The 120,870-nt window shown below is 39.3% G+C and overlaps 11 protein-coding genes, 1 long non-coding RNA gene and 1 pseudogene across 25 annotated transcripts in view; 10 read left to right on the top strand and 3 right to left on the bottom strand.

Moving 5' to 3' along the window:
- Positions 1–7,573: 7,573 nt before the first annotated feature.
- On the top strand, positions 7,574–9,471 carry LOC103718323 (ribonucleoside-diphosphate reductase small chain-like). Of its 3 annotated transcripts, none has more exons than XM_039133364.1 (2): positions 7,574–8,708; positions 8,742–9,471. In XM_039133364.1, the coding sequence occupies exon 1, from the start codon at positions 7,671–7,673 to the stop codon at positions 8,694–8,696; it is 1,026 nt and encodes a 341-aa protein (XP_038989292.1). In that variant the 5' UTR covers positions 7,574–7,670; the 3' UTR covers positions 8,697–8,708; positions 8,742–9,471. The 3 variants fall into 3 exon arrangements, with proteins under 3 accessions (XP_038989292.1, XP_038989291.1, XP_038989290.1); XM_039133363.1 differs by having other exon boundaries at positions 7,574–8,724; positions 8,763–9,471; XM_039133362.1 differs by having other exon boundaries at positions 7,574–8,730; positions 8,763–9,471.
- Positions 9,472–12,858: 3,387 nt separating this feature from the next.
- Positions 12,859–23,401, top strand: LOC103718322. Of its 6 annotated transcripts, none has more exons than XM_026808948.2 (7): positions 12,859–13,517; positions 21,610–21,724; positions 21,920–22,004; positions 22,081–22,146; positions 22,433–22,504; positions 22,696–22,756; positions 23,091–23,401. In XM_026808948.2, exons 3-7 carry the CDS (start codon positions 21,927–21,929, stop codon positions 23,138–23,140), a joined length of 327 nt encoding a protein of 108 aa, XP_026664749.1. In that variant the 5' UTR covers positions 12,859–13,517; positions 21,610–21,724; positions 21,920–21,926; the 3' UTR covers positions 23,141–23,401. The 6 variants fall into 6 exon arrangements, 5 of the variants coding, with proteins under 5 accessions (XP_026664749.1, XP_026664748.1, XP_008805302.1 ...); XM_026808947.2 differs by having other exon boundaries at positions 21,610–21,761; XM_008807080.4 differs by having other exon boundaries at positions 12,862–13,126; positions 13,477–13,517; positions 21,610–22,004.
- Positions 23,402–26,719: 3,318 nt separating this feature from the next.
- LOC103718321 (zinc finger protein SHOOT GRAVITROPISM 5) lies at positions 26,720–27,899 on the top strand. The gene has a single exon (XM_008807077.4). The coding sequence runs from the start codon at positions 26,925–26,927 to the stop codon at positions 27,429–27,431; it is 507 nt and encodes a 168-aa protein (XP_008805299.1). The 5' UTR covers positions 26,720–26,924; the 3' UTR covers positions 27,432–27,899.
- Positions 27,500–35,745, bottom strand: LOC103718337 (alpha-ketoglutarate-dependent dioxygenase alkB-like). 2 transcript variants are annotated; one of them, XM_039133360.1, is made up of 6 exons: positions 35,411–35,745; positions 35,161–35,318; positions 30,028–30,166; positions 29,781–29,847; positions 29,578–29,699; positions 27,500–27,864 (listed from the first exon to the last, which is right to left on the bottom strand). In XM_039133360.1, the coding sequence occupies exons 1-6, from the start codon at positions 35,643–35,645 to the stop codon at positions 27,731–27,733; spliced, it is 855 nt and encodes a 284-aa protein (XP_038989288.1). In that variant the 5' UTR covers positions 35,646–35,745; the 3' UTR covers positions 27,500–27,730. The 2 variants fall into 2 exon arrangements, with proteins under 2 accessions (XP_038989288.1, XP_038989289.1); XM_039133361.1 differs by having other exon boundaries at positions 27,500–27,861; positions 35,411–35,743.
- Positions 35,746–36,782: 1,037 nt separating this feature from the next.
- On the top strand, positions 36,783–58,861 carry LOC103718319. 3 transcript variants are annotated; one of them, XM_008807074.3, is made up of 7 exons: positions 36,783–37,061; positions 45,207–45,310; positions 46,721–46,834; positions 57,808–57,891; positions 58,033–58,211; positions 58,316–58,380; positions 58,489–58,861. In XM_008807074.3, the coding sequence occupies exons 1-5, from the start codon at positions 36,809–36,811 to the stop codon at positions 58,087–58,089; spliced, it is 612 nt and encodes a 203-aa protein (XP_008805296.1). In that variant the 5' UTR covers positions 36,783–36,808; the 3' UTR covers positions 58,090–58,211; positions 58,316–58,380; positions 58,489–58,861. The 3 variants fall into 3 exon arrangements, with proteins under 3 accessions (XP_008805296.1, XP_026664746.1, XP_008805295.1); XM_026808945.2 differs by lacking the exon at positions 58,316–58,380; XM_008807073.3 differs by having other exon boundaries at positions 58,316–58,846.
- Positions 58,862–59,692: 831 nt separating this feature from the next.
- Positions 59,693–66,126, top strand: LOC103718318. 3 transcript variants are annotated; one of them, XR_005514707.1, is made up of 4 exons: positions 59,693–60,140; positions 63,756–63,880; positions 63,959–64,025; positions 65,228–66,126. It is a non-coding gene; the product is annotated as an uncharacterized LOC103718318 (long non-coding RNA). The 3 variants fall into 3 exon arrangements; XR_003387748.2 differs by having other exon boundaries at positions 59,693–60,167; positions 63,756–63,825; XR_003387749.2 differs by having other exon boundaries at positions 59,693–60,167.
- Positions 62,813–63,757, bottom strand: LOC103718317 (probable methyltransferase At1g27930). The gene has a single exon (XM_008807072.2). It carries the CDS (start codon positions 63,673–63,675, stop codon positions 62,839–62,841), a length of 837 nt encoding a protein of 278 aa, XP_008805294.1. The 5' UTR covers positions 63,676–63,757; the 3' UTR covers positions 62,813–62,838.
- Positions 66,127–67,266: 1,140 nt separating the features above from the next.
- LOC103718316 lies at positions 67,267–69,200 on the top strand. Of its 2 annotated transcripts, XM_008807071.3 has the most exons (4): positions 67,267–67,835; positions 67,922–68,014; positions 68,103–68,299; positions 68,444–69,200. In XM_008807071.3, the coding sequence occupies exons 1-4, from the start codon at positions 67,602–67,604 to the stop codon at positions 69,009–69,011; spliced, it is 1,092 nt and encodes a 363-aa protein (XP_008805293.2). In that variant the 5' UTR covers positions 67,267–67,601; the 3' UTR covers positions 69,012–69,200. The 2 variants fall into 2 exon arrangements, with proteins under 2 accessions (XP_008805293.2, XP_008805292.2); XM_008807070.3 differs by having other exon boundaries at positions 67,269–67,835; positions 68,103–69,200.
- Positions 69,201–77,792: 8,592 nt separating this feature from the next.
- LOC103722266 (probable methyltransferase At1g27930) lies at positions 77,793–78,944 on the bottom strand. The gene has a single exon (XM_039133359.1). It carries the CDS (start codon positions 78,757–78,759, stop codon positions 77,935–77,937), a length of 825 nt encoding a protein of 274 aa, XP_038989287.1. The 5' UTR covers positions 78,760–78,944; the 3' UTR covers positions 77,793–77,934.
- Positions 78,945–85,115: 6,171 nt separating this feature from the next.
- Positions 85,116–87,125, top strand: LOC103719094. Its single transcript, XM_008808171.4, has 2 exons — positions 85,116–85,814; positions 86,544–87,125. Exons 1-2 carry the CDS (start codon positions 85,197–85,199, stop codon positions 86,820–86,822), a joined length of 897 nt encoding a protein of 298 aa, XP_008806393.2. The 5' UTR covers positions 85,116–85,196; the 3' UTR covers positions 86,823–87,125.
- Positions 87,126–90,937: 3,812 nt separating this feature from the next.
- Positions 90,938–92,973, top strand: LOC103719101 (annotated as a pseudogene).
- Positions 92,974–98,135: 5,162 nt separating this feature from the next.
- Positions 98,136–114,701, top strand: LOC103719096 (the record flags this gene model as incomplete). The annotated part of the gene is given in 11 exon segments (XM_039133929.1): positions 98,136–98,474; positions 98,632–98,689; positions 100,022–100,095; positions 102,288–102,312; positions 102,315–102,343; positions 105,503–105,682; positions 112,765–112,860; positions 112,952–113,068; positions 113,980–114,113; positions 114,194–114,383; positions 114,469–114,701. Coding segments are annotated over 11 exon segments (1,281 nt in total), but the record flags the coding sequence as incomplete, so codon positions are not given.
- Positions 114,702–117,389: 2,688 nt separating this feature from the next.
- The window catches only part of LOC103719097 (RNA-binding protein pno1-like), a 3,788-nt gene continuing 307 nt past the window's right edge, over positions 117,390–120,870 (top strand). Inside the window, 4 exon segments of the mRNA XM_008808173.4 lie at positions 117,390–117,670; positions 117,672–117,714; positions 117,717–117,748; positions 120,591–120,870. The exon segment at positions 120,591–120,870 is cut by the window's right edge and continues 307 nt beyond it. Coding sequence (XP_008806395.3) covers positions 117,545–117,670; positions 117,672–117,714; positions 117,717–117,748; positions 120,591–120,870 — 481 coding nt within the window. The 5' untranslated portion in view covers positions 117,390–117,544.

The following is a 120,870-nucleotide window of genomic DNA, read 5'->3' as shown; positions in this document are numbered from 1 at the left end:
CGAGCTTTCCATCCCTCGTCAGTTTGTTGAGACGGAGTGGACTGGAGAGAGATATTTTAGCACGTGGAAAGTTTAGGGGTTAAGCAGGTTCTTCATATATTACCTTTTTTATAAGTGTAATTGACTTGGTCTTGTTAATTATGCTCCTTGACTTCTCCCTGTTAATAATAAACTCTCTCCACTAACATGTGGACTAATTCCTGTCTAGGAAAGAACACAGCACTCTTAATTGATGGGGACTTGGATGTTGGAAAGGTTGGAGAAAGTATGGCAAGTTATGGCTGCTTGGAGACTCGGAGTGGAAGATTAGCAAAATCATGATAAACTAGTAGAAAGACAGTGGAAAAACGTGCGATAATTATACGAAAATTCCAACTGATCCTTCGTTCAGGAAAACCTCTAACCCTAAGTGTTACGGGGGAACTTAGCCACCATGCCCCACGTGACCGGCACGCGCGCCCAGGAAGACTACGGCTGCCCCTTGATCCAGCAATCCGACCTCGGGTCGGATATCTTCGGCTCCGCAGCCCGACCCCGAGTCGGCTGCCCCTTGATCCAGCAATCCGACCTCGGGTCGGATATCTTCGGCTCCGCAGCCCGACCCCGAGTCGGCTGCCCCTTGATCCAGCAATCCGACCCCGAGTCGGCAATCTCTCGACAACAACAGACTGTTCCTCTGAGGCACGCCGCGGCCCCCTGCTCCACTACTCCCTGCAACGGCCGTAATGTTATCGCTGATATTTAGGGGTGGAACCGTGGAAGAGGAAACGTCTTGCGCGTTTGAGTGGGTCTTGACTCTCGAGAGAGTTTGAAGAGTCCATTTGGGTTGGAGAGCTCGTCGCGGACTTCAAAGGGCAGAAAAGAAAACGGGTTTGGTTGGTGATTATTATTATCTACTCCGCATGCACTAAAATGGTCGGGCATATAACCAATCACAACCACTGATTTCTGTACGCTTTATTTATCAAGTATGCATCTTGATGCATTATTATAGGAACCATCGGTAGTAATCAGCTACATACATGACAATGTTGGTGTGTACAGTGTAGGAGATAATTTTTTTTAATCTCTTACTTTTTTTTCCATCCACGCATATGCACATCGTCGGTGGATTTGGTCCAACTGATAACTTCTAATTTGGAATAGAGTGGGATGAGGAAGGTATAGGGAGGTTTCCTCGAACTTTCCATCCCTCGTCGGTTTGTTGGGACGGAGTGGACTGGAGAGAGATATTTTAGCACGTGGAAAGTTTAGGGGTTAAGCAGGTTCTTCATATATTACCCTTTTTATTAGTGTAATTGACTTGGTCTTGTTAATAACAAACTCTCTCCACTAACATGTGGACTAATTCCTGTCTAGGAAAGAACACAGTACTCTTAATTGATGGGGACTTGGATGTTGGAAAGGTTGGAGAAAGTATGGCAAGTTATGGCTGCTTGGAGACTTGGAGTGGAAGATTAGCAAAATCATGATAAACTAGTAGAAAGACAGTGGAAAAACATGCGATAATTATACGAAAATTCCAGCTAATCCTTAGTTCAGGAAAACCTCTAACCCTAAGTATAGACAAAAGAAAATTCCGGTTGATGTTATCGAATGCCTTTCATAAAGTTAATCTTGAGTACGGCAACCTTAGAACTATACCCCCCATAGTGCAATATAATATCATGAGCAGATATAAAGTTTTGTAATGCATACCATCCTTTGATGAAGGCCAATTTAGAATCTTTGATACAGTGCAGGTATTAGGGCACTTAGCCTGAGGCTAATTTTTTAGTAGTGATTCTTGTCGAGCTAGAAGCATAATTAATCTTGGTAAGATCAAGGGTCCTCTTATTCTAATAGAAGTTATCAAAAAGTAAGAGGAGATCATTTTTTTTATCAACTAAAGATAACAGATTTAATTCACCATATGGCTGAGACCAGTTCAGAGATAGAGGAGACACATGTTGTCTGGCCATTGAAGAGAAACTTATACAACATAAAGTTCCAAAGAAATATCTTACTATGAAGCGATTTCCAATCCATCCATCATAGAATGGCAATGGTGTTTCTTCTTTTCTTAGCCAAGGCCACTCTATGGAAGTAACTCATGTTATGCTTCCAATAAAGTTCTTCTTTAGCATTGACATCCCCCATAGAGAAGATTGGAATTTCTTTAATGGCATGGTCATCAAGCTGAGAGATCGGCAATTTCTTCGCTCATGTCAATGACTTCATTTACAGTATGTTTGATATCTTTTAATATGCTGGCTGCTCAAATCTTGAGAACATGCTTGTAGCATGGATTTCACACATGTAGTATTTTCCAATACTGCTTGAATTATATCATTAGTATCAGGTTCTTTAAGCCACCAACTTTCAAATCTAAATAGCTTCGGCGCATGCATGGAAGGAGAATATGCAAGTCAAGACAATGGGGACATGATTTGAGACCACCTAGAGGAGAGCAAATTGGCTTTGAGTTAGGGAAAAGAATCTCACACTTCGGTGACCAAAAAAAAAAAAAACCAACTATGCCATAGAAAGATGTTCTCTTAAATTAATCTAGTAAAGTTTATGTCATTGAGTTCAAATCCAATCAAATCTAGCTCAGTAGCGACATTACAAAGGCTAATGAATCGGCCATGCATTGAGAACATCCTCTTTGATCAAAATAGGATCTTGTGATGTTGAAATCACCACCCAAAATCCAAGCACCAGCGAGGAAGGATCGAACCTTTCTTGATTAATTCCAGAAAACTTTATGAAGTGATCAGCTGTTAGGCCATAAACCTTCAAGTGCAGGTCCAAGTGAGGTTGAGAGAGGCATAGAATTGTTCTACCAAAAGTGGAAAAACTCATGGTTGGACAGATTTCTAAAAAAAAAATTATCATGTTCCAACCCACTAGAATACCCTAGAAGAGCTATTAGCATCTAATACTGACTATTTGTCCATGTGGTTACCCCACAAAAACCTAAGAAAAGAAGTGGTGGGATTGGAAGTCTTGGTTTCTTGACTGGAGATGAGATCACAATTAGAAAAACAGATGACATCAAAGTTTGGTCTCCTTTTAATAGGATCATTACTTCCTTTTAGAAAAGCGAAGTTGGGTAGCTTGCTAGGGTAATAACTTTATTCTAACATAGTTGGTGGGAGTTGTTCTAGAAGGGTAGGATGTAAGAGCCACATTTTTGAGCCGGCCCGGCCCGCTAACCACAGCACCGGCCCGACTCATGTGAAGGGGAGGGAGACTCCCGAACGGGATCTTCTCCCTCCCCTGTTTCAACCCCTCCCCGAATCCACCGCAAGAGGGGAAAAAAAAAAACAGAGGAAAAAGGGGGATTAAATCTTACCTAAATGGAACCAATCTCTATCTATAAAATATCCCTTTCTCCTCATCCTAGGGCATCAACCGAGTGCCGTTCAAAAGAAAAAGGAAAGAAAAAAAAAGGGATCCGCGAGAAACTTGGGTTGTTCGTCGCCGATCTTGCCGGAGGAACTCACCGGAGGTAAGGTGAGCACCCTCTCCTCCTTCTCCTTCGTCTTTGGCCATTATTTCTTTGGGAATACGGCCGGTAAGCTGCCGGATTAATGGGGAAACCGAACCTATGTTCGGTCTTCTTCCTCCTTCCGTTCGGCCGGCCGTCGCCGGGCCGCCGGCACCACCACGGGCCGACGACCATGGGGCGTTGCCGGCCATGGGCTGCCCGGTGCCGAGCACCGTCTCCCTTTCCGCCGGGAAGAAGGAAGAAGAGAGAAAGGGAAAGGGAGTTTTCTTCTCCTTTTCCTTGTTAATCTTCTCTCTCTTCTCTCTAAGCTTTCTCACTTCATGTTTTCTCTCTCTACACTTGGATCCGGGGAGATCATTGCTTTGAGGACTCTAGATAGTCCTGGGATGCTAGATTTTAGAGTACTATTTAGAGGATCAAATAGGGGTCCTAGATTGTCATATATCTTTGATAAATTTTAATGATGACTTGGTTATGTAGGAAAACAATCTGTTGGACGAGAGGATGCTAAGCGGGATCCTGCGCATCCCGGTTCATAGATCGCCGTGAGGGCGGATGATTAGTTTGTCTGAATTTTCAACAAAGTGTAAGAATCTTTGTACGCCAATCCTGCATGATATAAATATTTTTACACCATATATGTATGATGTGCTATGATCCTGATAAGTAAAAAAGCAAAAAAAGTTTTAAATTAAATTATATTTTGATCGTATTTGCTTGTGATTGGTATCTTGATGGATACATGCATGCGCATAACTTGCACCTGCATAATTGGATTAATGAATGTGGTTGTTATGATATTTTGGTATTAAATCGTATTTTGATCATGTTTATTTGTAATTGATAGTATGATGGATACATACTTGAGCATAGCTTATATTTACGTAATTGGACTAATGATATGGTGGATGGACTAACCATGTTATATTGATTGCCCTGTCACGGGCCGGAAATGTGACATTGGTTAGTCTAGGCCGGATATAAGATGGAAAAAGGAATTGATGTGTGTATGTGAATTGGTTAAATGAGTAGGGACTTTGGGCTTATCTCGTTAGTTATCGATTGCCCCATCACAGGCTGGAAATGTGATACTATCGATTGCCCCGTCACAGGCTGGAAATGTGATATTATCGATTGCCCCATCATAGGCTGGAAATGTGATACTATCGATTGCCCCGTCATAGGCCGAAAATGTGATACTATCGATTGCCTCGTCACGGGCCGGAAACGTGACCGGAATGTAGCCCAAAGTCTGAAAGATAATTGATCTGGATCAAGTTAATATAGAATGAAAAGAAAATGCATTGAAAACAGTAATGAAGATTTATGAGCTATCATATGCTATATCATTCTTATATAGCTGGACTGGCATTGATGTTTAAAGTACATATTTATATTGATTATTTGAGTTTTTTGGAAACTGTACATGATTTCATGAAATGTGCATCGATTTGTCGTGATTTCCAAATCTATATTATTATTGTGTTGGTGTGGATATGTAGGGACTCTTACTGGGCTGTAAAGCTCACCCCCTCTTCTTCTTCTTTTTTATCAGAGTTGTAGGATGCATAGATTTGGATGGGATGGGCGCAGAGTGCGAGTACCAGAGTCATTAGTTAGTTTATTTGTTTATCCTTCTTTGATGTCGATAAACATTTGAAGATCTTGTAATTGAACTAATTTGTTTATTTGGACATACCGGATTTATCTATTTGAATTACTAAATTAATTGTGGATTTATTGGAATTTTTGTTAATCATAGGCCTTGCATGATCTTTAGGGCACTGCTCTAGGGCTCATGCGGCCGGTCGCGTATCGGACCCGGGTGCTGGGTTCGGGGCGTGACATAGGACTTCTGGGATTTGAGGTAACAAGTATTGGGTAGCTTGCTAGGGTAAGGTTTAGATGAGGAAGTAAGTAGAGTTGTAACAAAAGGAAGTGGGAAGGATTTAACCTAGCTTTCACTGGCACCAAAAGGGATTGCGTTAGCTCCCATCAAACTGATGACTTGGGAAGCAAACTGTTTATTTGAATAAATAATTTTTAAATTTACATGTCCATAAATATTCATTCATGCATGGTGATTTAAGATGATTTTTCTTTACCATCCACTGCAGTGGCTATTGGCAATTGAAATTATTACTTTATTCTCACATAACATTTTGAAGATAAAAGGAACAAACTATTTATAATAATAACCAATAACTGGGTATTAAAAGCTTGCTTTTTCTTCCCAGATAAATGTCAGAGTTTTTGATAAAGCAAGGGTTGAACCAAGTAGAATGCATGGTTAAAAGATGGTTGTAACATAGGGATTGATTGAGTACCTTCTAGCATGGAATTAAACACACTAGCTGCTTTATAAGAGTTGTAAATTTTTTATTTTAGAAAAATATACATCATATATCAAGTAAACTATTAGGTTCACATCAAGCTAAAGTCAAGTCAAGTTTACTAAAATCAATTTTCATCTCCCAATGTTTTAGCCAAAATCTGAGATTGGACGAGTGGTTGGAAGATTGAACGGCTGGTGAACGGTGAGGTCAGTTGTGGCTGAGCTTGGACGAAGAGATTGGTTCGAAGGTCGAAGTCCAAGATAAAAGAAAAAAGAGACAACACCGAATGTTGCTGGATTTTGTCCGATAGGGAACCCTCCATTATCTAAGTCGAACAAGATTTTAGAGAATAACGGAAATTTGCGAGGATAGTGCGAGAGTGTCGATGTAAGAATGAGAGATCCCCTGAGTGTAGATTTATATAGATTATAGAGTAAGGTGGAAGTGCATTTTAACTGCTCAGTAATCGCACGCACATTACACACATTGTGGGACTTAATCACGCAAGTTGTGCGGTAACTACTCTACATGCACGACAAGCTGTAACTATCCTGCAATATGCTTTATAAGTGCGTGAGGTTATAGCCGTTCTTTTAATAAACTTTAACCGCCTTAAATGTGCTTTAATCTAGAGACACGTGGCTCATTACTGTTGGTTATTTATGTAGATTAACAACTCGATCAACTACTTAGGTCAGCAAGTCGGTCGATGCCGAAGTCAGTAGTTTGGCCTGTTGTCGAGATTGATAGTAGTCATAAATCAACAAATATATGCCCCATCACCTAGCATATTATTAAGTTGGATTATTGAACTTCAACAAACTAGGTGGTTAGATATATAAATATCAACCTAAACATGTAAGAATAAAATTGAAATTCTGTCCACATAAAAAAAAAAAAAATTTCACAAGCCATATTAAGCCAATAACCATGTTTAGATATGCCAACATCCACATTTTAACGTGCATACGTTAGGCATGAATCGGGGTACCAATCAGGTCATGATCTCAAATAATTAAACAGTATTTGGTAAATTCAATTATCATTATACCTTTGAAACATTTCTAAATATCATATATTTGAAAATAATAAATGATTTTTAAAAGAAATATATAGGGTATGCGAGCAAATTATACGCTACATATTGCATATAAATTACCTAAATTTAATTTGGTCGGTTTATACATTTCAGTCCTGTAATAAACCCGAATATATCATGTGGTCGACTTGGGCCACGTGTGTACGAGGGCAGGAAGTCCTAGCCACTAGTTTGTTTGCAAATAAAAGTAGTTTCACGAGGAAGTCACGGGAATCCACGCGCCCATACGGATGTCCCCACGTGGTAATCATCATCGTCCACGTGGCAAACAGGGGCCCGCTTCCCCCGCCTCATCCAGAATGTCGAAATGCGCGGCGCCCGGCTTGAAGATTCCCGCGCCAACTCAACACGCGCCGTCCAAATCATCCCGCCAAAATTTTAAATTATCCAGGAAAAATTACTTTCTCGCCGTACCCGCGTCTTCCTTCGTACGCTTTTCTTCCTTCCCCCGGAAGCATCAAATTCCCCCGCCGGTGTCCCCACCATGCTTAATTAACGATCAATCCGGTAACAATTCTCTAAAACTAACCAACGGCGGTGATCCGATCCCTTCTCCTTCCCCGGTAAGCCTCGCCCCAAGATTTCAAATTCCCCGCCCTTCCCCGCTCCCCCAATTCCCGAAATCTCCCTATAAAAGTCCCCCAACCCCATCCTCTTATCTCCACAACAATCCATCCTCCTCCCCCCATTCCCGAAACATCCCCGTCTCTAAGTTTTCTTCTTCCCGGAAATACTCTCGACCATGCCGTCGATGCCCGCCGGCGCCGGCGCCGTGGAGGAGATGGAGGAGCCCCTCCTCGCCCCGAACCTCGATCGCTTCTCGATGTTCCCTATCCGCTACCCCCAGGTGTGGGAGATGTACAAGAAGGCCCTCGCCTCCTTTTGGACCGCCGAGGAGGTCGACCTCTCCAGTGACCTCCCCCACTGGCTCCACTCCCTCACCAACGATGAGCGCCACTTCATCTCCCACATCCTCGCCTTCTTCGCCGCCTCCGATGGCATCGTCCTCGAGAACCTCGCCATCCGCTTCATGTCCGACGTCCAGATTCCCGAGGCCCGCGCCTTCTACGGCTTCCAGATCGCGATCGAGAACATCCACTCCGAGATGTACTCCCTCCTCCTCGAATCCTACATCAAGGATCCAGACGAAAAAGATCGCCTTTTCCGCGCCGTCGAGACCGTCCCGGCAGTGACCAAGAAGGCCCAGTGGGCCCTTCGGTGGATCGGGTCCGCCGAATCCTTCGCCGAGCGTCTAGTTGCGTTTGCCGCCGTTGAGGGGATCTTCTTCTCCGGCTCCTTCTGCTCTATCTTCTGGCTCAAGAAGCGCGGCCTCATGCCGGGTCTCACCTTCTCCAACGAGCTCATCTCCCGCGACGAGGGCCTCCACTGCGACTTCGCCTGCCTCCTCTACTCCCTCCTCAACCGCAAGCTCTCTGAGGACCGCATCAAGTCGATAATCGCCGACGCCGTTGACATCGAGAGGGAGTTCGTTTGCGACGCGCTGCCGGTGGCGCTGGTGGGGATGAACGGGGATTTGATGAGCCAGTACATTGAGTTCGTGGCGGATCGGCTCTTGGGGGCGCTGGGATGCGGGAAGTTGTATGGGGTGGCGAATCCATTCGACTGGATGGAGCTGATATCGCTTCAGGGGAAGACGAATTTCTTCGAGAAGAGGGTCGGAGAATACCAGAAGGCGTCGGTTATGTCAAGCTTGAACGGGAACGGCCATGGAGGGAACCATGTGTTCAAGTTGGATGAGGATTTCTGAATGCATCTCTCTCTCTCTCTCTCTCTCTCTCTCTCTCTCTCTCTCTCTCTCTCTCTCTCTCTCTCTATGTAATAATTCCTTTCTTGCCTTTTCCCTTTCCCTTTGGTTCGTTGCGTGGGCTGATGATTTATGCATCGTTATAAGTAATGTATTAATTATACTATTAATCATCTTTAGAAAGCCATCGATTGCCTTTCGATTGTTTTTTTTATGCTGTCGAAAAGCTTTGTTTCTGTTGAGGCGTTTGGTGTTTGAAGTAATGCCTCCAAGAGATAGAGGGAATGGAGCTCTTCCTGTGTCTACACCAAAGTTAGTGGCCTGTGGAGGATGCTACGGGATTGTAATTGGTAATGTCTGTCTTGTGATACTATCTTTTTAATTGCACACCGCGTCATGGTATTTTGCTTTGTTTCTGTTGAGGCGTTTGGTGTTTGAAGTAATGCCTCCAAGAGATAGAGGGAATGGAGCTGCTGCAAAGGAGATTCCTGGGTCTACACCAAAGTTAGTGGCCTGTGGAGGATGATACGGGAAATATGACATCACTTTTGTTGTAATTGTTATTTTCCTTGTCTTGTGATGCTAGCTTTTTAATTGCACACCACGTCACGGTATTTTGCTTGGTTGAGGTTGAGAACAGTAGTTCTAGCAAATATCTGTCATCACCCATGCTTGTTGAGAACAGTGAAGCACATTATAGTGCACTTGGCAGTGATTATGAAGCACGAGAAGATTGTCATTGAAGCAAGATGAATGCATTGTCAAGGTTTTGATTTAATTTTTTTGGTGTCATCATGCCTAACTTTCAATTTTTGATTCTCTTTTTCAATAAAAAGAGCATTTCAATGCCAGAGGTCCCTGTGTTTCTCTTTTGATGTCTTTTTTAAATTGTCTATGAATTTTATCAACCTTTGTTGCAGTCACACATGGAGAATTTGTGAGCAAATTTGTAAATAATACATGCAATTGGTGTTCTGGGGTCAAATACTCCATCGAGATCTTGTAAGCAATTTTTTTGCAGTTTGATGGGGATATTTTTTCCATCAATTTTGTTTTAATTGTGGATCATCGGGACTTCTATTGAGTCTACATAAATCTAGCTGAGGGACATGGCATGAAGAAGTTGCAGTCCATATCTGATACATTTTAATTTCTATGTTTTGTTTTGGATTTATTCTTGCCATCAGTCGGTTAGTAGCAACAGCTTATGCCTATCATGAATTTATATGTTAATGATGTTTTTTGTTAGTGTAATTTTAGGATCATGTAACAATCTGTATTAGCTCATAATTTTTTTTTTGCATTATTATGTATCAGTTAGTATTATTTTTTTTTTTGTTAGCATGATTTTATTAGAATAATTTTAAAAATTGCATAACAATCTATATCAACGAATATTATTTTTTTATTAGCATGATCCTATATTAGTCTATATTTTTTTTGTATGGGGTTTGTACACGAGTATATATAATCCTTGAGATGTACTAAATGAGATAAACTAGAAAAATAAAATAATCTTTTTCTCTCTTTTTTTCGTTTTTTTTTCTTCTGCAAATATTTTAACATAGTATCAGAATCACCGATCACCTAATCTATTGCCACCATCTCTTCCGTTTTTGCTGTGAATGTCGTTGCCATGTCTAGATGCTTTGAAGACCTCCACTGTGATCTCTGCTCCTGGGTGAATCAGCACTCAAATATCCTTTATTTTTTGGTGAATTAATATTCGAAGATCCTTTATTCTTTAATGGATCTGCAACTTCTATCCCTTGTTTTTCTTCTTAGCTTTAGATCTTTGGTCGTCCCTTCTGATCGTCGCTCGGCCTCTTTCTCTCTATCTCTAATTTCATTTGTTGTCTCCGACTCCTTCACCATCCAATTCAAGGTCTTTTGCTACTCTTCCATAGTGCCTACGTTTATGAGGATCGTCGATTTTTGGTTATCTTCTTTGAGCCCTATCTTCGCTATAACTATAATCTTCTATATATCTTTTTGCTGCCACATTATCGATAAGTCTATTAGCCATATCAACAAACACGTCAGTTTGTCACGTTAGTCAGACACACCAGTCTGCTATTTTAGTCGCCATGTCAGTGGACGTATTGTTTATCACATCAATTATCCACGTTAGTATTGCCAAACACATCAGTTTGTTGCGTTAGCTTTCTAATCTACTATATCAATTTCTAAGCTGCTATGTCGGCTTCTATTCTGCCATATCAAATTTAGCATTGTCACATCAGTTTGACACATTGGTCTGCCATTTCGACTTTTGAGTTGCTATGTCAACTCTTAATCTGCTACATCAGCTTCTGAGCTACTATAACAACTCGTGCTCTGCCATATCAGCCTCTCTGCTGCCATGTTAGCTCTCGATCTACCACCACATTAGTCTCCGAGCTGCTATGTTGATTCCTAGTCTATCATGCCAACTTGTGAGTTGCTACTTCAGCTCTTAATCTTGTACATCAATTTCTAGGTATATTAATGATCTAGTTTCCAAACTTAAGTTAGCACCTATAGTACCATCTTGAGTTTGAGGAGGGATATTAGCATAATTTTAGGGATCACGTAACAATCTGTATCAGTTTATAATATATTTTTTTGTTAGCATAATCATGTATCGGTCAACATTATTTTTTTTGTTAGCATGATCTGATTAGAGCAATTTTAGAAATCACATGACAACTTGCATCGATGAGTATTATTTTTCTTTATTAGTATGATCTTATATTAGCCTATATTATTTTTCTTATATGGAGTTTGTACACAAGTATATATAACCCTCGAGATGTACCGAATGTAATGGAACAAAAAAATAAAATTACTTTTCTCTTTCCTTTTTTTTCTCTGTTTTTCTCTTCTTCTACAAATATTTTAACATTTTCTAATGCATTGGCGCATATGTGTTGGTGGATGCGAGTTAAGAAGAGAAGCTTCCATGTTTCGCCGGTGGTCAACATCGCCTAGCAACTCCAATCATCAGAAGGGTGTTGCCATGCGCTCGCTTCTTTGGTCTTGTCCAGCACCGGTGGTTGGTAACTATTACCCTAGGTCTGTTGTGGAGACGAGGATGTGCATCCTGAGGAAGAAGACATATCTCTATGCACATGAAGACCTGTGTTTGCAGAATGTGTGCTCACCTCGATATAAGGGATGTCAATATCCTATAGAATTGGTTCATGAAAAAAAGGAAATGGGAAAATGTAGTCAATAGAAAGAAATATGTCTTGTTTGGTTGCTCTTTTGGAAGAAAAGAGATGGAAAAGGAACTTTTCCATAGAAACAAGATTCCTGTATTTTGTAGAAAGAAAAATCTATTAGAATATGAAAAAGTCCAATTTCCACCGACTGGAAATTGGGATATTTTTTTGGCCAACAGTGCCCTTAAAGTTTTAGATATAATAGGGTAAGAGATCTTTTACTTTATTAAGGGCATAACATATATTTTACACAACTTTCCAAAAAAAATAGATGCTCAACCAAATATAAGTTATTTGGAATATGACATTTTTTATTGTCAATCAAATATGCTAAAACCACTTTTCCAAACATTATACACTCATACGTTAGCTTTCTAGGAAAATATTTTAGGACGAGTCCTAAGTGTTTTGGTAGGACTCATTTTATGTGATGGTTTGGATTGGACATTAGCTCGTGATATGATGTACACCCTTACGATGTCTTTCGGTGACTCAAATAAGATCACTAGGGTGATCTTAGATTACTGATGATCCTCGTTTTTAGGGTAATCTGATCCTCGCTACGTTCTAGTTCTAGTGATTGAAGATCTTCAGATATCCATGATTAACTTATTTGGTAAATGATGGAAACCAGGATTACCAATTCTATAATACCAAAATTACCTCCAGTATATTTCATAAAATTTGCAACTATTAAACAGATTACCCAACAAATCATAAGAAAATATACATGAACATAAATTAAATTACCAAAATCTATCATTACGGGTCAATTCAATAAAACCAAAAATTAATCGAAACCTATCAAAGTAACTTAAGGGAATTATCAAACTTTTCCAACTAAAAGAATTTTTTTATGGAATTATCAAAATTATCCTATCTGGAAGATTTTTTTTTGAGAGAACTGCATTTTTGGAAATAACTTTTCTGGCTAGATTGAGGGCACTTTTCTTCCCATATTTTAGCACGACATCACTGCTCTAGAGCGACTTTAGAAACCTATCCTAAGTGACAAGTTTAACATCACTGGGTTGCATAGCGATTTAGGAGTGGGAGTAATTTGAGATACTTCTCTATAAGTTCATTGGTATGTAACCAAATACGGCAATCGAATCATATCATCCATATTATCCAGGATCTTGAGGTCATCACCCCATACCAAACACCAAGTATGGGCTGTTTGTTGGTGGTTGGCTAATTCTCTACGGCTTGGCCGACGTAGTCGAGGCGGTGAGAAAAGTGGCCGTTTCTACTGTATCATCTATATATATATAAATATAACAGTTATAACAATGATTATTAAATGTTAAAAATTTAATATACTATTTTTTGAGCCAAATAACGGTCATTTTAACTGTTATAATCTGGTTTCCATAGAAATCTAGTGGTATTACGTGCTATTTAGACGCTTCTCCGTCTAATCCATCTTAGAAATCCATCAAGTGGTATAGCGGTATAACTGTTATAATCTGTTATAATCGCTTCTCCGTCCTCACCTCCCAACCCGGTCCTCTCTCTCTCTCTCTGCGCGCGCGTTTTCTTTTCTGATTTCTTGTTTTCATGCATTTTTGGATCCTCAGAAGTCAAGAAGCGGATTGCTGATGCCATGAAGGACAAGCAGGTATTTTTTTTAATCACCAATAGATTTCTTATATATTTATGTTAAATGTGAGTTCTTGTGCTCGATCTTGTGCTAAATTTTTGATTTTTGTTTAGTCATTTTGATTAATAACACTGAGAATCAACATTTTCTCCTAATTTATTCTTGCCCCCCCCCCTCCTTTTTCCCCATCAATCAGCATAACAGATTGTGGATATTAGTTGCCCATTACCTGCTCGATCATTGGTCTCGATAGATTGATGGGTTTTGGGAGTATAATGGATGCATCACCTATCATTCTGCCATTGCCATGGAATTATTCATTATATGTGTCAGCAATTAATAAGATAGATTAATATTTTTATACATGTATATCACTTAGCAGTACATGCCTCAACTTAAGCACTCAGATGTTTGTCCTGCTTGAAACCTGGGAAAGCATGAGACACCTAGGTTGCTGGGCTGCCTAGCGCCCAGGAAGGAATGCCCGGTGACCCATCATCAACAACTTTGCTCTGCCGCTTCACTCTAGCTTCTAGATAGCTCTCTTAAGCATTTCGCAATACCCTTAACTGCTATTACTCATTCTTCTTTTTTTTCCCTCCATCACTTAAGCAATTTGTAATACCCTTGAACTCCTATCTCTCTTACTCTTTTCTTCGCCTCCACTAGATATTGAATCTTGAGTGATGCTAATAGTGCAGGTGGTCTAACATATTGATTTAAACCATTGGCGTTCCATCATTATTATCTTGTGAAAGCATAAGAAAGTTAATCTTTTCCAATTTCAGTATCTAAAGTGTATTCTTTGGTGGCTCATGTAGCTGTGAAAGTCATCCAGCTTTGCCATCTCCCCATCTACTTTTCCTTCTCATTATTGTGATAAATGGTGTGTCATCCAAGCAGTACACAACCCATCTTTCACAAGCATGCAAGATGTATTGAACATCAATTGTTAATATGGCGATTCTTACTATTCGTTTACATTTTTTTTTTGCTTGGCCTCGACGCAAAAAATTGCCATCACATAGGATGAGGCTCTAAAGCTATATATAAACATGTTGGTGCGGACACCAGTACCGGACCGCCAGTGACGCGGGTCTACGGTCGTCGCAGGAGGAGGGTCCAGCCACTCTCGTTATGGCTGGACTGATTTGATGTTAGTTTATTTTATGTCAACTTCTTAGGTTACATTGTCTCCTCAGAAGGTTTGTCCGCTGACCCTGATAAAGTCACTGCGATAGTCGAGTGGCCTGAACCAAAAACCATCATTGAGGTTCGTAGCTTTCATGGGCTGGCTACTTTTTACCGTCGTTTCATTAAAGGGGTTTAGTACACTAATGTCCCCAATCACTGATTGCCTAAAAAGGGGCGACTTTCATTGGACTAGCACTGCTGCTAACGCATTCCACGATGTCAAGAAGTGGATGACGGAGGCACCAGTTATGCATTTGCTTGACTTCAGTAAGGCGTTTGAAGTGGAGTGTGATGCATCTGGCCTTGGCATCGGTGGGGTGCTCAGTCAAGAACGCCATCCCATAGCATACCTTAGTGAGAAGTTAAACGAGGCTAAGCAAAATACTCTACCTATGATAAGAAATTTTATGCTGTAGTCCAGGCTCTCCAGTATTGGCGCCACTACCTGCTACCCAATGAATTCGTACTTTTCTCCGATCATGAAGCTCTTCGCTACCTTAACTCCAAAAAGAAGTTGAATTCTAGGCATGCCAAATGGGTTGAGTTCCTTCAGGAATATACTTTGGTGCTCAAACACACATCGGGTGCCTCCAACACTGCTGCTGATGCACTGAGCCGGCGAGTGACCTTACTCTCGACCATGTCTGTACAAGTTACGGGCTTCGAAAGACTCAGAGATGACTACTCCACTTGCCCCGATTTTGGAGAACTCTACAAAACCATTGCTGATGGACATGAACCCTCATTTAATGGATTTTATCTTCAGGATGGTTATTTGTTTAAAGCAGCAAAGCTCTGTATCCCACGGACATCAGTAAGAGAATTTTTGGTGTGGGAAGTACATGCCGGTGGCCTTTCCGGACACTTCGGACGAGATAAGACCATCGAAGAGGTCGAACGTCAATTCTTCTGGCCTAGCCTAAAACGAGATATTGCTAAAATCACTAGCCAATGTCGAATGTGCCAACTAGCCAAACACCAGAAACAAAACACTGGTCTCTACACCCCCTTACCGATACTTGATCGTCCTTGGCATGACATTAGTTTGGACTTTGTGCTTGGTCTTCCCCGTACTGTCCGATAACATGATTCTATTCTTGTTATAGTGGATCGTTTCTCCAAAATGGCCCACTTCATTCCGTGTTCCAAAACCGCGGATGCTTCCAAAGTGGCCAAACTCTTCTTTGCTGAGATTGTTAAACTTTATGGCCTTCCCCACACCATCGTGTCTGACCGGGATGTACGTTTTATGAGTTATTTTTGGAAAACTTTGTGGCACTCGGTTGGTACAAAACTTAAATTTTTCACTACTTACCATCCACAAACTGACGGCCAAACAGAAGTGGTAAACCGAAGTCTGGGTAACCTTTTACGGTGCCTTGTGGGTGAACATACTCGTAATTGGGATTCAGTTCTTCCTGTCTCACAGTTCGCATATAATAATTCAATCAATCGGTCCATCGACATGAGTCCATTTGAGGTCGTACATGGTTACAAAGCTCGAAAACCTTTAGATCTTTTACCAATGTCACCCCATGTTAGGATTTCTGAGTCTGCACACGCATTTGCACAACATATTCATGAGTTACATCAGAAAATCCAAAAGCGCATGCATGCTAGTAATGCTCAATATAAACTGCAAGCTGATTCTCATAGACGGGACAAAATATTCCAACCTGGGGACTATGTTATGGTACGTATTCGACTAGAGCGGTTCTCGCAGGGGACCGTTAAGAAACTGCAGGATCGTAGCACGAGACCATTTCAGATATTGCACCGGGTGGGCACGAATGCCTATGTTCTTGACCTCCCCTCAGATTATGGTATCAGCTCCACTTTTAATATTGAAGATTTGGTTGCTTACAAGGGTCCACCATCCATCCCAGATGACCCTTTTGTTGAGACCCATCTTGAGCCCGCTACCTCCCATATCCCTGAGTCCATACCATCTTCCCTTTGCCTCTCCCACCAGCACAGAAAGAACTTATTGATGCCATTTTAGACGAGCAAACTATTTTATCTAGTGCTGGTAGCATTCAGCGTTTTTTAGTTCGTTGGCGTGGCCGCCCAGAGTCCGATTCGACTTGGATCACACGAGAGGAGCTTCAGCGCATTGATCCGGACCTTTTGGAGTATTACCAGAGCTGCACTGCGCCGCATTCGTCGAGGTCGACTTCTTCTGACCCGGGGGAAGTTGGTGCGGACACCAGTACCGGACCGCCAGTGACGCGGGTCTACGGTCGTCGCAGGAGGAGGGTCCAGCCACTCTCGTTATGGCTGGACTGATTTGATGTTAGTTTATTTTATGTTGACTGGGTTTATGTACATATTGTTATGTTATGGCTTTTGTGGGATTAGTTTATTTGGAGGGACTTTTTTTTGGATTAGTTCATTTGGAGGGACCTTTTCGTATTTCGTAACCCTATATATAGGGTCTATGCATTTCTTGACAGGATGATGAATGTTGAATAAATTTGCTTTCCATCAATTTTCCTCTCTTCTCCCCTCTCTGTTCTTCTTCCTCCTCTTCCCTCTCCTTTCCTCTCTCCTCCTCCTTTCTCCCACTCCTCTCACGAGACAGTGCTGCATCACATGTCCTCATAGATTTATACATACTTTTTATATTTAACATCTATTAGTGCATTTTTAGTCCATGATTAGTTGTGAGCAAGTCCACCATACCGATCCGTATCGACCCATATTAATAATGCCATACTGTACTAATATGGTTTTAATATTTGATTTGGTCCATACCGAGTGAAACCGCCTCATGCTACCCGAAACTGGAATGTGTACCATTCTCTACTAACTTGTACCACCTGGTTTCGGGCTGTACTATGATAAAAGAGAGAAAAAGGAGGTTGAAAGTTGTCTCTATATAGGATGCCTATTGTACCATATTCGACCGTGGTGTACCAAAGTGATAGTGTACCAGTACAAGTATGGACCTTGGTTGGGAGTTGATGGATCAGTGGGGGGAGGGGGGGAGGGGGCGAGGGATTGTAGGAGATATAGATGATAGATAAGGTTCTATTTACCTTTCATATATGTAGATATGCCAATATTTTAAATGCATTGATAGAATTTGCATTGTAACGCAAAGATTTTTCTTGCTGCATCTATAGTAGATTCATTGCATAATTCATACTTTCTACCACTTGGTAGTTGGTGCTTAGTTACCATTGTTATGGACAACGAAGGATGTATATGACCTCTTTGTATGTAAGCTGTAATACTCATGCAACACATGAAAACACAAAGCACAAAATCTTTTTTTTTCATTTACCGTTAGGTATATATTTTACTTTAAAGTGTTTGTACTGTGTATCTCTCTCTCTTTCCCCATCCCCAATTTTTATTGGTGGTTCTTATTTGATGCAAGATCATAACCTTAGCCATTTTAGCCTACCACAGATCCAAGATATGGGACTGCTTGCTTGGTAAAGGTAAACACATACGAGAATGACATGGACTTGATGATCCAATTTTACCAATTTGTTGCAAGAAAGTGTGTCTCCCTAACCTGGCCAGTGGACTTGCAATTTAGTCTATTTTCTCTTATTATATATTTTTGTTATTCCACATGTTGTTTATTAAAACTTAAAAGCAATTAAGAAAAGAGTTTTTTTTTTTTTAAGTCTAGAATTTGGTGCAATCTAAAAGAAGATGAATTTTGCTAGATAATCTAGGTTCAAAGATATGGATACAAAAATTAATATTTTTTCTCTAATCTTAGAGAAATATTAAGATAAGATAAATTTCACATAAGCAATATTAATATAATTTTGTTCCATGTGTATCTAATTTATTGAAAAAATAAAAAATAGTCAATAGCTTAATCTGTTAGTTGCTTGAACAATAATCACAAACCTTTAGCCTTATTCCATATATCTAAGGTTGGGCCTTTAAAGTTTGACCTATGTTCTTTTATGTCTGCATCGGCGAATACATGCAACATCATATCAAGTAACCTAAATCTTGATGTGGTTTGTGAATGTCAGAATTAGGATTTGATGGTGACCAGTGGCTGCTTAAAAGAGCACTTTAATAGTTTTTAGGAAACACAATATGGAATATTATATTCAATGATACTCAATATATCTAACTAGGTAGTTCCTCCTTTATATGTGATTTGGGAGATATTATTAGCCTATTTGAAATTTTATTTTCCTAGAATAACTTACTAAGATTGTATGCAAGAACTCGTTAAAAAGTCCTATTAGGTCCCTTATGGACAAAGTGGATTATGGTAATTTTTACATTTAAAGTTGTTACAGCGGAGAACCTTTTTGTATAATAAAGTTTGAATGCTTAAGCATTCTATCATCTTGAAATATTTTGAGAAACTGTGGCCTTATAAGTAATCAAGTTTTGTAAGCAATTGGCTGTCCCTAAAAGTGAAAGTCAGCATATAGATATATAGAATGACAAATTAACTTTTGGGTAACTGTAGTAGCATTTCTACATCAAAACTTTAATTTATTCTTTGTTACCAATCCTCTTTGACTTGGCATTAATTATTATTCCATTTCTCCTTGTTGTATGGGAACTCCATGAAACTTGGAAGTATGAAAGTCCAAGAGATTTATTAGTGAACTAAAACCAAAAGATGTGATTCATCATAGGAAGAGCAAAACTATTGAAGCTGTAACATAAATTCAAACCAAACTATTAATGTCTTGCACCATCATGATATTTCAGAAAGAAATTCTGAGATTGCTTGTGTCCAAGTCCAAATTGGTCTTGGAAGTGTCACAGGCAAGATGGCTAAAAAGAAGGGTAAAGATTATAATCTATCTGCATATGGGAAAAACCATATTTGCTAAAGTGGCAAAAGAATATGAAAGTTATAAGTACTTCGGAAAGCAAGATCTTTAAGAAATGCATGGGTTACTCCAAAAGGACTTTATGGAAATATTATGAGAGACCAGATCCCATGGAAATTTATATTTGGTGGACAAGATGCTGCAAGTTAACTTTGTTGTGTTTCTTAATGCTCATGTTTTTTTTTTTTGCACTAACCAAAGTCAAAACAGATTATTTTTTAAAAAGACATTTTCAGATTAGACATAAGCAAATCTGGCTCGGTCCACCTGCCTGATCTGCTGGCCCAAATTTGGACGGGCTTAGGCAGGGGTTTTTGGCCTGTCAGGTCACGCTGGGCCTGGAACTTAATCTCTTATTAATTTTTGGGCCAGGCTTAGGCTAAACTGAAAGTATATAGGTGGTCCAGCCCAACCCAGCCCTCATACAGCAGAAAAAAAATCTCTTTCCACATCTTCAACTCAGCTACCATTTCTCCACCCTTCAGTTATCTGTTTAACCATTTTCTGGTTCAGGAGCATATTTGGGTGTGTGCAGGTATGGGGAAGCAAATCTCTCTCTCTCTAAAAAAGAAAAAGAAAAATAATCTAGAAAATGAAGTGCTTTAAGAGGATGTGGGAGCAAGTCTCCAGAGTGTGAGTTTCCTGAGAGCTTCTTAAGTAGGTGGTGTGCAGCACTCCAAACAGAAGTTTCCTGCTACTAAGCTCTGACTTAAGAATCTTTGGCCAATCTTTCCATTATTCTAGACCATAAATATCAGCTACCATGCATACTCACATCAGATGAGTCCATCTTTAAGCCTCATGGTTATTGACCATACATGCCATTATACTAATTGAATGAATTGAAGTCAGCAGTTCTCATTCATTTATGTTTCAAATGCTTGTTGGTTGCATTTTACCTTGTTCAGCTTTTCCTGCGTCAGGACTTATTCCTGTCTTCTATCAGCATCCAAATCCATACCTCACTGAAAAGCGGGGAAGGGAATATTAAGTATATATTAAATCTTAAATTCACCTTTCTCTTCTTAGGAACCCAGGTTGAGACCCTACTAATCACACTACCTTTTATCAAACTCCATAGCCCTAATTTTTTCAACTAAAATTCAGCTTACAGCTTCTCCTTGATAGCATGTCCAGTAACATCTGGTAATTAGCGTTTATGTCTTCTCAGCTTCTCTATATCAGAACAAAATCACTCCCTCATGCTTGTAGCAATGCAATCATAGCTACCCTACCTGTCATAATCCTGTAATTTTTTGGTTCAACCACTTAAAAAACCAGTGTTCTAGACCTATTCTTAAGTAATAACAACTATCATACAATATGCTACTACTTATATCAAATATTAATTTCTTTTTTTGATTGTAAGATAACTGACTTCACAAAAACAATATTATACAGAGAGATGAAGGCTTCTAGGTTAATTTAAAGACATTACATGTAGCTTCTAATTGTAGGATAGACAAAATTTAACCTGGAACCTTACTTGAAACAACTATAAAGGAAGTAAAGAGAGCCAGAGAGGGAGAAGAAAGAAGAAAAACCATTTGGCATATGGATATGCAAGTAAGGTTGTTCTCTAGCTAGTGGCAACACTAGAGATATACTAAAATCCTGCAATCATAACCGGTGATCTTTTTCCCAACTATTTGGTGCCATCTAATTAATCTAACACCAAGCTTTCCAATTATAAATCACATTCAATTTCAGTAAAAGACTTTTCAAATCTTTTCCACGCTTCCGTCATGCTGTTCTATGTTTTCCCTATTGGTGACATTTCAACATAAATCTAAGCACCTCTCTTTTATCAAGGTCTCCTTAGATCTTTTCTGCACATAGCTATATCAGTTGAGTCAACTTTCATCACTTTATATTCAATTTGTTCAGCTCTGCTTTCTCATATAATTTTTTATCCTGTCCTTTGTAGTTTATGAAACAATGTACTTATAATATTATGAGTATGATATTGTTGAATTGTCCACATAAATAAGCACGATGTAGAGTTGAAGTCTCCTAAAGCCTGCTTGCTTGATTGCTTTGTTAGTCCTGACTATTATCCAATACAAGAGTACCAACTAAATTTCTTTCAGGAACCAAGCACTCCCATATTATTCCTGAGACTGGAAGTTGGTGTCAACTGGGATATTTAGAAGACAACAGGAACAACCTTTGTGCCCTTAAGCCTCTCTGAATCATTTGCACAAGGTCTTTTCTGCATCAGAGTCAGAGTTTTCTTGTAACTGTAATACTCACCTTATCCTATCTATATCTGGTTGACCATGCAAAGATGATCCAACAATCAATCCATTGTATTTGGACTTTACATTTTCTTCCTGGCAAGGATGTGATAATCAGCTGAAAGCATGTCATCATAGATTCTGATGTTACCAATAACAATAGGGAAGAGATGGCCATTGATGAGGCTGAGTGTGAGTCAAGTGAGTTTGCAGGAAAAATGCTTACTGAGCAGAAAATGCAAGAGCAGGTAGATTATATATCGATTCTATCATTTAGGATCTATACTTGAGAAATGACTGAAAGTTGAAATGAACACATTACAGCAATTGGAGATGTTAAAGCAAAGCCAGAAGTATAATCCAGAGGACCGATCTGCAAGCATTGAAAATGTATGTTCCTCTTCTCTCTCTCTCTCTCTCTCTATTTGCGTGCATGCATGTGCATGTCTCTGTGAAGTCACAATGTGAGGTTTGAATGGACCTTTGCATGGAGTAATATACCTTGAAATTTAAAGATGGATGTGTCTGCATTCTGAGGGTAGTATGCCCTTTCTTCTATTTCCTTGGTCCGCTTTCTCATCCTTGTGGATGATCAACTTGTCTCCTGTAGTATGGTCCTTCAGACAAGATTGGTTTTAGTGATTGATTCCTTTGGTCCAATTCTGTTCTGATGCAGCTGCACGAGCAATTGGAGGGGGCTAATTTTGGTAGCAGTGCTGCAATTCTTACACCAGATCTAATTCAAGAGGTGGTTAGGAGAACCTCACCCTCTGTCGAGGCGTCTGAAGAATAAATGGTTTTGATGATTGATTCAAATACATCTCTTTTTTTTATCTCTTTAGCTGTAATCTTTTACCGCTTCGTATACTTTTTCTATCTTTATCTTTTAGATGAGCCATGGACTCAAGCTTATTTCAGTAACTATTGATTCTTGTCCAGATTCAGTCGTGGTTATCTACTTCCACAGTGTTACCTGCAGGCTTTGATTCGATGTTGGGAGGTATAAAGGATTAGTTGCTTCATTTTGACAATTGTTTCATTAATTTGAATGTTGATTAAGTTGGTTGTGCTGAGAAATCATTGGCCAGTGTGACTGCCAGCATTAGTGATGCTTAATGGACAATTTGTACAGGATATAACAGTGTTCATTTAGGTTATAATAAATGATGAAAAAAAAGGGGTTAATTTATCCAATTTTGGCTTTCAAGATAATGAAAAAGCCTAATTGCAGGGTCTACTAGGGTCAGTGCTACCGGTCACGAGTCGCTATATGGCTCACTATCTGATAATATTTATATGAGATTTGGCAGGATCATGTATGTTTTATGCTGCAGGATACTGGTCAGGACACCAACCTCCAAGAACGTGCACCCACCAGCCGTAGACGCATGGGCCCTGCATCGGTGCATGATGTAAAGAATCTCTCTGAATTCTTCCACAAAATTCCTGAATGTTTTTCGAGGTTTTGAAGGAAGTGCCGAGACTTGAAAAGAATCAGGTAATTTTTTTTTTACCAAGTATCTTATAGATATTATTATCACTGTAAACATATGTCTCGAAAAGAATCAAGTTTTTATAATTGTCATATGATATCATAATAAGATATGGTGATAATAACTGTGAGAACATTTATCAGTTTTCTTCATTTGATATGCAGTGTCATGGTAAAAATTCTGTTATAACTTTGATTCCATAATTTTACATTGAAATCAAAGCACCCACCAAGACACTTAAAATATCTCAATATTTCCTATCCCAATACAAACCCAAGCCAAGAACGTAAAGCATGACATGATCATGCGGTTGGCAGTGCATGTATGAGAAACTGTATCATGTAGCAATCAGCCCATGGATCTCATCGACAAAGGTATTGTTCACTCCACCTGCATCACTAGTTCTATAGTCAAAGAAAGGTAGCACATCAAATCCATGAAGGACTGCCCGTGTCTCTCTCTGCTCGGACTTTGGCTAAAGACCATAAATCCTATCTCAGGACCACTGTAAGATTACCATGGTCCCCAACCTGGATTCCCAGCATGCATCCCACTATATCAGCCTGCATTCTCCATGATGACACAAAATCTGTGGGGATCCATCAGATGGATGCAGACATCCGATCAGCTCCATTGACTAGCCACCGTTGCGTCGTTGTGATGTTCGATCAACAGTTGGTTATCGATCAGACTGTTCGTAGGATGCGTACACTGGAGCATCATGTGCCACCTTGGAAGCTAGCAGGTTCTTAGAGGACCACCAGAGAGACTTAATGGACTGAAGCATGGCCAAGCCTCAACTTTTAAAGCTAAGCTGATGGGGACCAAAGATGGCCACTAGGTGCTCCTCAGCAGTAGTGGGAGACCATGATATATAAATCATTGTCCAAAAAGGGTGCAAGCTCTCCACCTCACTTACATCACAGACACAGGACCTTGTGGTTTTGCTGAGAGCATCAGCCAAAAGCTGAGATTAATGGTGGAGTACCTCTCCTCACACATGCTTCATGTCTCCTTGGCTCCAAAAGCATTTCCCTTCAAAAGATGCTAACCACCAACCTACTAAGATATTGGGTGCAGGCAAGGAGATGCCAGGGGTCAGGTAAGGGGACTGTGGCAGGCTTTACTTCTGTAGCAGATGTGATGTGATGATTTCATAGTAGGAGATGTTTTGCAGAGAAGCAGTAGTGATTAGGGTCACCTCACCTTTCTTTTCCCACTAAGTTATGCTCTTGGAGACAAACTCTGAGCTGTGATTGAGAGTGAGAGTATTGATTTCAGTGCTCATGCCAATCACTCTCTCCAGTCTCCTTTGCAAACTCATCTGAAAGTTTGCTTCTGCCAAAGACTGTTGGGATTTGTCCAAAATTATTGGCCTCCTCTCTCTCTTTTTTTTTTTTTTAATATATATATTTTACTAAAACAGATGTATCATACATTATCGATATGGATACAACAAAAAAAATCAAAAGTTAATATTCAGAAGTGCACCTGCCAGCTTCCTCTCCCCCACCCAAAGAATATTTTCGGAATGGTTGGCCACATATGAGACCATTTCATCCGCTGCCCTATTGGCCTCTCCATACACATAATTTGCCTGTAAGATCATTCCACCATGGACTATAGCTCGGATGTCCCTAAGTAATGGATGGTAGTCATTGATCTCCTCTCCACCATGAGTTAAATAAACACAAAAAAAAGCTTTATTTGAATGATAATATTTAACTTGAATGGACCATAAGCTAAAGATAATATTTCTTCTGAGACCTATTCAAATTAAATTTCAAGTTAAATAATATATTCATTGTTTAACTTAAGTTTCAAAAAAGATAATATTTAACTTGAAATTTAATTGCTTTAGCTTATGGTACATTCACTGTTTAATTAAATAGGTTTCAGAAGAAAACAAATTACAGTAACACCACACAGAATAAAAAACTAGGAATGCCTGTATACTAGTGAAAATCCACTGTAGATCTTCAAAAAGCATCTAATATTAAGGGGACTAAATATAATTTATTTATTTATTTTTTAACATCCAAGGTGAAAGGCTTACATATGACAGTGATAAATGGGCTGCAACACTTGGCATATTGTCCAGCTGCCACACGTGCGTCCTTTGCCAGCTCGATGAGTTATCCATGTCAAGGACTGGAATCTTGAGCCAGTCAAAAGAAAGGATGGTACCACCTGACATGCTGCTTCCTCATCAGTCGTAGATATAAACTTGAAACCATCATTAAAATTAATGCAAATAATTAGTTTAGCACCAGCCAAGCATCACATTGTATTTACAAAACGCAAATTCCATAAACACATTTCGACAGGCATCAATTCATCGAAAATTTGATACTACTAACTTCGTAGAATAAGTTGAACTTAAATTTTACAGTATTTATTTCGGTACAAAAGTTTCTAATTTTCAGAAAATGATCAAGAGCACCTCATGGAAACAGATCTCACACAAGGAGATTTGTTCCTCTCTTTTTTTTGATATCATTTTTGGAACCCAAAATATTCAATGAGAAACAAGGCTGAAATTGGATCGGAAACTAGTATATCTATATTCATATTTATTTTGTTTGAGGAATATAAATACAAATATGAATATTAGTCGGATGTAAAAATTTATGTAAATATTTATTTGAAAGAATATATATACAAATTGGATAATATATATATATATATATATATATATATATATATATATATATATATATGGATATGGATATAAGTCAAATAGTTAAATTTTATGATCATAGAATAAAAAATAAATTTAGTTAATAATATATTTATTTATTTCTCTTGAAAGTTCATAATTATCATATACGATTAAATGTGATTAAAAATAAAAACGGTTATTCAGATATAAATTGGATAGTTGTCTATTTAAATATATATCTATTTTTTTAATGGATATGGATACGAATATTAGTTAAATACTTAAATTTATATTCATATCTAATTCAAATATAAAAATAAATTCGAACAGATATTATCTAATTTATTTTTACCTCTAACCAAAAAAAGTACAATAAATCCGTCCCGAGCAGCGCTATAGGTTTGGCGGTCCGATCCATTTTCACCCTAATGAAAAAATACAACAAATCTACCCCTAGGAGCATAGAATTGGCAGATACATGAAAAACTTACATGCAAAATGGTAAATAAAATCTTAGGTTAATTTGTACGGCGCAGACAACGTAGGCCTGCCCCTGGAGCGTTAAAACTCCCTCCAACTCACACACGTGCCAATGCAATTATTGCACTCTTTAGCATTTTGCCAACCCATAAAGGGCCAAACAACAAAGAACGCGGAAAACAAAGGCAACAAGAAAAAGTGAGCATGTCCCACCGCCAATAGATCTAATTAGCAAGGATCCAAATTGGACCAATACCATCCAAGCCAGAAAGAACCAACCAAATTCTGAGATAAAGCCTTTTTTTTTTTGAAAAAATTCAGGATGAGATGGAAGAATAGAGGCTTGATTACAGATCTTAGTCAAAAAAAAAAAAAAAACCTCATCCACTTGCATTGTAAATGCACAAAATTGACAGTGATACTCATCACAAGAACTAAGATTCACCACATTTTTAAGGTGGAAAGGACACCACCCCCTGATAGCATGGGCATGCTGGTAAATTAGCTACTGGGAAAACAGAATATAAAGACCCATGTCACCAACACATCACCACCTTGGTTTCATATTCCTCAAGTCTTGTTCCATGGAAGAAGATGATGAGAGAGAACTAGAGTTACTACTCCCTGCATCCTCCTTAGCTCATGTTACCTGCAGGGCACCGAAGTCTGCAGTGATAACCGAGCCTGCTGACCATCCATCACTTGACCTGAGCTTGTCGATGAGTGTTGGACCATGGAGGCCACCTTCAAATGAGGATGCTAAGAGCAACATGAGAAATGTGCAAGCACTGAAGCAACAAACTGCGGAACAGATCCGACTTGCTGCTGTAGAGAAGGCTTATGCCGAGCGAGTGAGGGAGCTGACGAGGAGGGAGCTGGAGCTGGCGGAGAAAGAGTTTGCACGAGCTAGGATGGTGTGGGAGCGAGCTCGAGAAGAGGTGGAGAGGGTGGAGAGGATGAAAGATATGGCCACCAGAAGAATCAATTCCACTTGCATGGAGATCACCTGCCAGGCTTGTCGGCAACGGTTTCGACCATAGTAGGACACTCCTATAAGATTTCTGCTTCAGGCTTTTTTCTTAGTTCCTGGTTTGCGATCATGATCTCATTATTTTTCCATTTTAACTCTTCCAAGTCCACATCCCAAAGAGGAAGGCTACGGACAAGTTGTATAAAAGAAAAAGATATCCTCCTCTCCCATCCCTATTTCTTCACCACTTCTTCCCATTTTCAACAACAAGCCAAACAGCTCGATCTACATTCAAATTAGTAAATTGCCAGATGGTGGAAAAAGCTGGATGTTTCAATGTAGGAACTGCAATAACTAAATTTGGTCAACCTATCTGGTGTTGATATTTATTCTTGAATATCTGATGTAATCCATGAAGAAGCAGTCATCTTTGCCAGAAAAATGTGACAAGAGGGCAGAAATATCTGCATGTTCATCACCTGTAAAGATCCCTGGTATTCCTGCTAAATTAGATGCCAAGGAGACAGTTTAGAGCACACACCAATGGAGTTTGGCCACAGGAAATGCATATTACATTGGTGAAAAATAATAATGAATTAAAGCAGCACTTAATTAAATGTGATGGTCCTCTATCAGTAAAATTTTGTAGATAACTGTGTGCCTACTGTTTCGTCAAAAGAAAAAAAAAAGTGATGGTCTATAGCCTCTTCAAATTATGTTTCTTAAGTTTATACTGTCATATTTTGCATAAACAGTCCATACCATCATAGAGCTTAGAAAAGAGAACAAAATAGGTTTGGTTATTGAGATATATTTCTTAGTTGTTCATCAGAAAGCAATCCAGTAAAGACTGGGGGAATGCTAGTATCCTTTCTTTTCAGAGATTCCCTGCTTTTATAATCATTTTAAGAATGAAATCCAGCATGGCAGGCAATAACCCCAACTTCAGCACAGAGCTAGCAAACTGACAAGCATATGGTAAAGAGTCTATGCCTGAGCCCTTTCCAGTAACACAGTAAGTGCTAGAATCCACTCCTAAGACAATTCGTGATGTTCAGCCCATGGCATCTGTAAGTATGCAACACAAGGTGCAGTAAATGAGGTTTCCGACAGCATTACATTTTTATTGTCCAACATGAGCTCTGCCCATGAAAATGACAAACAACCATATACGGTTAAAAGAACATATCAACTGGTCATGGAATTTTTTAAACTTTCATTTATAGGACACATCAACTGATCACAGAATTTTTCAAATTTTCATTTATGGGACACTACTTGCAGTTTGAAGTTCAGTAAATGTTCGAAACTACTACAAGATGGGGGCAACCAAGAAAACAATCAATGCAAACGAAAGTGTTGGATCAAGACAGAAGACAACTAAGAAAATAGTCTTCTTAAATTTTTGCTAGTAATTAATGCGAGTTACAGTGTGAAATTAATGCAAGAGAGGAGAGAATCGAACAAAAAAAAACAGTCTTTCTAATTTTTGCTACTATCAAATGCAAACTACTGTGTAAATCAAAGTCCATCCAGGATTTCTGCTTTGCCCTTTCTTTTCCAAATTTGCTTGCAGCCTCATGATTTAATAATGAGTACTTCTTATACACTTCAATTTGTTATCACTAATACGAAATTCTCTGCAACTCCACATCCATCCAGAAGTCCTGCCTCTTCTCTTAAGTCCAATCCTCAGCTTCAGGACTTGGTATTGAGGAGTAATACATACACTTCAATTTTGTGAGATGCACTTCATTTTGCTTGTCTCTCTCAATATAGACAAACAATCACGATGGGTCTATATCTTGTTAAAAACATATACTATGCTGAATAATGTCTACATGAATTGGTATTAGATTTCTCTCATACAATCAGATAAGAGCACAAGATGGTTCGTAGACTTCAATAACATGCTAAAGCAAATTGAAAAAGATGAACTATGCATTTAACTGTCATAAACACTAGTCTCTTAGGTTTTGGCATGGTTCTTGTCACACATCTTTATTTGACATGATACACTTGCCCAGAGACTAAGATAATCAATGGAAAAAACTCAATGAATTCATTTTTTATATCCAATTATTCACAAGCAATATATTGCTAGAGTGTTTTATACAGGTCCTGAAGCTGCAAATAGGGAATATCAAGACCTTCAATATAATTCAAAGACAAGGAAACAAAAATGAAACAATAGCTTAACTGAAACATTCACTAACCATGGAAGCATTCCCTTGCTTGCCCAGCCATAAGCACAATGTAGCCACCACGCAGGAGCATGGCTCTTGGGTTATCCTCCCTTGATTTTCCTCCAAGGAGAGCGAAAGATTTGCAGCCCAGGCTACAAAAGAAGGTATATAAGCAGAGTAATTGTAGCATGGTACTAAAAGCTTAATAATGAAAGGAAATTAAATTACAATACCTTATGCTCATTATAGGCTTACTCCAATCTGCTCCAATGTCATCAAGGTGACCACCAAGCATATCACCTGTGATTGGACCAGGCCAAAAAAAATGCCTTCCTTCAGAAATCCATAGATGATGCTATTTGTTATCCAATATTCTCATACCAAAATTGGCATTCTATGTTTCATTAACTTCCAAAGTATATTCTAGTTGCAAAGAACAGCTAGAATAAGCAATAGATTTCAGTTATACCGCTGACATACTTGGACCAAAATAGTTTACTATTGGAGCTTCTGGCTGAAACTCTTCCCCTGATGGCATGGCAGGTATAGCCATTTTCTTAGAAAGCACACAAAGTGCATCAGGTATCTTGTTATGGGGGAGAGACACGTCATAGTTGCGCTACACCACCAACAAATATAGAATATATAAAAATAATTAAGGAACAAATAACCAATGCAATCAAACAAATGGAAGTATGTAAATAAATGTTAAGAGGATGCAATAAGCAGAAAGTTGGCAGCCACAACAAAAAAATAATGGAGAAAGAATGAAGTTTCTGCTTTAAACAGAGAATATTTCAGGTTGTTTAGAAAATAGCAGTAATAAATTGGAAAAATTAAAGAAAAAGGATAGCAATCTATCTACCAAATTGCAGCTTGCCATTATGATTTAACATATAGAGTCTCTTGTGCACCTAAAGGTCATACCAGAAGATTGGATTGGAGAGTAATAACAAGTATATAGCTCTCCAGCCCAGAAGGTTGTTTCTTAAAAACATATCAATGATAAAAACAAAAATAAAAATAAAAGTATATGCAAGAAACAAAGTTCTTATTAACTAGAATCCTTACAACCAATTGATTACTAGTCTCATAATTTCCAAAAGCTTACCTTAGAGGAGTAATTTCCATTTTTCTGGCTACCCAGGTCAAGCCAACTTTCTTTTCAATTCTGTGTTTGGACTTTGGACATGATTGTTTTATTGATCAACTAAAATTTCATGCTCATTATTTCAACATCTCTCCATGGAACATATGAACCCCCCCTCATGATGTGTTTGGGCCTATTCAGTTTTTTTCTGGTTTGTCTGATTAAGAGCTGTTGTAGTTTAAAGTACTGGTGCTAATTCCTACACCACCTCTCTGGTATGGGGTATGGGCATACTGTATCTATGTATGTTATGCTAGTCTGATACATAGTCAAAATATGCAAGGCATATCTTCTACCAGTTCCCTACTAGTATGGTAATTTTCGGTAGTGACCAGTAAGGTCCAATACATAAAACCATGGTTCGCCGTATCGGTCTGAACTAGAAAACACGGATCGTATCGTACCGTACTGGTTCGATACCAGTATCCGATACATGTGGCGTGCCAACACTCGGTATACCAAAAAGATCTCATATCGTATCGTACCAACATAGTGCTACTATGGCACCGGTACAGAGTCGGATATCAAGACGGCGAACCTTGTATAAAATCATGGTCTTTTTTTTCTTTTTTTGCCATATCCAATGGAAATAGTTATTGAAGATTTCTATGCTTAATCATATCAATATGGTGTGAATGGATCTTAACCGTTGTATTTTGAATATTAGGTGGTCCAATATCACATGTGACCTAAAGGATTTTAATGATTCGATCTTATATTGTAATTGCCTATTTGTTTAATAGTAAAAAGGAGATGCATGGATGAAATGGAGCACACTGTGCAGCTCTCACTTCCCCCTTCTTTCTATATTTCTCCTCTTAGTCCTCTACTCTCCTGTCGCTTATTCTCTTATTTCATACTAGTTCTCAAATCCAATCACACTGCTTTGAACGGTGCAGTCTTCTCTGAGCTTTCCCAGTTGAAGAATATTTGCCTTAACAGAACCTAGTTTTAACCTTACAAACAAAGTACCATGAGTCCAAATATTGAAAGAACCTTTAAACCAGTCCTATTCTTTCTTGGTAGCAATCTGGCAGCAATCTTGGACCTTGGCTATGCTATGAATATGTAAACTTTCCTTCAATTATCCTTTCTTACATATTTTTTTTGTTGTTTCTTATCAATTGTTTGACAGGGACGACCATCTGCTAAGCATTTGCTTCTCTGATTTTTTTGGAAAAAAAGATGAAAATCTTGTGTTGCTTTATCCAAAAAGCTATTTGGTTACTGCATATGCTACGTTTGCACTATATATTTGGTATGACGATTCCTTCATGCAAGCCAAAATGACAGCAAAGATCAATAGACTCGAGGTGCTGCCCCATGTATGACTTTCAATAATAATTGGCCAAGGTAATACATATACATGCAGAAAAATTGCAGAACAAGCTTTTCAATTGCAATATATTCACTTTAATAAGCAGATTGTTTTGCTTTCTAGCATTAACTATGATTGACTCTGTGCATTATGTTGATTCCTATATCTGCTATCTGATTACTGCATTACTAAAATTATTGCCAGATACCACGACGATAGTTGATCAGGGCTGAACCAAGCTCTATCATGTTGAAAAGGAAGAATTAACTCAGTTCAAATGGTCCATCACTGCACACGTGCTTAAGAGCTAAGGTAAAGAATGGCAGTTCTCTCAGGATGGAAGATGCAGAGGAAGATTGAAGTACAAAGATTCCCAAGTCATGACATGATTATGAAATGGCATGGAAGCCAACAATACAACCACATATATTTTAAGACATTCAAGGACGTATGGGTGTCCAGCAAAAACTATTTTTTTAGTGAAAAGCATACTGAGATTATTTTTGTACCTTCTTTATTATCCTGAATGTGCAACAAGTTGACAAGCCTAAGGGTAAATCACAGTACTCTTATGAATTACATGGTTACCAGCCTCTCACAAGAGACACTTAAAGTTGCTAACTGTGACCACATAGAGAGACAAATTCAGGGTGGTAATGGTTTTTACAAGGCTACAGCTGTCTCAGATATTGGAGAACACTCTACAATGGTGACAATCCAAGAGAACTGACACTGCAAGAGGTGGTAGAGTTAATTGAATAATGGCACAGTAGGATGTCACAACTACAGTGACAGGCAACACCAAGTGTATGCATTCTAATCCGTAAATCAACATGATTAAGACTTATTTGGACTCATATGGCAACACCATTAGGGCTAATCAGCCACATCCAGCTCATGGCTATGGAAATTACAAGCAGCAGTCATGCCACCAGTCTTCATCTTCCACTGCCCCCTAGAATTTCTCCCACTTTCATGATCTTTAGTTGGTCCACATCTTGGGCCAAAGACTAGGGAGCTTCAGATTTGATGTGAAACAATACAAACAGATAATCCATTTGAAGTAAATTTACACGCTCCTGTTTGTGTTACTCTTGATGACAGTTCTATGAACGTCCCAACTCTTTCTTGTTTTAGTCATCTACTCTAAAGTTTTCAAAATTTTCCCTTACTTTAAGTAGACTACAAGATCATAAAAAAGAGATTTTTGCATTTAATACTGAAAAGTGATTATATGTTTATTTTGGCCTCAAAATCCAAGAAGTGCATGTATATCCTTCTGGAAGTCTGAAATTTGCATATATGCCCCCGACACTAGATCAGATCATCCAAATGAAAAGGAACATCAGACATAAATACAAAAACATACATATATACTTCTACATATACACATGAAAACACATAAGTATATGCACATGTAGAACACCAACATGGAAATTTAGATGGAGGGGTGCACGCTGCAAACGAACCGAGCAGTTCATAAACAGCTTGAGCTCAGCTTAATATCAAGTTCGATCCTACTCGTTCATATACCAGCAAGCTAAGTCCAAAACATAAGTTTGGGCTCACTTGGTTAACAAGCCAAGGTTGAGCTACATGTGCTTATTCAACTAAGCTCGTGAATAGGATACACTGTGCGCACCCGTATCTCTTTACTCTCCCCACTTCTCCATCTATGTTACTCATCTGCTTCATCCCCAATCTCTTGTTCATCCCCTACCTTCACCCTCCGGTGCTTAGCCTGCATCTCATGCTCCTCTTGGTCTGCCGACCATGTCTTCCATCATTGCCATAGAAGCCCAATAGAACAACCTACCCCTTACTCCCTTCTCCTCTCCATATCTCACTCTAACTCCAACTCACTCAAACCTAATACCTAAATCATCGTCACTCTCCCTCAGTCCCTCACCCTCCCCTTGGCATCCTATGCTATTATCATTGTTATCTTCCCAGTTGTCATCATCCATCCAAGATCCAACTAGGGAGATCCCTACTCCCTTGCCCCATTAACCCCATTAACCATGGGAGCCTGAGAATCCAAGGACCAGCAAATTAGGGCATTGAGATCTCAGCAAGCTATTGTTCTAGAGGGCCAAACTTAAACACCTATCTAACAAGGTACTCCCTTATCTCCTCTTAACAATAGCCCATCCCTCTTCTACCTATCCCCATCTTCTCTCTACACTTGGGTTCAGCTCATTTGGTAAACCGTTTGATTGGAGCTCGAGCTCGAGCTAAATTCATATAATCACGCGAGCCGAACACAAGCAAGCCAAACCTTACTTATTTTTGTCGCACTGAGTTTGAGCATATGTGCTTAAGCCAAGCTTGAACTTGTTTGCTTGCACGAGTAATGTTATACTCAGCTCGGCTATCCTTGTTTGCACCCCTATTTAGATATGCCTCTCCAAATACTGAAAATTATATTTAAAGGCAAAATAGTCAATTGACGAGTTTACTTTCACCTAGCCAACCTAGGTTAAAATGATGGAAGTGAGATGTAGGATGTATATGCAAACTGCAAACTATAGGATAGGCATAATGACAGTTTCTACTTTTTAAAAGGTTAATAGACATAATATTTTGGGAGCTTACATGCAAAAGTACCTTAAATTATTGAGTGACCTTCTGGTCTCATTGCAGGTTTCCGTACCTAAAGACAAGGAGAAAATTGGAAAATGTTGAAAAGCAGAACTAAGGTATTATTTACACTCTCTGTTATTCTTGGTGTTGTTCATTCTCTTAATCCTCATCTCTAAAAACATTACCGTCCTGGCCGACTGGCCGTCCATTATTGTCGACGAGTAAGTTTCCTAGCATAATCTGAATGAAAGTATGAAAGCCAAAATCTGGTTTCTTGGAAAGCATGTTCCTACTAATAGTCAGTCACCATGCTCCTACTTAATAGTCAGCCACTCTATGCCATCTAATGCAAATTTAACATTTGGTCCCTTTCTGGCTAACACATTACTGTCATTGTGCTGAACCGCCAGTTTCACATGTAGCACATGTTTTGCACGATTATTGTTTCCTAATCACTCAATTTCTTTCACTGTAAGATGCCATCCAGTTTTCTACTATAATTTCAGGTAACTAGAAGAAAAGAAACAGCATTTGAAATTGGAAACAAAATTCTAATGGATACCAGAGCGATCAATGAAGCAGAAGACGGGGCGATCGAAACCAGGGCGCTGGAATCTATAAATCCCGGGAGGGGCATCTCCGCCGCGCTCGAAGGATTGGAGAATAGAGAGGAAATCGACGAAGCCCGATGGATCGGTGGGGCTGCGTCCTGGCTTCTTCCTGCAACCAATTGCAGCGGATTGGGATTCGGCATTGAAACCCCAGAGAAGGGGACGGGGGGCTTAATGCTTTGGAGGGGAGAGGGGAGGGACCTGGATTTGGGGTTGTGGGTCTTGTGGAGCTTGTAACGCTTCTCGGCCAGCCGAAACGCGGTCCGCTCCGAATCCACCGGCTTGGCTCCGGACACCGTGGCGTCGCCGGGTTCCTCTGTCCGACCGTCAGTAGAGTGGCTTGAAGTCGGCAAGTCGGCGACCAGAAACGCATCGCACTTGTAACATTTGTTTTGCGACCTGATCGAGTGGTGCCGTAACGGTTGCATTCCATCATTTCGGGGTTACCACAATAAATACAAAATTATTGGAATTTCGGGGTGACTACAATAAATACAAAATTATTGGATCCATCCATCCAACTTCCATGCCGATTGCAATGTAAGTCTTTCCGTATAGATAACAATGTTTTTTCTCATTGTCTAATTCTAGTTCTATTTTCGCTTCTCTCTTTTTTTACCTTTTTTTTTTTTTTTTAAGAACCGAAAAAACTGAACAAGATATGTAGAAAAATTCTATAATATAAATTCAGTATGGCTAGCCACAAAGCTTGTCATTTAATTTACGGTGTTAGATAGCAAAGCATGCATCATTTGCCAGTAATTATGTAAAAGTGGGTGGACACTAGCATTATCAAAAAATGGACCTATGCGAAGTCTAGATAACCAAATTTGATAGGTAATATAACACATCAAAACTGCTTCAATTTTTTTTTTTTTTTTATCTTTACAGGATGTTTTCTATCTAACATGCTAAAAAAAGAATCAAGAAAAGTATTTAAAAAATTAGAAGAATCCTGAGATGGGGCTAATCTTAAAACTTAGGTTGCCAATCTACACTAAAATAGAACATGAGATATTCTCTCCTCAACCTCTGGGCATAAATCACAATGACTTAGCATAAGAAGGCCTATCTGATGTAGGAGTTAACGACATTGTCATTTTCTCCAATGTGTTTGGTTCGTAATTGAAAGTGGAATCGGACTTAGGAATAGAATATAAAATACTAAGGAAAAATAGGAATCAGGTTTTGTGGGATTGAAGTATTTTTATTTTTCTATGAAATTGGAATGAGAATGGGCCTCCCTCTTCAACTAAATGCCTAAGTAGAAATTATTCATTTCCATTTCTATTCTAGAGTTCAAATTTCTTCAACCAAACATGCTTGAAAAGTATTGAATGTACAAAAATTGAGGCAACAACAATTGAAATTCTAGAAAATCCAAAATTTTTTAAGGTGAGAAAGAAAATACAAGAAACCTCTATTCACAAATATTTTTTACAGAATTCCCACATCATGGGAAAAAAAAACGGAACACGAATCATGAAGTCCACTATGCATGCCCTCACGGTGTCGTAAACACCGTAGCAAATGCTAACCGCTATAAGTTCTCGGGAACAGAGATGGCTTGGGCCGAAACCCCGCAAAATTTTATCCGCGATGGCGTGTCGAACAGTCTTGCGCTCCTGCGTCCTCCTCTCGGAGCCACGGCCATGGTTCCCCTCCCTTTCCTCCTCCTCCTCCTCCTCTCCGCCTTCCCTCGTGCGACCGTCTAGGGTTAGGGTTTTCCACGGCGTTTCCCCTCTTCGATGCTCCCAAGGCGAGGCCCCCTCCCCCGCCTCTTCCTCTTCTTCTTCCTCGCCTCCGGACGATCAGGGACCGCCCCAGGAAGCCGTCCTCAAGGCCATCTCCGGTGAGCCCCCCAACCCCTTCTCCCCCAGCTCTAATGGAAGAATACGATACCTTTTATACGATTTAACTGTTATCCTGTAATCTTTTGTGCTTCATTACGTTTTCTTCTTCGTTGCGAAGGGATGCATTGGTTGGTAGGCAACTTTTAGCAAAAAAAATTGTTCTTTTTTTGTTTTTGAATCCACCGAACAAAATTTAGTTTGTGGAAGGGTAGGAACTTAGCTGATGCATTGCTATGAAAGAAAACAGTTCGTTGGATCAATGGGATGCATCGAATGGAAGGAAAATTATAGAAAGAAATTGTATCTTTATTGCATCTACAGGACATTTAATTTGTGGGAGTGTAGGGGACTAGCTGATGCGTGGCATGGAGGGAAACAGAATTAAAATGGTTGAAGTTAACAGTGGTTATTGGGGTTGTTTATATGATGGTAGATTTAGAGATGAATTTTGTCATAGTATGATTACCATCTGCACTGATATTGTTGTTAGGATGGAGATTGGATATGTTAAATTCTGGATCTGTATTGAGAATTCTTGTGAAGCAATCAGTTTGGATAATTTGGACACTAAGTTAGAAAAGACTTAACGATGGGCGATCAATATTTGACTACCTGGACTCATTTGGGATAGGCTTGTTCACTCGATGCATCATTTATGTGCAATCACTTCTCTTCATTTGAGTCATTTTTACCAAGGAAAGCCGTACCGGTCCGTACCGGCCGGTACGGGCCGGTACAAACCGGTCCGGTGCTTGACCGGTACCGGAGAGCGATGAAAACCGGTATATCCGGTTTTCATCTGTGTACCGGCCGGTACGGACCCGTACCGGCCGGTACGGGACTCGTACCGGCCGGTTCGCACCGGTACGGGTGGGTTTTTTTTTTTTTTTTACGAAACCACAGCTTCGCGCTGTGGTTTCAAAAACCACGCGCGGCGCGTGGTCAAAAACCACGCGCGGCGCGTGGTCAAAAACCACGCGCGGCGCGTGGTTTTAAGGGAGAAGTGGCCCGTGGGCCACTTCTTTCAATTTTTTTTTTTTTTTTTTGGGGGAACCACAGCGAGGCGCTGTGGTTCCCAAAACCACTGCGGCGCGTGGTTTCAAAAACCACGCGCCGCGCGTGGTTTTAAGAAGGAAGTGGCCAACCGGCCACTTCTTTCAAAGAAAAATAAAAAATAAAAAATTGCTGTGGCCGACAGGCCACAGCTTTCTCCCTTTTTTTAATGGGAAAAGGAGTGGCCTCGGCCACTCCTTCCCATTAAAAACCAAGAAAGTGGCCGACCGGCCACTTCTTTCCGTACCAATTTAACGATATTAAGCTGGAATTTTCTGTTAATCTGGGATTAACAGCACGATCTTAAGCCTCTCGTTCGGTTATAAAAACCGAACGAGGCTCACTTCTTTCCCAAACAATTTGAGGTTGAGACTTGAGAGGTTCTAGTTAAGGTGCGGAGACGGAAAGATTTGAGAGATAGCGAGGAGGAGGTCCTGCCCAAAAAATCCAGCGGAGACTATTTAAGGTGCGGTTTTTTTATCCTATATTATTTTATTAATTTTGTTAATAATTTACTTAAAAAAAATAGTTTATAAATTACTTAAATAATAAGATAATGCAAAAATTTACTTTATTAGCTTAATTTTTTGATAAGTTGTCCTTTTATGATAGAAATGGGTTCTATTTAAGGTGCGGAGACGGAAAGATTTGAGAGATAGCGAGGAGGAGGTCCTGCCCAAAAAATCCAGCGGAGACTATTTAAGGTGCGGTTTTTTTATCCTATATTATTTCATTAATTTTGCTAATAATTTACTTAAAAAAAATAGTTTATAAATTACTTAAATAATAAGATAATGCAAAAATTTACTTTATTAGCTTAATTTTTTGATAAGTTGTCCTTTTATGATAGAAATGGAGCCATCAAGAAAAACGAACCCTGCAAAGCGTGATATTGGCTGGTCTTATGGGCGAAGACTTGGAAGTGAGGGGCAACGACACCAGTTTCAATGCAAGTTTTGCGACAAGGTTTTCAAGGGAGGAGGGGTAACCAGGTTGAAGCAACACTTAGCCGGAAATTCCGGTGAGGTTGCTACGTGCCGAAATTGTCCTAACGAGATTCGTGTGCTGATGAGGCAGAATCTTGCTGAGGCCAAAGAAGCGAAGGAGATGGCTTCCAAGAAGAGGGCGGAGGTCGATTGCCAAGCGGCAGAGCCACCTTCCTATCACTCTAGGGAGCCAGAGGAGGTCGAGGATCTAGATGAGGAGGAGGCAGATATTCAGGCGGCCATGCATGCAAGCCTGGATGATCAGTGGCAGCAGGAGGAGGTGGCCAGGCATAGGGCTCGATTTGGGCCCTCTGCATACGAGTCGGGCGGCGGTTCTCGAAGCACTAGACAAGATCCAGAGTTCTTGAGGACAACTTCAGTAAGGGAGGGCGTCGGCAAAGAACGTGGCCGGATTGCATCTATGCTGGGTGGTTTTGGTAGCCGAAAGAAGTCATCTAGAGGAGTTGCAGAAGGAGCGACAATTCATGATGTAGATCCGCATGCTCTCCCCAGTAGAGATTCAAGGCAGCAGAGGGTAGACACAATGTGGATGAAGGATAAGAAGAAAACTATGTGGCGAGCTATTGGATCCTGGTTTCACTTCAGCCACATCCCAGCGAATGTGGCAGACAATACATACTACAGGTCTGCCATTGCCGCCATACAAGCTGCCGGTCCCGGTGTAGCTCCTCCAGGCCCGAAGGATATATACGGTGAGCTTCTTGACAACAATAAGGAGGAGCTGGAGAATTGGATTGACTCCTACAAGAGCAAGTGGCCCATATATGGACTAACCATCATGTGCGATGGTTGGACCGGTCCGACCAGGCGGAGCATCATCAACTTCCTGACATACTGTGATGCTAAGACCTTCTTCCACAAGTCGATTGATGCTTCGGCTTCTGTGCACAACACCTCGTACATGCTGAAACTTATGGAGGATGTGATTGATCTGGTAGGAGAGTAGAATGTCGTGCAGGTCGTCACTGATAATGGGCCGCAATATAAGGCTGCCGGGCAAGTCTTGATGGAGCGGCGGCCACATATTTTCTGGACCCCATGTGCTGCACATTGTATCGATCTTATGTTGATGGACATTGGAAAGATCCGTAGGGTGCAACAAACGGTGGAGACAGCTCAACGCATTACGAGGTATATTTATAACCATAACTGGGTTCTTTCATTGATGAGAAAGTATGCAGGGGGAGAGATTCTGAGACCAGGAGTCACACGGTTTGCTACCAACTTCATCGCACTTGATAGCATACTCGAGAAGAGAGGAGCCCTACGTCAGATGTTTGCCAGTCCGGAGTGGTATGATAGTAGATATTCTTATGCCGGCACTGAAGGGAGCAAGATAGAAGACTTGGTGACGAGACAGCCATTCTGGCAGCGGGCTACTACAATAGTCAAGGCTATCAAACCATTATATGAAGTGCTGCGGGCCGTAGATAGCGAGATCTACCCCCAGATGGGGTTTTTGTACACATGATGGTCAAGGCAAAGGATCAGATTATGGAGGCAGATCCAGCACATGGCCGGTCATACATCAACATCGTTGAGCAACGGTGGGGAGCGCAAATGGGTACGGAATTACATCTAGCAGGTAAACTAAGATATAATTATAGTGACAATTATAGTGATGGATATAATTATATAATTATGCTAAGATAGTCTCGTATATGTGCAGCATACTACCTAAACCCCCGGTTTCAGTACAGCATAGATGGAATTGGTATGGATGAAACACTTCTGGATGCTTTGCGTAATGTGATTTACAAGATGGAGGCAGATCCAGAAAAAGCGGCCCTATGTCTTGAAGAGGTAATTATGATTTAGTAATTACTAGCATGTGTAAGTATATCAGCATCTTCAATTATTAACATAGTTTTCTTATGCTTATTTTTCACAAAGCAAATTATTTAGAGAGGGCAGCTACAGTTTTGGCCAACGAGCGGCTGTCGTCAGCAAACACAATATGAATCCAGGTACGTGACACATCAGCAAAACATTCACCTGGTGTTACTTAGTTACTATTATGGAACTATCATATATGTAATCTTCATAAATATTTTTGCAGCTGAATGGTGGGTGCATTTTGGCGGATCCGCGAGAAATCTAAAGCGGATAGCTATCCGGATCCTCTCCCAAACAGTCTCCTCTAGTGGATGTGAGCGCAATTGGTCCACCTTCGCCCTTATCCACAGCAAACAAAGAAACCGTTTGACGCAAAAGCGCCTCAACGACCTTGTTTATGTGCATTACAATTTGCGGTTGAGGCTAAAGTGCATCCAGGAGGAAGTGGAGCTCAAGTATACAGATCCGATTTACGGGTCCTTCACCGCTGATGACGATGATCCACTACTCGGCTGGCTTGTAGGCCAGCAGCAGGAGCCCGAGCTTGACGAGCCAGGATCGCCTCCACGACCAGCTACCTTCATAGCCACCGAAGCTGGGGTCGATCCAGAGCAATGGGCTGAGCGCAATATTCCACGCACTCCCAGAGCTGATCAGCCGCAGGCACAGGGGAGCCAGACAGAGAGGGCCAGGAAAGAAAAACAAAGAATCCCAATGGAGAGTGTCGAGGAAGAGACTTGGACTAGTAGCGATGAAGGTTCTGGTGGTGATGGATCTTCTAGCCATGGAGGGAGCGGAGGACAGTATGGTACTCATGAGACACAGACGGATGGTGGTCTTTATTTCACCGGTGAGTCCCAATTTATGGGTGCTACACAGGATACGGACCACGGTCGACCACCTGATAGAGATCGTGAGGATATTATTGGATATAGAAGACGGGCTCCTCGAGGTCGTTCAGGAAGACAGGATACGACTGCAGATCCGAGGACATACGGATACGGATTCTATTATCCACAGCCTCAGCCTGACGAATACGGATATGGTGCATTGGATTTTGCTTCCGCCATATTTGGATGGGCCCCTACACAATCAGAGGACACCTCTCAGAGCCAGAGCGTGAGCGAGAGATCCGACAGTTCTTATAACCTGGCGCGTGTTCCTTCTGATTGGGTTGATTTGCCTCCTCCTGATTATACTTATGATCCAGATATCTACGAGAGCCATCGGCACTCGTCCCGATTTTAGATATCCTAGAGTACTTTAAATGTATGTAAATGATTGTATCTTAATTCGAAGATATTTTATGTGTATGATTTTATCATTTCGAACGGGAGGAAAACATAACATGCAATCATGCATCATATATGTTTCAAATTTCAACCCTAAATTTAAATATGAAAATATCAAAAATCATGAAAAAAGTAATAAAAAAACATCAATTTTCATTTAATTTAAGATCCAACAGAGACAACATTAAAAAAAAAAAAAAGTCTGGCTCGCGGAGCCCGGCCGGTACCGTACCGGTCCGGACCGGTACCATACCGGTCCGGCCGGCGACCGGTACGCCGGACCGGACCGGTACGGCGGACCTTGATTTTTACTCTATGTACTTCCAAAGGAAAACCACTCATAAAATTTCTATCGCACATGGAGGAGCGAAGTGAAATAAGATAACATTCTGGAGTTTTCATTACACTTGTTTGCAGCAAGTGATATACCTTGATAACCCTAATTTGCTATTAGCTTTATTTTTTTCCTTTCAATTTTTCTTTTTCTTTCTTTTATCCAGAATTCGGGGCATACTCTTCTTTTTTACTTGGGATGATCCTTATAATGGATATTTCTGCCAGTGCACAGCTCACTTTGATTTCTTATTTTCTTCATTTTGAGTTTTTCCATAAGTCTTCCTCTTCCACCACTTGTGATGTAGTAGATAAGCTGAGTGGATCAGAGTTGAGCGGTAGTCTATGCTTAGGCTGAGGTCCCTATATGAAAAGGGTAATTGAGCTCAAGTAAATCTTGATAGTGTTTTCATCAAGCTGGCTCTCTAATTGAACATTTACAAAACATTGATAAAGTCTATAACCTTAGACGATCAGTTGACACTTCCAGTATAGGCCATCTAAGCAAAGTAATTCCATATATAATAGATCTTTTCATATGATCTATGTGTCTTAGTAGGTGGGCTGATAAAGATCATTATGGAAACAATATCCTAGTAATCAAGGTCCGCCGTACCGGTACCGGTCGGCGTACCGGTGGCCGGCCGGACCGGTCCGGTCTGGTACGTACCGGCCGGTACCGGTACCGTACCGGCCGGTACGCGGTGGTTTCAAAAATCACAGCGCGCGGCGCTGTGGTTCTAAAAAAAAAATCGTACCGGTACGAACCGGCCGGTTCGCACCGGTACGAGGCCGGTACCGGCCGGTACGGGCTCCAAACCAGCCGGTACGGGCCCGAACCGGCCGATTCGGATAAAAAACCGGAAAATACCGGTTTTTTATCCGTTCCGGTACCGGTCTAGGACCGGACCGGTACGTACCGGCCGATACCGGCCGGTACGGGCCGGTACGGCATTCCATGCTAGTAATCAACATTTATCGTAAATACTAGGGAGCTGAAAAGATGGTGGGGCTTAGTGCAATAGTAATGCTGCTCCACTTGACCTGAGTGTCACGGGTTTGGATTACAGAAACAGCCTCTCTGTATGCAGGGGTGAGACTGCTGCATTGAACTCTCACTAGACCCTATAGTGGTGAAAGCCTCATGCACTTAGACACCTTTGTTTTTTTACTAGGAAGCTGAAATTTGCATATTGAATTAATGATGCATTGAGATTTTCACCCATAAATCTTGGCAAACTAGCGAATGAAAGACGAATGGCTCTTTTACAGAAGTTCATATGGGCCCATGCACCCAAGAGTAGCTCACGTTAAGTTCATCAGCCATAATAGATAACAGTGGAAAGAAAGGATATATACCAGCGAAAGTGTCCTCTGCTTTTGAGAGAGGATTTTGAGGTTTTTATTCTTAATAGTTTTGAGGAGATCATGCCAAAGTGTTTTCAATTTTTGCCCTTTTCTATAATAAACTAAATTTTGGATGATTACATGACTCCCAAAGAGGCTCTAAAATGCAACAATAAGTATCGTATAAATATTTTTTAAATTCTTTTAGCCCAGCGCAACTGTCTAATCATAAAATTTAAGAAAAAAGAGAGAGAAAAATCAATGTAACCTTATAATATGAACAAACAAACAGAATAAGCAACCCTTTCCCCCTTTTCATTTCTTTACAAAACATGATATAACAAAACACTCTCTCAAGCTGCCTGGGGTAGTATGTGTGTGTGTGTGTGAGAGAGAGAGAGAGATTATCAGAGAGAGAGAGAGAGAGAGAGGGAGACTTGTTGGCACTTGAGTGTGCTGCGTGAGACTGGACTAAACTGGATGTGATCATATGCAGAATAAGACCCTGTGACAGTCTAGTGTTCTTTTTTGTTTTCATACGAGAGGTCATTTGGCCATTGGCCATATTTGAGCTTTGATGGGCCTGGGAAGCTTTCTGGTTAGGCACTGCTGGGTGTTACAGCACAAGCAGCTAAGGGAGGCTATGGAGGCTTTCTCAAGGGCCCCCAGATGCACATATACTTGTCCAGATATTTCCACATTAATGCCTGTCGCATACATGCCCCATCCACACATATGCAATGTGCAATTGGCTCTGTTTGCCTGACTTGCTGATATAATCACTGCTTGTTCGGTATCCAGGCCTTCCTAAAAGTGAGGGGCATTGCTACCATTTGACTGGAAACTGCATTTTTTAGGTATATGTTTGAAATTATATGAAAATTTATGCTGACACAACCCCTGTGTATTTTGAAAGCAGCCCTCCCTCAGCAGGATCATCTCTACCATTATACCAAGAAGCACAGTTTTTAGTTAAAAAGAGGGAAGTTTTATGGAGACAAGCTGGTAGATAGTAAAACTGTGTGTAGTCATTATGTATATTATAATGCAAAGTGATACATAGAAGGGACGGTAATGGGTCTTGATGTACAATGCAAAAAATGGGACATGGATGACTGGAAATATGAAAAGTTCATAGTATGCAGGCTACTGTAAATGTCATTTGTGTTAGGCCTGATCAATTTGCTGATATTATTAGTTTAAAATATTTACAAATATCTTTCTTAAAGTTGTTATATATTGTTTCTGTTCTAACTCTTTTTGGCATTGTATCCAGAATTATCTAAGTCAGAAGGAAGGGTTGCACAAACCACCAATGTTGTCATTGGTGGTACAGTGACAGATGATACTACTAACGAATGGCTTGTTCTAGATCAAAAGGTATGGTTGTTTGTTTCTCTTTCTGTGGTTTGCATCTGAATGCTTATGCATGTTGGTGGATTTTGCGCACATGCATTGTTGATCATGCTCCGGTCTTTGTGTCTACATGCAAGCCTTCATGAATTGGACTAGAATGTACTTGTTGTGTCCCACTAGTAAAATTGAAAACCCTAAACTCAGCCACTTTGTAGACGTGTATCTTGTGCTGCCCCTGGCCTAGTTGTTGCTATCCATAGAGTTTTGTTTCCATGCTGTCCAATCCAGATTCTTTTCTTTTGTTTGAAAAATGTCTTATTTTAACTGGAAATTTAGCTGGTCTTGGCATGTCACATGAATCTCATCCTTTGAACCCATCTCTCTCTCTCTCTCTCTCTCTCTCTCTCTCTCTCTCTCATGTTGGCTTATGCATGTGTTCACACATGTGCCACACCTAAATTGGGCCAGACTTATATGTGCATATAAATGCACAGATAACAACTTTGTTGAATGGTGGCCAAGTAGCACTGGCTAGCAGGCATGGTGGTTGACAACATATAAAGATGATTCCTTTAGGTTGTCCTATGTCAATTATCATAGGGTGCAATTTGCCTTGGTAAAATTAGCATATGTTGTGACATAGTTCTCAATTTATATGTCAAATTCATTGAAACATAAGCTTGATCTATTAGGATTTGCAATATATTAGCAATAGGCCCGAGATATGAGAGCAAGCCTTGATGCAATGGTAAGGTTGCTCCATTGTGACCCTAGTGTCATGGGTTTGAATCATGGAAACAACCTCTTCATATATGAGAGCAAGGTTGCATGCATCTGACTCTCACTAGATCTTGCCAGGAGCCTCATGCACTAGGATGCTCTTTTAACAATTGGCCTTTGCCAGACCAGTATCTGTTATTGTGGCTAGGTTAAGCTCTTCCATCATTGGCTCAGTTAGACAACTTGATTAATGATTTACTTGGAGCAGACAATCGGGTTAACTATCTTCATTTCTGAAACTTCTAGTGGTTTACATTACCAACTTATTGTGATCTGTTAATTTGTTTGGGTACAAAAATGTTAATCCCTATATTCATACTTGATTGCAAAACCTGCATAATTTGACTTGGGAAACTAGTTTTTTTTTTTTCTACTCCTGTATAGAACAACTGAACTGGTGCTAATTTGATATTTAGTAATGAGGCACTGAGTTGATTGTGCTCTGAAGATTCATCTACTCCTATAGTGAACTTGTCTATCTAAGGAAATAGAATACTTTTTGGATAAAATTGAGAACTTTTTAGATATGCACCACTGAAGATTAGGAGTTGGTATGCAGACTAACAAGAATAAGCAATCTAGTTTGCACCTCGATTTTCTCTATGTCAAGAGCCAACATTGTTAACCTGTTCATTGGTACTGTTGATTTTACAGGTCAACTCATATCCCATGACTAGAGGGTTCACTGCAATAGGAACTGGAGGTGATGATTTTGTCCAAGCGATGGTTGTTGCTGTTGAATCTGTACTTCAGAAACCAATTCCCAAGGTTTGTGCAGAGAACAGGTTTAATTCCGAAAAAACTGGTTTGTTTTGATAGTACTCACAAAGAAGTTGAAAAATATAAAGTTGCATGCGAACTTTCATTAGCTTCACATATTTTATGCAAAGCTAAGACTTTGTAGTGTTGTAATCACCGAAACACTAAGCTCATCATTCTTTTGGTATGCTTTATTAAGGCAGTTTTTATGAATAAACCAAGGTTGAAAGGTGTCTAGGCAATCCTAGCAAGCGGGAATCCCTGAATGTTTAGATGGTGCTTAGATTGGTGAGCAGTGACTTAGGCTGTTGAAGAAGTAAATTAAGAAAAGGAGGAAGAATGAGAAGAAGCGGAGGAAGAAAGAGTATGAGGTAAAGAGAAAAGAAATCATAAAATAGGAAAAGGAGGAAGAAACAGTTGGTGGGATGAGGGCAGACAAGCAGAGAAGGTAGATGGTTGGGCTCTCTGTCGTAAGGTCCTAGCTGGTTGGATGATGGGGGAATTTAAGATGTTACATACATACACACACACACACACACTCACCCACTTTATTGAAGGCTTTCACTGGATAAAGAGGAGGCATGGGAGATTTGGATGAGGAAATGAATTTGCAATGTTCTATGTAAAATTAAAAAAGAAATTTCAAGATGAATATGCAACTTGTCAAGGAGGTGAGGAAGGAGAATCAAGATTTTAGCCCCTTCTTTCCCCAAATAAAACATTATACTTTACCAATAAGGCTTGTGAGACTCCTATAAGAAACCATAAAAGGATTCAAGGAAGTTTGCTAAAATGTTCTAGAAAATGCTCTAGTTGATGATGATCTACCCTAGGACCTGAGATACAATGGTGCATAATAATTAGTGATGCAAGATAATGAACAAAATGAACAACAATCAATTAAATTTTATGTAAATGAATGCAATTACAAAATAAAGATAAGAGAGAGAAAAGAATGGCGCCCTTCTATTTATTTATATTGGTGCTTCATCTTTTAGTCATCTCCATGCTCGTTCCAGGCTTCCTTCCTTCTTCCCAATGTACTTGATCTTAGTAATGATGATAAAGATGGGAGATGGTTGATGGTGATCTATGAGTTGGTAGAAGAAGCCTTAGAGCAAGGATTGAGGACCCAGTGATCCCAGTGATACCATAATGGATGGAGAGAGACCTGGTCATAGGATACATTCAGGGCCCAGGGTGTATCTGGACCTGGTTGTCTTGGTTCATCTTGGTTTTCGACACGTGGATGGCTTGGCATCATGGGACACCCATTTTAAATTTATATTTGTTTACTATTTTCCTCTTCATTCTTGTTTTTAATGATTACTTTGGTCCGTCCCAATCTATGCCACTATTGTCTTGGTACTGTACATTTCTCGTCCCAGATCAGGATGAGCTCCAGTACCTGGGATTTAAACCCTTGCCTTAGCGTTAGATATACATAGATAGGATGCAAAATTAGGAAGAGATAATGCTTGGATTGAGAAGACTCCAGGGAAGGTTTGAGAAGATAAAATTTTCATTTAACACTCTCTTGATATCAGTTTCCTGCTTCAGATGAGTGGATAACCATTGACAATGCCCTTTCGCCCTTTGACAAGGCGCCCATAATTTCACAATTATCTATACCTGTTACAGAAATTGACTCTAAATGCAAACTTTAAAGTCTGTTATCCATTAAATCATTAACGAACTTGAAGGCTAAGCAGTCTCTAGAATTGATTTTGGAAGTTGGTCATGCTGCTGGTAGCCGTATATGACAGGAGTGTATTATCTATGGTCCCGTAGCTCGCTGTTTCCTAGAAGCAGGGACCGCTATTCAAACCCATTCCCAGACTTTGCTTCTGCTGTTGCTCACAAGCCACTTTGAACTGCAAGCAGTATAAGACTTATATTCTGATTTCGTCCCTGCTCCCAATATTGTTCCTGATTTTCTTTCGATGCTAGCATGATTTTTCTCCTCAGTTCACTGCAACACATCATGTCTTGTCAACTAGTTCACTGCAAGCAGCATTGCTTTCCTTTTTTTTTTTGCGACTTGGCATTGTAATTGGGTCTTACTGGTGTTATATAATTTCTTTTTCATGGTGATTGATTAAATTTATGATTAATTTGCTAATATATGAACTGCTCAGTCATTACATGCAAGTGTTACATGATAGGCATCTACTTGGTTCTTTGCTTGCATGGATCCCTTGCATCTGAATTAAAGAATCACTGATATTTTTCTGCTGTGAGTTTCATTATGTATAGAAGCTGTTATGTTGGCTTATTGGCCTTCCCATATGTACCTGTTGCTATATTTCATTGTTTGACCAGTTGTTGTCTTGGTTTTTTTGTCTCTTTTCATCTTTTTATTTACTTTTGATCAGGGTCTGCTGTGCCGGAAACGAGGCCCAGACCGGTTGCTCGGTGGCATGGAACGGTATGCTCTCGCACCATTTCGTGCCGACCCCGTAGCAACATAGTAGAGGAGGCGGGGGAGAGGGCGAACGGGAGAGAGAAAAATAGAGAGAGAAGGGGGAGAGGGAGGGAGAGAGAAGGAGAGTGGTGGAGGCCGGCGGAGGGCCGGTGGAGACCGGTGACCCGAGCGGAGGAGGCGGAGGAGGGCTCCGCGGCCAGGTCCCCTGGTTTGTCGACTTCACTTAAAAGTAACTAATTTAAAAAGGGGCCGAACCACTGTTTCGAACGAAACAGGGGACTTGGCCATGGAGCCCGGAGGAGCCTCCTCCGCTCGGCTCGCCCACCTCCACTGGCCCTCCGCCAGCCGAACTCCACCTCCCTCTCTTCCTTCCTCTCCCTCTCGCTTCCTCCCCTGCTCGCTCGCTTTTTTCCTCTCTTTCCTTCTCCTTCTCTCCCTCCGGCGACGGATTTCATTTCCATTGCCAGAACCATTCCGGTGCCGCTGGGACGGCTTAGTACGTCTAGAATCTTTCGTTTCGAGATGGTTCCGCCGACCCTATTTTTGATTTTTTTTTTTTTGCAATTGTTTTATGAATAAAGTAGATTCAAAGCACTAAACTCAATGAACTCATTCTGCAAAGGCTCCACTCTCTATTTGTCTGTATTATCATTCTGAAAATTCCTGTGAATAAGATTAATGTAGATGGGAACTAATTAGCATGAAATGCCCAAGAAGATCCAATGTATTGGAGAATATGTACAACAATTGATCTTGGATCTCGAATTGATAAGGAATAAATTGCATTTTAGAAGATCATACAAGGCCAATTAGTAACTTTGGACCTTTTCTATAAGTTGGAGTCTTGGGGATTAATAACTTTTGCTTTATGTATAAATTGATGACCTTTCAACCTCTTATGAGGTAGAGATAGGAACCAAGCATGAAAACTGGAACTTGGACCCTTTTCTATAAGTCGGAGTCTTGGGGATTAATAACTTTTGCTTTATGTATAAATTGATGACCTTTCAACCTCTTATGAGGTAGAGATAGGAATCAAGCATGAAAACTGGAACTTGGACATCTTTGTTGGTGACTTTTTGTTGAACATATTTGCAAAAATGTGACTCAGGGTTGTTCATTTATGACAACATTTTTTTTCCTGGCACCTGAAGCTACTCTAGCGTTGGTAATGATATCCTGATTTTTTTTCCTGCCTGTCCAAATAAGTCAATGGATTGGCTGTTATATGGAGTTTATTATATTTCTTTATAATTTCTTTTTCTCTCTGAACTTATCCAACATGCTAGCTCTCAACTTCTGGGCATTATTATTGTTATTCATGATACTCATTGTCACGACCCCCGCCCCATTCCCGGCGGGCCGCCGCGACGGTCCTAGGGTGCGGGTAGGCATAAGGCCACCAGCCACCGCGTAGAACCCTACTACCTATCAATCATCAATAAATCTTGAAAAATTTGGCATGATGCATGCACAAAATGATCACTTTTCCTATAGTGACCTGTCAGGATTATCTCAATACATACAACACACTACCTGTCAGAGCAGTAATCACATAATCTGTCACATAATGAACCTGAACAATATATATCAATACATCATCTCAGGCATATAACTCATCTGTATAAAAATCTGGTTCCCATTCCATCCATGGTCAAACCCATATCCACAACAGGATCTATGACTGTAACTATACACTATATACAACAGAAGGTTTATAATACACCAAAAGGGTATAAACCTCTATCTACATTGTACTATACTATACTATGGAGCGGCACAGTAAGCAGACAATCTCTAACCCTGCTCCTCTCTATACAATACCTGCCCTGCAATCAAAAACACCAAACTGGGGAGTGAGTATATGAATACTCAGTGAGTGGAGTAGAGAGTACTATGCACATGAGACGAGATATAATCATGGCTCGAGGTAAAATCTCAAGATCAATAACAAGATGAACATGAACTCAACATAAAGAATATGGAGTAAATCATCAATATCACCACAATCAATATCAACTCATCTGAAGCATATATGGAATAATCAAGTCAACATATATGCTACTCATGAATATGTTCAACAGGTCATAGTACTGAATCATATAAATCAGGTGTCAATAGGCTGAATCATCAACAAGACAGCTATCGGGAGGTGGGTTTTACGCCCCAGGCGAACCAGCAACAACTCCCTACTACCATATGCATACATCGAATATGACACCACACCAATATGTAAATCATCACTAGACAGCTGTCGGAAGGTGGGTTTTACGCCCCAGGCGAACCAGCAACAACTCCCTACTGTCACATGCATATGCAGGATAAGACACCATACCGATAACATAAATGCTAGACAGCTATCGGGAGGTGGGTTTTACGCCCCAGGCGAACCAGCAACAACTCCTTACTGTCACATGCATATGCAGGATAAGACACCACACTGATCATATAAATGCTGGCCAGTATCCAGAACAGAAATCCATCTCACATCTACATACTAAACGGCACCTCGCGGGAATTCTACATCCGCGGAAAGCCATACTGCACCTCGCGGGGTCTTACTATGCCCGGCGGCAAGCAGAATATAAGTCGTAGGACCGGCCGATCCTACGCCTAGGGCCGTGTCCCCCCCTAGGAAGGGACTGGGCTCCGCCCACCCAGAAGGCTACTATGTGCACAAAGGCCGATGTTCAACCCCATCGACTATAGGTGTCCTGCAGATACTGTCAAGCCATGCATGAATGCCATAATGCACCCTCCCAATACTCTACTAAAAAGGAGCATAATTAAGACTACCACTCACTCGACTCCGACCCAATCATAAACTAACATCAGGGTTGGGAGTGAGGGGTCAAGGGTGTGCAATGCAACTCAATATACCACTGAAATGGGCTCTACAAATTTTTGAAATAGAGGAAATGAAATCAATTTACAAAAGAAGTCATTTCACAATTCAGAATCAATTTGATTACTCATCAACCCCTCGTAATTCCTCTCAATGTTCCCTCACATGCATGTACAGAATAATCAAGCATGGAGAATCAAGATTATAGAGGAATCTACTACAATATCAATCAATATGCTCAAGTGGAATCAATTCACACTTGGCGACATTCATGAAAATGAATTAAGGATGCTCATAGTGCAAAGTACATGACTCCCACTCACAAGTCTTTGAAATAGATGAAATGAAATCACTTTACAAAAGATGTCATTTCCCAATTCAGATCCATCGTAATTCCTCTCAATGTTCCCTCAAATGCATGTACAGAATAATCAAGCATGGAGAATCAAGATTATAGAGGAATCTACTACAACAATTAATCAATAGGCTCAGGTGGAATCAAGTCACACTTGGCAACATTCATGAAAATGAATAAGGAATGCTCATGGTGCAAAGTACATGACTCCCACTCACCTGTCAATCCGGCACGGCCTTGATACGCCTCTAGAATTTTACAGTAGGCAGCAGGGGACTTCTTCCTCTTGTTCCCTAGCTTCTTGCCCAACTGTGACATGCATTTACAATACATTTAGTCTTGTATCAAGGGCTATAATCTACGTGCCAATTATAATATAGGGAACTTTAATTGATTCAACTCCCCCGTTCCCTAAATCTTTTCTTTTCTTTCTCTTTTTCTTTTTCTATTAATTAACTCATCATTTATGTGTATTAGGGACTCCCTTGCACGAGTACAAGGTCTCCCTTAGCCTAATCTAGGCTTAATACCCTATTATGGCATGAAATCCCTTATTTTCCACCCGGATGAACAGTAACCCAAACTGACAGTGGGTTACTTCATCCCGGTTTTGATCCACTTTCAGGACTCCAAATTTGATGAAATTTTTACCTAACATTCTACACTCACAGAGGATTCCAAAGAGATAACATGCATCATCATCGGAGGCCGTTTGACCCCCTAAATAATTTGCCGAAGTTGGGACTTCGACACAGTTTTTCCGTAGTGCCGGAAAAATTTGTCAAAATCCGATTCTTCTTCTTTTAACCACCTCTACAACCCTTATCCGACCCCTCTAGACTATATCCACCCTTTGTATAGCCTAATGTCATCAAAAGACTAGATAGGGATGGATATTTACCTTTTTCTTTTTGGAAATCGAGGTCCTTGCGTAGAGGGGAAGGAGATCTACGTTTTTTCCTTCAGCTGGAAGTGCAACCGGGATCCCTTTCCTCCTTGAATCCCCTTCCTCTTCTTCTTTCTTCTTCTTCTTCTTCTCTTTTTCTTTCTTTCTTTCCTCTGTTTCACGCCTGAGAACCCCCTCCCTCTTTCTCTCGGTTTCACCAGCTCAAACCCTCCAATTAAATCACATCAAAACACTATTCACCCTTTGTTTAATATTATTAAATTCCCATTTTGCCCCTAACACTTCAACATATCTACCGTTATGCCATTAACTTTTGATTCCTTCCAATTTTACCCTTACCACTTCAATGCATCTACAACTATGCCATTATCTTTTGATTCTTTCCTATTTTACCCCTTATATTAATTTTAAAGGACTATTCTATCCCTTTTTAAAAAAAAATTTTGGGGTTGTTACATCCTCCCCCCCTTATATTAAATTCGTCCTCGAATTTAAAAGGGTAAATTACCTGATTACTCAAAGGGGTGACTGTATCTGCTCTTGCATCAGAACAGGGCAGTCTCCGTATCATCTTTTCAGTCTCCTCCAGAAATCTCTGAGGATCTTCACCTTCTTCCCCCTTAAACTCCGGGGTTCTGAGCCTCAGAAATTCCTGTACAGTAATCCCCTCATCATCTAGAGCTCGCCTGGCCAAACTTCTTGGCACACGTACAGGAGGTGAGATGGATACTACTGACGGGGCAGGAGGTTTCCCCCGAGCAATCTGCTCTCTCAGAGCCTGATTCTTCGTCAGTAACTGTTCCATCAATGCATCTCTATTTCCTACCTCCCCTTGATCATCAACTCTCCGCCTGTCTGCAGGAGGAGATTTTTCTCTTTGGGGCTCGATATGTGTGGAACCCGCATCCAATGCTATATCTGGCTCCATCCTCCTTCCAGGACGAGCAGATCCTCTCCTTGGAGGTATTCTTTATATCTTTCTAAAAAAGTCAAAAAGAGAGGATGGTCGTTACACACTGAGTCATGATATATTTTACTGAGTTGTAAATGACTCATAAAATAACATACAGAAAAATCCTATGCTCCATAGTATAATCCTATACTTAATCCTGACTCATCCTATTGCTCTGACAGGACTCTTCTTAACCTTTGCTCTGATACCAAGCTTTGTCACGACCCCCGCCCCATTCCCGGCGGGCCGCCGCGACGGTCCTAGGGTGCGGGTAGGCATAAGGCCACCAGCCACCGCGTAGAACCCTACTACCTATCAATCATCAATAAATCTTGAAAAATTTGGCATGATGCATGCACAAAATGATCACTTTTCCTATAGTGACCTGTCAGGATTATCTCAATACATACAACACACTACCTATCAGAGCAGTAATCACATAATCTGTCACATAATGAACCTGAACAATATATATCAATACATCATCTCAGGCATATAACTCATCTGTATAAAAATCTGGTTCCCATTCCATCCATGGTCAAACCCATATCCACAACAGGATCTATGACTGTAACTATACACTATATACAACAGAAGGTTTATAATACACCAAAAGGGTATAAACCTCTATCTACATTGTACTATACTATACTATGGAGCGGCACAGTAAGCAGACAATCTCTAACCCTGCTCCTCTCTATACAATACCTGCCCTGCAATCAAAAACACCAAACTGGGGAGTGAGTATATGAATACTCAGTGAGTGGAGTAGAGAGTACTATGCACATGAGACGAGATATAATCATGGCTCGAGGTAAAATCTCAAGATCAATAACAAGATGAACATGAACTCAACATAAAGAATATGGAGTAAATCATCAATATCACCACAATCAATATCAACTCATCTGAAGCATATATGGAATAATCAAGTCAACATATATGCTACTCATGAATATGTTCAACAGGTCATAGTACTGAATTATATAAATCAGGTGTCAATAGGCTGAATCATCAACAAGACAGCTATCGGGAGGTGGGTTTTACGCCCCAGGCGAACCAGCAACAACTCCCTACTACCATATGCATACATCGAATATGACACCACACCAATATGTAAATCATCACTAGACAGCTGTCGGAAGGTGGGTTTTACGCCCCAGGCGAACCAGCAACAACTCCCTACTGTCACATGCATATGCAGGATAAGACACCATACCGATAACATAAATGCTAGACAGCTATCGGGAGGTGGGTTTTACGCCCCAGGCGAACCAGCAACAACTCCCTACTGTCACATGCATATGCAGGATAAGACACCACACTGATCATATAAATGCTGGCCAGTATCCAGAACAGAAATCCATCTCACATCTACATACTAAACGGCACCTCGCGGGAATTCTACATCCGCGGAAAGCCATACTGCACCTCGCGGGGTCTTACTATGCCCGGCGGCAAGCAGAATATAAGTCGTAGGACCGGCCGATCCTACGCCTAGGGCCGTGTCCCCCCTAGGAAGGGACTGGGCTCCGCCCACCCAGAAGGCTACTATGTGCACAAAGGCCGATGTTCAACCCCATCGACTATAGGTGTCCTGCAGATACTGTCAAGCCATGCATGAATGCCATAATGCACCCTCCCAATACTCTACTAAAAAGGAGCATAATTAAGACTACCACTCACTCGACTCCGACCCAATCATAAACTAACATCAGGGTTGGGAGTGAGGGGTCAAGGGTGTGCAATGCAACTCAATATACCACTGAAATGGGCTCTACAAATTTTTGAAATAGAGGAAATGAAATCAATTTACAAAAGAAGTCATTTCACAATTCAGAATCAATTTGATTACTCATCAACCCCTCGTAATTCCTCTCAATGTTCCCTCACATGCATGTACAGAATAATCAAGCATGGAGAATCAAGATTATAGAGGAATCTACTACAATATCAATCAATATGCTCAAGTGGAATCAATTCACACTTGGCGACATTCATGAAAATGAATTAAGGATGCTCATAGTGCAAAGTACATGACTCCCACTCACAAGTCTTTGAAATAGATGAAATGAAATCACTTTACAAAAGATGTCATTTCCCAATTCAGATCCATCGTAATTCCTCTCAATGTTCCCTCAAATGCATGTACAGAATAATCAAGCATGGAGAATCAAGATTATAGAGGAATCTACTACAACAATTAATCAATAGGCTCAGGTGGAATCAAGTCACACTTGGCAACATTCATGAAAATGAATAAGGAATGCTCATGGTGCAAAGTACATGACTCCCACTCACCTGTCAATCCGGCACGGCCTCGATACGCCTCTAGAATTTTACAGTAGGCAGCAGGGGACTTCTTCCTCTTGTTCCCTAGCTTCTTGCCCAACTGTGACATGCATTTACAATACATTTAGTCTTGTATCAAGGGCTATAATCTACGTGCCAATTATAATATAGGGAACTTTAATTGATTCAACTCCCCCGTTCCCTAAATCTTTTCTTTTCTTTCTCTTTTTCTTTTTCTATTAATTAACTCATCATTTATGTGTATTAGGGACTCCCTTGCACGAGTACAAGGTCTCCCTTAGCCTAATCTAGGCTTAATACCCTATTATGGCATGAAATCCCTTATTTTCCACCCGGATGAACAGTAACCCAAACTGACAGTGGGTTACTTCATCCCGGTTTTGATCCACTTTCAGGACTCCAAATTTGATGAAATTTTTACCTAACATTCTACACTCACAGAGGATTCCAAAGAGATAACATGCATCATCATCGGAGGCCGTTTGACCCCCTAAATAATTTGCCGAAGTTGGGACTTCGACACAGTTTTTCCGTAGTGCCGGAAAAATTTGTCAAAATCCGATTCTTCTTCTTTTAACCACCTCTACAACCCTTATCCGACCCCTCTAGACTATATCCACCCTTTGTATAGCCTAATGTCATCAAAAGACTAGATAGGGATGGATATTTACCTTTTTCTTTTTGGAAATCGAGGTCCTTGCGTAGAGGGGAAGGAGATCTACGTTTTTTCCTTCAGCTGGAAGTGCAACCGGGATCCCTTTCCTCCTTGAATCCCCTTCCTCTTCTTCTTTCTTCTTCTTCTTCTTCTCTTTTTCTTTCTTTCTTTCCTCTGTTTCACGCCTGAGAACCCCCTCCCTCTTTCTCTCGGTTTCACCAGCTCAAACCCTCCAATTAAATCACATCAAAACACTATTCACCCTTTGTTTAATATTATTAAATTCCCATTTTGCCCCTAACACTTCAACATATCTACCGTTATGCCATTAACTTTTGATTCCTTCCAATTTTACCCTTACCACTTCAATGCATCTACAACTATGCCATTATCTTTTGATTCTTTCCTATTTTACCCCTTATATTAATTTTAAAGGACTATTCTATCCCTTTTTAAAAAAAAATTTTGGGGTTGTTACACTCATGTTCCTCAGTTACAAACCTAACCATATTTTATTGGTTGCTGAACAGGGTCATGTGACTCAGAAACTGTCTTCGAGGGGCAAGTACGTGTCTGTAAACATTGGACCTATTCATGTTGTCTCCAGTGAGCAGGTATCCTCCCTTCTTCTTTCATGCAGATCTTAGGTTGTATGCTTTGCTTTTATTTGGATTCATAATATTTTGTTTGCTGGTTATGATTTTTGATGAGAGGTGCATGGTCTGTTGATCCATAACTCTATTTGGTCTTTCCAGGTCCAAGCTGTATACAATGCCATGAGGAGGGATGACAGAATGAAGTATTTTTTGTAGTCTAAATTCCCATGTTTACCGATAAAACAGTCCACATGGTTTGGCATTGTTGCATTGCTGTAGCTCCATTCTCTAGCTTTGGTGATCTATGGCAATCTGTCATTTGGGCAAGGAGGTCTCAGGTACTGGTACATCAGACATTGTTTTTTGGTGTTTGGTACGTAAATTCTAGCTGCAATAATTTCCCTTGAAGCTTCTCTTGTAACAATTTCTTGTTTTGTGGCAGGTTTGATTTGGTAGCTGTAGCTCATTCTCTTTTTGAGTTCATTTCTTATCTGAAGAATCAAGAAGGTGAAATGTATTAAAATCCTGTTGATTCTAGATAAACCTGCAGACTCATACCTCCTGGAAAAATATCAAGAGACTCTGATTAGTTGGTGTAACAATTTTTTTTTTCAGTTACCTGGTGTATGAGGCTTCCGCCACTATGTGGTCTGGGAATTTTACGCAACATTAGTATTGCTGATACTCTGAGACTTGTATTTTTGCTGCATTGTAATGTTGGCTGAAAGAATCTAGCATCTAATGGGTGTCTCAACCGATCTTGTCGTACAAAGCATACTTCTGCTTTGAGTTAATGAGTTGACCTGATCTCAGATCTCCCAATAAAGGGGATATTATGCTAACAAAGTAAATGAGTTATCTATTTGTTAGTTTGGAAACTTATGTTGAAACTGTATCTGTACCAGCCTGGGTTATCTATGTGTAAGACAGGATTTATACAGCTATGCTTGATAATGGATATATTATATGCCAATATGCAGCAAATTAACTTGCGTTTATGGTCTGGGTCCCTATGGGCATGAATTGGACCTGGTCTCCGACTCAGTCAGAATAGCCGAGAAGTTCGATGAGGGAATATTCCTTCTATAATTACTTATTCTGATCTTCCCAAGTAGCAAGTCAGCATGGTACTTGGCAATCCAAGTAAGATGTCCCATGGAATAGTCATAAGCCTGGTGTTTGAGAACAATTTTCAAGTTGACATAAAGATTCAGAATTTAAGAAAATATTTGCAAAATGTTCGCCAAAGATTTGGATTATTAAGTGTAGGAAAATACAAAACTAATGAAATGTGGTATATACTCATTTGTGTAAAACAAGGATAGAAGAGGTGGGAACAAAAATAAACAAAAAAGTTGTAGCTTGAAGCATGGCAAAAGGTCAACAATAATAACATAAAAAGTTAAAACAAATAACTATTTTATAGCTTACACATGTATTTGTTCACACATGCCATAGTCCTACTAACAATTGATAAATAACCGTAATTATTCTATGTTAACTCATTGGCATTGCATGTGAAAAGAAGTATTAATAACTGTAATTATTTTATGTTAACGATATAAATTGATAAATATACTTTAATTTCTGAGAGGCATAATACTTTTTATTTGTTCTTATCAAATGTATTTATTAAAATATATGATTAATCATAAAGGTGGGTAAAATGGATTTCATAGAATTCATAGATAGACGGCTCAGATAATTTCCAGTATAACATTTGAGATTGTAATCTATCTTGCTAGTTAAAAGCTTCTACTTTCCAGCCCAAGCTATGCCCTGTTTTTTTTTTTTTTTTGGGTGCTTGTGAGCCAAAGCAAGGAGATCTAGGCACTCCCGGTAATCTTACCTTCCCTTCCCTCATCTCTCCGTACCCGAGAGCCGGACCCAAAGTGGATTCGAAAATAGAGGGAAGAAGGAAGAGGAGAAGAAGAGAGAAGGGGAAGCGAAGCAACGCCAAGCTCTGCGAGGTCTGTGACCTTGGCGAAGAGAACCCCAAGGTCTATCCTTTCCTGTCCCTATTCGCAGCAGCATTTCGTTCGATCAACTGGCAACCTTGTATTATTTAAAGAACCCGATGGAATTGGAGTTAAAACTCGAGAAAGTTTGGATCTTTTCGATTCTTTTAGGGTCTCGTCTGAGGGTTTGATCGAAGTAATCCACTCTTTTATCCATTTTGTTATCTGTGTAGGTTTCGCTTTGTTTTCCTTACTGAAATGAGTTGCTGTTCAATTCAAGACGTCTCGGGTGCTGCTAATTGGTCACAGGTTTGTCCTTCGGTGGTCTTCTTGACGGTAAAGATCACGCCTTGAACCTTTTCCATTTGAATATCCTTAAGTAGAAGTGAACAAACATGAAATAACTTTGATTTACTTGAAAATTTTGTTGCCCTTTTGGTGTTTGCATGATTCTAATGCTTGCATTCCATTTGATTTGGAGTTCAAATTTAGGAAACTTCTGTTAGAAAAGTAGCTCCTATTGCCAATATGAGATCACCTTAAAGACTGAATTCAAGCTGGACACGCTAAATTGACATGTGAGTAGGTAGGGGACTTGCTTTCTAAGCCTGATGAGGTTCTGGGTATCACTTGGAATAGGACAAGAAGTCCTGTGGCCTATGAATCCGCGTATGGTTTGATGGAGAAGAGGTAAATGACTTCAAGTATAAAAGGTGTTTGAGTTCTATGAACAGTCGTGCACGAAAAAGGGCGTTCTGCGAATGGAGTCGCTGTAGACATGAGAGAATAGAAGAGACCCGGTCTCGTGCTTTTCTTTAGTTTTACTTGGTATTCTTTTGTGCTTCTCGAAGTTGCTCTTGTATCCATCTTTTTCTATAATTCTCTCAAAAAGCATGCTAGAGCTAAGTGGTGCACTCTCTTGTAATATGACTTTTTCTCTGTGTATTATAGTGGATCTCTCTCTCTTCCCTGGTGGGCATAGCCCGTACATTGGACGAACCGTGTTAATTCTTGGTTTGTTGGGCTAGTTTTATCTTTTTATCTTTTATTATCTTATCCAGCTGCTCTTGGGACTGCAACAAGTTCATATAATGCAGGAATAAATTTGGCAACAAAAAGTTATTTTATAAAATATAAGGATATTCTATATTTTCTATCATTTGTTTTTTAAAAAAATCGAGGAAAAAGAACTTTTTTTATAGATTTCTTTGTCGACAGTATTGCATTTAGATATAAATCAATAGTTGTTATATTCATAACTAAATTACCATGTAGTTCAAGCTCTAGGATTGTGCGGCTATTAAGGGATCCAACAACTAGGCATCTTTACAAACTTGATCATGTCTTTGCATTTGTCCAGAGTATTCCCAAACTTTGGCTCATTCATAATTACACAAGTAGAACTTGTGGCTAGTCCACTATAAAGACATTTTATTATTTTACATATGCTTTGATATACAGGGTCTTGTCTTTATTTATGTATTATTTCTATGTACTTCCTCTGTTGATTATTAGGAACGGCGAGCTGTTTCAAGATGGTAACCACTTATGGTTAACTTTCTTATCATGTCCCATGAACTTCATTCTTTATTGGAAACTCAGTAACTATCATATTGTCTGAAAAAATTTGGATCTGATGCTCTTAAACATGATTCTGAACCTCAGCATATAGTTTGCATGGTGAGAGTTTAAATTCTTCTTTATTAATTGGCATAAACAGACAAATCTCCATATTTTTTCTCTTTTTTTCTTTTTTGAATTAGATCTCCTCATAAGTTACTTTAAAGTATTTTCTGACTTGCATTGTTCAGAGGACACACATTTGATACCTATTCTGATACATCAACACTTTTATCCCAGCATGATTGTTTTCATAAAAGATGATTGCTATACTAAAAATAATCTAATTTGTGATGGTATGTGCAATTTGATAGATTATCTTTGAGATATTATATGCAGTTCAAATAGAACTAGCAAGTGTTTCTTCTTAGTGGCATAGAGCCTGAGCTAATCATAGCAATGCAATTTTCTGTTGATTATGGTAATGACAATGTTGATCCTGATGCAGCGGCAATAAGAATAACTTGGACCTAATTATTTTGCATCATATGGTTATAAATTTTATTCTGTCTTTTCTACAAAATTTTAATTTAATGTGACATGAAAACTAGTCGATGCTGTTGAAATGAATCACCCATCTGGTTGCGGAAGCAGACATCAAGTTCTATACATGATAATATAGGAACATGTGCAGAATGCATTTATATTTATACAGAGAGATTTATACTCCTCATGTCACTGCAGATGCCAGATGGACATAGGAATTTGCTGCGTCTGGTACCTTAAATATGTTGCCATTTTGCACCATTTTTGTGTTGTCAAAATCACAGGAAGGCTTCAGTTTATAGATGTGTCCTTGACTGGGAAACATCTTGAATGGAAGTCAACTTACTTATCAAATTTAATAAATACATATGCTTCAGCTACACCATTGCTTAGGAAAGGTTTCTTTCTTAGGGTGCTCATAATTTTGTCTATCAAGCTTTTCCATCATGCAAAATTATGACATGGATCAACTAGCCTTTAGCTTGTTTTCCTTCTTATTCTCTATGCTAACTCCTGACATGTTACTGGAAAAAAAATGGCTGCTTTCGCTATTTCTTTTTACAGCATTATTTCTCTGGTAGGGACTTGTGGCTTGGTGATTTATATTCTTGTTCTTGAGGTACCAAGACTTGGAAATCAAGAATAACAAGAATGTATGATTTGCTCATATTCCTCTAATTGAGCTTTTACTTGTCTCATCTTTGACCAAAATGATGGTTCCAACCATAAACCATCTGATCAAGTTTGTCCCTGTCTAAGATACTCAATACATATCAATATATATATATATATATATATATATATATATATATATATATATATATATATTCATCTAAATGTGATTTCATAATCAATAAATGATTTCATATCTGTAAGGTGTAAAAGAAAAATAGAAACTTACTTACTGAATCTGAGGTACAGCCTCAGGGCAAAACCTAGCAGAGCCGGAGTTTCCTTTTATTCTAAAATGCCATAAGTTTCCCTTAGAGGAAACCAAATTTTCATGACATAAGAACTCCCAAGAGTACCACTTCTCAATCATCCGATCTATGTCATGGACAAAAACATCCGTCGTCTTACCAGCTCTTGCAATCATGGCAGCTGTGTAGATTGCCCCCATCCTCCCTGGTGCCTCTGGTTGGTCTCCTCTTGGCCCATCAATGACCACCACGTCCCATTTTCTGTTGCACACTACCTCTGGCAGCCCAGTCAGTGCTAGCTTGCAATGTGATTTATGGAGGAGACTTGCTTGTGGTGTGCAGGCAGGGTTTGTTCTAGCATGTTTAAGTAGCTCATATGCTTCACTGGCCTTGTCATGGTATTTAACCAAATGGACTCGCATGCCTTTGAGTTTTCGGGTTCTGAGCTTTTCATAGTCATCTTCTAGAAAGCTAGTAGTTCCTTCAGTATTCAACATGGCAAGATCAAGGAATTGTGCTTTAAGTCCAAAAAAGAGGAGGTTGCAGGGGGCTCGTCGGGTTATAAGATTTTGGAGGAGCTGGTGCTCTTTTAAGCTGAGGATATTTTCAGCAGGGGGTCTGGCGTATGGTTTCATGGCATGAGATACACGAGGAAGGCGTTTCGCAGGCATAGAATTTGTAGAAGCACATGAATTTGAAAATATTGGAGAAGAGGGTAGTGTATGAGGTGCTGTAATGTTTGTAAACCTGAAGAATCTAAGGAAGGAAATGGTTGAGAGGATAAGGAAAAGGACAAAGATGAAATTCTTCGATGACATTTTCTTCTCTTTCCTCTCTTACCCTCTTATTTCCTGCTGTGGTTGCTGCTGATCTTTATTATCTGCAATGTTTCTCTCAGGAAGACTTTCTGATGTTGCATCTGGTTGTGAGTCGTGGGGAAAATGGCTGAAAGGCAAAGTCAGATAGCAGTAAGTTGGGTTCTCTTTCTGCTCTTCCCTTCACTTCTTCGGCCTACTCTGATGGGTATGCTAGTAGTCTTCTGTTTTTCTTGAGAGCTAAGAGAGATGATTGCTGTTGGTTGAAGAGTTCTTTCTTGACTAGGGGCAAACAGCAAAAGATGGGCAACATGGATGCTTTCCCCAATGCTTTTCTTCCAGAATAACAAAAGGTTAGGTTTTTCATAAGTCCTTTTGCAAATTATTTTCAGGTTTGTTGAGTGGTTGAGCGAATATGAAGAAAGCTGTAAGAGTAGCTGCTGAGCAGCAGTCAGTGAGGTTTAACTTTTATAACTTCCTTCCAGAAGTTTAGGTGATCCAGGTTGCAATGAGATGATTATATAACATGACAATGGAGGAGGTGGGCTCATTTCTAGCAAATCCTTTTTCCAATTAATCAAGATGATGGACTTTTTCTATATTCCAAACTCATTTTAAAAAGGCTGAGTTTAAATTCTTATTTCAGATGACTCATTTAGACATGTGGGCCCTTCTGCTGATGATGTTCATAGGCAACCAACTTTGTAGTGACCCATGACTAACCATCCATTTTGTCCACTATTCTCAACATGGGGTGGTTAGGTTCTAGCATTGACTGTGGCCATCTTTACAACTTGAACTGATGGGGCCTACATAACCACATATGTTGCAATTGATCATGCTAAATGTTTCTGTCTTCAACTGGCTCATATTTTCATTGTTTTTTGAGGAAAAATCCATTTTTACCATAATGCAAGTGAACCTACTTTTGATCAGATGGCGGCAGTTAGCTGCAGCTTTGGACGGGGTGCATGGACCTTTATTTTTTATTTTTTTATTTTTGGGTGGAGAGGGGGGTTGCATTTGCTATCATAAGTTTTACGATTCAGATTGAAATTATTTAAGTATAGTCAATCACTCCTGATTAAATGAATATCTGAAGCTGAGGTTAGTGGTTGCTCTATCGACTCCAATTGTAATTCATGTATGATGGTGTATAAGTGAGTTTGTTGAATGACTGAATGCCAGATGCCGAATGGGTATTACTTGAAAACTACTTCCAGCCTTGGCTGGTTGATGACATCCATTGGCTAATGAGGAGTAATTCCACTGTTTAGGACAATTCTTCTATAGAAAAAGGCCCTCTAAGCTCCAGATTATGTCTAATACTATGCAGAATGGCTAAACTTATATGTTGTACCTAACCTAATGCTAGGCTATCAATGCTGTCCCTTAACTAATGGACATGTTCAACAGCCCCAACATCACTTTTATTCAATCATGTCTTGATGCTTATTGACGTTAATCAAAACAACAGGTGATGACTGTGGTTTTGTAGCTTAACATTGATCGAGCAACTGCCACCATCTGATTGGATTGGATCTCAATGATGCAGGTCTTTGCTGGATTCGATCGTGCAAAGATATAACACGAGGCATCACTTTCAAGCAGTTTGGCTTGCTTTGATGCGGTCCAAAATTGGAGCTATTTGTTGCTTCATCGAACCTTCATGGCGATTATTTCCATATCAAAGTTAATAGTTTAATTAAAGTTGAACCAAGAAGGTTGATTCTGGAGGAGGGTTATGGAGTACCAGCTTTCTTCTTCAAAGACTTTATTAGGTGTCCAACTTTCTAGCCTCATTGACCCTGGGCTCTTGTCATTATTGCCCCCTATTCCATGGCATCTTATGAAATGGCATATATTTGTGCAAGTTGGTAGATTAAATATTCAGCAACTGAGCTCATCTGTAATCCACTGAGTCCTGGTATGCTATTAAGCAATTAACAAGTGATCATGCTGATGATCAAGTGTAACTGAGGAACTGCCAATTGTTTTGTACTCGACAACGTAGTTATCAATAACTTTGCTCCAAGATATTTTAGTTTCAAAGATAGAGGTGGAAATGCGTGGGGCCAATCTACGTGTATAATATCGGGTGTGCTCCGAGCCACAAGGTTTACCTGTTGATGGTGTTGTAATCAGAATGTAGGGTATGTAATCCGACAGAGATGAACACAATTTCCTGTATGAGATGTTTTGAAGCTTAGATAGCATGTATTTGTTTTTTTTTTTTTTCCTTTTCCCTTCTCAAGTCTTGATATCCTTGAAGGTTGGTCTTCTTTGTAATCCTTGAAGGTTGACAGGATTTCATCTCCATCAGTTGGATTTCAAGATTCCAAAGCAGGCCTCAAAGTTGTCTTGGCAATGCACAACATCCATGTATTGCCATTGTGCAATTAAAATGTAAGCCAGCTGTAAAATTGACATGTTTACAGATCATATTTGATGTGAGGGTTTGTATGTGGACAAATAAAGTTGCATGTGAAAAGAACAGAGTTGCTGATTTTCCCCACAACAATTCCTTAATATTTTGTAACATTTCACAGAAATATGTAAAAAAAATCATACAAATGTATTAATATAGACAACAATATTTCTTTCTTAATTAGCTCCTCTCTCACAGAAAAAGAAAAGAAAAGAAAAATCATTGTAGGCATGTGATTGTTATGGGAGTAACATAGTATGTCAACAATTTTATCATATTATCATGATATTGTGAATTTATTATGGAAAGAGCATGCATATTCTTTTTAATGTTTATCAATTTTCTTCACTTGTATACATCGTTGTATAGGAAGTATTTTATATAATTTTGATTCAAATTTCTTAAATAACTTGAGAAAATTAAAATTTTAAGATTCCATAAGGCTTTAATTTGTCGACAAAAACCTCTAGAGCAAGATTACTATTATGATTTAAAAAAAAATTGATATTAATATACACTCTTCTGGTTCGAGAATTCGACCGGGGTCTCTGGTCTAATTCCAATCCTTGAATCTAAATCCCAGATTCAGGTTGGTGTCGCAATCTATAGGTCAAGATGATCATGACCTTGTCTTCGCCTTAAAGTCTCCACCAAATCTTGGCCGGTATGGCCACGATGACCACCATGATTATTACTCAATTCCCAATCTAACAGCTGTGATCATGGCACACCGCAGAATGGAGACTAGCATCCAATCAACCTAACCTTCCAAGAAAGTAAGGAGAAGACCGAAACCCTAATCCTTTTCCCACCACATAATGTAACTTGGGATGCTATAGCAAACTGGCATTCAAAGAAGAGACAATATTTTGAGTTCATGGTGGCATTATTGTTGTAGCATTGGTTGCATCCATTCTTTAGCCTCATCTCATCATTTTCTCATGGCCTTCCTTCTCCTGACTCCAAGACTGGTCCTTGTCTCCCGCCACAAGATTCCATCTCCCTCCAAATTTAAAATTTTGAGCGGTCCCCTCCGTTCCTCCACTCCCACAAGCCACCCAAACGGTCACTATCCGTTCAAACTTTTTAAATTCTATGCTGACATAACCCCCTAGCGCTGCCATTTCACCTTCCTCTTGAACTCTTCCACTTGTTTATTCTATTCGGATTCGTAGAGGTAGAAATCCTGTCCAAATTTATTGACCACATAACCAAAGTTTGAAACCAAAAGCCTTCGCTTACCCAATCAAATGGTTTACTCGGTCTTCCATGAGTCATTCCTTCATCAGCTAAATCAGTTACTCAAAGCCTAAGCAATGCCATTTATATTATCATTGAGGAATCAAGCATTTGCTTCTTAGTGAAAGCCACCAAATCACCATTCAGAAGAATTAAAAATTGCAGATATTATATTACTAAACCGTGACTGTGTAGATTGATTATTTTTGTACTCCATGTTTTTTTAAGGCACAGTAGATTGCTGTTGTCGTTGTCGGTGTAAATGTTTTTCCTTCGGCTCTCTCATAAAATATCTTTATGGTCGCTACCTACAACGCCCCAATTTGGATCAACATCTGAAACAAGAAAGCTTTTTGGTGGGTTTGGGTTGGTCTCTTCATCAATCAAGCCTTTGTTTCCTTCTCTCCTCCTGTTGCTTGTTGCTACTCTTGTGCAAATTTCTTGGTTACTTTGGTATATTGTTGAAGAACAGATTGTTCTCCATATGGAACCCAAGGTATGTTCTTACAAGTTTCAAGCAAAAAAAGTTCTTTCCTTTAATCCATTTGCGTATAGAGTATCATTAACATGCTTCGCATGCAGTCTCTGGTTGGAGGGGAAAATGAAGAAGCCACATTCAGTTCAATACCCAGATCACCACTTCAAAACCAAAGGCCGAATAGCATGATTGTCAAGGCAAGTTCCTCTCTCATACTCTTTTTCCTCCTCCATCTTTGAGATCTGATATATGCTGCAATCTGAACTTCTGCATCAAAAACAACAGAAAGTATGTCCGCGCGAATTCATTCCTCCCCACATAGTTGCTGAGGCCATATCAACTCTCCATGGTCTTGATCTAAGATGGTCAGGACCAATAACTCCAAGTGAGATGGAATATGTGAGCAAGTATGTCCATGCCAAGTACCCGCAATACTCGCATGGCCTCATCGAGGAAGGTGATAAGACTGACCTCTACTCAAGGTATTATTGCACTGCATCGCCGGAGAACTCCGACGACAGACGCAGGTCTCCAAGGGGAAGCCACCTCCCCGACCTCGTCAAGACTCAGTTGGAGCCTTCAAGGCTTCTAGACATTCTCACTAAGAAGTCCTCCTTCCCTGGCAGCTTCATATCGATCCCAGAGATCCAAGCCCGGAACCGCGTCCTTAAACACTGTGGCCTGACCGATGAGGAATACCTTGTGCTCTTCACTCCAAATTATAAGGCTGCCATGATGTTGGTGGGGGAGAGCTACCCTTTCTTCAGGTACAACTACTACATGACCATCATCGACGATGAGGTTGACTACGTGAGGGAGTTTGCAGCATATAAGGAATCAAAGGTGATCTCAGCACCTGAGACTTGGCTGGATCTCAGGATCAAAGGATCACAACTGAGCCAATACTTCAGAAGGAAGTGCAAGCATAGCCCCAAGGGGCTCTTCTCCTACCCTGCTGAGGTGAGAGGGACGAGGTACTCCATGCACTGGGTCTCCGAGGCGCACCGGAATTCATGGCATGTGCTTCTTGATGCTACTGCACTTGTAGTTGGGGAGGATCAGCTGAACCTTGCTCTCCATAGGCCAGATTTTGTGCTCTGTACTCTTGATAACAAGCATGCTCACCCTTCCAAGATCACTTGTCTATTGGTGAGAAGGAAGTCCTTTGATACTTCAGCCTCAGCTTCAATCTAATTTACCTGTTGAAGGGTTAGATTGGCTGCACTTTGTGTACTTTTATGTGCCTCAGTTGGAGATGGGGGTACTCAAACCAATCTGAAATTTGGCTGTAGGAGGAAAGCTATAACTTCTCTAAATTAGATATCCAGATGTTAACAATATGGAGATGGAAAATAAAAAAGGGATTTTACCAGTGTGCCAGAACCTTTTTATCATCAAAAGCATGTATTTTGCCACAAACTTGCATGCAAACAGAGGTATAGCAGGCTATAGTTCTATGGAAGTGAAAGTTTTATTGCAGGTCAACTTTAGAACTATTCATCAATCGTATCTTCACAATTGTAGCATATTCAAACAAAACTTTTATGAACATAGTTGATCCTCTGCAGAACAACTAAATTAAACAAGAGGCAATGTTTTTAATTTTTGTTGGGCCTAATTAGGTAGAATTTTCATCATTAGGGAGTATAGGATTTCTTTCTCGCAGGTGGCATGAGAGCTTTGGCTTCAGGAAGGATTGTTGACATCCTTCCATTCACTGTGAGTGAGGTAGAGATGAAAAGAGAGAAGAAGAATGAACAAGAGAATAAGAGAGAGAGAGAGGGGAGAAGAAGAGAGAGAGAACAACATTTCTCCTTGGAGTTTTATCTCAGCATCCTGATGGTCTCTCGGTGATGTGTTTCTTTTGTGTGATATTTCTTGGTGAGATCTTTTCATGTATTTTCTATGGATTGTTTTCTCTTGATGAACCCTTGTAAAGTCCATTGTCTATGAATATTATAGTTGATCTCTTACTTCCTTGGTGAATGTAGCCTGGATTTTGAATTAGAAAATCTTAGCGTGACATATTAATTTTATTCTCTATTATTTTATTTAGTTGTTTCTAGGTTTGTAACAATTTGTATTAGAGCCTGGATTTGATGATGGCAGGAAATTCGACCAAATTTGAAAATCTAAATTCCAAGATTTAATGGCGCTAACTTTGCTTCTCGGAATCTGAAGATACAAGCTATGTTGATGAAGGAAATTTAGTGCCCGAGGGCGAAAAGAAGAAACCTGCTATTATGATGGATAAGAGTTTGCCAAGAGAGATAAGATTTATCTTGCGCTTGGTGAATCTATCATGTTTAATATTCTCTTGGAAACCAATTAAAGAATGTGGGACGAGTTGAAGAGCATGTATGAGCAAAAGTCTGTGCTACATAATATTTTTCTTCAGAGTTAGTTGTACACCTTGTAGATGCAGGAGCGAGCTTTATTACAAGAGCAACTGAATCATTTTAATCCATTGATTCGCCAATTGGTGATAGTTGAGGTTGTGACCGAAGGCGAGGAGAAAGCTATGGTATTGCTTAGCTCGATACTCAATTCATGGGCGGTTTAATCATGAACTTCAATGATGCAATCTCTCAGTATGGATTTAGCAGCATCGATATTGCTCGCAGATGAAGCTCAAAGGAAGACTAGTTAGGTGGATTATTCTACTAGCACATTAATAGCAAAAGAAAGACCATTACATAAGGGATTTGGCAGTACATGGTCGAGATCAAAATCTTGAGAAAAGAGCAAGTTGCAATGCAATCACTATAAGCATAAGTATAACATATGAGAGTGTTTGTGACATGCGTAGAAGCAATACCGATGAAATTGATGTCAAAGAAGCTATTAAAGTCTTCGAAGGTATGGTCACTTATAATGATGCAAGGATTTTGAATTTTAGTAGTTCTTATGCTATTTGCTTCAAAAGAGGTTAGTTTGATTCCTTTGAGGTGATGGAGGGGTACCCTTCAGTTGGCCGACGGCTTTAGCTTGCGAGACTTGCTATAGGGACGTAGGGATCTGATTTTGTTTGGTGCACTAGACTCAAAAAAAATATGGGTGTTCAACATGAGGTGGAATTATGAAGGTGACATGTGGCATTATGCTATTGGTGAAGGATGAGAAATATAGATTTGTTGGTGGCAGGATGAGATAGATTAGAGGAGTGCTCTGAGTTTGACACAAGCTAGGAATTGAGCTAGCTGTTATCCCAGGGGAGAGGCTGTTGTTTGAACAATGGTAGATAGATCCAGAGGTGCACCAGTGACAAAGATGGCTGTCATCTCCTGCCTTAGGGCATAACGTAGCCTTCTGGGCCAAGCATATCTATAGGAAAGCTAATGGAACTGCAAATTAGGTAGTTTTGTTTCTGAACTGGTGAAAAGGAGCTGTCTAAAGCGCTCCGTGATTAGTGACTTTTTGATTTTTTTGAATATATTCGTACTGAAATGGTAGATAGAAGTCTTCTGCAAAGTCTTCTGGTTGGCTTGGCAATAGAAGCTAAGATGGACAATTTGTCTTCTATGCCATGTCGCTAGAAGAGTCCAAATAGGACTTTGAAGTGAGTTGCAGGAAAATGAGATCCATCCCTCACTTTTTTTATAACTTGGGCCCTATGTTACGTATTGCCTTCTCTCGGAAGAGTCCATGAATCCGGTGGGAAAAAGAGAGAGAGAGAGTTTTATTTCTTGGCCAAATCATATCTTACATTGATATTTCTTGTCTCTTTTATGGATTGTTTTCATACGTTGAACCGTGGTAAAGCTCTATACCTTGTGAATATTAAAGTGGATCTCTTGCTTTCATGGTAGATATAGACTCCATTTTTTATTAACCACGTTAAATATCGATGTTTCATGACAATTTTATTCTCTATTACCTTCTATTATTTTATTTAGCTATTCCTAGGTGTAACTAGGCGATGTAGGCGGTGGTGTCTTCTTGGAGGATCATGATGCTTGTAGTATATGTAGGGTTGGCAATCGGATAAGTTGGATCAGATACGGGTTAGGTTGGATGCGAATTGCATTAAATATTTATCAACCCAAATCCGATTTATTTATTAAACATGTTAAAAATTTAAATCTGAATCTAACCTCCGACCCGACCCACATAACTTATTTATTAAATAGGTGAAGTCAAATTAAACGGGCTTTTAACAGATTAAATGGATTTAAACAAGTCAAATGAGTTAAGTGGGTCAGGTTAAACAGGTCAGAAACAGATTAAATAAATTTTAAATACTTTAATTGGGTCGGGTACTCATAAGTGGTGGATATGCAGCCTACGGAGTGTATCAAGAAGAAGGTAGATTCATGGATCCCCAAAGACAGTGATAATCCTTTCCCTTCCTTTCTTTCTTCTGGCCCTGCTACCCTTTAATTCCTCCCATGGAAGGAGGCAAAGCTTGGGTTTGGCCATTATTTAATCAATCAGTCTCTAGCTTGAGAGAAGAAGTTGCTGCTTCTTCTCTTCTTTCTGCCTTTGATTAATCTCTTCGCTTTGCTCTGGGAGGCACCCCTCACTTTGCTTTCATAAGAGAAAGGAGGTATGGAGAATGAGAAAGGAGTCATTGTGGGAAGAGTTATAATGTAAGGGTTTATATAAGAGTCTTAGGAACAGAGTCCTAATGGCATTAAGGGCTCGTTTGGTTTGCAGGAAAAAAAGAGGGAAAAGTGTGGTCAACGGAAAAGTAATAAGATGCCTCTTTTTTGGTTGGAGTTTTCAAAGGAGAGAGATGGAAAAGTTGTATTCCCATGGAAATATGATTCCCACTGGAAAAGTCTTTCCCATGAGAAACATGGGAAAGTTACTTTCCCATAAGATGGGAATCACTCATTTTTTATTTTTTTCCAAAAAGACCCTTCAGCATTAAAGAAGCATTAAAGAGGCATTAAAGACTTAATTTCTATTAAGGGCATAATAGAAATTATATATAACTTTCTCAGGAAAGTGGATGGTCAACCAAACATAAGCACTTTGGAAATTTGTCACTTTCCCATGGTCAACCAAACATGCCAAAAATACTTTCCTAGTTATCCTCTTCCTAGGAATCTGATTTCCAGGAATCATATTCGTAAGAGGGAAAATACTTCCCGTGAACCAAACGGGCCCTAAGAGAACGGGGGGCGTGGAAAGACTGGCGCTGGGTTAATTAGGGACTTGGGGGATTGTGTAGCAAACTAGATGTGGCTGGGGTTGGAGTTGAGGGGAAGTGAGAACCGAGTTAATTGGAAGAGTCGATTTAGCGAGATTGAATCCGTTAAATCTAAAAGGTGACTTAAATTCTTAATTTCAAATTAAATATTTGGAGTTAAATTATTAAATTAGATTAAAACTATATAAAAATTCTAGCATTTGTATGGAAACTTCTGAAATTCCAAAAAATTCCTGTCCTAGAAAATCTCATAAATCTATGTCTTGATGGCATCAAGACCGTTAATCAAAGGCTAGTTTTTTTATCTCTAATTTAAATTGAGTTTCTCCAAAATCATGGTATCTTGTACAACGATCCAATTTAATCCAATTATGTTCCTGTTGCCTAGATCATAATCTATTCCAATCATGTCTTATAATCTAATTTTATTTGACAATGATTGGGGAGGATAGCTAAATTTAATGTGGACCACTCTAACTACTATAGAAAGAACTGGATAGGGTTACTACAAGATAAGTAGAGAATGCTGATATATACATGCTGACACTAGGTAGAAGCCTCTAAGAGAAAAATCCATCACATTGCAAAACTCACACATCAAACTTCTAGAGATCCTAATCTGCGTGTGTAAGGTTTGATTGAGGTATTTTTCTTTGAAAAAAAAAATATAGTTAACCTTTCGAGTTTGATAACGCAACGAGGACTCACATTTTACCGCCGAAGTAAATAATAGTCATATTAACTACCAAGACTCACATCCGCATGCTCTCCAAGCATATTGTAAATAATGGTTATATTCAGAGATGGGCATCGGGCCGTGCCGGGCCCGGCCCAGGCCCACAGGGCCATAGACCAAACGGGCCGTGCCTGGCCCGACCCGCTTAACCTAAAGGCTAAGCCCGGCATGGCCCTAGGCCCGTGGGGTGGCGGGCCATGCCAGGCCCGACACGGGCCGTGCCAAGGCACGACCCGTCTGTTCAAAAAAAAATAGCCGTTATGGGTGGCCCATAACGGCTATTTTTTTGGCCCATAACAGCTATTTATGGCTTTTTACCCATTTTGCCCCTCCCAACAGCCATAACATGGCTAATTTGAGGGGTATTTTGGGGGAAAAAATTGGAGTCCTATAAATTCGTGCTTGGCCCACGAATCGTGCCAGCCCATGCCCTTATGAGCCTTGCCGGGCTCGGTCCGTGGGCCAGAAATCCTTAACCCAGCTCGGCCCCCTTTTATGAGCCGTGCCTAGCACGGCCCGTTACTGTAGCAAGCGGGCCATGGGCGGCCCAGCCCAATGCCCACCTCTAGTTATATTAACCGCCAATATCCAAATAAGGCCTAGATACACTTGGGTAAAACAAATACATCAAATTGATATTTAGAAAATATATCATATGATTATACGATTGTTGTGTGAAAACTAAATCAAATAAAAAAAAATCTAACGATTATAATTATATGCGATGCAAACATATACCTAGTTACTTACCCAACCTTTCAAGATGAGACCGCTCTGGCCTCGTCGAGTCACAACAGAAGGTTGGCATCTGATTCCAACCACCGAGCATTAGTCCAAAATAACTGAACATGACATTATTGATAATTTTTCATACAATATCTTTTATAATAAACGTAATAGTTTTTAAGAAATATGAAATTATAAAGATAAGGACCCATTTGGATATTCCTGCAGGAATATTCTATAGGAATCAAGCCTACTAGTTCGTCCAACCCGACTCTCTTGAAAGCCTATTAAAATCCTTGCTTAAATCCCAGCATGTGGATATGGTGGTCAGTAGGGGAAAAAAAAAAAATCCATGTAGGCCATCTTTTTTCTTCCTATAGGACTCGAGCTGAAGGTGTTGAGTTGATATGGAGATATATTCAAGAGCGGCTTAATCTATGAATCCAGTAAGAAATTCAGCCTAATCATACTTGAGTACTCAAACAAACGTAAAAATAATCTTATCGGCTATAAAGAGAGGCCGAACTTCAAAAGAATGAACATAAAAAATTACAATCTAACAATTGTAAGCAACCATGGAAGCTAGGTGAGAAAGGAGCTCACTAGAATGATCAAGGTACACTAGCTAACTAATCAGCAGATTGGATGCCCTCACTAAAGATATGAATTAGAAACAACTCTGAAGTGCTCTCTTTGATGTGCCATATGTCCTTCAGGTGTGGACTTGATGGCTTCTGGTCATTTAATCTAATGAATAACAGTGAGGGAATCTCCTTCAATCCAATACCTGCTTTACTAACTGAGCAAATTAACAACCCTAACCCGCAACTCCACAATCAGCACAACTAATCTTAACTGCTGCTGAAACTAAAATTCCATAAGTTTTTTTTTATGAGGCTCCATTCATTTTCCCATCCAATTCCTCCTCCTGACATTATACAGGAGGTTTGAAGCAATTCATGGGATTGCTTAATTCATTAGTGCTTGAATTAAGATATTTCATGTTAGAGCTAAGTTGGCATGGTGCTTTTTGTTCGTGATTGGAACTGAAATCGGAATGGCTATATTTATTGATGGGCTTCGCTCATGATTGGTATAGAAATTAGAATTAAAAAATCAATTAAATAGAGAGGTATTTTTAAAAAATCAATTAAATAGAAGGGTATTTTTGAAAAATTAATTTTTAAGTAAACTTGGTAGAATAGGATTTGAATATTGGGAAAGAGCGGAGATTAGGTTTTTAGAGATTGGGGCATTCCTATTCCTTCCTATAATGAAAATGAGAATGGGAATGGAACTCCTCCCTACTACCAAACAGTAGAAGCGTGATTCACTTATTTTTATTTCTATTTCTATTTTAGAGCTCAACTCTTTCTAACCAAACATGTTCTTCTGGGAGTCCGGTCCTGATTTCATATGGGGAAAGATCATTATAGCTGGACAAGTTGCACTATGGCTTCTCCAGAAGGCTAGAAACATACTTGCTTTGGGTGGCCCAAGTTGCTCTGGGCCTTTACTAGCTTGACAAGCTTGCACCATGGCTCTTTAGAATACCAAGGTCCTGCAAAGCTAATCAATGACTACCAAACAGAAGAAAAGATCTACATGGGTACCTCCACCTCTAATTTTTTTAGGAAGAAAATAAAAAATCACAAATCTTTTCTACCTTTTGACAGAGTGGTGGGTGCTGAAGTTGTTAGTTGTTATCCCATGGGAAGACCTCCCCATTATCAAAGCTTCATCAGCCAGAAGCTTGGGCAGCAATGGATGTCTTTTGGTGTTACATGATCAATTGTTGGTGTTACATGACCTAACAATCCAAGATCAACCAACTCACAACCTTTTTCTCTTGTCTTCTCACATTTTCCCCCACTCTCTCCTCTAATGCAACACACCTACAGTTTGTCTCCTCACCAGCTCATTTATCCAAGTAAACTTGCTAAATGTGTTGAATCATATTAAATCTTGTAGTGGTTTAAACTTTTAACTGTACTTTTGAGTAGCAAACTCATATCTTTTGATAGTGGCTTAAGCAGTAAACTCATCCAAGTCTGTAACTTACTGAAGGGGTTGAGATTTTTCTCCTCCTTTTTAACCTAAAGAAAAAGGGATTCTGAAATTATTTCTAAGATTGAAACACTAAATCATAACATCAAGCAGACATACATAAAAATTAGCCCTCCTCCAAATATCCTTATTCTTCCAACTGCTAAAGTCTTTACTTAATAAGTAAAGTCTCTCAAGAAAGTAAGATTTGTTGCTTGTTTTACTCTTTATAGTAGAAATTAAAATTGATCTTATAACTTTTGTTAAATAGTTGTACAAGAAAACTAGCATTATTTTTAAACTTTAATGGAAAATTTTAACATACTTCATGATAATAACAAAACTAGCGAGAAGACTACAATAAGTGCGTATGTATGTATACATGCATGTATATAAATCGGTGTAACACATGAAGGCAAGCATGATTGATTTCTTGGGTTCTGAGCCCCACAAAAACCTTTAAAAATCTACACTGCCATACTCTGTTAACTTGCTGACCCAAATTGGCTTCCACCATTTATGCATTATTATACTTTCCCAAGATCTAATCAGACACTAGAGTATGCTATTAAGAAATTTTTTCGTAAAAAAAAAAACCAATGGGCATGTGCTCTCCACAATCAGAAATCCCCCCTGCAAACTAGCCCAATTCTCTTGGCTCATTTCTCATTATCCTTCATTTCTTCTAGGCTTCCTTGATTCTTTCCATTCCTCATTATCCCAAATTGGAGGTAATATTATAGATCCAAACAGAACGATACAGAAGGTACCATACCATGTTAGTTCGGTACCAGTACGGATGGTGTACCAAATGTCCGTATCGTACCAATATTGTACTAATATGACACTGATACAGTGTCTGAAGTCCGGTACCAAAATGACGAATCTTAAAAATTAAAAAACTACAATAAATATAATAATTAATAAAAATAAAATATTAATTAAATAAAAAGAATATTTATAACTATATATTAGTCCAGATCTTTGACTGTAATACTTCCCATACTCCCTTATAATCTAATTCTCTCCAATTAGCCAACAATAGGATCTATTCCATTCCAGACATTATTATTTCATATCTAATTAAATATCCACCCCTCCTTTATCTCATTTTTCTTTTCTTGCTTCCCCTTAGCCAATCAAAAATTAAACATGCAAATTTACAAATTAATCCATTGCTATTGCTTTCCCCATAACAACATTTTCCCAGAATGTCAGAACCGAACTTTAGTGCACCCAACTACCTCAGTTTTTCATTCTAATCCTCGACATTGTATTTATTTTAATTTCCATTCTGCTCCTTTCTTTGCTATTTTATAATTCGCCCCCGTAAAAAGTTCTAATTTACTGCATAGCAATTAATTAAGCTCTATAACAAATTTAAAATAAAACAAAACCATTTCACGCCTAGGAGAATGAAAGTTACAAGAAAACCCCTCGGGAGCCAAAAGATTTCAGCAGAAGCCCTTGTCGCCGGAGGAAGTGTCGTTCACCGGCGGGATCCGGAAATGCCACAGCCGGCCGGTGCCACCGACGAGATACTTCTTGCAGAGAAACTCCATGGCGAACTTCTTCTCGACCTTCCGATTGACGTCGTGGAGGAACACATCCGTCTCGCCCTCCCCCCGGCGGCCCCTCGCCATGACCGCCGCCGAGAAGATCGCCGCCATCCGCCCCGGCGCCTCGTTGTAGTACCCCTTTGGGGCGTCGATCATGATGAGATCCCACTCCCGATCGTAGATCTCGGCCGGGAGATCGGCCAGGGCCAGTCGGCAGCGGTGGTTGTTCTTGATAGGCGCCGCCGCCGGCGGGAGGCACGAGGGCTCGGATCGGTAGGATTTGAGGAGATCGTCGGCGTCGACGAGGCGGGTGCGGTAGCGGACGGTGTGGGCGTGGAGGGCGGGGGAGTCCTTGGTGACGGATCGGAACCATACGGGGTCTTCTTCGAGGAAGACGGTGGTGCCGCCGGCGTTGAAGGCGGACCACATGAGGGAGTCGTGGCCAAGGCCGAAGACGAGGAAGTTGCAGGGGGCGCGGCGGCGGAGGACGTCGAAGGAGATCCGGATCTCGGCGCGGGACTGCTGGGGGACGACTCTGGTGGTAGCGTAGTGGAGGAGCGCCGCCGCGAGCTCCGCCGAGGGAGAGGAGGAGGAGTAGACGGAGGAGCAGAGGAGGGCGCGGTCGCCGGCGCGGACGAAGCTGGAGACGATGAGGGCACCCGCCAACAGCGCCGCGGCGGCCGAAGCGGCGAGGAGGGGTTTCTCCGACAGCGCCCGCATCGCTTCGTTCTCCTCCTCCTCTTCGCCGATCTTTTGCCGATTTCTTCCTCTTTCGTCGGCGCCAAACTATATCCTGTAATGGCTTCTTTCCTCCCTCCTTTGTTCTTAGAGATATAGCGACGAGAGTGTCCGTACGCTGTCCCGTTTTATTTCTGAGTGACGAAAATGCCCCTCAGCGTGAGCCGGATGTCAGATGTTCTGAGTACCACCTAACCACTAGGGATGTGATATCCAATGCTATAACTATCTTTATTGGAATAGAATATCCTGGAGTTTGGTAATGGTATTATTTGTGGTGAGATGCATGGTTTGCTAGGGAATACCTATTTATATTTTATTAAAAAGATTTTATTGCTCACAAGTTTGTACATATGCTATTAATTTTGAAATATATGTTCTTCATGCTCTATTTTCTTGATAAAAGAATCAAGCTATGACAGTTATAGTAGCTATTTAAGAGTATTTTATTTATAGCAATGTGAAGAGAAATAACAACTGAATGTGAGGACTTGGTGATTTAAAAAATGAAGAGGGGCAATATATATATATATATATACATATATATATATACATATATATATATATACATATATATATATATACATATATATATATATATATATATATATATATATACATATATATATATATATATATGGGGATATCATTTAAATATAGGTAACACTTTCTTTAAAAATTCACTAATATGTCTTTATTATTTTAAAATAACAAGCTATCTTTAAAAGAATAACATAAATGAGACAAATGTCACAAGTGTATAATTACAAGGTATTGCAATTTCAGTCTTTGTGGTTAATAGTATGTAACTAAACTCAAAATTGGAATTAAAATCTAAGTCTATCAATAACTGTGAAAAGACCATGAGAATATCCAAATCTATATAAGTTTAAATATGAAAATTTCTAATCTTGCAATAGTTATAAATTAAGTGTGTTCTTGTAGCAAACTAAAAGATGGGTGCAAAAACAAGTTTGAGGGGTATTTGGATAAATATAATTCAATAGCTAAAAATTATTTTAATTTTTTAAAGATGATTGTTGCAATGCTGCAATTATAAATTACAGAGATAGTCCTATCTTTTTCTTATATCTAATTAGTAGGCTCCGTTTCTTGAAAATTATCCCATATAGTTCATATATCTAGCTTCTGTTAAATATTATATTTTATTTGGTGCTCATGGAGCTTTTGGTATTCCATTTGTATCTATATAATATATCTATAATATTAATATCCAATGTGTACTCATATAAGTTAAAATAAATATGAATATAATTTTTTTATATCTAACTAATTTTCGTACCTATATCTATTATTCATGAAAGGAAGATCACATAGATCTTTTTCAACTCCATCAACAAATTTTTAAAATTGAAGCAGATTGTGTACCCAAAAAAAAAAAAAAAAAATTGAAGCAGATCTATTAGTCTACTTCTTTAATGGTATATTAGGTAAGTTTGGGTTGGATCATTGGAAGGGAAGGATATTTTGGAAACTTGTGAATATGGATTGTGGATTGGCGCCAAGTGGCCGTTGGTGAATGGCCGTCAGAAGATCCTAGAAATTTGAATAGACGGATAAGATGATAGCACGTGTCCTGCCAGCATCCGCGGTACTAGATGTCGGAATGCAGTTTTGAGAAACGTGTCCGTCGATAATTGTTTGAGGCTGAAAGTGGTATGATTGATCTTGTTGTGCGAGCTCCGTCGTCCGATAGTGCCTGTAGCTTTGAGATTACCGCAAATAGTTAAACACAGAGCTAAAATCGGATTGGGTATCACTGTATTCACACCTATAATTATTTTATAGTACAGACCCCTAATATTAATCAGATATAAAAAATTTATATTTATATTTATTTTAAATGGAAACAGATATTAAAAATATGAATATATATAGATAATTAAAGTTTATGATCCAGAATCAAAAATATTGTTATGTGGATGGTAAATAAAATAAATAGTATATTAATGTGATTATATATATTTTTTAAAAAAAATAATAAATTCTATATAAAATTAAATAAGGTTATAAAATAATTGAATATTTGGATATCGATTGGAGGATTGTCTATTCATATTTATATCAATTTTTCTATCGGACATGAATACGGATACGGATATTAATCGAATGCTTAAGTTTTTATCTATATTTGGATAAATTCGAATACGAAAATAGATTCAAATAAATATTATATGGTCCACTTTTATCGGTATATAGAGCCGATGGGGGAGTAGAGCTAACATATAGAATTCCATCCATTTTAATTTTTTCTTTCGCATCTGATCCAAGCCCTCCATCTGAGGAGGGCCAGTACAAGTGATCCCACATCTTCTCTCTTCTTCACACGGCGGGCCACACATCAGATCGGATGCACAAAAAAAATCAAAATGGATGGAATCCTGCCCATCAAATTTGCTCTACCGGCTTCACACTGATCTTAAAGTGCCAAATGCCATCGGATGGTCGGGCTCGTGAAATAAGATCAATCATTCTACAACAAATATAGGTGGAGGAGTCTGTTCGTGGATATCCAATCTTGAATTTTGGGTTCTCCTTCATTTCCATGTTAAGTTGATGCGGTCTCCTTGATTGTGACTGTGATGATGGTGTTGAATGCTTAGCTTGTGATGTCACCGAGGAAGAAAAGCTAAACCATTCAAAACAATGATGAACCCTTGGTCAAAAACATGATATGTAGTCTGCAAATGCCTCAAGTAAATTCCCTTTTTTTCTGAACAAAAAGATGAGATTGATGGACCACATAAGTTCCTCACTTTCTTAATATTACTTACTATTCCTCCAGCAATTCCATTTGTTCACAACAAAGAACCTATCTATTAGCAGATACTCGCATTGACAATTCCTTCCATTATGGCGACCCTAGGGATTGAGGAGCAGGAGGGCACCCTAAGGTATATGGGGTACCGATCATGGGTCGGTGTCTTCGTAGGGGGGATTGCCTCCCTATGGAGCAGAGTATTTGGCGGAGGTTCGAGGGGTGGCAAGCGAGCGCCTTATCCATGATGGGCAAGATCATTTTGGTGCGGTCAGTCTTCAGCTCGATGCCTATCTATTTTATGTCCAACACTGTGATGCCCATTGGAGCGCTGCAGTATATAAAGCGCTTGTTCAAAGACTCCATTTGGCGGAGGCAGAGGAGCATTAGTGGGGTCCATTTGTTGGCATGGGATACAGTTTGCCAACCGACCAGATGTGGTAGACTCGGGATTCACTTCCTAATTGAGCGGCGGGAAATTTTTGCTATTAGGTTGACAATTAGATTTATCCTAGAGTCGGCGAGTCTTTGGGGCTTCCTGATGAGAGCCAAGTATGGAGGCCCAGCGGATCTTTCAATCTTTCGTGTGGGTCGGTGGAGTTCTTTAATTTGGCAAGAGATTTGCTCTTGAGCTTCTTTGGTGTTGCCGGAGATCAGATGGGAAATTGGCGACGACCGAGGTATGGATGCCTTGGGGGATTGCTGGTTGGCCGACTTGCCTCTTTACTAGTGGCCCACCTTGTACGACCCACAATGGTTAGAGGGGCGCAGAGCAAGCGATCTGATTGTCCCAAGAGAGCAGAGATAGGATGAGCACCTTATCAGGAGGGCCTTTGGTGAGCAGCTAGCTGAGCGGGTGTTGGCGATGCCACTTCCGGTGGTCGCGGCCAAGGATAGGAGGGTGTGGAGCAGGACTAGCAGGACGGAGGTGAGCATGAGGGACCTACTAGAGCTGGTGCGGAGGCCATTGGCACTGCAGATTGAGGAGAGCTGGATCTGGCAGATGTGCACCCACCCCTGAGTGGCACTGTTTATTTGGAAAGTTGCTTGAGGGTGCCTACCCACCAAAGGAGTAATGGCTCAGCGAGGGGTCAGCATACCCCCAGGCTGCAGGGTCTGCCCATAAGTGGATATGTCTGTCTACCATGTGCTTTTTGGCTCTCAGCGGGCAGTCCAAATCTAAGCGTGCTTGTCGGGTTCCTCTATCCTGCCGTAGCGGTGGTCGTCTATAGAGGATTTCATGATCTTTTTGAGGGATTCCTCTCGGAGGCTCGTCCTGGTGGAGTAGGAGATTAGGGCGGCCTATCTGGCTTATCACTATTGGCTAGATAGGAATGCTTGAGTTTTTGAGAGCAGAGGGGTGCAACCAAGGCTAGTGGTGGATAGGGCACTTCTTCATGCGGTGGAGGTCGTTAGCGTCACTGCGTCGTCGTCCCTTGGGTTGGCTAGAAAAATCTGGGACTCTCATTCTGCTCTTGTAGCGTCTAAGACCATGCTCGTCTCCTAGGAGCCTTCACCTCCTGGTTTTCTCAAAGTGAGTTTCGACGGCAGCTTCAGTGAGGGTGGTCACGCCAGTGTGGGGTTTGTTATCAGAGATCAAGAGGTCCGATTGGTGGCGGCTGGGGGTCAATGGATCTTCGATCAGAGTATGGTCGGCGTTGAGGTCAAAACTGCATAAGAGGGCATCTCCTATGCGAGGCATGTGCTGGGCGCAAATTGTATTGTCTTGGAGGGAGACTCAGCCTCGATAATTGAGTGGATTCAGGACTCAGGTCATGCAGGTAGCGGGTTGCGACTGATACATGATATAGCAACCTCTTGGGGGAGTGTGCCTCCCATCGGGTCACCCATGTCTACCGAGAAGCAAATAAAGCGGCGGATTGGGTGTCTTCCTTTGCGGCTCAACATTCTGGAGATGTTTGGGACAATCATATTCTGGTCCCGTCTCCTTTGTATTCTCTCTTTTTTTTCCGACTTTATGGACTGCACCTACACCCGTTGCGTGTGAGGCGCCAATATATCAAAAAAAAAAAAAAGCAACTATAAACATTTCAAATTCTTAGGTTGATCAGTGGGGATCCAAAACTATCAACAATAGCAACTAATATTCAGTCACCTCCTTCAATATTCGACAATTCTTATTTGAAGAGTAGTATGAGGATAAATGATAACTTCTGCTACAATGCTGAACCTGGATGAGGATTAAGTGACCAAAAATCAACCTTTATTAGGGGAGTTTCTCATAGACGGTATTGTTTTAGGGGTATGCATGTAAAAACAATAAAAAATACAAAAATTAACTTGTATAAGACCGATATTATTGCATAGAGGTTGTAATTAGCAAATGAAAATGGTGAAAAGGAGGAAGGTACTTCCCAGGAGCAATGAAATGACCGGAACCACTTTTAAATTTTAATGACTAATCCACTAATTAAAATTGTCTTATGATATGATAAGTATATATATATATATTATATTTATAATATTATTTATTATATATAAATTTATTATTTAATAATTATACTTATATTTATATAATATATAATAATTATTAATATTTTAATATTTAGAAATTAATATTTATACTTTTTATATAAATTATTTGGATGTTAAAAATATTTATGCTGAGTATGTTTTGAGTTTACAAGCTTTAGAAAGATAAAAGAAAATCTTTTTCTAGGAGCAGAGAGAGAGAAGGTAGTGGAGTTCTCATTGGCTTGACTTTTGGTATATCGCCACAAAAACAAAAAAAAAATATATGTTTATATAGAGATCGAGACCGGACCCACAATCCATATGTTTCGATTAGACTAAGATTACCTCTAGCATGCCCTCAGATTTGCCCTGATTAGTGATAACCCTAGTATAAGATTCAACACTTTGACCAAGGCAAAATAAGGATTTGCTTTTAAATCATACCAAAACCACTTTGGGCTTCTAAGATGTAAGATTAAATAAAATAAATATATTTACAGTATAATGGTTATATTATTATATAGACAAAGTTTTTAATAAACCACTTATGGGATAATTTTAATAGGACAATTAGTATGATGCCCTTCGATTGGTGTTGCCATTAACAAAGTCTCACAAGTGACAAACATAGGCATAAGATTGAGCTGCAAGTATTTTTTTATTTTTTTTCTGACCTCGGATAATATCATGCTGATGCAAAAAAAAAAAAAAAAAAAAAAAACAAAGTTTAGCCTCTGGTTGCCGAGTCTAATTATAAGTCGGCAATCCAAGAAAATTTCTCACTCTGTCAAAATAAAATGATGATGATAAGAGCCAGTCTCCTAACGTTGCCGCACATCCCGCCACCTCCACCGCCCCTCACTCGTCAATGGCCACGTGTCCGGACAACTGTCCACTCTTCCCCTATTCTAAATACACGTGGCGGGTCACTTTTCATGCAAACGCATGCAGAATATTCCCCGATCTCCCAAGAAACCCCTCACCTCACCACATATCTACACCACAACCATCCTGTCTTTCCTGTAATTTCCTATAATACCGAGGCCATTCTGTATAACCGTTTCAAACAAAACAGGTAACTCCTCCCCCCCGTCGCCTCTCCCTCTCCCTCTCCGCCTCAAATCCGTCGTCGCAGAGCAAATTAAGCAGAGCAAACAAAGCAACCATGTCCGGCCTCTCCCTCGCCGTGGCGCCACGCTCTGATCCCGATCACACGTCCGAGAAGCCCCCATCAGACGGCCCCATGCAACGTGAACAGACGGTGATGGGCGGCGTGATGGGATCCCTCCGCGTCATCGAGCTGCAGCTGGTGGCCTTCATCATGGTGTTCTCCGCCAGCGGGCTGGTCCCCGTCCTCGATCTGGTGTTCCCGTTCTTCGCCTCCGCCTACATCCTCGCCCTCTCCCGCCTCGCCTTCCCCGCCGTCGGCCGCGGCGGCGGCGGCGGCGGCGGCGGAGGGTCCCGGGAGGTCTTCAGTGGTTCCCGCGGCTTCCGGGCCTACGTGGTTGCGGGGACCACCGTGGGGCTGTTCCTGCCGCTGGCGTACGTGCTGGGGGGGTTCGCACGTGGGGACGACCACGCCGTGCGGTCGGCCACCCCGCACCTCTTCTTGCTCTCGTGTCAGATCCTCATGGAGAACGTCATCGGCGGGTTCTCGCTCTTCTCGCCGCCGGTGCGGGCGATGGTGCCGCTGCTGTACACTGTGCGGCGGATCTTCGTCATCGTCGATTGGATTTATGATGTCTGGTTTAATAAGACCCTCCCGGCTAATGCTTCCATCAAGGTGAGTGCCATGCACATACACATGTACATATACATACATACATACATACATACATAAATACATATATTTTATATGGATGTCTATCTTCTGTTGGCTCCCTCTAAAACATAATATATTTTACAAAGAATACTTATTACATCTTTAATGATGATATAAGGATGTATGTAAAATAGATAAATGTGTCTCTTGTTATTAATTAGGACTTAATCTCTAAAATATTTTTGTCCCCTCTTTTGATTTGGATTTTTTATATGGTAGACTAGTTCGCTAGAGTAGTATCGAAGGACTGCTTCATAGCAGAGCTTCCGCCCCCTTTGTACTCTTTACTTTCTTTTGATTTGGCAAGATGTACTCACGTTAGAGCTATATGAATTGCGGTTTTCACCAAAAAAAAAAAAAAAAAATCAATTTCCAAAGTCAGTCCCACAATTATATAAATTTGGTTCAGTCCTTTCATAAAACTTTTCTTGATCCTATATTTGATGAACAAAGACTTGGATGATGATAATTACTATTGCTTAGAGGAATATCAAAATTGCATCCAATTTGAAGTTTGACCAACAACCTTGATGTGTAGCTTATTGCAAATGTGGGTTCTTGTAGGGAATATTTAGATTGGAGGATCAACATGTCCTTCTCCTTTGTTTCTCACTCCCTTGAGAGCATTACATTCATGGTGTGTTACTTCTTTTGTGTTCATGAATCATCAGCAATTCTGATTTGGTGCAGGATGTTGCCTGGCTGTGGTTTGGTAAGACACTGGCCATTGCAAATTTGCTCTACTTCTCTTTGAACCTCTACGGTTTCTTAATTCCACGGTTCTTGCCAAGAGCCTTTGAGAGGTACTTCAAGGAGAGAGATGAGATTTATTCCAAGATGGCCGAGGACAAGCCGGCCGGAGATCCGGCGGCCCAACCGGCAAAATCCAAGTCCCGGAGACTAAGAAAGCTGATTGACATCAGGCTATCCAAGAGGCTTATTCAACAATCGGCCTGGATCGAAATGTAGTTGTGCTGTGATTAGCTGGTACTTTTGTTTTTGTATTAGGGTTTTTGTGTGCATGAATGAAGACTGAGGTTGGTCTTGGTCTCAAACACAAGATTTGGTGCAAGTTCACATAGAGACCTTGTTGAGCAAGACCAGTTTGTGTTCCTTTTTATTCAGATTACGTGCTGTTTTCTTTATGGATTAATGGTCGTGGTCATCACTATGCTCAATTTGAGATCCAAGCTAAGTGAAATCTTTGTAAGCTCGTGGCGAATTGGTTGTTGCACCTGTACGTTTGGTGAAAAAACTTTTTGATATTAATTTGCAGCAGCCAAGCCAAGGTTCTCCTTCATTGTTAGAGCATGATCAAAGGTTGCAAGTTAAACCATAAGATGGATACGAATTATAGCAATTCCTAAGGTAAATTATTGTTGTTTAAGAGAATGAGGGGTTGTGTTTTTCGTTCCAAATTAAACAAAAAAGATTTCACCTTCCTTCACGAGAATCCTATTTGATTCTTGTTTTAAGAATCTTTTACTACTCAACCTTTTTGGATTCCTAATTCTAGGGCTTTGTGTGTGCGCATTGCGCGATTTTGTTAATTAAGAAGGCTGGATCCTAAGTAGTATTATTCGCATGGCGATACAAAAGGATGCATTTAGTAGGGTTGCCAAAGTCTAAGAGATGCTATATATTGAACAACCCTCACAAACAACATAGAAATGTTGGTACCCACCTAAAGCCTATGGACAAAGTGGAACATAGGCAGCCCACAAGCCTAAGATCACATCCAAAGGGTTAAATTTTGGGCTGGATATGTTGACAATCTTGTTTTTTCTTGGCCCTAGTACACCTTATTTCCCACCATACTTACAATCATGATCAAGTATTCAACTCCCAATAATGAAGGAGGAGACTTACCCAAAGATCCAAGTTACTTCCAATAGTTATTTAACATTCAAAGTATGGACTAACTTTGTAAATTGACCCTACTTTGTAATAGTTGTTCAAATCACTTGAGCAATCATACAAAATGTCAGTAAAGTTAATTTTTGTGTTGATTGTTGAGCGACGGTAGGACCGTGTTCAAATTTGAATTCATCGGTCTAGCTCAAACATTGATTGCCATTCACATTTTGGCTGATGATTGGTACCTAAACCTAATAGGATGTTTAGTTTAAATAGTCGGCAATTGTAACGAAACCTTTAGTTACTAAAGAGCTCTTGAGCTCTAACATTGCTTTACCCCTTTTCTTTAGGTTCAAATTTAGCATAAGACAATCAAACCCATGCGATGCACATGACATTGTCAGGATGGTGTGAGGCAAATGAGCATGCAAAGCCTTACTATACTTTTTTTTTCGCGCTAAAACCAGCATTTCATACATTACGAGTACGGATGCACCCAGTAAAATCAACAAGCAATAAGTCACACAGTGCCCTAGGTAAATTTTCCTTCTCTACCCATAAAGTGTTTTCTGAGTGGCTCACCACATATGCCGCCACCCAGACATCCACTACGGTTTCCATTAGATGGGAACACTCGTCCTTTATTTAGATTACCTAAGTTTCAAGCTTGTGAGCAATGCAAACAAAGGGCGTGTTTTGTGACAACTTTATTATAATATATATTGACCAGTGTTTTCAATGCGAGTATCCGAATGTCCCACAAAGCCTTTTTCTTTTCTTTTCTTTTTTTTGTTTTTGAAAGGGACATGATGGCCGTTTTTTTTTTTTTCTGGCCATTGGCAGAACAATACCCACTCTGCATGTCAATCACACGTCAAACGACAGTCTATGTCTTGGGTGCTTTGTTCCGAGAAATTATATCGTACACCGACTCGATTGCTTAGTGAAAAGGGCAGGGAGGGAGAGAGAGAGAGTATGATAAAAAAAAATATCTGGTTGAAATTTATAAAAAAATTAAATTTATAAAAATAATTTTTTATATTTTTAAAAATATTTATGTAAAAATCTAAAAAAATTAATTCTTACCGTCTGAAAATTAAAAGAAATTTTTTCTAAAAATACTTTAAAGCTTTTAGTATAATTAATATTTTTTTATTATATTATAGATACAATAGATATTTTACATGATTTTTTTTAAAAACTTAACCCTAAAGATAAGTTGTTTTGGAATATATGAACACGTAAAAAGCAATCAAGCATGAAAAATGACTTCTCAAGTATCATATATTTGGCATCAGTATTTTTATTAAAAATATTTTAGTAAAAAAATTCTTGCACGCTAAAAAAATTCTGTGTTTACATCATCATGCGCACAGCCAATCACAGCAGCTCGTTCTCATCCCTATAAAATAAAACCAACAAAAACATATAGCTGTAATCGGTGGTGCACGCCACGTAGGATATAATTTCTCATTTGATTAGACAAAAGTTGTTTAAATCTTAGTAGCAAGTTATTTATCTGACGAATCCTTTCCCAGCTTATCTACTCAGGAAGCAAACAAAAACGCAAGCAGGAACAATATACTAATCATCACAGGAGAGCTGGAGCAAGCGATTGTAGAACAAAGATATTGGATAATCATTTATTATATAAAAAGAAGGAAGGATATTGAAAAATATTAACTTGTTGAACAGAATTCTATAATTTTAAGTACATGCAAAAAAGATAGGGACAAGCGAACTAACATAAGAGATTGGGAAACATGGCGTCTTACTCTTAACAACATCATCATCACCCATTAAATTATACCAATAAGCGTCCAATCATAGCAGTTGTTACTTCCATTTCTTAGTGAAATTTTGTTTTCAATCCATGCACGCTGCACAATTAGAAATTCAAACATCAACTTCTAAGGTGCCCATGAGATTGTAGTCTTACTTGAAGTATTGGGGACCATGCCTAACATCATTGATCAAGATGAAAGATGCATGAGTCATACTAAAAAAAACTTTCAGGTACACTTTGAATCCAATGTTGAAAGATCAAGGGCCTTGATGAAATAGAGGGACCAATGTCCTTGTCATTCAAACAGTGCATATGAAACTAAAGTTGAATCATGTCCTATAAAAAGCTATCACTCAAGCAAGCAATTGGAGGGAGATATCCTCTATGTGGTCTTGCATAACATTATCAGACAAGATAGCTTTTAATCAAAACACAACTAACTTAGCATTGCACCAGCGCATATGTAATGAAGTCACACAAACTTTACAGTCCACCAAAGCAAAAGTGATGGCTATATCAATTCATAATTGATAAGAAAGAGGATGAAAAAAGGTATCTAAAAGCACATTAGATTGTTTTTTCTTGAAAAGAAAAGAAAGTAAGATCCAGCAGGCAATATGTGAATCGATCATTTCATTATCACAATTTGCCGAAAGTCAGAGAATCCAACTTTTTTTTTTAATGATACGTTGCCATCCTTCCTCAAAAAAACATAAAGCCAAGCCCCTTTTATTCCCCAACAGTGCTGTAAGGCCAAAATTGCTCTCTTCTGTATCCGTACCATATGATATATCAGCAAAAAAAAATTATTTGATTCAAAAAAATACAAAAATATTTTTTTTATAAAAATTAATACCTAAATATATAATATATAAAACAATACTTTTTATATATTTAATGGATTATAAAAATAGTATATTTTAGAATAATTTATAATTAGCCGAGCATCTATTTTTTAAAAACTTTATGTAAAATTAAATGTTATTAAAGAAAAACTTTACATATTTGATTAACAGTTTAAAGGTGCTTTTAGAAAATAAAATATCTACCCCCGAGATGGTAGCACGGTTGGAACGGAGCTAAAATTTTACCAAAATGACCCAGATTCGAAACGCGTGGGCGTCGATTAAATGTGGAGACTAAATCCTTCGCGAGGTGGGAAGAATGTGAGTAAAACTTGTCTGTCCATATCGAACATTTTTCAATGGGAAGGAGGCTCAGTAAACGTTGCCACATGAATGAGGTCCTCCTCATCCCCTCTTTTTTTTCCTTAAGCAAATATATATATATATATCAACTCCCATGAAAATTAAACTTTTTTATATCACATATAAGTTTTTTTTATAAAATATATAAAAAAAATTTATTTTCAGAAAAAAACTACATTTTCTACTTTGTAATACAAATTTTAATTAAATATAAAATATTTTAATTTTTTGTTGACCGAATTTTTCTCCTCCTCTCTCTTTTCGCGAGTAAAAAAAATGCCAAGCGCCGACCCGTCTTTTTTTTTTCGCGGTGTCCCTATGCGTACCATGACCTTTTTTGGAGAGGGCACAGCAGCAGATTGAACGGCTTTGATGCATGCCAACTACAAGGACACAAATGAAGACAGAGAAAGCTGAGATCCCGGTCCTTATTTTGTATCCAATCTCCCGTCAACCGTCCATCATGTCCTCCATCCACCTCACAAAAAGTCACACCCCCACGTCCTGGCAACGTTACGGTTCCCATCCCCGGGGTCTCGACAAAAAAAGCAGCGCTGAAAAGATAGTGAGGTAACCATCACGTACGGTGACCAGACCCCACTCAAGCTGCCCAGGCTTCCCATTTCCTAAAATACGCCCACGCCATCTCACTTTTAACCAAGACCAAGAATTTTGTTTAGTTCCCAAAACACCCCTGCGCTAAACCGGTTAATCGCCATCTCAAGGGAGGGTATATTTGCCATTCAACAAAAAATTTAAATAATCGCGTGAGAGGACCGTACCGCCTCTCACTCTCCTCCACTTCCCCGCTAACCCTAATATTCCCGGTATCCCCAGTACGTCCATTGCTCTCATCCAATGGCCCGCATAACACTCCCTATGCGAGTAAAATCAAACCATAGGCATGTCCGTCGATGGGTTAAGTCTGGACAGCGCCAGATTCATTCCCCATAGGATTTTCTATGCGAGGAGTAGAAAGATGAACCAGGCCAGCTGTCCGCACTGTGACGGACGTACGAGAACTCTGTGGAAACCGGGAATAGCCGGTGAACCGAGAGCGCGGGCCGAGGCTACCTGAGAGAAAGGAACGTCCTAGCTCTTATAACAGCGACGCCCTTCCCCCCGTTATCCGTTCCTCCTCTCTTTCTCTCTCTCTTTCGTGCCGTCCAAGCTAAAGCGATAAATCCAATCTCTCTCTCTTCTCGTCTCTCTAGGATTTGGGTGAAAAATTTTGAAGAAAGAGGAGGCAAGAAGAGTGTGGAAAATATGAAGAATCTTTACCCTAAAGGGAAGGGAAAGATCCACCCATCGCCGGCGTCTCCCTCCGCCGGCGGCGGGGCGGGCGAGGACGCGCTGGCGGTGCTGAAGCTCCTGCCGGCGGCGATCCTGGCGCTGACGGCGGCGTTGGGGAACGAGGACAAGAGGTGCTGACGTACCTGATGACACGGTCTTTGAATGGCGAGGGGATGGGGCGGCCACGGGGATCGGTGGCGCCGGCGGCGGCGGGGAGGAGAGGCGGCGGGTGCCGGCGGGTTGGGGGAGTCCACCGGCCGCTCTTCGACTGCGGGGTGCTTCGACTGCTATAGTAGCTTCTGGTCCCGCTGGGACTGCTCTCCTGATCGCGAGCTCATCCATCAGGCCAGTCGAGGGCCTTCGAGGAGCACCTGGCCAACTCCCGAGAGAAAGGGCGGCGGCGGAAAGGGCCGGCGGAGGGAGCGGAGGGCTTCGGATCTTTCGGAGAAGGGGAAGAAGAGCAAGGAGAAGGAGAAGAAGAAGGTCGAACAGATCACCGATGAGAAAGTTCTGGAGGCTCCGGCTGTGAGATTCTCCAGCGAAGAGAAGGCGGCGGAGGTGGAGGGCACGGCAGGGGGAGGCGGCGATGAGAGGAAGGAGGATGAAGAGGAGGTAGCGGAGGGCGGAAATGAGGGCGGCGACGGCGGGGGCGAGCGGCGGCGGGGTTTGGCCGGACGTGATGGGGTTGTTTAATTCCCGTTTGTGGAACCTTTGGAGTCCGGGAGTCTGAGCGCCATTAAATATTGCTCTCTGGCCAAAAAAAAAAACAAAGAAAAAAATGGAAAAAGATAAGGCGGTAGGTTTTATCTCCCACTGGAATATTATATATGTCTATGCTTCTTTTTTTTCCTTAAGGTCTTGTAAAATTTCTCTCTCTAAATTTCCGGAAGTTTTGGTAGTCTTGCCGGGGTTATACATGCATGTATGAGATCTATTAGTTAATTAATTACATAATTAATGATGTTAGATTAGTTTAGTGGTTGAAGTAAAAAAATATTGTTTTTACTCGTGGCCTAAGTTAAAGGTACTTGCTAATTAAATCTATTTGCTTAGTATTACCATTAAGTTACCACTGTTATGGTGGATTTTGCCCTTGCTCTTTGCGGAAATTTCTAAAATACCACTGTCGGAGATTAAGTAGTCCGGTTTTGGAGAAGGTACAAGTGGAATTGGGTAATAGGGCAGTGGGATTAGGGGAGGGTTATTGTAACTTAAATGCAAGGTTTTGGTGACTTGGGGCTGAGACATTTTTGAAAAAGAGAGAAAAGGATGGCTTGGTCTTAATAAAATATGGTTATGGTACAAGTTTTGGTTGTTAGGGGTTCTCAGGGACGCAGAAAGGGGTCTAAAAATGGAGCCTAGGCCTGAAGGTTGCAGAAAGGTTTTGGACCTTGTACTAGGGGGTACGAACTTAGTCTTTATTATAATCATTAGAAATAATAAATATAGTTTTAACTATGGAGGGTATGGGATAGGGACTGTGTTGTAGGTTGTACTTTCTTGTCTTTAGGTAAACAAAAAAAAAAATTGTTGAATTGCTTGGAATGGGTTCACTTCCTTAGCCTTGGGGAACTTCTATTATTATTGTTATTTTCAAATGTTTTGTTACATTGGTAAGATAAAGAGTTCAGCTTGGTGGATATTGCTTTAAAAATGGGCATCACTATTGGTTTTACACTTGCACGGGAGCAGCCCTAATTGATGATGCTAGTAAGTGTCGACCTACCCAGGCTATGAATGCCATTAACATGTAATAATTTATTCTTCTGGGAGTTGAAGAAAAAGGGTATCATTGATGGGACCTCTTTCCAAATTGTTGTCAAATACTTGCTAGATTTCATGGTTTCTTCTTGATACAAGCAATCATTGTGTTTCGTTCTCTAATGTCCAAGGTGCAAAGGAAATTTTGATCCACTTTGTTGATGGATTTTAGTTAGGTAATGGACGTCATTATTGTTAGTGTGATCGATAAAAACCCCATAAGGTGACTCTGGACTTGCAAACTTAGTCATTCATTTATCTACATGCATTGATCTCCAAAGCGAGATTCATATATAAGAGGTGAATGATTCCTTGTATTGCACCAAAGATACAACCCCTATCCCTTGCGAATGATGACTGTTATTTGGTGGATATTTTGTAGCTACATCTATGCTACATTTTTGGTAGCTGGCAGGATGCAAAAATCATGAAGTATTAAATAGATTTTCATGTACTTTATATTAATTTGTAATGAATTAATAAAATCATGAAAGTTAAATAACTGGTTAGTTTTGTTATCTCAGCAGATTTCTTTTTAGAAAAATTGTGGAGCAGAACGTTCCACCTAGTATGGTGCACTCATGAGTTTTATTTGACAACCTCATGCCACATTCCCATGCCCATTAGCCTGTACTCTGTCTTTCTAAACAGGAAAGTTCACTTGTTAATTATAGAGTTAGGTCATTCTCTAGGTAAGAATGGAGTTGGCTAGACTGGACGCTGGAAGTCCTTACACGAAAAAGAAAAGAAAGAAGAAAATGAGTAATTTGAAGAAGCAAAAAAATAGTAGATTCCTTTAGTTAAGCATCTCTTTTAATCAAACCCTGGAATTTCTTATGATCGCATAACATCACCTCCTTGTTCCCCCGTCCGTTCACCCTTATAACCAAACCAGTGGAAGGGTCTCAAGGGAGAGGGTTTTAGATGAGTTTGGATGGTGCCATGCAGGCGAGGCAAACAGCGAACCGGCACGACAATGATGAGGGCATGGGTGGTGAACGCCACAGCGAGGTGGCGGCATGGTGGGGAGGGAGAAGGGAGACGAATGGTGAGAAGCCAAATGTATGGATTAAAGAGTAAGAAGAAAGGGCAAGGTAATTGGATGTCGATTGGTTGCCACTTTATTTCCTATTATATCCCTGTCATGCTTCCGCGGGGCACGTGAGGCACCCAATGCCTACGTGGGGCCGCATGAGGGGGGAAAAGGCTCCCCTGCCAGATATTGTCCGGTTTCGAGGTTTTACGCAAACGTCCTTCACCCCTCTCCGATTTTATTTTCCATCCAAAACGCGTCTGCAGGATTAGGAGACATCCGCCTCATATGCCCAAACTCCGGAACGAGTCTTTCCGATGTGGGACTATTGCGCATCGCATCCTTCCCACCATCGGATAAGAGCCGTCCTCGGCTCTGATACCAAATGTCGCACCCCCGCCTGCGCGGGATACGTGAGGCACCTAGTGCCCACGTGGGGGCCACATTAGAGGGGAACACGGGGCTCTCCTGCCAGATATTGTTCGGTTCCGGGGCTTCGGGCAAGCGTCCTTCACCCCTCTCCGATTTTGTTTTCCATCCAAAACGCGTCTACAGGATTAGGAGACACTCGCCTCATATGCCCAGGCTCTGGAACGAGTCTTTCCGATGTGGGACTATTGGGCCTCACAATCCCCTGATAAGGAAGGTCTTGGATCATCAAATGGATTCTATAAAAAAGTATGTAAAAGCATGGTAGCAAAGACTCGTAATCCTGCTATCGGGATGGAACGACTCAGATTCTTCGAGTTCTTCCTTAACAAAACCTTCTGAATTTTGACGGTTATAGCTTGATTAGCTCGGGGACGCAGGGATGGTAATTTACTCTGCCCTAATAGGTACCCGATCATGATGTGGTGCGTTTTATCCAACCTATTTAGAGTTAGTGGCATGGCAAGTATTGAAATCAAAACTTGTATTTAGGATCTAGGGCGGATGTAGATAATGAGATCAGAATCGCCCTTCTCCTTCTATTCAAACCATCTGGATGATCCTAGTTGGCTCATCCGCACCATTTCCATACCCTAGCCACTTGCATGCCACTGCACTTTTTTCTTGCCAAGCTCTCATGTCCACTTAGAAGAAGGCTTAATCATGTAGAAGACTGTAACATTCATGCTTAGTTGTTTATTTTTTTAATTATTTTTTTTTGGTTTAAGAGACATTTAATTTTTTAAAAAATAAATTTTTATTTGCTGTTGGAAAAATTAGTTTTTTATGTTTAGATCTTCGACTAATAGTTTGTTCAATATTGTGTAAAGCATTGAGGTTTAGTTTTACATTTTTTTACTTGTCTGATTTATATACTTACTTTTTTTTTTTTAGTTTTTATTTTTTTTAATTTAAAAAATATTTTATTTTTTAGAGAACAATATATTTTTTTTTGCTATTTATAGTTTATGTCCATATCTTTCACTCTTATTTTGTTCAACACCATGTGAGCACTGAGATTTAGGTTTGTATTTTTTTCATTTGTTTGATTATATGCTTAAGAAAAGATGATTTTTATATTTTTATATATCCTGATTTGTCCCTACCTATCATGTCTAATTGTACTCGTCATGCTCTGTCCCGAGGCAGGGAGTAGGAGGCAGACGTAGGTACGTGGATGCAGGTAAAGTTATACTCACCTCATTGCCATCCTTCTAAGGATGCATGAGCACTTGAGCTAATCTCTTTTATCTGTCTTTCTATCACTAAAAGTTCTTGCTGATAGATGCAAGACTGTTCAAGTACGACCTACCATATGTACAGTTCATAGGGATCATTGTTCTTTGAGAGAAATCTCTCAAGCAAACCGAATACCTTGATAAGCTAAATCTTTCTCTAAAGAGGGTGCCTTGGGGCATGACTTGATTAATATTTTCCCCCTCTTATTTTATAACATTCTTGCTAGTCCTTTCTCTGGGTTTTTATCTTTTATTTCTAACAACTTTGAAGAAGTTTTGTTGGCTAGCTTGAATATGTTTACCTCTGAAACTTGACATGATTCAATTGTTTTAGTCTTCATGGTGAATAGCCCACCCTTTCTTTGAACCTCGTCAATGTTCCAACTTACCAGTATGAACTCAGTGCTATTTGATGAATAAGATGAACAAAGAAGAGAGTAATGAAAAAGGATGAAGTAATAAAAGAGGAAGAGCCATTGCTAGTAGTAACAATTTGTCACGATTCATTGGCTCATATAGAATCCGTATCTTAGGTCTATCAAAAAATATTCTTTTGCTACGCATATATAATAAAATAGAGTGAAAGGGTGCACCCCGAATATATATATATATATATATATATATATATATATATATATAATATATATATATAATTTCCTATTTTAAAAAGTATAATCGAGAGACTCAGAATATCCGTGCTTTGGGTAAATGCCTACCTTCGGGAGAAGATTACCGAACGAGTTTCTGTCCTCTTCACTTCCTAAAACTTCTTGACCATTCATTTTGTAACAGTAGAAATTAGTATATGTATATATATTGGCATCCTTCTTTCTTATTTTAACTTTCCATGATTTTATTTGGACTGAAATTTCCAGCTTTAACTCATGATATTTTTGTGATACTTCATTATTCACACTTCACTACATTAAAACCCATCCACTTCTTGCGTTTAAGATTAGTTTAAGACAACAACCAAAATAATGGTGTAATATCTATTATTCCAATTTTATTTGGTCTTCCTCCAATCATATTATATGTATATGTTTGTATGCTCCCACATATGGCACGTTTATCTTTGCCCTCCCCCATTTACACCAAAAAGGAAAAAGATTAAAATAAAAGTTTTAGCTATCATTTTTGCCTAACTACCAAAATATGAAAAAAAAATCTAGACTTTGATCCTCTTAAGAGAGTTGGAGATAGAGGTACAACCAAGTTTTGTCGTCTCGGTACTAGACTCTGCACCTGTGCTACATTAGCACAGTATCAGTATGGTATGGTACGAATTTTTTTAGCATACCAAATATCGATTCGCCACTCGTAGCAGATATGAGTACCGAATCGATATGGTTAGTATGTCCTGTATAGCCTACGACATACCTTTGGTAGAACCCTTCTCCTCGAGTAAATAAACAAAAAAAAAATGTTGGATTCTTCTTTATCCTTACAATCGAGCGTCGCTATAAATCTTTTGTGCGAACACGTGCATGCGCGCATGCACACAAGCTCTAATTTGGTTAGTCAAAAGGACAGCGAAGTGGCGGCAAATCGTTACCATAATCTCTACTGTGGACAGTGGATCTCCAGGGGCTACTGTCGCGCCTTCCGGTTACACTGATCCGCGGAGAATCCATACAAAGTTACTCCATCCCCTTAATCTGTCCCATCTAATCAAACGATCACCAATCCACACATCTCGATCCGTCCATTAAACGAACTTACTTCTTTATTAGTATCCCGCGGTCCAGCTTAACAGAATCTCTAAACTCCCCTGTCCAAGTCTCCCACCGGAAGGGCTCGCTCTCTCGATGGCTTCCTTCGTTCTTTCCTCGTACCGCGTTTGGCCCAAACCCTCGCTTCCAAACCCTAATTCGACCCGCCGGAAACCGGCGTCGGTGGGGAGCTCTTGCTCTAAGAGGTGGACCGTTGGGTTCTGTGGTGCCGGTTTCCCGGGCTTCCCCCGTCGTCCTCCGGGATCTCGATGCCGATGACTTCCGGCATCCCCTCGACAAGCAGGTTATAAACTCCTCCCTTTATCTCTCTGCAAAGTTCCGAAATTTGTAATATCTTTTGATAAAAATGGATTTTTTAATGGTGATTTGAATATCTTTATATGGACTTTTCTTGAGGTGATTCTAATGATTGTTCTGTTGTTGATGATGTTGTTGTTCAGAATACGTCGCTTCTGAGGACAATTCCTGGGTTAAATGAACTTGTCAGGGTTTTATTAGGTAATTGGTGATGAAAATCTTTCATATATGAGGATTTTGATTAATCATGCGTGATGTTTCGTATCCCATGGCTCAGCTGTGCGTATTTATACGATTTCTGATGTCCAGTAGAATGGGATTGTTCGAGAATTCATGTCATGTTATTGTAACTTTAGGGCCTGTTTGCTATTGCTTTTGTTTTTTGTTCTTGTTATCGATTACCAAGAAAAAGAATGAACTAGACTGGATAACATGTATGATGAAATTTTTTGTTATTTGGAATTGTTAGTAAAATCTTTAGAGCTTTTGGAAGTGAAACTTTAGTGCTTTCAAAAAAAAGTGTGAGATTAAAAAATAAGGAATAGCAAAGTTTTGTGCAAATTCTATCTTCAACACCAATCTCCATGTGATGCTCTAGTATATGTAATCAACTACACTGAAATAGAATAAAAATTGAAAATCACCATAGTTTGATTTCTTGCCCTCCATTGTTTCGAAAGCTTGTGACGGTGAAACAACTTAGCCTAGTAAAAATTGCATTTGTGAGGGATACAAGAACTCTTTGAGAAAAGAAATTTGATGTGGAACTCTCCATGAAAAAGCCTGTTCATGACAGTTGTAGTTGGATTTGGACATTACAGATGTTGAAATGGAAGGAGATTTTTTGTTGGTTATCAAAGAAATAAAGCTAAGAGGCATATTTAGTTGGCTATTGAGGAGTGAGTAGCAGAGTTTATTTCATCAAAAGTCACAGATCCTCTGATGTGAGGAAATCTGGCAATCTGGCTGTGGGTTGTTGGGTGAGATTTGCTCAATACCTGAAAGATGTTGTTTGATGGGAGAGCCTCATACTTCTCATTTAGAATATCTTAGCTGAAGAAGTTTAGATGCACTTCAACTTCAGATACAAATAAAAGATAGAAGAATTCTTTGAGAAAAGAAATTTGATGTGGAACTCTCCATGAAAGGCCTGTGCATGACAGTTGTAGTTGGACTGATTTTGGACAATAAAGCTAAGAGGGTTCTTCTCACATTTGATTGACTATCGAGGATGTAAGTCACAGATTATATTTCCTCAGAAGGCACACATTCTCTCATGTGCAGTTCAAACACAAGTAAAATCCTTCATATTATTGCCCCTCCCCCAACACACATGGCGGAAGGCTTCTTATTCTTGCCCCTCCCCCAACACACACAGTAGAAGAAGAGGGGAAAATACAAGAGCACAAAGCAGCTGCTATTCAAAGGCTTCGACTTGTCTATGCTGCTACATTTGTGTCTTTCCCTCCATGAGCTTTGTAGCATGATAAAGCAGTAAATCAGTACTTCCTTCATCTGTTTGTCTTGCCACAGGATCCGAATCCTTTTCTGGCAAGAAAACTCTGGGACTTGTCTGGGGAATGTCAGGAAATACTGCTATTCTTCCAGTCTAAAGATTTTAAGTTGCCAGTTGGCTCTAGGAGAATAAAATTTTGGACATCTCCCTAACCAAGTCCTTCAAAATGCACCAAGTCAAATGACTAAATCCTTTATAATTATTAAGCTTTATTTTTATTAATGTCAAGATTTTATAAGTAGAATACATGTAAAGGAATGCTTGAGGAAGCAGGGTAGGTAGAAGATTCTCTGCCCACTGCTAAGAGTAAGACGGTTTTGAATAATTGTATTATGCTCATGCTGAAATTGTATTATTTTGCATTATCATAAATGTGATAATAACTGCAAGACTTAATATCACCTTTTGTCAATTTATTTACCCAAATTTGCGGAGTTTTATTGGTCAGTGTTATGTTACGTGTTTTCCAACTGAATTCTATTTGATATGCTGCTAAATTAAGTCAGTGGGAATCTACCTTTTTTCTCTTCGGCATGAAAATATGATTAGTAGTTGATATTTGGTTATATAGTTTAATATTTTAAGCAAGGTATGCAGTACCGACCGAACCGACGTACCGTACCGAACCAGTTCAGAAAAAAAAAAAAACGCGCGGACGCGCGCTCGTCACGTTATGCTATAAAGTGGCATTAATGCCACTGCTGTGGCATTAAAAGTCCATGCGGGTTGCGCCACGTGGCTCGCGGCCCTGCGCAGCGAGCTCGCGCAAGGAACCACGCGTGACGCGCGGTTCGCACGCGTGAACGCGCGGCGCTATTTCCCCGGCCTTCTCTCTCTTTTTTTTCCTTCTTCTTCTCTCTTCTTCCCGAGCCTCTCTTTTCTTCCCTCTCTCCTCCTCTCTTTCCCCCTTCGACAGGTAGTCTTCTCCTCTTCTCTCTTTCTTCCCTTCCCTTTTCTTCTCTTCTTATTTCTCTTCTTTCTCTCTTTCTATTCTTCTTCCTCGCGAGTATCGGTGAGAATCGGTGCGATTTGCATTGGTACCAGGTTGTACCGGTACGGACCGTACCAGTAAAGGATCAGAACAGAATTCCATGGCTTGTACCGTACCGGTGAGGCGATACTGGTACGGTATAGGGTGAACCGGTCGGTTCGATCGTTCAGCAGACCTTGATTTTAGATAAGATACAAACTATTGTTTTGAACATTATGCCTGCAGCAATTATCAAATGGCTACGGCATGCATGCAGTTTAAAAAAAGCATGTCAACTATCTTCATGGTTTTCACTAATTGCAGTAAAGTTCATCTCTTGGTGCTTCTTCCATTTTTTTATGACAGTTGCAAAGCCAAAACATCCAGTTACAGCTTTTTTTTCTTTATTTTGTTTTTCATTTTTAAAATACTCCAAGATGTCAAGAAATTCGAGTGCACATTTTTTATAATTTTAATTAAGTAAACAGGAAGATTACCCAAATCTAGTCATCTTTTCTCAATAATTGGTGGAATGAATATTTGTTCAAAGATAACTAGGAAAAGATTTTGAATAATAAGGTGGCATCAATCATTGGAGTAATGTTAACCAGTAATCTATTTTTGTAAGATGTGTTGAAGCAGTAATCTAAAATGGTACAAGTGAATTGTGCAAAGCATACAGACACACATTTATCCCCAAAACCTGCATTCTTTGGAATGTGTTTAGTACACATAGTTTAACTGCAAAATCTGCATGGAGATGATTTCTTATTTGCACTAATGTTAGGATATATAATGTTCCTAGTATATTTATTGCCATTTCTGTATTTTTGAAAGTATTGTATTGCATGTATATGTAAATTTACCAATTTGATAGGTAATGGTATTACTAGAGATAAGATTGGTTATATACTAGATAATCACAATGGCGACATTAAATGAAGTTGGTTTTATTCACTTGATTATAAAATCAGCCTTCATAGTTTTTCTATGATTTTTGAGATGCCACTTAGGTGTATGTGCATAATTGGAAATGTTAAGTTTCAGATTACTTGGTATCTATGTGCATAATGTAAATGAGAACTACTTGATTCAGCTTAGACATTTATCCCTTCTCAGTTCAAAAAATTAAGTGCAAGAAAGATGGAATTAGTTCATTTAGCATGATATGTCCTAGTTAAACTTAAAACAGCAACTTTCTCAAATATAATCTTTTTTCTTTTAAAGGAAACAGATGTTTTTCTTTCTTTAATCTATTTTGTTGACATTTAGTAAAGAAAATATCTTAAATCTTATCATGATTGCGGAACCAGTTAGAGCAGGTTATGCTTCTTGAGAATATGGAACATCAGTACTTTCTGAAAATCAGGTTTTCCTGACACTTACATAAAATGCTATAAATTTAAGTATATGTTTGTTTATATATTCTCTCAATTGCATCTTGATAATTGACAACATATAGAATGTTCCAAAATGCTTGTTTTCGTTGGCATCTATATGTATGTGTGCAGATTATTTATGTTCTTAAAGTGGAATACATATTTTATGTCTATGCCATTTGTCATTGTGTGGTAATAATGAGATGCCTGTTGTATATAATCCTAAGATTTGCTTTGCAAAGTAAATTGAAAACTGCACCGTAGGCTTGCTCGTGAAGTGTTTATGATGCAATAAATAGCAGCATCTGTGTATGCATGCAGTTAGCTATCATGAATTAAAGTGGATTACATTCTTACATCTGTCATTGTCCATTATGTGGTTCTAATGAGTGCTGTTTGTAGCATCCTGAGCTTTGCTTTGCAAAGTAATTTGAAAACTGCACAATGGGCGCGCTCATGCTGTTAGGTAGGTGTTACTTACATGTGCGAAGCAATCCTGTGATCTGAACTGAATAAGAAGTATTTTGCAGATTAACTTTTCTCTGGTGAAGACTTCAAATTGTTCTCCCTACTTAAATAGTTTGCTTTTTTTGGGGGGTGGATGTTCTTTTATTAGAGTCAGAAAATGACATGGTGATGATAGGGCAATTTTACTTCAGTAAGTCTTGCTAATGGAAAAGGATTTCTTTAAAAGAGAATATGGAAATCAGAACGTATGTAATGTGGCATCATTGAATACCCGTATGGCATTGTGTGGCAATAGGATGTATCAAGACCTCCTATAAAATACCTATTGCAAATGAAAATTACTTTGAGATGCTTGGCCCAGATGTAGCCGCATCGACCATCTAAGAGTTTCATTTAGTATGTGCATTGCTTTTCTAAAGGGTGTTAGCTGTGTGGAGAAATAAAGCTGTGTTGTGATGGCATATTATCAAGGGTACCTGACTACAGTAGTATAAAGCGATTATTATTTATAGTGTTCCATCTGGGAAATATTGAATCTAGATTTTGAATAAGTTTCCTGGGAGGTCCCCTTCGAGAGGTCAGAGACTGTTGTCTTGACAAGTCTTGACCTCCTGATCTAAATCAGTGCCATGTCACTTACAAGGCTTTGAGGCACCAAATATTGTTTGACTCTTGCTATTTATCTAATATCCTTACGTTGAGTCAGATTCACTAGCACCTCTAGGACTTGCATACTTTTGAAGGATAATTGGGGTGATGAACAATGGTAGTCTCTATAATCATTTTACTTATATATTCTTGTAGGGGTGCAAATGGATTAGTATGGGTCAAGATTTTCAAAATGTTGACAGGGACAAGCAATGACTTGACCAGAACAATATATAATTGGTTTGTTGCTGGCCATTTGCATCTTGATAATGATATATTTGAAGGCAAGGTACCATTATCTCTGCTTTTGGATGTTGTAACTGGTATTTATAAAAGAGATGAATAAATGGTATAAACTAGTCATGCTTCTTCTATGCGTTGCCCCTCCTCACTTCAATTCTGTTGCTTTGCTTCACTCTTGTCTTGGTGCTCTTTTACCTTTTATGTAAACAACATAATTTGTTGACATAACATTGTCTGCCTTTTAAAACTTGGGGACCTTGATTTGTCTATCTTCCAGAGTTCCTTTTATGCTCAGAAGAACCAGTCTTGGGGCTAAATATGCCAAGGTGCAAAAGTAGTGCAATTTTGTTCAGTCGTCTAGATGTTTTTTGGATCCAAAATGGGGACAAGATAGAATAGCAAACATATTAAGGAATTGATGTTTTAGGATGTGCTGTTTATTTAGAAGTTCGGTAAGCAATATGAGATTGATTAAGAAATTCTGAATTTGATAAAATTTGACTGAAAGAGGAGAAACAAGAAATGAGAGGTGGAAGAGAATTAACAGAATGTTGGTGACAAGGTCTGCCATACCGTCCAGTACGAGGCGTACTGTATTGTACTAGAAAAAACGATATGAAACACCTCTCAAGTTGGTATCGCTCATACCGAGGCATACTGCCGTACTAAGGCATACCGAGGCGCGTATCGGTCTGTACCGAGGTGTACCGAGTTGAAAATTGAGAAAATGGGGTAAGAAGCTATTTCGACATAGAGGTGTATCGTACCATTCCAAACTGCTGAGGTACCGATACAGTACCCGCTACCAAGATTGTGGACCTTGGCTGGTGATGGGAGTGCAATGAGGACAAAGTTTTTGCTCTTGGATTGGAAGAGGAACACATAAGGAGTTAAAAGGGCACACTTTTGGGACGTGAGGGGTTTGGGGACCCTATGAAGAGGACTAGTGCTTAAGCAGATCTAAGGGGATTATGGAACTGGTTGGTTCTCTTCCGGAGACTAAAAGCTCAAGTATAAACAAGAGATCAATCATTGAACTTGGTGGGTATCATCTGAATGGTGTAGCTGTTAGTGTGACTAAGAGCATTTTATTAGGGATAAAATTTAACAGGAAGCTAGTATCATGTAAAAAAGATTGTCAATCTATTTACAGTGGATATATATAGAGGCAACTTACAATGCTTATTTTCAGTGGATATATTATGCCTTAATTATTACAAGCAGAAAAAGAAAACTTGTTTTGGAGAAGCTAGTTAAGATAGATGTTGGTTACTAATTGTGGAAACCAGGGAAGAATTTATGCCATATGGTTCTCATCTGAAAGAAACTTATTTGGGGATAACATTAAACATCTTAGTGAGTGGATTGCAGGCCAGGATGCAAGTGATTATCCATATCTGGACAAGTGAATACACTTGGAGTAACAATATTGATGTCTAACTTTTCTGTTACGGCATAGGGCCCTAGATGGGGTTCTCCCTCTTACCTATACTAAGTTATCACTTCTTTTTTTTTAAGCATGTAAAACTCTCGTCCATCTCATTTAGCTTTCCCCATTGTTCACTTAATTGTTACTATTGGTAGTTTGCTGCATGTAGATTTATAGGAGGCTTGTGGATCACACTGGATGTTAATGTAAAGCCGCTCTGAAAGCTTTGACAAACTAGTAGTGTGCCACAAATAGCTTTCCCTACCTTGTCACTGATTCTGCTATGTTGGGTTTCTTTGTAACCATCACTCAAGCTTCCTCACACAATTTAATATTCTTAATTTCTTCTGTTTATTTACAGCTTTCCAATCTTCATGAGTTAATGGTCGAGGCTGCAAAAGTACTGAATACAGAGGCTCCTGATCTGTATGTCCGCCAGAATCCTGTTCCAAATGCATACACTTTGGCGATCAGTGGCAGAAAACCATTCATAGTTGTCCATACAAGCCTTGTGGAGCTTCTTACCAGAAGAGAACTGCAGGTATCATCATTTTCTATTGCAGCATAGAACCTCTACATGTATTTTCATCATTTCTTTAGATAATTTGTCACAACCCAGAACCCAGCTCCGCCAAGTCTCGAGTGTTGCAACAATTACGATGAATCAGTGGCTGGATTGAATTCAATTGATTGCTGTGGAAGTACATAATTATCCACTTAAAGCTCAAGATATACAATTACAAAAAAAATGACTATTTGATCGTACAGAGCAGCTACATCTAAACTTAACTTTTGCAAAACAAAGTCCTGAAATCAAAACAATATTTATTTCATTCCACTGTAGTAATACAAAAAAATTGTTCAGTTTAGAGGTAAATATTACGTCCCTCGGTACATTACAAAGTACAAACCCTCTCCTCCTAGCTGCAAGCCTTATCTTAAGATACACAAAAATCCAACTCCTCTATGGTAGTAGCTTCACTATATACAGTACTTTAAGCTTGGTAGTAGCCTAAGGATGATTAATCTTTCACCCTGGAATATCATAATTAAATGATGAGCTATACAACTAAGCAAGTACTCAAACACTCTCTTAGGAAAACATTGAAATGCACTTAGAAATATTCAAAATACAACGGGGTACACTTAAAAGCACTTGAATACCCTAAAACTCTAAAACACCCATCATATCTTTTCAATACCAACTGGTTAGCAACCAGCTATTACACCCACCAAGGTTTGCAGTCTTTGTAACAGATTGCATATAGGTAGGTAGGTATGGTAGTAGGTATAGTACCGGTGCCATACCGTACTAAACTGATACACCTTAATTTTTTTTCAATATTTTAAGGTTTCTTTATTTAGTTTTGAGTGGAAAATAGGATTTGTTGAGTTTGTTTTTGATGTTTAAATGTGATATACTCAAATTTTTTATATTATACGATTAAAAAATGGTAGCCTAAATCTGAGCCTCCCTCATGTCATCTCGGTCGAATACCTCATAATCTGCTAGATCCCTGGAGTGATAGGATGGTGGCGTCTCTATTGCCTTCCTATCCAACTCAAACTATTTTTCCTATGATCTCCTCTTGCCCTCCTTCAAGTCTTGTATAGCTTGTTTGGAAAATTGACGGACTTCCTGGGGGCTTTTTGCAGATCGTAATATAGGAATACCTACCAACCATATGTTGCTTCAATTTGGTGATCCCGCCGCCTCCACATGGAGGAATATCACTTGCATCTCCAATTGTGACGGCTCCTTACTATCTCGCTATCCAACTACCTGCTAGCCTATTCCTTACACTTCTTGCTTTTTAACTCCATTTTTGACCGTCTAATCCTGAAAATTTTCAGTCCACTCATTATCAACTCCAGAGTGGTTGTGTCAATTATCGCTATGCATCTATGAATTATCCACGATTTTTTGTGGGTAAATTAATTTTGTAGTTTAAAATTATTCAATTTAAAAATTCCGAAAATTTCTAAAAAAGTGCTATTTGCCTCAAGAGTCACTTCTGAACTAATATTTATATAATTCAAAATTTCATTGCATTATTATTTTTCATATGAAATATAAAAAAAAAGTGTAAATTGCATAACTATTAAAAGTATATGATACATGCTCCAAAAACGTGTCTGAAATATCTTTATGCACTACTGAAATTTTATGAGTTTTTTAGTTAATAATATTGTTTACCAAACTTTTGTTGATCATAAATTAATTTTTAATTGTATCTAATATAGGCTCTGATAGGAGGTTTTGTATATATTTTTCAGCTTGTACTAAGCGCTAATAGCCAAATTAATCTAAGAATTACTTGAAATTAGACTTTTATTCGACAAGCAATTAATATGCCAGTAATTAATCCAATTGCTGCCAAATAATGCGAGTAAATAACATGCTAGATCGTGAGCATAATACTAATTTTCAGAATCTAAGATCTTCTTTATTTTTTTATTTTTATCCAAAAAATATTTTTAATAAAAACTAAAGCAAATATTAGAAATCAAAAATTATATTATCATATGGATCTAACTAAGATCTATGAAATCATGCTAAAAGCCAAATTTTGGTATAAGTTTCTCATATTTCAATTTTTGCTCATTTATGGGTTGTAACAAAAAAAGAAAAAAGAAAAATACCTTGTTCAAATTTCTCACTCATTCTTCCACTCTCCCTCTCTTTCTCCACTCCTCTCTTTATCCTCTCTTACCTTGAAACAGAGGGAGAAAGGGCTTAAAGGTTGCTAAGCCCTTTCTCCCCCGATAATTGAGCCCCGAACCATGCTTGGTTCGAGGGTAAGAATTGGTTTGCACTAGTTCGGGGATAAACCTATACTGAGACCATAAACTGGATAGTTTATGGTCAATATGGTACAATACTAATTGAATCAAGTGTTTCAATCTAATACTGTATACCTTAATAACTGCTGGTCATGGGTTCACTAAAACCAACTATTATACCCATTAGTGAGGGGTTCACTGATCATTAGGCCCATTAGCTAAGGTTCACTGATACCCACAATTAAAGTTGCTGGCAAGGGTTCATTGCATCGTGTCTCTACTGAGAACACGAAGGCAAGAACATATCCACTACTGGCCAGGGTCATTGCGTCATATCTTTATCGAGAATACGAAGTCCAACAACTTACTTCCTATTGGCCAAGGCTACTACATGCATCTCTACTAAGAAGACAAAGGCCAATAGCTTACCCCTTATTGTTGAGGGTCACTTATCACAATATGACTGGCCAGAATTCTCATTTCAATTCACTAGAAATGGAACTTTCCACTTTTAGGCAATAAAATGATTAATGAATATTTCAAATGACTTAAGAGTCAAAAGCAATCTCTTTGATACATTGACACAAATTCAGATCATAATAAATTCAAACTTGATAAATGCAGATGCTAAATAGTTATTCACCATGCATATTTTTCAAAATTCACTTGCCAAAAATATTAGAGAAAAGATCAGAAAATCATGAGAATTTTAGTCATTTACAGATAACATGCATATATAGCATATCAAATATTCATATATCTCAACACATTGCTGAAATTAGAATCTATATGCTGCCTTGACTTTAGTTGGAAACAAGGATGCTAGACCATTCATATATAGCAAAGTGTAGGAACCAAAATTCTAAATCCATATAAAATTTGTCAATTGTTTGATAAGACATAGATGGTCAACAATGTAAGAAGTAAGGACACTTACTGTACAAGGTATGTTCCAAAACTTCACAGCATAATTCCTTTTCTTGTAGCTTGTTTTCATTCCTGACTTTATTTCCTTGCTTTAATGGCTACCTCCTTTAAGTGGATGAGATATCTAGAGCAGCAAAATATTAGAAAGAGGTCAGCACTCTTATTTATAGATGGCTTCTAAGCATGAGATGTCTAGCCATACTAAATTAGTAGCTAGGTGTCAATTCCATAGTCATCTAAGTGGCTGAATTTCTATCACAAGGTGGTTACTTTACCATGAGGTGGTAGCTTAAAGGGAATTAGCATGAGGTGGTGGTTCCTAATAAACAAGAGGATGCTTTAATATTAAGTATGGCGTGGCGGCATTAGCATGAGGTGGCAGAAGTATGGGATGGCTGCAAAGCATGAGGTGGAGGTTTTAGCCTTAATTCTCTCGCACTAGCAATTTAGTCAAACCTTTCTTATTCCATCTTAGGGTCTTCTTTATCATTAAATGAGTCCTTACTAATATAACTTCTATACAAAGGATTCACTTCCATAATAGTCTTATTTACACATATCATTAGTTTGTATAATACATTTAGCTCATGTATACAAATGATCATGTAATAGGCGCTTACATGTTCTTAAAAGAAATTTCATCCTCTAAATTTGACATAGCTTATGTTTGAAATAGTTATGGATATCTCTCTCATTTCATCCTCATGCTCCCATATTGCTTCCTCTCTAGTGTGGTGTTGCCCCATGTTTTACTAGTGATATAGTTTTGGAGCGCAATACTTGTTCTTTCCGATCCAAGATCTAAATAGGTTGTTCAGCATGTCATATATTCCCTGATTTGGATTGGTCCTATAATGTGATGGATCAGGTTCATGCTTCCTTAAGATTTGTATATTGGACTAATTCAGGCCAAGCTTTTCCTATTCTCTTTTCTTCCTAGCAAATAGTGACCTGCATTTTATTCTATGCAAATACCTCACATGGAGCCATAATCAATGCCGGTCCTTTAGCTATTGTTATAAGCAAATTCCATTAATGACAATGATATTTCTTTCAGTTCCTTTTCATATCTAACACACAAGCTCTAAGCATATCCTCTAAATCTGGATTGCCCTTTCTGATTGTCCATTGTTTGGAAATGAAAGGTTATGCTAAATTTCAACTTAGTGCCCACTTTTGCAACCTACCTCAGAAATGAGAAGTGAGTCTCGGGTCTTTATGTGATACTATGGAAACATGAATCCTGTGCAACTTTACAACTTCTCGCATATACAACTCATCTAGTTTTTCTAGAGTAAGTTGTCTTATAGCTAAAGTGGGCAGACTTAGTCAATTCTATCTACAATCATCCAACCCACATATATGACCATTTCTAGTGTTAGGTAGACCTATAACAAAATTCATAGTTAATATGTTCCCACTTCCACTCTGCTATAGTCAAGGGTTGTAACAAACCCGCTGGCCTTGATGCCCTACCTTTACTTGCTGACATTCTAAGCATTTAGATACAACTGAGCTATCTCATTTCATGTTATTCCACTAAATATTACTTTTCTTGACTCATGGTACATCTTAGCATACTTGAGTTCTAGTGTAGGAGATCGATGAGCCTCTTCTAGTAACTTCCTTTTCAGTCTGCGTCATTTGGCACAACAAAGCTTACCCTTAATTTCAACACACCATCATGTTGAACCAACAATTCTGTTCTAGTCCCCTTCTTCACTTCCGCCAGACTTTCCATTAGAAGTGCATCCTTTTTGTTTGGCTTTCTTAATTCTCTCGATCACTGTTGGCTGCACTTAAATGAGCAAGAATTGTATTAGGACTTTCACTTGAAGTTCTACATTCAAATCCATTGACTCCTTCAGCAATTGCTATTGTCTTAACTCAAATGAGCCATACAAGCAATAGATTTTTCTACTTAATGCATCTGCTACCACATTAGCTTTACATATATGATAATGAGGTGCAATCATTCTTTTAAAAGAACAGCCATCTTCTTTATCTCATATTCAATTCATTCTGAAAACAAAATGCTTTAGACTCTATGTTCGGTCTATAATTTCATAGGTTTTCTATAGAATTAGTGTTTCAGATCTTTTGATGCAAAGATCATAGCCGCTAACTCTAAGTCATGAATGGGGTATTTCTGGGGAAGATCATTATACAAAATAAAACCCTAGTGCTTGAAGATATGGTCAAAATAGGGGCTATGGTCAGTCTAGTTTTTAACTCCTAAAAGCTCTTTCACACTCTTTAGTCCATTCGAATCTATCATTTTTTCTGCGTCAACCAGTTAGAGGTGCTGCTATTTTTAAGGTTGTTGGCAATTGTTGGGGTTATTTGAAGATCTTTAAGTTCTTGAAGCGAATATGGGATAATAAGAATTGGTTTAACAGCGGAAGGTCTCTAAATTCCATTTCTAATGGCTTTGATGGAAGATATGAACTTTTTGTTAGATGCAGTGAGCTAAAACTACTTGAAGAGCTCGCAAGTGGTTTCCTGTATCTCAAAGCTTGTTAAGATTAAACTTTGAAAGAAGCTACTGGTAATATTCCAAATTGCGAGGACCAGGGAGACAATTGGAATCATATGCTAACATGATGGTGTCTTACTAGGACCTCCTTAGGTAGGTCAGGTTCAACTGAGGTTGAGGTGCTTTCTTTGTGAAGGATAGAGATTATTTTGTACGAGATCATGGAGTTAGAAGGATACTTATAAAAAATGCGTTGGTAACAACTAGCCATGACTCGCTATATTGGCTCATCGATAACTAGGTTTGTCTTTATGTTGAAAAAAAGGGGGGGCGGGGGGAGTAGAGTTTCTGTTTCATTCTCAAAAACCCAAGTAGAAAGAAGAGTAGACTGAACTACATGAATAATGAAACCCTTTAATTTTTTCAGTGGTTTGTACTGTCCTTAGAGCTTTTGGAAACAAAGATCTATTGCTTTCAACAAAGCCCAAGTAGAGACAGGAAGTGGACCGAACTACATGAGTAATGAAAATCTTTAGTTTTCAGAGTGTTTGTGACATCCTTTTGGAGCTTTTGGAATAAAGATCTACTGCTTTCCAAAAAGAGTGAAATTTAAAGCAAGAGATAGCAGAATTTTTGTGCGGTTGCTATTTGTAACATCGGTCTCCATGTGAATATTTCACTAATTTGTAGCAAAATGAAAACACATAATGACAATGACACCAAACAAGACCTTAAAATATTATTTTCTGTCATTTAAGAGAGGCTGGTTTCCTGGGCTTTGTATAAGTATAATTTGATTTTTTCCCCTCCTTTTGCATGTGATTTCTGAGAATCATCCTTCTAATGTGTCATCTTCTTGTTGTTCTACTGGGCTTGTTTCCATCCTTTAACATTTATGCTGATTACTTTTGAGCTTGGGGTTTGGCTGCTCAACCCCTTGTAAATAATTTAGTAGTGGAATGATGCTGAGTTGGAAGAAACCACTCCTCCCCCCCCCCCCACCACCAAACAAAAAGAAAAAAAAGAAAATAAAAGAGAAACTAAACAAAAACGACGGCCACCACCGCCGCTGCAATGTAGTGGAAAGAGAGTAACAGGGATATTTTTAGTCGCCCATCATTTCCAAGGTCAGGATGGTTCTTCTAGATTTTACCTTCTTTCTTCCCGTCTCTCTCTCTCTTTTCATTTTTCCATCTTTTTTCATCTCTATATATCTTTTACAAGTTTTGCTATCATCAAATATGAAACCGAACATGCATGTCTCATTTGTTATACTGGTTGTGATGCTTAAAAAATTATGTTCAAATGTCACTTTAATGTCTCTAGCACTGGAATGTGTAGTAATTAGATTTGGAAGTGGATTCTAAATTCTAAAGTCTATATTTTTGACTTGGGATCAAGTAATTCATATCTGTTTAGGTGTACCTTTTAATTAGGCTGTTTTGGCTCACGAGTTGGGTCACTTGAAATGCGACCATGGCGTGTGGCTTACATTTGCAAATATACTAACACTGGAGCTTACACTGTACCTGGTAGGTCATATTTATTATTGCAAAAGCTAGGGGAATTGTGATTGTTTTGAATGCTAACCAACTTGTTGGCCAAGGTATTGATGATTCTGAGGTCTGCAGGGCTTGGTGGTTGATTGCTCAAAGTTTGGAGGAGCAGCTGCATAGATGGCTTCGAGCTGCTGAACTAACATGTGACAGAGCGGCTCTTCTTGTTGCTCAAGATCCGAAGGTACTTGATTGAATCCAAAGCTCTTCAGGAAACCTCTCGTTCTAATAAGTGACGTGTCTGTTATTAAATTTTAGACATTTGTCATTAAGTTTCAATGAATTGCTAATAGTTTCATTTTGGATATGACGTAATCACATAATCAGATGTTGTCTTTTGATCAATCTAACTCCAAATTCAATATGTTGCCTGAAAGTTCCGAACCACCTTGTAGTAGAACTCTCTAACATAAAAGGTGAAGCCTACCATGATGTTTTAGTTTGGATCAAATCTCAATTCCGCTGTAACTTTACCCATCATATTTATTGATGGGACAGAAGTGCTGAGTTGAATTGAGTACTCTTTATGAACGTATATGAACTAAGCTTCCCATTTTTTTCGGACATGTTGTTTATATTCAAATTATTTATTTTGTAAGAACAGGAAAATATTGATGTATTGGTGAATCATAAGATCATCCTACTTGAAACTGGCCAGGGTTAATTCCATGTAATGTAAGAGATCCCAAATGTTTGCATGGATGTATATCGTGATTGTATTCTGCCATTCTTTGATAGATTCCTAAATTGTCCCGTTGGTGACTTTGCTCAAGACTGCTAGCAAATTTTTCGCATCACTTTTCTAGGCTTCAGATTATCGACCGACAAGAGTATGAATAATATAATGTTGGTGTTGTACAATTGTTTGCTTGATTTGTTATTACTGAAGTAATGACTCGAACGCAAAAGCTGGGGTGGATGATCGTATATGGTACTGGATATTGTTTTTTCTTTTCTTTTTTATATAAATGTACTGGATATTATTTTGAGACCATATTGCAAGTTACAATTAAACTCAATTTCTGGCTTTATTCAGCTTTCCCTGCTGAAGTTTAACTAGCATCTAATAGTCTTCCTTCCATGTCCCATCAAGAGGTAGTCATCTCTGTTCTGATGAAACTGGCTGGAGGGTGTCCATCTCTTTCTGACCATCTGAACGTCGATGCATTCTTGGAGCAAGCTCGGTCATATGACAAGGCTTCTTCCAGCCCAGTTGGATGGTATATCAGGTTGGTGTCGATGCTTCTTGGTTTTTATTATCAGGCCTTTGAGAAGAACTCATGTCATGAATTTTCTGATATATTTTCAGGAATGCTCAAATGAGGCAGTTATCCCACCCTTTGCCTGTTCTGCGTGCCCGTGAGATTGACGAATGGTCGAGGGGCCAGGAGTACAAATCTCTTCTAAAACGAGCGATCGAAGCAGCAGTTGCTCGGAAGGTTAGTGGTCTCCTTTGCCATGCGAGGATGGAGATCAATAGTAGCATACTCGAATACATGGTGAGTTGAGCTTTCCTGCATGCAAGTCTTCACCTGCCTCTACTTTCCTCACCATACTCTTTGATGTCCGGTTACTCTTTTGCAGGCCAGGAAAATTACAGTACACACCACTAGAAATGCTTGATATAAGAGATGACTTTTGAATTTAGAAGTATTATTCTATTTAGGTAAACAATACGAATGTTAAGCAATTGTTATGTAAATTCTTATTATATTATTCTTAAATTGAACCCAAACTCCTGCCCTGTAAAGCTTCACAAGTTTGGTCATTCCATGTTATATCCACTACTAATCTAATAAATAAGCTTTGCTTAAAGACAAAAGAGGCGCGTCCCCAGATTTTATACATTCATCCTTATTTTTAGTATTTCTTAAAAAGGAAAGGTTTTTTATATGTTCATCCTGTCTTTGCAGTATTTCTTAACCACCAATTAGTGACGAGTAACCTGGATTAAGAATCTGCAAAAATGTCTCATATGATAGCTTATTTGATTATTCACAAAAAACATTGGAATGAGGTGAGAAGATGAAAGAGGGAGTTGTTTGCATTAGACCTAACAGAAGCCCGCTTCTCATCTGTCCTCTTGGTCCCAAGTCCATTGCCGTGCTCTCTTTTAGCCTTCAGTGCTGCTTCCCCACCATTTGAAGAAATTATATTCTACCACTGCATGCACCACATGGTCATATATATCAGAAATCATGGTCATTTATTCTTGTAGGCTCCATTTATGAAGCATGCATCTTGGCGCACTGCTAAAGGAGCAGCGGTTGTGATTGATGGCATGCACGACCATGTGGTGCATGCAGTGTAGAAATAATTTCTCCACTATTTGATCTCCTTGCTTCTGACCACTCCAATCCAACAACTTCTCATGCCTAGATGGTCGACAGTCATTAATTCCGCTCCATCGCTATGAACCAGCTTTGTTGCCACTCTTGAACTCGAGCTTGACCTCAGACTCGAGCTTTTCTGCATATTATTATCTATTTGATTGTCTGGTCATAGCCCACTGCACCACCCTATATGACTCAACTGACCATTGTCCGACCCAATTGAATTGGAAACCATCCACATAACCTACTTATTCCTCACACATAACAGGTTTCCCTCATTCATCCATATTGGAGAGCGAGACCAATTCTTCTTGTTCAAACCAAGATGTGAAGCCGGTTATGGGGGCTTTATCTCAGTCTCGTGCACAGCACGTGCCCTTCCCATCTCATACACACCACCCATCCCATGATCCCTTCTATTCCCATCTATCATATGGCCGTAGCTTCCGCATGAACTCAAACCAAATAAATTATAGTCGCTGGCCGATTCATTCCATGCAGTGGATGCTGAAATTTTATGTTAATGGGTGCAAAATCATGTTATAAATACAAATAATCATGAATAAATAAAGAATCCGAAATAAATAAATAGGAACAAATTGAGTAGAAAAATTTAGCTATAAAGACATGCGTTGTCCTTAAAGGCACATTTTGAGTTCTTCGGAATCAATAACTCGGTAAGGATTCCAACATGTCTACCCTCTAGGATTCAATTATAGGATCACCTTTTTAAGGATGCCTCCCAACCTATAAAGGTTTGATTGAATTGCGTCGGGTTGTTTCTTGAATCACGAATGAAGTTGTAGTGATATTTTAGCAGAAAATGGAACATATGAAAAAATAGAGGGCTTTTTTTTTCATAGAATCAAAAGAAAGAAATAGAAAGAAGCTTTTTCAGAAAAGAAATAGAAATATATGTGCCTAAAATGAGAAAAGGAAGAATCATAATTATTATAGAAGAGGTTTTACCATCCAATCGAACAGCAGCAACCATTCAATAAATATGCAACGGTAAGAATCCAACGGATACAGGCATATAACACGGCTAGCTCCAGATGGATAAGAATATGGGAAGTTTTGGGATGTTTTGAAACACCCAAACAAGCAATCAACAATGACCAACGTGTCATACTTTTTGACGTTTAAAACAATTGAGATTCGGAAAAAAAGAAAAAGTTCTCAATTGAAACAGTAGAAACTCATTGTGGTTTGCGAAAAGAATTTTTTTTATTAGTATGTTCTTCTTGAAAAGCTGATGCTATGAGTATATGCATGTATAAAAAACTAGTTTTGGGATGTTTGATTGACCATAAGAAAGTGGTACATTTTAGAATAGCTTATGTTTGGTTGAGCATCTACTTTTTCCGGAAAAATTTGTAAAAACACTTATTTTGCCCTTAATAAAGAACAAACCTTATCTATTCTCATCTCGGGTAATTTGACAAAAAAATCATCTTAATCTCAAGCCGGTAGAAATCCGACTTGTCCATATCCGACATAGATTTTTCTTTTCTATAAAATATAAAATATTATTTTCATAGGAAACCTACTTTCCGATTTTTCTTTTGAAAACTCCAACCAAATATAAGACATCTATCTATTATTTTGTTGCCTTACTTTTTTCTCTCTCTTTTTTTCTCTGCAAATCAAATGAGTTCTTGGAGATTAAAAAAAAAAAGTAAGGACTTTTCTTTTCGTTAAGTGCATTTTGATATTGTTATGACTTTTCACCTAATTAAATTCCATGCAATTTAAAACTCTTCATCTCAAAATTCTTTTCTTCAAAACTATCAAACTTTACGGTACTTTGGTGGTTTTGTAATGTTTTGATGGAGTTATGAATGTTTTAGTTTTGTTCAATGGATTCTTTTCCTCATCCCTTTCATGCTCCAGAGCATATATTATTGCTGAAGAAGTTAAATCCTCCGGTATGTTTAAATAATAATTTTATGCACAAGTAAAATACCTATTTTTTTTAAAAATAAATTTTTAGATTTTTTAATAATTTTTAAAAATATCTGATCCGATTTATTTAATCTGATTCGATCCGTTTAATCTACGAGGTCGGTCGTCCGTGACCCGGACCCTTTATTTTCGGGTACAATGACCCGGACCCTTTATTTCGGGACAAATGACCCGACCCCTTTTTTTGGGTACAAATGACCCGGACCCCTTTTTTTGGGTACAAATGACCCGGACCCGTTTAATGCTAGAAGAAGCCCTTCTAAACCCACTACCGTTTTCCCTCGCCAGCCGGCCTCTTGCTCAAAACCCTAACCCTAGTTGTGCAGCTCCGCTTCCCGAAGCCCTCCCGCTTCCCTTCCGGCATGGATCCCACGAGATGGAGATCGAGGCTCCTCCGCGCCCTCGGTATCGAGGCGTTGAAGCCCCACGAGATGTCGGACGGGAAGGTTCAGTTCCGGAAGGTGTCGGTCCCGCCCCACCGCTATGCGCTCGCTGAAGAGGAATTGGATGGAGATCTACACCCCCGTCTACGAGCAATGAAGATCGATATACGGATGAATCTTAAGGTCTCATTACTTTTTCCCTGACTCTTTTTCAGCGTTTACTTATTCGAAAGTTTATTGGATTGGGGTTGTTTTCTTAGGAGTTTTGCTAGTTATTATGTATCAGTTGTATGATGACATTAGGGATGGGATTTTGTAATGTAGAGTTGTCGAGGGTGAGATTTCTTATTCTTTGTGTTTGGAATTGTTTTTAATTCTCTGTGTCTGAATTGGGATGCAAGCTTTGATTTTGGCTACCAAGCCTTAATTAGGATTTTGCCCTTATGAAATTTAAAAGGCAAAAAAAGGAAAAGACTTCTTAATGAGAAAATTTTTAAAAATCTGAGGTAATTATTTTGTACCACTGTGATTATGACAAAAAGTCTCTGGCTGCGATTAGTACGCACTCATGGAGATATTGCTTTCATGGTACCTGGATGCCATCCTGTTTCCATTTTATTTATTTGTTTACGATTCCCTTTATTTTGGTTCAAGGATTTGGTTATTTTTGTGGCTTTGTTAAAGATTGCTTCGAGCTTGTTCCCATCTGCCGCATTCAAAATGTTGAAAACATTAAATTCTTTGATAGGGCTGTATCTGATGTAACCAAATTCTCAGAAGATGGAAATCTGCACTCTATTGTTTCCGGGGAGGGGCCTACTTATGTGGCTTCGTTCAACCCATTCCCCTTCATATATAAAGTTTCAAAATTGACATTTCATCACTTATGACTGTTCCCCTATAGAATAATTATATGATGTATGTAGAAAGCAAGTTTTTACCATGATTTTTGGTTGCTTTCTTATTATCTTAAAGGAGTGGCTTCCTAGATAGCAGACTGGATTTATGTACTCATGGTGCGAGATGACAACTCATATTACTTACCAATTTTATAGTACAATGCATTTAACAAGATTTACAAATATGCCTCTTGTTTTCCACTCCTTGGTTTGTAAATGCAGGATTCTTAGTGCTTTCTCAATTTAACTATTTTTTTCACCAACTATCAAAATGCATTTTTTACTTGTGCTAGCTGAGAAACATAGTGCAAATTATTTGGAAAAAGGAGAGGGATTTTATGGAGAAATTATATTGCTCTGTTAATAATGCAAAAAATTGAAAATCTATCAAGAGAGTGTTGATTGCAATATAATCCATATAATTGATACTAAGGTATCTAGGCAGGGATATACATCTTAGAGCTTTTCTTGGCGACGACTATTTTGAATTTTGCTATTGCGGGGAGAAAAGTGTGGCTATGTCTTTAGACTTCCTTTCTTGTTTAATCTAAAGAATGGTGGTACTAAGGGCAGTTTATAGCTGATTGATTCCATGACAAGTTGGAATTGCCATTGTTTTTCTTCTTAAGTTGGGTTATTGGATGAGTTGTTTATACCACACAGGTTACCTTGAAGGCTATGATTTCTGGCATTTGGAGGGAAAACCTAGGCTTATTTGTAAGTTAGTGAAGGTTATGGATTAGGCCATTCAAAACTAGCGATAGAATGTTGCATTGGTAGCTGGACGTGAGACTTAAATCCACCTAAGGGTTGCTAGAAGAAGAAAATCAGTATGTAGTCATGCAGGAACAGCAAACAATAACACGGTCAAGGCAATATTTAAAATCCAGTACATGCAGCTGCATATGTGGATGCGGCCTCTAACCACACTGCATTGCCTATTTGTGTCTATTATATGTGGTTATGCTACATATGGGCCAAAATATAGTCTACTTAGCATTGTTGTGGCCACATGTGCGGTTTGCTTAGCATTATATTGCTGTATATATGGCCCCACTTAGCATTATATTTCTTTTTCCCCCCTTTGGGGACCAATTTTAACTGGTTTATAATTGTGTCTAGACTATAGACATGTATCAAACAAGTTAACATTAGCTCAAAGTTATATTTGGATCAAGGCATATGGTCGATCTTTATTTCATTCTTGCAGCTTGAAAATTTGAGGGGTGTGCCTTTAATCTAGGCTACTGGTAAACAAGATAACAGTACCTGGTGCTTTCTAGTGTATTTGTTTTGTTTACAGGCTTTGCAGATCAAGTACATGATAAGCTAGGACATGTGCTTTCCTGTTGCTTTTCTTCAAGTTGTCAAATTTGAATACTTACATGGCGACACATGAACTTGCCTAAGAAGGGTTTCGACAATTGGATCTTTTTTCTGGATTAGTTGATGCATTATTTGCTAAGAAGCAACATGATAAACCATGCTGGAGGAACAGAATTGCTAAAAGATTCGTATAGAGAAAATTCGGAATGCACTGATGCTGGAACAACAACAGTCTATCTAAACGTTAATCCAGTAACAATTTATGTCTGCTTCTAGACTGATTTTGGCTTGGAGTTAAAAATCAATTACATGCTAAGCATTTGGATCTTTTTCTGAATCCTAATTCAAGTAGGCAATAATTGCCCCATTTTGAGTATGTTATGGTTCAAATGAGCAAAAGTGTAAAATCATGGATATGCTGCTTTTCTCAAGTCATTCCGAGTAACTAAAGTCCCTAGGTCATGGTATGGAGATTGTGGAGCTGCTTGCTTGGAAATGAAGCAATTCTATAATTTTTGCTCCGAGGCAGATCAACATTTATACATAGACATATACAGATGCATGCATAAACACATTCATTACTGAGAAAATATGACTTGGTTTTCCACTTGTGTATCATTACTCTTGCAATGTTGCTGTAAGAAATTCTTTCTTTATGGTAGCAAGCAGTTTTTTGGGGATAGGATAACTGAAAAATTAACTTTTCGTTTCAACTATCATCCATTCCATTTCACTATTTCTTCTCATGCCTATTCATTTTTATAATTCTGCTCTCACAAGTATTTTTGCGGTTCCCTCAGGCTCGGAGAGTGGAACTTAAGACGCGATCAGACACACCAGATGTGAGCAACCTCCAGAAATGTGCTGACTTCATCCATGCATTCATGCTTGGATTTGATGTTGCAGATGCCATCGCTCTGTTGCGTCTGGATGATCTCTATGTTGACTCTTTTGAGATCAAGGATGTGAAGACGCTTCGTGGGGAGCACCTTTCACGAGCGATTGGTCGGCTTTCTGGGAAAGGAGGCAAGACAAGGTTTGCCATTGAAAATTCTACGAGGACTCGGATCGTCCTTGCAG

This window comes from Phoenix dactylifera, chromosome 14, assembly GCF_009389715.1.
Source record: "Phoenix dactylifera cultivar Barhee BC4 chromosome 14, palm_55x_up_171113_PBpolish2nd_filt_p, whole genome shotgun sequence".
Lineage (NCBI taxonomy): Eukaryota > Viridiplantae > Streptophyta > Magnoliopsida > Arecales > Arecaceae > Phoenix > Phoenix dactylifera.
This window is presented reverse-complemented; position numbering and strand designations above follow the sequence as displayed.

Bases quoted from the DNA above. Each gene is read 5' to 3' on its own strand.
- LOC103718323 (XM_039133364.1), top strand. From the start codon at position 7,671: ATGCCGTCGATGCCCGCCGGCGCCGGCGCCGTGGAGGAGATGGAGGAG.
- LOC103718322 (XM_026808948.2), top strand. From the start codon at position 21,927: ATGGCCATTGATGAGGCTGAGTGTGAGTCAAGTGAGTTTGCAGGAAAA. The intron at 22,505-22,695 runs GTGGTTAGGAGA...ATTCTTGTCCAG, and splicing joins CACCAGATCTAATTCAAGAG to ATTCAGTCGTGGTTATCTAC. The intron at 22,757-23,090 runs GTATAAAGGATT...TTTATGCTGCAG, and splicing joins CTTTGATTCGATGTTGGGAG to GATACTGGTCAGGACACCAA.
- LOC103718321 (XM_008807077.4), top strand. From the start codon at position 26,925: ATGTCACCAACACATCACCACCTTGGTTTCATATTCCTCAAGTCTTGT.
- LOC103718337 (XM_039133360.1), bottom strand. From the start codon at position 35,645: ATGATGGAATGCAACCGTTACGGCACCACTCGATCAGGTCGCAAAACA. The intron at 35,319-35,410 runs GTCCCTCCCCTC...AATTGGTTGCAG, and splicing joins ACCCACAACCCCAAATCCAG to GAAGAAGCCAGGACGCAGCC. The intron at 29,700-29,780 runs GTATTGTAATTT...CTTCTTTTGTAG, and splicing joins AAGCCTATAATGAGCATAAG to CCTGGGCTGCAAATCTTTCG.
- LOC103718319 (XM_026808945.2), top strand. From the start codon at position 36,809: ATGGCGTGTCGAACAGTCTTGCGCTCCTGCGTCCTCCTCTCGGAGCCA. The intron at 37,062-45,206 runs GTGAGCCCCCCA...CATTGTATCCAG, and splicing joins CGTCCTCAAGGCCATCTCCG to AATTATCTAAGTCAGAAGGA. The intron at 45,311-46,720 runs GTATGGTTGTTT...TTGATTTTACAG, and splicing joins GGCTTGTTCTAGATCAAAAG to GTCAACTCATATCCCATGAC.
- LOC103718317 (XM_008807072.2), bottom strand. From the start codon at position 63,675: ATGTCATCGAAGAATTTCATCTTTGTCCTTTTCCTTATCCTCTCAACC.
- LOC103718316 (XM_008807070.3), top strand. From the start codon at position 67,602: ATGTTTTTCCTTCGGCTCTCTCATAAAATATCTTTATGGTCGCTACCT. The intron at 67,836-67,921 runs GTATGTTCTTAC...CTTCGCATGCAG, and splicing joins TTCTCCATATGGAACCCAAG to TCTCTGGTTGGAGGGGAAAA. The intron at 68,015-68,102 runs GCAAGTTCCTCT...CAAAAACAACAG, and splicing joins CGAATAGCATGATTGTCAAG to AAAGTATGTCCGCGCGAATT.
- LOC103722266 (XM_039133359.1), bottom strand. From the start codon at position 78,759: ATGCGGGCGCTGTCGGAGAAACCCCTCCTCGCCGCTTCGGCCGCCGCG.
- LOC103719094 (XM_008808171.4), top strand. From the start codon at position 85,197: ATGTCCGGCCTCTCCCTCGCCGTGGCGCCACGCTCTGATCCCGATCAC. The intron at 85,815-86,543 runs GTGAGTGCCATG...GATTTGGTGCAG, and splicing joins CGGCTAATGCTTCCATCAAG to GATGTTGCCTGGCTGTGGTT.